General features: G+C 35.8%; 4 protein-coding genes across 9 annotated transcripts; all 4 read right to left on the bottom strand.

Moving 5' to 3' along the window:
• Positions 1-15,494: 15,494 nt before the first annotated feature.
• LOC131839049 (NKG2-A/NKG2-B type II integral membrane protein-like) lies at positions 15,495-31,068 on the bottom strand. Of its 2 annotated transcripts, XM_059186117.1 has the most exons (6): positions 30,788-31,061; positions 30,082-30,159; positions 29,546-29,599; positions 28,874-29,019; positions 16,545-16,648; positions 15,495-16,316 (listed from the first exon to the last, which is right to left on the bottom strand). In XM_059186117.1, the coding sequence occupies exons 1-6, from the start codon at positions 30,990-30,992 to the stop codon at positions 16,196-16,198; spliced, it is 708 nt and encodes a 235-aa protein (XP_059042100.1). In that variant the 5' UTR covers positions 30,993-31,061; the 3' UTR covers positions 15,495-16,195. The 2 variants fall into 2 exon arrangements, with proteins under 2 accessions (XP_059042100.1, XP_059042101.1); XM_059186118.1 differs by lacking the exon at positions 29,546-29,599 and having other exon boundaries at positions 30,788-31,068.
• A 3,714-nt stretch (positions 31,069-34,782) lies between these two features.
• Positions 34,783-69,197, bottom strand: LOC131839048 (NKG2-A/NKG2-B type II integral membrane protein-like). Of its 2 annotated transcripts, XM_059186115.1 has the most exons (6): positions 68,944-69,197; positions 68,464-68,541; positions 67,930-67,983; positions 63,397-63,545; positions 56,958-57,061; positions 56,280-56,729 (listed from the first exon to the last, which is right to left on the bottom strand). In XM_059186115.1, exons 1-6 carry the CDS (start codon positions 69,128-69,130, stop codon positions 56,603-56,605), a joined length of 699 nt encoding a protein of 232 aa, XP_059042098.1. In that variant the 5' UTR covers positions 69,131-69,197; the 3' UTR covers positions 56,280-56,602. The 2 variants fall into 2 exon arrangements, with proteins under 2 accessions (XP_059042099.1, XP_059042098.1); XM_059186116.1 differs by lacking the exons at positions 56,280-56,729; positions 56,958-57,061 and adding an exon at positions 34,783-37,181.
• Positions 69,198-79,930: 10,733 nt separating this feature from the next.
• Positions 79,931-90,923, bottom strand: LOC131839047 (NKG2-C type II integral membrane protein-like). Of its 2 annotated transcripts, XM_059186113.1 has the most exons (6): positions 90,738-90,923; positions 90,139-90,219; positions 89,605-89,658; positions 87,868-88,019; positions 82,669-82,772; positions 79,931-82,425 (listed from the first exon to the last, which is right to left on the bottom strand). In XM_059186113.1, exons 1-6 carry the CDS (start codon positions 90,805-90,807, stop codon positions 82,305-82,307), a joined length of 582 nt encoding a protein of 193 aa, XP_059042096.1. In that variant the 5' UTR covers positions 90,808-90,923; the 3' UTR covers positions 79,931-82,304. The 2 variants fall into 2 exon arrangements, with proteins under 2 accessions (XP_059042096.1, XP_059042097.1); XM_059186114.1 differs by lacking the exon at positions 89,605-89,658 and having other exon boundaries at positions 90,738-90,921.
• Positions 90,924-108,048: 17,125 nt separating this feature from the next.
• LOC131839046 (NKG2-A/NKG2-B type II integral membrane protein-like) lies at positions 108,049-131,648 on the bottom strand. 3 transcript variants are annotated; one of them, XM_059186109.1, is made up of 6 exons: positions 129,990-130,825; positions 129,508-129,585; positions 128,964-129,017; positions 127,758-127,909; positions 108,701-108,804; positions 108,049-108,457 (listed from the first exon to the last, which is right to left on the bottom strand). In XM_059186109.1, exons 1-6 carry the CDS (start codon positions 130,192-130,194, stop codon positions 108,337-108,339), a joined length of 714 nt encoding a protein of 237 aa, XP_059042092.1. In that variant the 5' UTR covers positions 130,195-130,825; the 3' UTR covers positions 108,049-108,336. The 3 variants fall into 3 exon arrangements, with proteins under 3 accessions (XP_059042092.1, XP_059042094.1, XP_059042095.1); XM_059186111.1 differs by lacking the exon at positions 128,964-129,017 and having other exon boundaries at positions 129,990-131,648; XM_059186112.1 differs by lacking the exon at positions 129,508-129,585 and having other exon boundaries at positions 129,990-131,646.
• Positions 131,649-136,805: the final 5,157 nt, after the last annotated feature.

Raw genomic sequence — 136,805 nt, 5'->3', positions numbered from 1 at the left:
ACCTGGGTGGCTTCGTTGGTTTGAGGACTGCCTTCGGCTCAGGTCATGATCCCGGAGTTCCGGGATAGAGTCCCACATGGGGCTCCCAGCTCCACGGGGAGTCTGCTTCTCTTTCTGACCTTTTCCTTGCTCATGCTCTCTCTCACTGTCTCTCTCTCAAATTAAAAAAAAAAAAAAATCTTAAAAAAAATAAATTTGAATGGAAACAAGTATGCTATATCATATAAGTTGGAACTATAGAAAGATATCTTCCATATGTATACACATATATATCAGTATATGCACACACACAAGTGCATACAAGTATATAGACATATATGTGTATTCACATGACCTTTTAATTATAAAAATATATGCATACAAAATAGAAGTTCCATAATGGAAAAGTGTATACAAAAAAAAAAGTTCCATAATGAACCCTCATATTCATAGCTTCAACAATTATCAGTTAGTGGTGAATGATTTCATTTATGATATATGTGGTATCTCACACCATCTCTGCTCCTATTAAACAGGACCTTTTCTCTACTTTTCTTGTGAACATTACTCATTATGTTACTTTCTATTTCTCAGAACATTAGCACCAAATCTTCTGCCAAAATACCAATATAATCAACTAATGTCTTAGTGTTCTGGTTTTTAGCTACTCATAATTTTTTTTACCTTAAAAAATGATAAAGAGGACTACCACACCCAAAAGGAGCCTGTGGAGGAAGGGGACCAGTCCTACACTATTGGTGGGAATGCAAACTGGTACAGCCATTCTGGAAAACATATTTATATATATGTTTTCATACACATACATATATATATATATATATATATATATATATATATATATATATAGGACATGTAGGTGCTGGAATTGTGGAAAGTGTTGGCAAAGAAGTTACTAAGCTGAAGGCAGGTGATACTGTCATCCTACTTTATACATCTCACAGTGTGAAGAATGCAGATTTATTTTTTTTCTTTCTTATTTTTTAAAGAGTTTATTTATTTATTTATTTATTTATTTATTTATTTATGTTACAGAAAGAGAGGGAGAGATCACAAGTACACAGAGAGGCAGGCAGAGAGAGAGTGGAAGCAGGCTCCTTGCTGAGCAGAGAGACTGATTTGGGGCTCAATACCAGGACTCTGAGATCATGACCTGAGCCAAAGGCAGACACTTAACCAACTGAGCCAGCCAGGTGCCCCCGAAGAAAGGAGTCTTAAAGAGGCATATTCTAGTGTGAGGCCAGGATGGTGAATTAAAAAAAAAAAATTAAAAGGAAGAGGAAGAGTTAAAAAACCTTAGTTGTATCAAGAAATAATATGTAAACAGATATTCTAATTTCTTCCTGGATGCTGAGCACATATTCTGCATCTATCATGTTGGAACATCTATAGAGGATTTGCTGAACATCTTTGGTGACACATAAAATTACAAAAGGATGTGATATAACTTTCAGAAAATATACTTTCTGATACATGAAATAAAGCCAACAAAAATTTATGCAGAATTGGTAATTTGGCTACAAAAATATATGTATGGGCTTCATCTGGGCATATTTGTCTGACTTCTTAAAACTATTGGGGAAAGAAAGTGACAAAGCTATGCAAACAGCCTGGGTTCAAGTAATTTAAAAACACCCACCAGCACTTCAACAAACTATTCAGAAATTACTTTTGTTAAATGAGAATAACCACCCACCAACACCTCATCCACTGGCCTTCTTGGTCAGTTGGCTATAATTTTGCAGGTTTACATGGCCTGAGGGGTTTATAAGCTCTTCCTGTGTACCCCAAAGGGAGGAGGTGTTGAGGCCAAGGTGCAACTTTGTGGTGAGAAAAAGTCCTCTGGGGCAGGATGCTCACTTGAAGCTGTGACATTGAACCTGGATGTGGTCAGAGGTATATAGTGGGCAGTTGCCCAGAAATGAAAGTAAAAGGTCTGTGGTTAAGACCCAATGGAACTTGTGTAGCCTTAACTCTTTGGTAAATATGTTTGAATTCATAAGAAACATGTCCAAAGACCACTTCTAAAATTCACAAGAGCAAGAACGTAAATAATAAAGACAGAGAAATAGATCCGAGTTTGGGCGTGGATGGACATATTGAAGCAAAATAGATAGCAATATAAAGAACAAACAGATGGTTACCAGAGGGGAGGTGGGTGGAGTTAATGAATCACTATATTATATGCTTGAAACAAATATAACACTATGCTGACAGTACTGGAGTCTTTTTTTTTTTTTTTTAAAGTAAGAAATCTGCAAACATACTTATTCAAAAACTAAATATTTATGCAGAACATTCAGCTAGGGATTATGTAGTGGGCAAAGCACATATAATGTCACACTAATGTCACTAAAACATTGTAATAGGATGAATACAAGGCAGAGATTTGAAAAATCTTAAATGTATGCTTTGGCAAGAAGGGAGAGAGAATAGGTCGCCATCTTGGCAACTAACTAATGTTGTTTGGCACACTTTCTTGAGCTCTTAATAGATAAATAATTTCTTGGTCCCATCTCAAATAAAACTTTCAGTAATTTTAAAAATAAGCAATTCTACTCAGATGTCATTTTATTCACAAATATTTTCACCACGTTAATTTCTCATCCTCTCCTAGGAGACTTAATTCTTTTGTTTAATATCAATTTATATGCTATAATGGGACAGCAAAAAATTTTCCCTGGGCTATTACTTAGAATTTGTGAATAAACAGCTATATAAGTAACAACTCTTTTCAAAATTGTTCTCAAATAAATCACAAGCATGACTTACAAGTCGGATGATTTCAAATTTCTGTCAGCATCCTACTTATTTTTCTTTGATTGGTTGTTTGTGTGCCATTTAACCTTACATTTCCTGCCACAGTGGTAATCTCCACATTCACTAAAACAACAACAACAACAACAACAAACAATAAGATGACATTTATAACTTCTGTATCTTGCATCTGGATAGGTTTTGTGTTTATTTCAGAACTCTAAATGTGAAAGGATACTAGAATTTTGTAGATGACATAAAATTTGGAAATTACTTATCCCAAGTGCCTAAGGACATAGGGCTACAAATAAAACAGCACAGAAAACTGAGACAGTAAAATCAGGAAAGTCAAATGAAGTTCATTATTATCAGTTTATTCGGTGAGGTTATGAATAGGTGGAGATCAGGATAGAGTCTGGAACAGTCTGGAATGACAAGAAGCAAGTGCGAGAAGGAAAAGTCATAATCTTTTTTTTTTTTTTTAAGATTTTTATTTATTTATTTGACAGAGAGAGACATAGCAAGAGAAGGAACAGAAGCAGGGGGAGTGAGAGAGGGAGAAGCAGCCTTCCCATGGAGCCTGATGTGGGGCTCAACCCCAGGACCCTAAGATCATGACCTGAACTGAAGGCAGATGCCCAATATCTGAGCCACTCAGTCACCCCAAGAGTCATAATCTAAGCTGTTTTTTGAATAGTAACATGTAGTAGTAAAAATCCTTTGAGGAGTTTTAAGCAAGGACTAACAAAGTCAGATTTCTATGTTTTGGGTAGACAATCTGCTTAGAGGACAATGGATTTGATAATGGGAAATAAAGAACAAACAAGAACAGCAGTTATGGGCCACAAACTGTAGAAGTAAATATGTACTTTACCGAAAATTGTCATGTTAGGAATGGTGGGTGTGATACTGATTAGTGAACTAAACTGACACAGTGGAGGAATTTAAAATCCAACAATTGGTGAAGAGAAGAGTGGAGAGAGAAAAAGTACAGAATGATGTATATGCATCTAGATTTTGCCAAGTGAAATGTTGGCGTCACTAATCTGAGGATCTAGAATAACCAGTTTAGGGAAGGGGTTAATTGTGGCCGAATTATGGACATAAAAGTGTATGTCCAATAGTGATGGGATGGGAATTTAAAAAAAAAGAAGAAGAAAATGCGTTGCCCTGGGTGCCAAGTGAAGAAAACATTTCAAGGAGGAATTAATGAACTACTGTGTGTCATATTGCTGCTAATTCAAGTAAGATGACAATTTATTACTGAACTTAAAAAAATAGAGAATAATTCCCAGTGTACTGTTGGGGAAAAAAATATAATTTGTGAAATCTTTAAAGGAAAATGGAAAGACAGGAATTAGAAATAGATTTACTGTGATGCAGCTGGGTGTTCATTAAACTATCTTTTCTGGTAGTGATAAACTGTGTTTCTTGAATGTGTGTGCTATCAGTCAGGCGCACCAATACTGACTACAATCACGTGTGCTCTCTTTCATTATCACTTATCTGAATTTTTCCTATTGTTATGATCTAATCTTCAAATGCTATCCTTCATATTTGAGAATCTTTCATAGTTTCTACATTGTTTTCTCATCTTCAATTGTTCTTTCAATTCATTTACTTTCTCCCTAAATGTTTCTTCTTGTTTTTTTTGAAAAAGAAAAGGTATTTAAATCTCAATTGCTAAGTATAGCTATAAATGTCATCACTAGAAATATACTTTCAGTTGGAAAAAAAGGCTTAATCAAGTTTTTATTTTTTCTAAATTTAAATTCAATTAATTAACATATAATGTATTATTTGTTCCAGAGGTGGAGGTTAGTGATTCATCAGTCTTTTTTTTTTTCACTTCTGTTTAATGCTAAGTTATCCCCAAATATAACAGCCACAAAAAATCAGATTATAAAATGCAGATTTAAAGCCCTGTGGAAATTTAGACCATAAAGTTTCTCTTCTCACTGTGGGAGTCTTTACATAGAACATTTACATACGTTTGAAACTGGATCTTTTGCATTGTAACCTCATCTTAACTGCCTATTTTTCTACTGTCCTCTCTCAAAATTTCTAATTTTAGCAGTTCTTTTCATGTTCACAGACCCTTCTGAAGTCAGAATATTCATATTCATTTTTCCTTTTTTGTTATTGTTGTTTTCTTAATTTTATTTATTTATTTTATTACCATATAATGTATTATTTGTCATAGGGGTACATGTTTGTGAATTGTCAGGCTTAAACACTTCATAGCACTCACCATGGCACATACCCTCCCCAATGCCCATAACCCAACCACCCTCTCCACACACCCCCTCTCAGAAACTCTTAGTTTGTTTTGTGATATTAAGAGTCTCTTATGGTTTGTCTCTCTCCTGATACCATCTTGTTTTATTTTTTCCTCCCCTACCCCCCCCCCACTCTGCCTCTCAGGGAGGCATATGATAATTAACTTTCTCTGATTGACTTATTACCCTCAGCATAATACCCTCTGGATCCATCCACATCATTGCAAATGGCAATATTTTATTTCTTTTGATGGCTGCAATGTCTTCTTTAACCACTCATCTGTTGATGGAAATCTAGGCTCTTTCCATAGTTTGGTTCTTGTGGACATTGCTGCTATAAATTTTGGGGTGCACATGCCGCTTTGGATTACTACACTTGTATCTTTAGGGTAAATACCCAGTAGTGTGATTACTGGTCATAGGGTAGCTCTATTTTCAACTTTTTGAGGAACCTCCATGCTGTTTTCCAGAGTGGAGGCACTAACTTGCATTCCCACCAACAGTGTAGGAGGGTTCCCCTTTCTCTGCATCCTCTCCAACATTTGTCGTTTCCTGACTTGTTAATTTTAGCCATTCTGACTGGTGTGAGGTGGTATCTCCTTGTGGTTTTGATTTGTATTTCCCTGATGTCAAGTGATTTTGAACACTTTCTCATGTGTCTTTTGGCCATCTGCATGTCTTCTTTGCAGAAATGTCTGTTCATGTCCTCTGCTCATTTCTTGATTGGATTATTTGTTTTTTGGGTGTTGAGTTTCATAAATTCTTTAAAGATTTTAGATCTTACTAGCAGTAAGAGCCTCCATTTTTTATTGCACCTCATTTATAGCTTTTTGATTTCAACTTGGTTAGATTTTAGTTCTCTTATTTCTCCAGAAAGGGATTTTATTTCTCCACACAAGATTTCTCTAATATCTTCCATGCCTTTTTCAAAACCAGCTAGCACCTTGAGAATCATTGTTCTGAACTTTAGTTCTGACATATTACCAATGACTGTATTTTTTAGGTCCCTAGCCATTGGTACTGCCTCTTGTTTTTGTTTTGTTTTGTTTTGTTTGTTTGTTTGTTTGTTTTTTGGTGAGTTTTTCCACCCGGTCATTTTATCCAGATAAGAATATATGAATGAGAGAATAAAATACTGAAAGGGTGGCAAAGACCCCAGAAAAATGTATGCTAACCAAATCAGAAGAGATCCATAACTGGGGGGAGAAGAAAGGGGGAAAAAGAAATAAGAATTGAAAAAATAAAAAATTAGATAGATAGATAGATACATAGATATATTAGACTGGTGAATAGAACAGAGCCACGCCACTTGATGTTGAGTGTATTTTGGTCTCTTAGAAGAAACTACCTCCCAAAATTTTAAAGAAAGAAAATCTTATATATATATGAAAAGAAGGATAAATACAATGAGGGGATGGGATATGACTGTAAAGATGAAAATTTAAAAAATTTCTAAAAAAGGAATTGATAAGTTGGTTGGAAAAAGAAAAAAAAAAAAGAGGAGAGAATGGGCTTAAAACAAAAGCCATGTGCTAGTTTAGGGTATATTTTGGTCTATTAGAAGAAATTGTATCCCAAAATTTTTTAGAAAGAAAACCTATATGTATACAAATAGTATGGTTAAATACACTAAAGGGATGCAGGGCTCGATCCTAGGACCCTGGGATCATGATGTGTGCTGAAGGAGGAGGCTTTAACCCACTGAGCCACGCAGGCAGCCTTCTGCTGAATATTTCTGAAGGGAGAGGGATTCAGATGTAAACTCTTCAATCATTACCCTGCAGTTTATTCTAGTTTTTTTTTTTTTTTTTAATATTTGTTTATCTTAGAGAGAGAGAGGGAGAGAGAGGGCGAGTGGGAGCAGGGAAGGGCAGAGGGAGAAGGAGAGAGAATCTTCAAGCAGACTTCGCACTGAATTAGGAGAAGAGGCAGTATCTGATCCCAGGACCTTGAATTCATAGCCTGAGCCAAAATCAAGAATTCCCTGCTAAATCTTCTGAACTACCTAGGCACATCTTCTGGTGTTTTGTTCTTTTGTTTTGTTTTGTTTTGCCAGAGTAGCACCAGTTGAGATGAAGAAAGATTTAACTATATACACAAAAGCCATCATTTTCTCAAGATCATTCTTAGAAGTCCGATTACTTTTATTTGGAAATTTTGTTTTTGATCACTTAATTTTCCGTTGAGAGTTCTGATCATTTGGTGATTTTCTCTTTAAAAGTTTAGTAATCTTGAAGGTCCTCAGTCTCATAAAAGTTTAGTAATCGTAATTTGTCTATCTATATCGATGAGCAGTACATTAAAATTGAACAATATTTTTGCCATAAAATAGTATTTGTATTACTTTTTTAATCAATTCAGATAATATACAAAGAATTTTACCTCTGGAAATATTGAAACTGTGGGAGGAACAATATTGGTGGACAAAGTATGAAGATACTGTACATTCTATCTTATGGGATTTCATTCCTCCTGCAGCTAGTCATACTGGGGGCACACAACACTTGTCAGCACACTTAGCATACAGTCTGGTATCTCCTATGCTAATTCCTGAGTGCCTTTCTCTTAAAGTCATAATAACAGGGCAAAGTCAATGGATTTTATTTTGTTAAGTTTCAAAAAAGGCCACATAGCCTAGATCATCTTAAAATAAAATTAAAGAATTTAATGAAAGTATTTAAATTCTTACTCTGGCAATGGTCTTAAGCATCTTAATACTCATTATCTGTTACCTTTAAGCTAATAAGAGGAATATATACCTTCACCCTGTTGAGCTCAAGTTGGTCACTTCTGAGATGAAATACTAGGAGGCAAGTTCATGGCTTTCTATAGCTCTTTTCTCTCTGACACAAGAACCAGTGATGTTCCAGATAGAGGCTACTTAATAAACCTTCATCCAGGGGTGAAGATGATCTGGGTGAGAGACATATGGTTTAAGTAAGAAATAAATTTCTCTTGTTGCAGATCTAATTTTTGTTGATGTAATAAAACCCAATATTTGGAAATTACTTGTTACTACATGATAACCTCACCTTTCTTGACTGATATAATGTTTATAGTTTTCTTAATAATATTTTCTTTTTCTAGCTCAATTTTTTATAATAATGTAATATGTAATACATATCACATGCACAATATGCGTTATTGACTGTTTATGTTATTGGTAAGACTACTAGTTTACAGTAAACTATTAGTAGTTAATTTAGGGGGTAATCCAAAGTTCCATAAGGAATTTTGACTGCATGGTATTTAGCACCCCTGATGCTAGTGAAGAAATAAATGCCAGTGAAGCCTAGATAATTGAAAAACTGAAAAGATGTTGTCAGAATACATGGAGGAGTTGTCATGTCTCTGGACTACACTGTAAGTATCAGTATTTTTTTAAAGGCTTTATTTATTTATTTAAGAGAAAGGGAGAATAAGCAGAGGGGTAGAGGGAGAAGCAGACTCCCTGGTAGTCAGGGAATTCAACTACACAGGACTTGATTCCAGGACCCTGGGATCATGACCCGAGCTGAAGTCAGACACTTAACCAACTGAGACACCCAGGTGTCCCTATAAGCATCAGTATTGCTTTCAGTTGAGGGATTTGCTGAAGATGACTATTCCATTTACAAAACTTGTGGAAGTGCTACAAAAATCTTCCTTAGGACACAGATTTCTTAGATCCAAGTATTTCCCAAACCAAAATCAATCAAAGCAGCTAGTGTCAGAACTGAAATTGTAAATCCAGAGGAATGTAGAAGTCATGTCATTAGAAATGCCACACATTCAATGTATTATCAGGGGTCCCGACATACGGAGATCAAGAGGAAAAGGACAATCCATGGGCTCTGAATGTGCAAGTACAGTATTTCATGTATGACCTGGTCAGTTAAGTTGAAAACATTTTACATTTCTAAATTTTGTGAAAAAAGGTGTATCTAAGAGGAGATAATATTAGAGGTTTATTTTATCCCTGATATGTAAATATACTTATCACATTTAACTGTATAAAGAAGATTGCTTCCAAAAACGTAACAATTGTATATCTAGCAAAATGAACAATTAGTATTTAAAAATAGCAGTCACTCTAGAAAGATTAAGTCAGGATATTTTCCTTTTCTCAGATATCTTTAGGTCTGTCATTGTCTTTGAAGACAATGATCCCTGGGCTCTGAGAAAATAATTTTGCATATAATAAACCCTAAGGGTGAGAAATCTTGTTTTGTTATGAAGATGATGATTATGACAATGATGATGATGGTGGCTATGTGGATGAAAGGTTAGTGTTTTTATGCATTACTACACACATTTGGAGATTTTAAAATAATAAGCATAAGATTTTTTGTTTTTGTTATTTGAGTAGATCTGAAACACAATGTTACATTAGTTTTGGGTGTAAAACAGTGATTTGACAAATTTGTACATAACACTGTGCTCACCACAACTGTGGTTACCATCTGTCCTGTTTCTAAACCCATTTTTTTGTGGTTGGAAAATATTATATCTATAGCAGGGGAAGGCGATCTAAGCTTAATCTCCCTAGGAATACTAACTCAATCCAGGCCACATACTTTATGTTGAGAATAAACAAAGTAAGAATTTGGGGTAGATGATTTATTTTCTTAATTATTTTTAATCTTTCATATTACATAAGTGTTAGTTTCAAAATTAAATTATTCTAGATCCATAATTTGTTTTGTTTTTGTGCCTTCTATGCCTGCCTTCTTCAGGATTATTTGAATATTTTTTAGAATTTCATTCCAGTTAATATACTGGCTTCTAGACTACCTCTGTTTACCCTATATTGTGACTGTTCTAAAGATTACAGTATACACTTTTAACTTCTCATAGTCTTATTAGAGTTAATTTTCTACAATTTAAGAAATTTTGTATAAAACATTTATTGATCATCTCCCCTAGACATTATGGTGTAGTTACCATATGTATTACGATCTACATACATTGCAAACACTGGAAGTCACTGTTGTACACTCTGCTTTAAATAGTCATACATATAGAAAGAAATTAACAGAATATTGGCTTTTAATATTTATGTAGATATTTATAATTTCTCATGCTCTTCTTACCTTCCTAAATGCCCAACTTTCTGATACTATTACTCATAACCCTGAAGAATTTCCTTTTTTAATCACCTCTTGAAATGCAGGCATGCTGGTGATGGATGTTCCCTCTAGTGTTTGAAAATGTCTTAATTTATCTTCATTTTGGGACACTATCAATGATATTGAATTCTGGGTTGGCAGATTTTTTTTCTTGCGATGACTATTCCATTATTTCTTATTTTCCTTACTCATAAGTTTCTGGGCATATAGGTGTTATTATTCTCTGGTTGTTTTCAAGATTTTTTTTTTTAATCTCTTTCAGAAGTTTGAGTTTAATGCATCCACTCATGACTTGATTTTTATCTATCTTATTTGGGTTCTGTTGGGCTTCCTGATTTGACTTTGTGTTTTTCAACAAATTTGGAATAGTTTCAGCCATTATTTCTTCAAATATTTCTCTGCCAATTGTTTCCCTCTTCTTATATGGTCCTAAGTACAGGTGTCCTACCTTTTGATGTTATCACATCAGTCTCTTTTAAAAATTATTTTTGGTCTCTTCTGAGATTGCATTATTATTCTTATCTAATTCAGACCATTTGAGGGGGACAAGAGGTGGATAGTTACATGTTGCCGTAGGAGGAGTCACAAAGAAGCACAGGTTGTAATTAAGGGAAGAGACTCATAAGACGTATGGCAGAGCAGCACTTTCTAAATGCTGAAGTCTTATTTTATCTATAAGTTTACACTCATTTATTACCATGAAATAAAATTTTTACATTAGTAAATTTGGTACATGAGATTGGAAAGACAAGGTCTGTACTTTTTGCATTCTCTCTGGAATTGAGTGCCTGCAAAGAAAATACTTTCTGGTCTGTTCCAATAACAGTAAATTTTAAAAAGGCACCATCTTCCTCTGAATTTAGTACTGAAATGAGTACAGTTTAACTCTGGGATCCAGAAAAACAAGCCCATTCATTATGTTGAACACCTAATGTATATTCTCAGAAGGTTAGACACAGGAAGTTGCCATTTCCCTGACTTCTCCACAACTCTTTCTATTCTGAATTCACTCTTCATTAACATCCTCCTAACATCGTTCCATATTTAAATAGCTCCAGTGGTTTTGGTGGCTCCCCTAACCCAAGCTCACTCTACCAAATAAATCCCATGGCTTCTCATGGGTACGTGTAAGACTTTAGGCACCTTTTTATGAATGTTTAGATATGTAGTAAGTACTTTGGGAGAAAATTGGGAGGTGTCCCACATCAGGATGTATTAAGCAGCTTCTCTTTCATTTTCTCCATTTTCAATAATAAAAGATCATATGTGTGGATGGGATGCTCCAGCATTGGAAAGAAGAGAGCATTTTGGTGTCTTCTTCCCCTAGGATCCTGTAGGATCCCCAAATCTAGACCTTGACAGTACCTTTCAAATTTCTTCAATTAAAAAAAAAAAAAAAAAAAAAAAGAATAGCCTTTAAATACATCCAAAACAACATATTGTGGAAGGACACAGTGGTTCTTCTTCATTGAGAAAAAGAACAGTAACCATGACTTGATTTTCAAAATGGGAATGCATGTCTAGTAAAAAATTACTCTTGTTTAGTGTCCATACATGATGTGTTGAATTTCTTGAAAATCTTGTTTAAAATACAGTATGTTTGATGTATATGAATGAATTGGTTAAATCGATGATATTTTTGATGCCACATTATACCAATATATTGAAACAATAGAGATTTGGATAGGTGAAAAGAGGAAAACAAAGTTTTAGACTTCGAGTCTTCTTGAAATCCGAGTTTACTAAATATTAAGGAAACAAAATAAGAAAAGAGGACATATAGCAAGAACTGAATGTGGTTACACATTATTTTAAGGATCTTTAGGGATTATGTTATGTATTCTTCAGATCAGCCCTAGTAAGTGGCTATAATTATGGCCCTCATATCAGATGATGAAACTGAAGCATGAAGTTTTTAAGTAAAAACAACTGAGATTTAGTGGATACTTTTGTGCCAAGAGGTGTTCTTCAAATAATCTTCAAGTAACTCTATGAATCAAACATGATTTCCATTGTATTTTCCAGGAGAGGAACCTGAGTCCAAGTAAGTCATAGGGCTAAGACGATGCATTCAGAAAGTACGTTGAAATGACCTGGTTTCATTGGCGATGTCCTTGAACTTTACCCCATACTGGTTACTCTCATTTTTATATTGATTAGGGATCCTGGTGAAAGCATCTATAAGATGATGTTTACCACTAAACAAAACTACCTTCCGAAAATATTTGGTATAGAGGACACACACACACACAAACTAGAATGGAAGTAAAAAAGTAATCTTTTTTCTATTTTCCAATATTTTTTTTTCAAACAGACTTACTTATCTCATAAAATACAATGAGAAAAATATTCCTGTTACTATTGTAGTAGATTAGGTATATTTCAGTGATCTACATTTCTTCCATCTGACCACTTTGAAAAGAGTAACTTTGCAGACAATTAAAGGCAAGTTGGATCATGTGACTTCTTTTCGCAATATAATGTGAGTAAGAAAGTAACATCTTACAAGTTCAGGGCCCAGGCATTAAGAATCACATATCTCCCTCCCCCTATGGTCTCACAGAACATAATAAATGAAAATAAAATAAAATAAATCTTAAAAAAATAAAATATTAATTAAAATATTAGCTTAAATATTAACACATCTCCTGGCTCCTCTGAGAGGTACTAATCTGTTATAAAAGGTCTCTCACCTTTTATCTCACTCCTCTAAGAATAAATGCATAAGAAAGATCTGAACTGAATCTGTAGTCTGAGGTCAAGTTCATACATGCTCAGCCTACAACAGCTGAAACACCACCAAACTATAAATGGTTGAATGAGGAATAAATTTAAATTATTTTTAAAGAATTTTTAAAAGATTTTATTTATTTATAAATGAAAGAGAGAGAAAGCATGCACAGGCAGGGGGAGGGGCAGAGAGAGAAGCAGGCTACCTTCTGAGCAGGGAACCCTCCAGGGGACTGACCCTGGGACCCTGGGATCATGATCTGAGACAAAGGCAGCCACTTAGCCAACTGAGCCTCCCTGGGGAACCTTTAAATTATTTTTAAATGTAAACGCAATCTTGGGCAGTTTGTAATACCACTTTAGCAGTTAGTTAACAGTTGTTATTTACGTATTGTATGAAATTAATTTTGAATATTCGTATAATTTCTCTATATGAGTTTAGGGAATAAATATAGAGAACATAAAGAACAAAGCTATATTCAAAGAGATAATATATATGAAATACTAACTCATTTTGCAAGTTATAATCAAATGTAAGCTTTTTCCCTCTTGTGAATAAACTAGGGTAGAAATGTCTCTGAATAATTATCAGATTACTAAAGGCTTTCCCAAATTCTGTCAATACCCAACTCTTTGACCCACAACAAGTATCATGATATTTTTAATTCTTGTTTTCTTTTTTATTTAACTTTTTTTCCCATTAAAGTATTTTTCTAAGCATTGCAGTGAAGAGTAGCAAAAGTAGGGATGTGGAGAATTTAATAAAACAGGATTATCTTCCAAACTATCTACAACCCAGGTGAGGAAAAAAAACAAACAAACAAGAAAATGTATCAAAGAACACTGGTTATTATCCAAGGAAAATACCAATCTTGGTAAAAAAACCAAATCTCATCACTATTAATGCTGCACTAAAACAGATTCAGAAGACAGATGTTGGTTCCATTCTCTGAGGATGTGGGACAGATATTAATGGTTCTTATATAGCAACCCTGTTGTAGGATAAACTCGAGTGCCTGTTTTTTTCTGATTTGTTGTTGTTGTTATTTATAATAATTTATTACAATTGAAGATATGATCTTCTATCCCATGAGCATCCATTCAGGTGCCTTTCAACTGGTAAGCTGCATTCATAACTGGATTGCTGCTCTTAAAAATGCCCTCTAAATCTTCAAATTGACGAGTCTGCCTTGGCTTAAAACTCCTTGTTCCAGGCCTTGTAAGCTACCCCAGCTCTTCACACCTTTATAAGAAAAGGTCTTCAAACTCAGCACCCCAGTAAGCCATCTATGATAGTGGCCTGTAAGCCCCCAAAATGTTGGTGCAGACCTGTCAGAGACTCAAGTCTACCCTTTCAACTTCCAGCTAATTACGTTTAGTGCCTGTTTGCCCATGGCTGGGGTGTGAAACTTGAACTTTAGGATCTTGGCACCCACTTTCACCCCTTTGACCACGAACTGTCCATCAGAAGCCATTAAAAGCCACAGTGCACTCATGCCCTACACCATTCCTAGTGAAAAGATTAGGATTTTTGAGATAGCATTTTGTTCTAAAGTAAGTCTAAGCATGTCATTTTTCCATCATCTATATGGGTCATTTATACCAGCCATAATTTCACGACTATAGAAGATGCACTTCATAAGTTAGAAAAAGGGCATTGCACAAAGGTTGGGAACCCCTGAGGTAAACAACGATGCACTGCTGAATGCAGCCATTGAGAGAACCACATCGACAACCCCAACCACCGACCTTTTTGAGCAAGAGGCCAAAGGAGGGTGGGGCCATGGTCATTAACAAAAGCCCACTAAGGTCACTCAGCATGCACATACCCTGAGTGCCTGTTAGCCATTTAGTCCTCTCAGCTCCACTTGATCTTAGCCAAAAGGCCGAGAAGCAATTAGTCCTCTCAGTATCACATGGATCCCTCAGTGCCCTGTTCTCAGGTAAAGGAGCTAGGCTCTATCAACTTCTCTTCCTTGCTAGCTCACATGAAGTTGAGTTCTGTTGGTAAAAAGCAATGGAGAGACACATCAGAAAGGGCTCTTCTTCCTGGTTTCATGGTGTTTGGCTGCTATGGCTTCGTTGCCAACAGCACACACACAGGAAGTCCTGTGTATTCAGCCTCCAGCAAGTTTTGTGGCCAGTCCCAGTCACAACTTCCTTCCCTCTGCTCCGTCCCTCCTAACAGGGGTTCTTCCTGTCTGCCAGTCACAGCCTGAGATTCATCCTCACCTCGTTCAGCCTGCGGACTGTGGAGCTGCCCTGTCCCAGGCCAATGCAGTGAGCATGTTTGCGATGAAGCTGTGTGTGGCCATATTGTCTTCAATAACATCTAAATCCCATCTTCAGAGAGTAGATCTGTCTTTCTCAGTGTTCACTACTTTGAGTACTTTCCTTTTACTCAAAGGTATTTTATAATTTTCCTTATTTTAGCAGCCTTTCCTCTTAGTAGACTTTCCCTTACAAATACTTAATAATTGTTTATATCAATCTTCCTCTGGTTTCTGTCTCCTGGCTCAATTCTGATTGATAACATTGCCACCCTAGGTTGTCATTTGCGGTCTCTTTAAGGACTATGAGAAATCAACTCATTTGGAAATACGAGTGGAATTATTTACCTTGGTGAGAGCTTTATAGTAACAGTATTTGATATTTTAATTTGTAATTTATGATTTAACAAATACCAAAAACTTAAGAAATGTATAATTTGTCTCTGACTATTTATATTATTTACATTAATAAAATTAAGACAGAAAAACAGTTCTATGACACCAAGGGGGAAACCTCAGGTACACTTCGGGCTTTGCGTGATTATGATGCAAACTGCAGGTTCCTCGTTGGTAACTAATGAATCATTCTAGTGAGTGATGCTGATAATGAGAGAAGCCAGGCACATGTGCATACAGCGACAATGTAAGCTAGCTCTGTACTTTCCGCTTAATTTTGTTGTCAATCTAAAATTGCTCTAAAAATAATATCAGAAATATTTCTGAGAAAAAAATTGGCTTATAAAGAAATGAGAAGAATAAATGAAACAAGATGGGATTGGGAGGGAGACAAACCATAAGTAACTCTTAATCTCACAAAACAAACTGAGGGTTGCTGGGGAGGGGGTTTGGGAGAACGGGGTGGGATTATGGACATTGGGGAGGGTATGTGTTTTGGTGAGTGCTGTGAAGTGTGTAAACCTGGTGATTCACAGACCTGTACCCCTGGGGATAAAAATATATGTTTATAAAAAATAAAAAATTAATAAAAAAAAAAGAAATGAGATATATATAATTTTTTAAGATGGTGAGACAGCATTATACCAAAATTAAGTGGCTAATATGCCTGGTGTTTACAAACATATGTTTTCCTTTCTAAACAGGAGTCAAAAGAACATTTTCTTGAGTCAAAATTTAAAAATGGGCAATCCTTGTCACTCTCTGAGGATACCAACAACCTGAAATACAGAGAATTAGATGGTATTAATCTTAGCAATACATAACAATATTCTGTTGAATAAACAATTTATTTAGACAAATAGTTATATCTCTAAATCTGCCCCATATAATTTTTCTATAGAAACACCTCAACAATTGTGTTTATATAGTTGTTCACATATTGCTATTTTTCTTCATAAAAGCAATTCTTTTAAGTCATGAAATATAAATGTTCTCAAGAAACTTACCCTTTGGAAAAGAAAGATGAGCCTTTTGGCCGCACAGATGAATTATAGTGGCTTCTCTGGCAGACTTTAATCCATGAAGAATGAATGAAGACATCCAACAAACACTATGAGAAAGCAAATTTTATTAGAAGTCAAATAAAAACTCATAGTCATTTGAATTTTGTAGTCACAAATTTAACTCTTTCTTACTTTATAGAATCTTTTAAACTATCATATAATGTTCTATCATTAGATATTCTATAAAACTATCATATAATGTTACACACTGGACATATTATAAGAGTATCATAGTAGGAGTGAGTGAAAAGGACAAACTTACAAAGGCAACAATTTCTGGGTCCTAAAAATTGATCAAAGGTTAACAATATTTTGTGAAATATCTATCATTGAAAATCACTCCTAGTGATTCAAGCAAGAAAAAGCACATCCATAGTCTTTTTTGTCCAGCACTGCTCCCTTGCCTCCCTGCCTGCCCACTGTAGCTCAGTGATCCAGAAGCTTGTAGTTCCACAATTTGGAGAAGCTGCAGAAAGCAATGGTGTTGGTGCCACAGACTCAATTAGCAGTAGATAAGGGACTGAAATAGCCCATTGGCTTTTCAGCTCATAGTGATGATTTTTCTTGGTACAAATGAAGAAAACCCATATGTTTATTAGTCAGATGTTGTGGTCAAACACTGTGACCCCCATAAATACTTAAGATTCTGTTACTGAGAGTACAACGGGAGAGTTGACAAGAACTCTCTACACACTCTTGGTGGATGGAAAAAAAATATATATATATAAGCACATAGAAAGAGGATACCAAGATGAACCCAGTAGAAAATAGAACTGCTAGTAAAGTTATGAGCAATCCCCCCTTCTTTCTCTCTCTCACACACACACATACACACACACACACATGCATACACATCACATTGCAGATGGTGGAAGCTCTACTGACTTGCAGTCTTTGCACACAGTCTTTGGAAAATATTAGTGTTTGACATCTAAGCTACAAAATCACAAAGGCAAGCCCTAGGAATGTTGGCTCAAAAATAAAAATAAACAATAAGAATTTGGAAAAACTGAGCAGACCTATCAGCAGGCAGACTTAGAAGATTTTGTAGTAAAACTTTTTGCAAGTTTCAAAAATAATAAATGAAAGAAAAATGAAATAGAATGCATACTTACTAAACTACATAATCAAAAATTCTACCTAAAAAACTTAAAAAAGACATGAAAATGAACTGGGAGGGCACCTGGGTGTCTCAGTCAGTTAGTTAAGTGTCTGACTCCTGGTTTTATTTAATCATGATCTTGTGGTTGTGGGATTGAGCCCCTGTCAGTCTCCACAGTCAGTGCAATCTGCTTCAGATTCATTCTCCCTCCCACTCCACGCCTCCCTGCTTGCATGTGTTCACTCTCTCTTTCTCTAAAATAGATAAATAAAATCTTCAAGAAAAAAAAGAATGGAAAGGAACTGGAAAATGTCTTCCATACTAAGGGAAAATAAGGTCTATAGAAACTTGTATGAAGATAAGATGTTAAATTTATTTGAAAAATAAAAGTATTTTAAAGTAATATTTAAAAATCTATTTAAATTATAAAGAAAACTATGTTCAAATAATTAAATGAAAATATTATGGCAGCAATAGTTCAAGTAGGAATTATCAACAGAGAAATAAAACTATGCAACTAGAGCTCAGAAATCCTGTTTATAAATACATAACTCAAATGAAAAATTCACTGTATTGGCAATACAGAAAATTTGTGATGCAGTAGAAGAAAAATGACCAGGTTGTCAAAGGAGTAACATAATTTATTCATCCCATAGGATGAGAAAGAAAAAAGAAAAAATAACAATGTTCAGGATATTCCAAATAGTATCAGGAAAACCTGCATAGGTTTAAATTCAAACTGAGAAGGACAACAGAGCAGAAAAAAAGAAAAAAGACAACAGAAAAAAAAGAATCCTAGGGCAGAATGTATAAACAACTTCTCAAATATTTAAAAAATAGTCCTGGACACCAGGGGCTTAGCAAACTACTAGTAGAGCACATAGAAATCCACAACTAAGACATCATAATGAAATGGCTGAAGCACACTTCCAAACTACAGACAAAAAAAATATTCCTGAAGGGACAGAATGGATCATGAAGGGACTTGAATCAGTGTGAAGATCAGGGAATGGGTGATAATATCCATTAGACCTCATCATCTACCACAGAATCCTTATCTGCCTGGCACAGTATTTCAGATTGCAGGGGGATAATATCAGCAAGATGAAGATACACAAAACCCTAAATTCCCCATGTAAACAATAATTTAAAAATATACCCAGACACACAACTATGTGTATTTGGTCTAATCATTTTTGATGAACGTGCCAAGACCATTCAGTAGGGAAGGGACTGTATCTTTCACAAATGGTGTTGGGAAACTGATTATCTGATATAAAAGAATGAAATTGGATGCCAATATTTACACCATATACTAAAGTTAACTCAAACCAAGTTAAAGACCTAAACACAAGATATAAAACTGTAAAATTCCTTGAAGAAAATATGAGGGGAAAGGGAAAACATTGTATTTGGCAATGATTTCTTGATATGACACCAAAGGCAAAGACCACAAAGGAAAAGTCTGTTGTAGACAAATGGGCTACATTAAACTAAAATGTTTCTCTGACTCAAAGGGCATGATTAAGAGAATGAAATGACAGAGTATGAAAAAAAAATGCTTGTAAATCATATATCAAACAAAGGATTCATATCCGAAATATATAAGGAATCATATGAGTTAGTAACAAAACCCAAATAACCCAATTTAAAAATGGGCAAAGGAATTAAAAGGAGATTTTTTTCCAAAGAAAATATACAAATGGTTAAAAACATATGAAAAGATGCTCGATGTCACTAGTTATCAGAGAGATGCAAATCAAATTCTCTAAGATATTTCCTCATACTCCTTAAGATGTATACTATTAAAAAAGTGTTGATCTTACCAATACACTATTGTTGGGAATATATATTGGTGAGCTATTATGAAAATATGAAAAACAGTATGGTGCTTCTTTAAAAAATTGAAACTAGAATTGCCATATGAATCAGTAAATCTACATATAGGAAATATATACAAAAATTGAAAGCAAGATCTCAAATAGATATCTGTTCACCCATGCTGACTACAGCATTATTCACAGGAGCCAAGAGGTTGAAGCAGCCCAAAAGTCCACTAACAGATGAATGGATCAAGGAAACATAGTATACATATACCAATATAATATTATTCAGCCTTGGAAAGGAAGGAAATCCTGTCACATGCTACAACATGGATGAAATGCCACGATGTTATGCCCTACCTATCAGGTTCCATGTTATGGCTCTGGGTCTTACTGTAAATGGTGCTTCTGCTCTAAACCACAACCCCATCCCAGGCCTGGACTCTGAACTGCCATTGCTAATACCAGGTTGGTGCTGCATGGACCTTTTCCTCCACCTATGGAAGCTCAAGCCTCTGACCCGTCATTGCTAGAGTAAAGCTCTCACTGCCTTGAGTCCCATTCTGTAGGTTCCTTGGCAGGGTCCTGAGTACAAATTGGGGGTACTGTACTGCTACATCCCAAGACAAATTTTCAGCTCCCAGGTCACAGCTTTGAACTGTTACTGGGGGTTAGACTGCTAGAGCTCCATGCTCAGCTCCTTGGGTCCTGACACATGATTTGAAAAAACCACCACAGGTTCATGCTGTTGATATCTTGTGACTGCTACTTGGGACAGAATTGAAACTTCGACTTACTGTCCTCAGACTATGCTGCTACCACACCCTGCCCCACAGCCTCATGTCCCAAATGAATCTTGTCATCCAAAAGCCCATGTCACTCCTACATTCTTCCCTTCAGCCAGCCAGAGTCACATGGTGAGCCCCTGAGACCCAAGTACAGTTTTCAGTGCACGTGCACGTCTCCACCCCAGACCTGAGTGCCACAGCCACAGCAAGTGCACTTGTGCACCAACACGCAGTTGCTATGGTGTTTCCATTGGTACCTGATCCTGGATGACAGCTCCAATAATGCTTTGAGAGCTCTGAGGTCAGCATGCCAAACCAGACACCAAAAAGTATCCTCTCCGCAAGAATTTCTTCCCATGGATGACACAAGAGAGAGTGGGATGATATGTTTAATGTGATCAATGGGAAAATTGCCTGTCAACCAAGAATACCTCACTCAACAAAGCTGTCATTCAGAATTGAAGAAGAGATAAAGACTTTTCCAGCATCTCCGAGGATAGCATGTCAAAGTTTTAACTCTCGCCCAAGATGGCAGTCAGAGGAGAGGAAAAGCAAGATCCTAGTGATGGTTGGTTAATGCCATGTGTCAGAAGAAATGTTAACTATTAGACCTGCCCTATGGAAATGTTAAAGTGAATTCTTTTTTTTTTTTTTGTAAAGATTTTATTTATTTATTTGACAGAGAGAGAAACCACAAGGAGGCAGAGAGGTGGGCAGAGGGGGAGGGGGGAGCAGGCTCCCCACTGAGCAAGGAGCCCGATGCAGGATAGGATCCAAGAACCCTGAGATCATGACCTGAGCTGAAGGCAGAGGCTTAACCCACTGAGCCACCCAGGTGCCCATTAAAGTGAGTTCTTAAAGCTGAAAAAAAGACAAAAATAAGTAACATAAAAACATATAAAAATATAAAATCACTAGTAGAGGCCGAAGGATAAGGATATTGGATCTTGGCAGAGGCAATGATTTTGTGGATAAGTCACCAAAATCAAGGCAACAAAAACTAAAAGAAAAAAGTAGGACTGCATTAAACTAAGGAGCTTCTGAACAGCAAGGGAAAAAATTAAAAAAAAAAAATTGAAAGAACAATGCACAGAACAGGAGAGAATATTTATCAACTATAAATCAGATAAATGACTAATATCCAAAATACATAAAGAACTCACACAATGTGGTAAAAACAAAGAAAACAATGCAATTTTAAAAATGGGCAAAAAACAAAAACAAAAACAAAAAAAAAAAAACGGGCAAAAGACCTGAGAAGACTTTTCTGAAGACATACAAAAGGTCAAAAGATACATGACAGGTGCTCTAAATCACTAATCATCAGATAAACCACAATAAAATATCACCTCACACCGGTTAAGATGTTTTTTTCAAAAAGGTAAGAGTTATCTAATTTTGGTGAGCATGTCAAGAAAAGGAAGTCCTTTAAAGGAAATGTAAATTTGTACTGCCAAATGGATAATAGTGTGGTGGTTTTTAAGAAATTAAAAGTAAAACTGCCATAAGAATCAGTAATGCCACTCTTATGTATAAATTTAAAGAAATGAAATCATCTCAAAGTTATATCTGCATATCCATTCTCATTGCAACATTAGTCACAATAGCCAGTTATGGAAGGAACCTAAGCATCTGTCAATAGATAAATAATTAAAGAATGTACAATATATATACACATACACAAATATATTTATGCATATTGAAATATTATTCAGACATGAGGAAGTAGAAAATCATGCCATTTGTGGCAAATTGATAGATCTTGAAGACCTTATAGTAAGTGACAAAAGTCTGACGGAGATAGATAAACACTGTCCTCTCACTTATATGGAGATTCTAAAAACATGAACTTGTAAAAGCAAAGAACAGAATGCTGTTTAGCAGAAGCTGTGAAGTATGGGGAATTGGGGAGATGTTTAAGAATACAAAGTAACAACTAGTAGATAATAAGTTCTGGAAGTCTAATGTACAATGTAGTGATTATAGTCAGCATTACTGTATTATAAACTTCAAAGTTGGTAAGACTAAATCTTTGCTGCTCTCAATATCCACAAAAATGATAAATATATAACATGAGAAAGTGTTATCTAGCATTATCTTAGTAATCATACTCTAATACATAAGTGTATCAAATGAACACATTGTACGGTTAAATTTATACAATGTTATATGTCTATTTTAGCTATTAAAAACAAACAAAAGGTATATTTGTAATACCTACAGCTTCTACAAAGGAAATAACTTAAGAATATAGCTAAGACAAAAATAGAGGAATTAAAATGGAACACTAAAATAACACGTTTAATACAAAAGTTGTTGGGCAACATGGAAGAAGAAATAAAGACACAGACATAGAATAAGTAGCAAAATGACAGACCCAACCCCAACTATCCCATTAAAGATATTCAAGTGAATTAAATAAATATTTCAATCAAAAGATAGAAATTGTCTCCCAAGTGAAAAGGTAGGATCTACATGCTTTCTGTAACAGGCACACATTAGACTCAAAAGCACAATAGGTATAAAAAATGGATAACAAAAGATCTTCCCTACAACAATCAGCCCATAAATGAGCAGAAATAGCTATTCTAGTGTCAGACAAGGTAACTGTAAAAATAAGATATATTATTAGAAATTAAACATTTCAACATGTTAAGGCTCTCAAAATAAGAGAAAAATAAAACAATTAAAAACATATATTATTCACTTTGCAACAGAACCTTTAAACACCATGAAACAGAAAATGATGGATTTGGAAGGATAAATAAACAATTTAATGGTATAGTTGGAGATTTAAAAGTTGCTCCATTAGTAGGGAGAGAACAGCTAGTCACAAAATCAGGAGGCCTATGGAAGACTATCCAAGCAGTAGGAACAAGCCTGACATAACTGATGAATGGAGAAAAGGGTCTAGGTCATGAATAGGGATCACATTTTTGAAGAATGGAGATATTCAAAGTAATAGACAAAGGATTAAATTAGAAGCAACAAGGAAAAGACATGTGGACAATTTTCAAACTTGTGGAAAAGTGGTATACTTCTGAAAAATGTATAGTTCCAAGATGAAATCTGTGAATATACCTTGTAGTGGATGATACTAAACTGAGGCTATATTGAAACTTTTAGAGTGGAACTAAAGTGGTGTTTAGAGACAATGTGAAGCTTTGTCACTTATACTCAAAAGGAAGAATGTTATAAAATGCATGACCTGATGACCTTCTCAAGAAGCTATACAGAGAAGAGCCAATTAAAGTTAGAGAACAAGGAAATGATAAACATATATTTAGCCAAAAGCTGATTTTGAATTACATATAGTAGAATAACTCACAGTAGCCCCAGATGGATCAATTCCCAAATATCCAAGAGTATCAACAGTAGTATGGATGAATAAATTTAAGTAGAATCAGACAATGGAATAGAAATGAGTTTGGAGGGATGCCTGGGTGGCTCAGTCAGTTGAGCCGCTGCCTCTGGCTCAGGTCGCAATCCCAGGGTCATAGGATGGAGTCCCGCATTGGGCTCCTTGCTCGGCGGGGAGCCTGTTTCTCTCTCCACCTTTGCCTGCCACTCTGCCCGCTTATGCACATGCGCTCTCTCTCTCTCTCTCTCTCTCGGACAAATAAAAAAAATCTTAAAAAAAAAAAAGAAAGAAATGAGTTTGGACAATTGAAAACCAATGCAACTGTATAGGTGAATTGCACAAGTTTTGCTTTCCCTAAAAGAGCCAAGAAAGAAAGAATACATACTGTATGATCCATTTACATAAAGTGCTTTTTAAATGCAGATTAGAACATGAAAGGGGCATTTTGTAGTGATGGTAATATTCGTATTCTCATTCCACATGATGGTGAGTCTTGAAAATGCAGCCATTTGTTGGCATCTTTTGGCGTGTAAAATTGCATCCATCTGTATGTACCTTATACCACAGTAAAATTATCATAAGAGAATATTTTGAAAATATGCAAACATATTTAAAACTAGACATAAAATTGAAAAAATCCTACTAAATTCAACTTTGTGAAAACAAAAACAAAAAGAAATGAAAATATCAGAAGTGTTGTTACAAATTCTAATACAATTTAATCTGTCATTCAGAAAGCTTTTCACACTCAGTTACAGAATATTTAGATGTTTAGAAATAAGGAAAAATGTAATGCTAATTGAACAGTAAAAAGAAACCCTTGAGGGTAGAAAGAGGGGCTAATAAAATATGTGTTATGTGCATTTTGATGGGAATGCTAAAAAAAAAAAGGAAATTACATGTTTGTGGCATTCATAAATAGATTTGGACAATGTGTGAAAATAAAGGACTATGACATAAGTAGATTTATTGAAATAATACAATGTTGGATTTACATTTGAAATTCCATAGTCAAACTTCATCATATTAGCAGAGTAAAGAAGATCAAATGGTATGATTTCCCTGATGCAGAAGGCAATTAATAAAATTAACATTCACTCTTATTTAAAAAAATATCTTTAGCAAGATAGAAATAAGTAGGAAACATTTATGCAAAGATCTAGAATAGATATAACTCTGGAAAGAACAAGTATAAACTCAATGTTTAAAAAAGGATGGACCATTTCCTTACACCACACATGAAAATAGACTCAAAATGGATGAAGGACCTCAATGTGTGAAAGGAATCCATCAAAATCCTTGAAGAGAACACAGGCAGCAACCTCTTCGACCTCAGCCGCAGCAACATCTTCCTAGGAACATCGCCAAAGGCAAGGGAAGCAAGGGCAAAAATGAACTATTGGGATTTCATCAAGATCAAAAGCTTTTGCACAGCAAAGGAAACAGTTAACAAAATCAAAAGACAACTGACAGAATGGAAGAAGATATTTGCAAATGACATATCAGATAAAGGACTAGTGTCCAAAATCTATAAAGAACTTAGCAAACTCAACACCCAAAGAACAAATAATCCAATCAAGAAATGGGTAGAGGACATGAACAGACATTTCTGCAAAGAAGACATCCAGATGGCAAACAGACAATGAAAAAGAGCTCCATATCACTCGGCATCAGGGAAATACAAATCAAAACCACAATGAGATATGACCTCACACCAGTCAGAATGGCTAAAATCAACAAGTCAGGAAATGACAGATGCTGGCGAGGATGCAGAGAAAGGGGAACCCTCCTACACTGTTGGTGGGAATGAGGCTGGTGCAACCACTTTGGAAAACAGCATGGAGGTTCCTCAAAATGTTGAAAATAGAACTGCCCTATGACCCAGCAATTGCACTACTGGGTATTAACCCTAAAGATACAAACGTAGTGATCCAAAGGGGCACGTGCACCTGAATGTTTATAGCAGCAATGTCCATAATAGCCAAACTACGGAAAGAACCTAGATGTCCATCAACAGATGAATGGATCAAGAAGAGGTGGTATATATACACAATGGAATACTATGCAGCCATCAAAAGAAATGAAATCTTGCCATTTGCGACAACATGGATGGAACTAGAGTGTATCATGCTTAGCGAAATAAGTCAAGCAGAAAAAGATAACTATCATATGATCTCCCTGATATGAAAAAGTGGTGATGCAACACGGGGGTTAAGTGGGTAGAAGAAGAATCAATGAAACAAGATGGGATTGGGAGGGAGACAAACCATAAGTGACTCTTAATCTCACAAAACAAACTGAGGGTTGCTGGGGGGAGGGGGGTTGGGAGAAGGGGGGTGGGGTTATGGACATTGGGGAGGGTATGTGCTTTGGTGAGTGCTTTGAAGTGTGTAAACCTGGCGATTCACAGACCTGTACCCCTGGGGATAAAAATATATGTTTATAAAAATAAAAGATTAAATAAAAAAAATAAAAAAATAAAAAAGGATGGTTTTTAAAGTATGAAATTGACATAAAAACACATGAGGAGGTTAATGAAACAGAAGTGCAAAATTTATATCCACACATACAGAATGTAGATTTCAACAAAGATACAAATAATTCAGTGGAGGAAGTATAGTCTTTTCAAAAAATATTGTGGAAAGAATGGACTATCATATATTTTTAATAAATATATACTTTATACTATGTACAAAACTGCTAAAATTAATCATACATAAATGTAAATGATAAGATTTCAGAAAGATGTATTAGAAAAAATGCATGATCTAATGTTGGACAGACAATAGAACAATAAAAACATGATCCATAAAAGAAAAAATTGGTGAAGTGTAGTTTGACAAGATAATTTCTACTCTTTGAAAAGAGAAGTAAATCATAGACTTCAGAAGATATATTTACAAATCATAATCTCATAAAAGACTGGCTGCCAGGATACATAAAAAATTCTCAAAGTATAATTACAAAAATTAAAAATATAACCAAAATATTTCAATAGTCAACTTCTTCAGAAAACATTATATGGATGGCAAATGAGTATAGGAAAAGATGTTCAACACTATTAGTCTTAGGAACATACAAATTAAAACCACTACAAATCAGACTTCTGGTTTTGGAAAGATAGAGAAGGAAAACTTTTCACTATTTCTCCCACCAAACACAGCAAAAAGCCTGGATAGTCTATAAAGACAACATAAGAAGATTCAGATAGATGATAAGAAAGCTGACAGAACCAGGTACTCTAGACCTGAGGAATGACATGGTGGTGAGTTCCCTGGAATTTCTCTTTCCCTCACCTGTCCCAGACTGATGACAGAGAGGCTGCCAACCCACGGCTACCAAGGGGGACAGACAAAAGCCCCAAGATGTTTTTTCTCTCCAGTCAAAATAGTGGAAAAAAGGCATGCTAGAAAGAGAAAATTTTTAGACACTAACTGCATTATTCATCAAAAATCTATTATCTCACAATATGACAAACACAGCATCAGAAAAAATAAATTCCCAATGAGTTATAAACCCTATTTAAGAGTTAAAAAATAAATAAAGAAAACTGTAAATTCTGGAAAATAACATAAGCAATTATATTCATTAATTTAGACTAATTTCTGAAATAAGTCCAAAACAATCACTAACGACCAAATGATAAATTGAACTAGAGTTACATTAATAAATTTTTGTACTTGGAGCATGTGGGTGGTTCATTTGGTTAAGTGGCTGCCTTCAATTCAGGTCATAATCAGGGTCCTGGGATCCAGTACCCTGTTGGGATCCCTGCTCAGTTCAGGAGTCTGCTTCTCCCTCTTCTCCTGCCCCTCCCCCTGCTCATGCTTGCTGGCACTGTCTGTGTGTCTCTCTCTCAAATAAATAAATAAAATATTAAATAAATAAATAATAAACAAATAAATAAATAAATATTGGTGATTAAAAACTCCAGTATGATAGTAAAAATGTAAGTCACTGCATCAAAATGTATTTGTATCTTATAAACTCAAAAAAGAGCTCATATCTAAAATATGACAAGGACTTCTAAGAAGGGAAAAGGAGAAATGGGCACGTATCAAAAGTGACACTAGATGACTTCTCATCCTCACAAAAGATAACATCCTAATGATTCATGGCCCAGAAAAATAGTGTTGTTATAGAACCACCAGATCTTATTGAATTATTTTTTCTGAGACTACTGAATTAATTTTTCTGAGACTACTGAATTTTGGTTCTATTTGATAAAGTATATATTTAAATAATACATTAGAAAAAATACTGGAATAATTTAATAAATTGAAAACACATAACTATGACCATGCAATTTCATTCTAATCCTTAAATAAAAAGGTATTATAATTAAACATAAATACAATTATAATGTTATAATTCTGTTTGTATTTTATGATGATAAATGTAATATTTATTTACCTAAATATATTACTACTATACTTATATGCCTAAATATATTACTACTATTTTTATAGGCCTTTTATATTTATATGCCTAAGTATATGACTATTACATAGTCAGGCATAAATTACTGTACATACAATGTATGAAAATAGACAAGGAAAGGTTTTCCATAAAATAGTTGTTAATGATACCCACATACTAAAAGGACTAAATTTCTAAGAATAGATTTTAAAAGGTCATATTCATGTAAGACAGGGCAGTGAACATTCACAAACGATAGACTAATTGATAATAGAGATGGATTACAAATATGTGAGAGTGAAAGGTGACACAATTAAATTGCACACTGCATGAATCCATTGATATGAAGTCCAAAAATAAGCAAAGGTATTTCACAATATGAAAATTAGCAGGGCTAATAAAGGCTCTAAGCTTCTATTTCAGGATCTGATTTGTAATTATGTGGTTCTAGCTCCTTTGTGATCAATTTCACAATCATAGACTTAGTTTCTTTGATGTGTGGTAAGATTAAATAGTAAAGATTAATTTAGGCAAAATGGCATATATAGAAGCACAGTTTTCTATGAAAACCTAGACTGAAATTTATCAAATTTACATTAACAGCATAAAATATAAATAAAATATTTAGAGCCAAATTATGGAACATTAGCAGACTTTAAAACAATAGCAATTATCTATAAATACAAACACAAACATAAAACTATGGATGAACTCTACAAGTATAATATTATAATATTAACAGATAAGCTCTTAATAAAATGGAAACATCTGAACCTTACCATTTCCTCTTCATCATCTATGGAAAGTAGGTTAGAGTTCTGAGAAGCACAGGACTCTGAACTCTCATGCCATGATTTTCTTTCAGTGCTAATATAATAGCAATTGTTATCATATGTAAGCCACTCTTTCGGACAACAGTGATAAGCTGGAGAAAGATTATGAGAGGTCATCCAAAAGAATTTTGAATACTAACAAATTCAAATTAATTTACATGCTCACCTATGTGTACATATATGTGTGCATAACATATCCATGTATACCTAGGAAGGTATAAATAAGACAAAATATGCTTATGCACACTCAACAGAGAATGGTTAGCCAACCATTCCCTAATTTATGTGTTTATATAGAGCAAACACCCCAAAATTTCCATCTCTCCATGTCATGAGAGTCACTGGAGGAAACCATTATTTGAGATTTATCCCTTATCCCTGTTATAGTAGGAGGGAATTTGAGGTAATGGGTAACAATGGATATGGGAATTTGAGTGAGTATTTCTTCAGATTGTTACATTAGAAGTAATACCTTCATATAGTCATCATTTCTGAAACTTTGTTACATGATTTTCTAATTTATTCTCCCCAAAAGAATCTATTATCATCTTTTCCTTGTTTAAGATAAAGATAAAATAGAAATCTATGTTAATATCAGAGTTCGGAAAATGATTGTACCTTTTTGGATCCTTGTTTCCAGGAGTGTTTTGTTCTGCTCTGTTCCTTCAGTAACTAGAAAAATTAAAGTAATCCTCACAAAAACTTAATATTAAAGTAAATAAATCATAATGATGTGAGTTTCTTTTTGAAACTTGGTCTATTATTTAGAATGAGAAAGTTCTGCAATAAAGTTGACTTACCAAAAAAAGTGAATAAAATAATGAAGATGTGGAGGAAAATATTGCAAAAACATAAAGAACAAACTTCACTGTATCTTACGGTATTTGATTTAACTAATCTCAAGAATTAACTTGTATATCTCCGTGAGGTCTCTCCTATAACTTGTTTTTGAGCAATGAAATCTGAATATGTGTGTAATACTCTCTACAATTATTCTGTTATTTATAATTTTGACAAATTCAGAATAACCACTCCACACTGAGAACATACATGCATTAAAGTGAGGTAATACAATTCCATAATATTATGCAATATTTCAAGGCACTGAAAATCATTAAAGGGAAAAATTCCCTTGTAGTCATTCAAACACTTACAGGGAATAACAGCTATTGTGACCACAGTGGACATCAAGAGAAGGCAAATGATTCCCAGGATCCCAGCAATGAGCTTTCCTGAACATAAAGGTAAATGGTTGGAAGAGGAATGAAAACACTGAGAAAGGATTGGCAGAAATAATCCTTAAGAAATTTACATGCAGTAGATGGGGCGCCTGGGTGGCTCAGTGGGTTAAGCCGCTGCCTTCGGCTCAGGTCATGATCTCAGGGTCCTGGGATCGAGTCCCACATCGGGCTCTCTGCTCAGCAGGGTGCCTGCTTCCTCCTCTCTCTCTGCCTGCCTCTCTGCCTACTTGTGATCTCTCTCTGTCAAATAAATAAAATCTTAAAAAAAAAAAAAGAAATTTACATGCAGTAGAACCAACAAAGCACAGGGAGTCACATATAAAAATTTGGACCCCAAACTTATATCTATTGTTATAATCATTTCTCAGAATATACCATTGCATTTACAGTAAATTTATTACCCCAGGAGATGTGGGTAAAGATTACAAATTATAGCAAGGCTGGAACAAAGTTAGTTGTCAGATATCAATTACAACACTATATTGCAACTTCAAGCTCTGATCTTCAGAAATGAAAAATACGGAAGATCATTCCCTACTCATTCTCTGCATTCTGCAGCCCAACTGCACATCATAGTACATATACTACATATATACTGCATGTGTATTACATGTTTTACCTTTACAGTAGGAGTTCTTGCTGTTCCTTTGAGGATCATGAGAAGCATTTTGAAGATTTGAAGCATCTTGAAGATTTAATTCTACATAGGTTATTTCCTGCTCAGTTTTTGAAATGGGACTCTTAGTGCTCTTAGCTTTCACTTGCTGTCTTTTTGAACCCTTAACCTGACTGAGTTCTGCATAGGTAACTCCTTGGTTATTCATCTCTGCAGCTGCGTGGTGTCAGGCACAGGGCTGAGTGGGACTGTACTGAAGGACTTGAAGAATAGTGTATGTGATGAGAAGATTGCTGGGACAGTCACAGAGGGTGGAGTGTGTGGTGAGTGATAGCATTCATTTGCTGTTGAACAATGTAAAATTTGGTACTAATTTCCTTAGAGCTTTAAAGAAGCATTTCATGATAGAATACATTGTTTTTACGACGGTATTCAATGTTTGACACAACATAGAACATATTCTATGTTTGACACAACTGGTTGGAGTAATGTAAAGCAATAAATTAGGGAAGAAGAAAGGAATTCAGAAATAATATTGTCCTTATCAATGTAAGATCAGATTCAATAGAACTTTTCAATGATAGTGGAATAACTGGGTTAAAATTAAAAACTTGTATAAAAAAAAATGTATAAAAAAAAAAAAAAAAAAAAAATGCTGTACTCAAGAATTTAAAAATAGAGCTTCCCTATGACCCTGCAATTGCACTACTGGATATTTACCCCAAAGATACAGATGTAGTGAAAAGAAGGGCCTTCTGTACCCCAATGTTTATAGCAGCAATGGCCACAGTCGCCAAACTATGGAAAGAACCAAGATGCCCTTCAACAGACGAATGGATAAGGAAGATGTGGTCCATATACACTATGGAGTATTATGCCTCCATCAGAAAGGATGAATACCCAACTTTTGTAGCAACATGGATAGGACTGGAAGAGATTATGCTGAGTGAAATAAGTCAAGCAAAGAGAGTTGATTATCATATGGTTTCACTTATTTGAGGAGCATAACAAATAGCATGGAGGACATGAGGAGTTAGAGAGGAGAAGGGAATTGGGGGAAATTGGAAGGGGAGGTGAACCATGAGAGACTATGGACTCTGAAAAACAATCTGAGGGGTTTGAAGGGGCAGGGGGTGGGAGGTTGGGGTTACCAGGTGGTGGGTATTAGAGAGGGCATGGATTGCATGGAGCACTGGGTGTGGTGCAAAAATAATGAATACTGTTATGCTGAAAATAAATAAAAGAAAAAAAAAGAAACTAAATTTAAAAAAATACTGTACCAACTTTTTTGACAACTTTTAAATCCATGGTACTAATTTCCTTAGAGCTTTAAAGAAGCATTTCATGATAGAATACATTGTTTTTATGACGGTATTCAATGTTTGACACAACATAGAACATATTCTATGTTTGACACAACTGGTTGGAGTAATGTAAAGCAATAAATTAGGGAAGAAGAAAGGAATTCAGAAATAATATTGTCCTTATCAATGTAAGATCAGATTCAATAGAACTTTTCAATGATAGTGGAATAACTGGGTTAAAATTAAAAACTTGTATAAAAAATGCTGTACTCAAGAATTTAAAAATAGAGCTTCCCTATGACCCTGCAATTGCACTACTGGGTATTTATGGTATTTAACGGGGCACCTGGTTAAAAATTGAGTGGTCTAAGATTGAGAGTACTAGTGTTACCACATACAGGATTTTCATGTAGTATATGTCTGTTATTGGGGGATTTACATTTCCTTACTAAAAGGTAGTGCATTGTTATGAAGTGAATTTTTACTTTGAATAACTGTGGAATTCCAGAAGTCATTTAATTTTAAAAGAAAGATTTTATATATTGAAAAATATTACATGACATCCTAAACTTATTGGAAATCTAAACATTGAAAGCAAAGACCAAAATATATTTTTTAAAAGTGCTTGATCTCTCTGTCAAATAGATAAATAAAATATTAAAAAAAAACAACAAAAACGGGGCACCTGGGTGACTCAGTAGGTTAAGGCCTCTGCCTTCAGCTCAGGTCATTGTCTCAGGGTCCTGGGATCGAGCCCCACATCAGGCTCTTTGCTCAGACAGGAGCCTGCTTCCTCCTCTCTCTCTCTCTCTGCCTGCCTCTCTGCCTCCTTGTGATCTCTCTGTCAAATAAATAAATAAAATATTTAAAAAAATAAAAATGCTTATATAACACTAGAAGTTGACAATTGATTTAATGATAAAGATATGGAATCATAAATGATAAATAAAAGTGTAGATCATTTATGGAAGACCACTGGTGGTACAAACCACAGAAAGATCTCTGAATGTCAAAGGCAGTGTGGACAGGTTTACTTGTATAAAGAATTCTAATAAATCAAAGAAGTGTAATTTCATAATTCAATCAATGAGCTCTGTAATAAGTGAAATCTGAAATTACTCCTGGATCTCAGAACTTACAAAGTATGATATTTATAAAGTTACTTCGTGTTTAACTACTTAGCTTCTACTAATCTAAAATGTGAATTAAAATAAAATATAATGCATATAAAGCATTCATACCTTTTAGACTATGTAACATAATTCATTAGACAGGAGTGTCTTTAAGTATTGAATATCTTTTTTTTTTTTTCCAAGTTTGGGTATGTTTTTAAAAAGTCTTTTGAATGTTTGTAGTTAAGTTTAAATTAACATTTGCAGAAGGTACATCATCTTGCTTTTTATGAAAAATCAAATTGCTTTCATTCATCTAAGCAAATGTATGAGGAATTCTGTTTGACCATTATGATTTAATGGATTCATATTAATAATGTATTTTTTAAGACTGGGCTAAATATAAAATAATATGTATAATTATAATTGATGACAAATCCAAGTTAAGTGTTTTCTTTTATGATGCTTATGGATTTCACCTGAAGTTACATTGATCTGCAAACACAATTATGTGCATGCATACATTATTAATTACTTCTCTACAGGTAAGAATTCAAATATTTTAGGAAATTCTCCAGGATATTTCATATCCATTCTTGTTTGTCGCCTGAATTGTTGGAATAAATATACCAATGTTCTCTGTGATTGGATTGTATATTAATTGTACCTCGGGTATATCTTATTCAGCATTTGTAATCTACCAGCAAATGAGGCAGCTGAGAGAGAGACAGCAGAGGAGTGACACATACCTTCTGTTGACCAGAGAGTCGGGCATCTTCCAGTGGGAGACCAGGTTACTCTTGTAAACAAACAGTGTCTGTGGTCTTCACAGACTGCTGGCCCTGTGAGAACTGAGTGAGGCAATAGTGGAAAAAGTAGATTTCTCATCAATGTGTCACTTAAAATTTGAACAGGAAATTCTGACACTTGGGCTATTTTGAAGCCAGTGCATCTCATACACACCTCCAGAATGTAAAGGCTTTGAGCTTGTAGTGTGTCATTTAGTTTGTTTGTACCTTGGCAAGTGCCCCTAAGAAATATTTATGTTCCAGGAGATACTGGGGTCACACTTGACCACCAGGCTGTTAACTGAATAACAAACACTGAGTACCAAGACTTTCTGAAAAATATCTTAGATGTTTAAGTTTTACTTTTAGAGAAGGTTGCGAAATCTTGGCATTACGTATCTTTTCTTATGCCTTTGCTATGTCATTTCTATTACACTGAAAATATTCAACAATCATCATCCTCTTAACGGGTATTTAATGATATTGCACTAATTCTGAAGACTAACTACATTTTCAAATTTATTGCTACTGTCACAAAAACATCAATTTCCAAACTTATTTTTTTTAAGATTTTATTTATTTATTTGACACACAGAGAGAGATCACAAGTATGCAGAGAGGCAGGCAGAGAGAGAGGGGGAAGCAGGCTCCCTGCTGAGCAGAAAGCCCAATGCAGGGCTCCATCCTAGGACCCTGGGATAATGACATGAGCCAAAGGCAGAGGTTTTAACCCACTGAGCCACCCAGGCGCCCCTAAACTTATCTTTAAAAAAAAATCATATTTATTTATTTGAGAGAGAGAGAGGGAATGAGTACAAGTGGGGGGGAGGGACAAGGGAGAGGAAGAAGTGATCTCCCCACCTAGCAAGGAACAGGAAGCAAAGCTCAAATCCAGGACCCTGGGATCATGACCCTAGCTGAAGGCAGATGCTTAACTCCCCAGACTGAGCTAATCAGACATCCCTCCAAACTTATCTTCTCAATTTTTCTGCCTTAGTTTTTAAAATAGTTGCAATCAATTTTGTTATTTGTAAGTAAGATATTTAGGTTTCTGCTGAAAAACTAAATACAACAGTGAACAATATTGAACAATAACACCATGCCAGAGATCTGAATATTAAATAATTAGCCACTCATTTTTCCTGCTCCCCTATGGCAACCACAACTTTGGTTTCTATATATGAGACTATTTCTGTTTTGTTTGTTTTCATATTTTGCATTACCAGTTAAATCATATGGTATCTGCCTTTCACTGTCTAATTTCATTTAGCATTAAAACTTCTAGGTCCATTAACATTGTCAAAAATGACAAAATTTTTATTCTTTTTTATTGCTGAGTAATATTCCATTGTGTATATTGTATGTGTGCATACAGATACATATATATATACATATATTTTAAGTATAATATATATACTACTTCTTCTTTATACATTCATCTATAGTTGGACACACATTTGCTTCCATATCCAGGCTACAGTATTAATGCTGTAATAAATATAGGGTGGAAATGTCTCTTCAAGTGAATGTTTTCATTTTCTTCAAATAGACATCCTGAATGGATTTTCTGGATATTATGTTATTTCCATTTTTCTTTTTGTTGAGGAACCTCTATACTCACATGCATTATGAATACATCAATTTACATTCCCAGAAACAATGCACAAGATTCCCTTTTCTCCACACTCTTGCCGATAATTGTTATTTCTTTTCTTTTTGATTCTGACAGGTGTGAAATGATAGATACCTTATTGTGGTTTTGACTTGCATTCTCCTGATGATTAATGATGTCGAACATCTTTTTATGTGTCAGTTGGCCCTCTGTATGTTGTCTTTCAAACAATATCTATTCGTGTCTTTGGCCCATTTCTAAATCACTTGTTTCTATACTTTTGGTGTTGAGATGTAGGAGTTCTTTAAATATTTTGGATACTAATCCCTGGCTGGGTATATCACTTGCAAATATCATCCCCCATTAGGTAGGCTGCCTTTTTGTTTTGTTGATGATTTCCTTGGCTGGGCAAAAAATTTGTGGTTTGATGTATTGTTTATTTTTCATTTTATTGCCCTTCCTTAAGGAGACAGAGCCAAAAGAGCAAAGTTAAGACCTATCTCCAAGAGTTTGTTGCCTATGCTTTCTTTGAGGAATTTTATGGCTTCTGGCTTTATATCCAGGACTTTGATTCATTTTAGGGTGTGTGTGTGTGTGTGTGTGTGCATGTGTGTGCGCATGCATGCGCGTGTGTGTGTGTTTATGGTGTAAAAAGTGGTTTGTTTTTATTCTTTATCACATAATTTTCCAGTTTTTTAAACACCATTTACTGAAAACTCACTGTTCCCTATTGTCTATTCTTACCTTTCTTGTCATATATTAGTTGACCATATAAACAGAGTTTTATTTCTGGACTTTGTATTCCATTCCTTTGATCTATGTGTCTGTTGTTGTGTCATGCTGCTTTGATTGCTATGGTTTTGTAGTATAGTTTGAAATCTAAGAGCATGTTACATATAGTTTTGTTTTTCTTTCAAAAGATTGCTTAGGTTTTAAAGTGTAGTTTGTCTGACGTAAATATTGCTACTCCTACTTTCTTTTGACATCTGTTTACATGCTAATGTTTTTTTAACTCCCTCACCATCAATTTGCAGGTGTCTTTAGGTCTAAAATGAGTATCTTACAGGCACGTAAAGATGAGTCCTTCTTTAAAAAAAATAATTTTGACACCATAGGTCTTTTAATTGGAGGATCTTGTCTATTGAAATTCAAAACAATTATTAATAGGTATAATATATTACCACCTTATTACTTTCTTGTAATTATTTCTGGAGATTTTCTCTGATCTTTTTTTGTCTTCGTCACCTTTGGCCTTTCTTTCCCATTGAAAGAGTCCCCTTTAATGTTTCTTTCAGGGCTGCTTTAGTGGTAACAAACCTTTAGTTTTTGTTTGTCTGAAAATCCTTTGTCTCTCCTTCTATTCTGAATGATAACCTTGCTGGATAGGGTATTCTTGGCTGGAGATTTTTCTTATTCATCACTTTGAATGTATCATGCCACTCCCTTTTGACTTGCCAAGTTTCTCCTGAGAAATCTGCAGGTAGCCACATTTTGCAAAATTAATTACAGTATGTCTGGTGGTGCTGGCCTGCTTTTGTTGATTTTGGTGGGTGTTCTCTGTGCCTCCTGGTTGGATTTGGACTGTAAAAAGGGACAAAGAAGGACATTATATAATCACAAAGGGGACAATACAATAAGAAGATCTAACAGTTTAAATATTTGTCTCCAACTTGGGAGTTCCCAAGTATATAAATCAATTAATAACAAGCTTAAAGAAACTCATTGATAATAAGACAATGGTGGTAGGGGACTTTAACACTCTACTTTTATCAATGGACAGATCATCAAACAGAAAATAAACAAGGCAACAATGTCTTTGAATGACACACTGGAACAGATGGGCTTAACACATATATTTGGATCACTTCACCCTAAAATAGCAGAATACATATTTTTTTCAAGTTCACATGGACTATTCTCCAGGTCACAAAATAGGTGTCAACAAATAAAAAAGATTGAAGTCATACCATGCACTTTTGACCACAATGATATGAAATTAGAAGTCAACCATTAAAAATTTTGGAAAAAAATACAAATATATGGAGGCTAAACAATACGCTAATAAACAATAAATAGGTCAATCAGGAAGTAAAATAAGAAAAAAAATTAAAAACGCATAAAGCAAATTAAAATGAAAACAGGACAGTCCAAAACCTTTGGGATGCAGCAAAAGCAGTCCAAAGAGGGAAGTATAGAGCAATAGAGTTGCACCTCAAAAAACAAGAAAAATCTCAAATAAACAGTCCTGACTGATGAATGGATAAAGAAGAAGTATTACATAAATGCAATAGAATATTATTCAGCCATAAAAAAGAATGAAATCTTGCCATTTGCAACAACATGATGATGACAGAGTGTTATGCTAAGTGAAATAAGTAAGTTGGAGAAAGAAAATACAACATGATTTCACTCATATGTGGAATTTAAGAAACAAAGCAAACAAAGAGAAAAGAGAGAGGGAAGCAAAGCAAGAAACAGACTCTTAACTATGTAGAACACACTGATGGTTACCAGGGGGAATGCGAATGGGTAAATGAATGAAATAGGTGATGGAGATTAAGGAGGGCACTTGCTGTGTTGAGCACTGTGTGTTACATGGAAGTGTTGAATCAGTACATTGTACATCTGTAACTAATATTACACTGTATGTTAATTAACTGTAATTTAATTAATTTTTTAGAAAAAAATAAAGATTCCTTTGAATATTCAGAGTCTTTTGTAGTTCCATACCAACTTTAAACTTATTCTAGTTCTGCAAAAAAAAATTGTACTTTCATAAAGATTACATTGAATTAATAGATTATTTTGTGTAATATGATATTTTTGCAATACTATTCTTCTAGTCCATAAACATGGTATATCTTCCCATTTACTGATTGGTGTCATCTTTGAATTTTACCAATGTCTTAGAGTTTTTAGAGTATAGGATTTACACACCCTTGGTTATAATGCAATTATAAGTAGCACTATTTTTTAACTTCTGTTTCTTCTAGTTTTTTTACTAGTGGATAGAAATGCAACAGATTTCTTCATACTAACTTTGTATCCTGCAGTTTATCTGATTTTATTTATAATTTCTAATAGTTTCTTTGGTGGAGTCTTTAGGTTTTTCTATCTAGAAGAAAACACTGTTGTTTGCAAATAGTGACAGTTTTGCATTTTCCTTATCAATTTGGATGTCTTTTATTTCTTTTATTTCTTTTTCTTTTCAGATTACTGTGACTAGGACCTCCAGTACTGTTTTGAGTAAAAGCCATAGGAGTGGACATCCTTGGTTTTTTTGTTTTTTGTTTTAATTTTTTAATAAACATCTAATGTATTATTAGCCCCACGGGTACAGGTCTGTGAATTGCCAGGTTTACACACTTCACAGCACTCACCATAGCACATACCCTCCCCAATGTCCATAACCCCACCACCCTCTCCCTCAGTTTGTTTTGTGACATTAAGAGTCTCTTATGGTTTGTCTCCCTCCCGATCCCATCTTGTTTCATTTATTCTTTTCCTACACCTCAAACCCCCCACATTGCATCTCCACTTCCTCATATCAGGGAGATCATGTGATAGTTGTCTTTCTCCAGTTGACTTATATCGCTAAGCATCATACCCTCTAGTTCCATCCACGTCATCACAAATGGCAAGATTTCATTTCTTTTGATGGCTGCATAGTATTCCGTAGTGTATATATACCACCTCTTCTTTATCCATTCATCTGTTGATGGACATCTAGGTTCTTTCCATAGTTTGGTTATTGTGGACATTGCCGCTGTAAACATTTGGGTGCACGTGCCCCTTCGGATCACTACGTTTGTATTTTCAGGGTAAATACCCAGTAGTGCAATTGCTGGTTCATAAGGTAGCTCTATTTTCAACTTTTTGAGGAACTTCCATGCTGTTTTCCAGAGTGGTTGCACCAGCTTGCATTCCGACCAACAGTGTAGGAGGGTTCCCCTTTCTCTGCATCCTCACCAGTGTCTGTCATTTCCTGACTTGTTAATTTTAGCCATTCTGACTGGTGTGAGGTGGTATCTCATTGTGGTTTTGATTTGTATTTCCCTGATGCCGAGTGATGTGGAGCACTTTTCATGTGTCTGTTGGCCATCTGAATGTCTTCTTTGCAGAAATGTCTATTCATGTCCTCTACCCATTTCTTGATTGGATTATTTGTTCTTTGGGTGTTGAGTTTGCTAAGCTCTTTATAGATTTTGGATGCTAGCCCTTTATCTGGTACATCCCTTGCAAATATCTTCTCCCATTCTGTCAGTTGTCTTTTGGTCTTGTTAACTGTTTCCTTTGCTGTGCAAAGGCTTTTGATCTTGATCAAGTCCCAATAGTTCAGTTGTGCCGTTGCTTCCATTGCCTTTGGCGATGTTCTTAGGAAGAAGTTGCTGTGGCTGAGGTCGAAGAGGTTGCTGCCTGTGTTCTCCTCAAGGATTTTGATGGATTCCTTTCTCACATAACATTCTTATTTTGATCATGATCTTAAAAGAAAAGCTTTGGATTTTCACTGTTGACAATGATGTTATTTCTAAGCTTGTAATATGTGGTCTTTATTATGTGAGGTACATACCCTCTCTACACACTTTGTTGGGAGTTTTTATCATAAATGGATGTTGAATTTAGTCAAGTGCTTTTTCTTCATCTGTTGAGATTACCATATGATTTTTACCTTTCAATTTGTTAATGTGATGTATCAAGTTGATTGATTTGCAGATATTAAACCATTCTTGCATACTTGGAATAAATCTCACTTGATCATGTTGTATAATCCTTTTGTTGTATTGTGGAATTCAGTTTGCTAATATTTTGGTGAATATTTTTGCATGTTCATTAGGGATATTGGCCTCTAATATTCTGTGTGTGTGTGTGTGTGTGTGTGTGTGTGTTGTGTCCTTGTTAGGTTTTTATCAGGGTAATGCTATCCAGAAAGAATGAACCTAGAAACTTTCCTTTGTCTTCAGTTTTGGGGTTAACTTGAGAAAAATAGGCATTAGGTTTTTTTCAGATTTTTTAATTTAAATCAAATTTAGTTAACATATAATGTATTATTAGCTTCAGGGATAGAATTCAGTGATTCATCAGTTGCATACAATACCCAGTGCTCATCATATCAAGTGCCCTCCTTAATGCCCATCCACCAACTACCCCTTTTGTCCCACCACCTCCTCTTCAACAACCTTCAGTTTGTTTCCTATGGTTAAGAGTCTCTTATGGTTTGCATCCCTCTCTGTTTTTATCTTATTTTATTTTTCTTTGATTCCCCTATCCTATGTTCATCTTTTTTGTTTCTTCAGTTGCACATATGAATGGAATCATATGGTACTGTCTTTCTCTGATTGACTTATTTCACTTGGGATAATACCCTCTAGTTCCATCCATGTCATTGCAAATGGCAAGATTTCATTCTTTTCTATGGCTGACTAATAATCCACTGTACACACATAGACAGACACACACATATGTCTTTGTGTGTGCATATAAAACTTCTTTATGGATTCATCTGTCGATGGACATCTGGGCTCTTTCCATATATTGGCAATTGTGAACATTGCTGCTATAAACACTGGGATGCATTGTCCCCTTTGAGTCACTATATTTTGTGTCCTTTCAATAAATACATAGCAGTGCAATTGCTGGGTCATAGGGCAGTTTTATTTTTAACTTTTTGAGGAACCTCCATGGTGTTTTCCAGAGTGTTTGCACCAGTTTGCATTCCCACCAACAGTGTAACAATTCCCCCTTTAAAATTTTTTTTTTAAATTTATTTATTTGAAAGAGAAAGTGAGAACCAGAAAGAGTGCATGAATGGAGGGGAGGAGCAGAGGGAGAAACAGGCTCCCCACTCAGAAGGAAGTCTGATGTGGGGCTCAATCCCAGGACCCTCGGATCATGACCTGAGCTGAAGGCAGAAGCTTAACAAACTGAGCCACCCAGGCAGCCCAAGAGAGTTCCCCTTTCTCTGCATTCTCTCCAACATCTGTTGTTTCCTGAGTTGTTCATGTTAGCCATTCTGACTGGTGTGAAGTAGTATCTCATTGTAGTTTTGATTTGTTATTTCCTAGATGTTGAATGATGTTGACCATTTTTTCATGTATCTGATAAGAGGTCTTCTTTAAAAGCTTGGTAGAATTTACCTGTGAAGCCATCAGGGGTGTTTTGATTATTGATTCAATTTTTTTACTATGAATTATTCTGTTTAGATTTTCTGTTTATTATTGATTCAATCTTGAAAATTTGTATATGTCTAAGAATTGGTCCATTTCTTCCAGATTGTGCAGTTTTTTGGCATGTAATTGGTCACAAAAAGTCTCTTATGATCTTCTGTATTTCTGAGCTATGTCTTGTAACTACTGCTATTCATTTCTTAATGGATTTATTTGAGTCGTCACTCTTTTTTTCCTGACAATTCTGGTTCAAGTTTTTTTTAATTTTCTATATTTTTTCAAAGAAGTAGTTCTTAGTTTCATTAATCTTTTGTACTGTTTTAATAGTCTTGTTTTCAATTATTGCCACTCTCATCTTTACTATTATTTCTTTCTATTTTGTTTCTTTTGGATTTTCCTTTTCTAGTCCCTTCAGTTGAAGGATAAATTATTTATTTCAGATTTTTCTTGTTTATTGAGGTAAGCCTGTATCTCTAAACACTTTCCTCTTTGAAATGATTTTCCTGTGTCCCATAGATTTTGAAACATTAGGATGTCCTTTTCATTTTTCTCCAGGGAGTTTAGATTTTCTGGTTGATATCTTCATTGATCCATTGGTTGTTTAATAGTATGCAGTTTAGCCTCCATATGTTTGTTTTTCATTGATTTTTAAAAAAATTCTTGCAATTGATTTCTACATGCCTGTACCATTGTGGTCAGAAAACATGCATGAGATGATTTCAATCTTTTTAAATTTAATGAGATTTGTTCTGTGGCCTTCCATGTAATCTATTCTGGAAAATGTTCCATATGGTTTTAAGCAAATGCCTTAGGCTCAGGTCATGATCTCAGGGTCACAAGGTGGAGCCCCACTTCGGACTCCCTACTCAGCGGGGAGCCTGCTACTCTCTTTTCCCCCCTCCTCTCTCTCTTACTATCACTTTCTCAAATAAATAAATATTTCTTATAAGAAATAATTTTATTTATTTACTTGAGAGAGAGAGCAGAGTTAGCCAGAGAGAACACAAGTGGGGAGGGCCTGTGGGAGGGAGGAGCAGACTCCCCCTTGAGCAGGGATCCTGATACAGGCTTCAATCCCTAGACCCCAGGATCATAAGCTGAGCCAAAAGCGGGTGCTTAACCAACTGAGCCACCCGGGCACACTTCAATTTATTTTTTTGTTGTTGTTGTTAATATTTGTTGTATATGTCTAGGTGCTCCTGTATTGGGTACACAAGTATTAACCATTGTTATATTCTTTTGTTGGCCTGACTCCTTTATCATTATGTGAAGCCCTTTATTGTTTCTTGTTACTGTCTTTGTTTCAAAATCTATTTTGTCTGATATAAGAATTGATGCCCTACCTTTTTTTTTTTCCCCATGTGCATTGAATATCTTTTCCCACCTTTTTACTGTCTAAAGTGAGTCTTCTATAGGCAGGATAGATGATTCATGGTTTTTCTTTTTTCTTTGTTTAGTCACACTGTTAGAGAGGACTGACCACTGATACTGCCACTAGGAGGCCTGGGTAGAAGTACTGAAAGTATGCTTTTGGACAGAACAAGTCTCTAGTGTTGCTGGCTGTATGACTCGGCCACAAATATTGCAGGCTTATTGATGGGCAACCATGACAGGAGTTGCTTTGGAGGAGTTATAGTCCTAGTGAGGCCATGCACTGGGTGTGCAGGATGTAGGATGGGTGCCTTTTCAGGGATACTGGTCCCAGCTAAGATGGTCCACTGGGTTTGGTGGTCCATAAGCCACTTCAAAGACATGCCAGATACAGCCAAGCCCGTCTGGTGGGTGTGGAGGCGTGGTAGTCACTTTGGCAGTGATCCATACTGATCCATTCTTCCCCATATGGTGGAGCTGTGCCACTTTGTTGCTCACTGACTTCATTCTAAGTTTCCCTTGGGGTGTGGTAGGGAAGGAGTCACTTAAGGACATCTGCCAGGACACACGCATTGGTCCGGTGGGTCTGCTAGGGAACACCAAGGTTGGGCAAAAAATACTGGAAAGGTGGATGGAGACTGTCAGACCTGGAATCCAAAACATCAGGGCATCTGGGCAAAAGGTGGGTAAGAAAAATGGTGCCCTCAAGCCCTTCTATTTCTGCCTCTGGGGAACACCCTAAAATTACTCATTAAATCTTCACATATGGGTCAAGCACTTTTCAAACTGCTGCCTCTCTGCTGGGTCTCAGTGCAAGTGAATTTTTGTGGGCCTTAAAAAAGAGCAGAGTTTTATTTTCCTATAACACTTGAGTTCTCCCAGAGTTAGGCCCCACTAATTTTCAATGTTCCTGCAGGTAAAGCCAGCTAAATTTCAAAGCCAGAGGTGATGGGGGCTCTAAATCCCAGTGCAGATCCTCAGGATAGGGGGACGCCCAAAGCAAAGCCTGATCCTCTCATTTTTCGGAGAGGACTCAGTGCCTGTGAGATCCCAGCCAGTTGTGGGTGACCTCATGGGGATTGTGGATCATGACCAAGTCATGTCTTGTCCTATCTACTTTTCTTGATGTAACTTTTTTTTTTCATATGTTTAGCTGTGTAGAGCTGATCTTCTAATCTTGAGGTCTTTCTCCATATGTAGTTGTAGATCATCTGTATGCAGGGAAGGAGGTCAGCTCAAGATCCTCCTACTCCACCAAGTTAGTACTGACCTCAGATTTCTTTTCATCAGTTTTTTATCTTGTATCAAGGTAAGAGCACATGTTTGTTATACTTTCTGAAGATATTTACTTATAGCATAATTTCTAGGAGAATTTGGATAAACAAGCTTTAGCCTTCTAAAACCTAGAAAGTGGAATTTAAAGCTGTATTCATGTTATTGAAATCAGGACAAATACTTGAACTTTTTAAACACTGGATGGAGCAGGTTAGCAATATGAGTGATTCAGTATATTTTATTCGTTGTATTTTTATAAACTAAACTAATGATCTATTTTTCTCTTAGCTACATAATAGGATTGTAACATTTAAAGCATTCATTAATGATGCCAAATAATGTAAAATTCACTGTTGTCTTGAAATTGAAGTGTTTATATCTATTATTTTGGCTCTTTTTAATTAAATAATTGTATATATTTCATATAAATAATGTCCTTTTTTTAAAAGATTTTGTTTATTTGAGAGACTTGAGAGAGAGATCACAAGTAGGCTGAGAGGCAGGCAGAGAGAGAGGGGGAAGCAGGCTACCTGCTGAGCTAATAGCCCTATGTGGGGCTCGATCCCAGGGCCCTAGGATCATGACCCAAGCCGAAGGCAGAGGCTCTAATCAACTGAGCCCCAGGTGCCCCAATAATGTCCTTGCTTAAATATAAAAACATAGACTCAGTCTTTTGGCATTTTACTTTAATAAATCTATGCCAGTCAGTAAAAAGTCACAGCAAAGAGACAAGATGGCCGGGAAGTAGGAGGAGGCACCTTTTCAACCTGCACCCTAAAGAGAGCTGATTACCTACCAAAGAATTCCAATCACCCATGAAAACAGCCTGAGGTCATAATTATACACGTCTGGATCTCTACAGGGGCAGAAGACGCCAGTGGGCAGGTAAAGTGGAGTGGGAACATCGGACTGATATTGGAAGATAAACAAAAGGGGGAGGGAGCCACCAGAGGCAGCCAATTGGAAAGTAATACCCCAATCCGAGAGTGCCCTGCAGCGGGGGACCAGCATTAACCTGGAGTCTGGTTGAAAGCACTCAAAGAGAGCAAAGGATCACTGGGGGTAATTGTGGGAATCAGGGTGGCTAAGAACAGGGGCTTAAGTCCCCGGAACCCAGGACAGCCTCCGCTGGCGCTGAGACAGAGAGAGAGCGGCGGAGAAACCAGGTCTTGGTCCTGAGCCACCAGCGCGCCCGAGAATGCCTGGGGTCGGCTCCTGCAAGGGGCTGGGAGCCTCGCCAGACAGCAGAGGCTCCAGAGCCAGACTGCAGGTGCTAAAGAGTCTGAGACACACGCGCCCCTCCCCCTCCCCTGAGAGAGGTGCGTGCTGAGGCCCCTCCACCCCCACGCTCTTAGGTGCACAAAGGCCCAGCCTGGTGCTCTTGGACTCGCACCATTCCACCAGAGCTTGAGATGCCTGCATGCATGCAACCCTCCCCCTCCCCTGAGAGAGGTGCGCCCAAGCCTTGTGCTCTTAGACCCACAAAGACCCGGCACTCCCAGCCAGGGCCAGGGAAAAAATCTCAGCCTGTGATCACTGCTTGGAACCTCTCTGGCAGTCTGGAGCTGCCCAGACAGCTGCCACTGCCATGGTTTTGGGTACAAACAGAAGATGCTGCTTTCCCAGGGACCATGACTCTGAACCTGCTCTGCCAGCAGCCAAGGAGGAATTTATTTGGGCTCTGCAGCCAGACTCTGGCTTCTCTCTGAGAGGGAGGTCAGGGTGCAGTTTGCTTTCCTCTAAACCTACTAAAACCATCAAAAGCGGTCAAGGCAAGGAAAAAAAAAGTGAACAAACATAAAAACCTCCAGAGAACAAAAGCCTGAAAAAACCGACTTCCTCAGAGCCCACCCCCTTGAGGGGGGCAGGAGTAACTCAGGGAACATAATTGACTGAAAACCCACGCGGCAGGCCCTTTCCCCAGAAAACCAACCAGGAAAAAAAAAAAAAGACTACAAGAGAACAACCACCACTACTTCATAGGACAACTTTTATTTTTAATTTGTTCCCACTATTCTGGCTCATTTTTAAAATATAGATAATTTTTTAACCTATTTACCATCACAGTGAGATGTCCAGTACATCAAATTCCATAATAACCTTCTAACCTGAACTTTTTGATTCATACACCTGTTTTTATTGTGCATTTCTATTTTTTTATTTTTTAAAAAAATTTAGTTTAGTCTAGTTTATTCCTTTTTTATTTTTATTTTCTAATAGTCATATAAAGTTAAGCTTCAAGGTAATCCCCTTTCCCCAATCAATGCTACCCTATAGGTAAACCAATTTTTAATCCCCATTTATCTTAGGGAATTTGGGTTCTTTAACAAAGGTATCAAGATACACCCAGGAAGAATCAAAACAACCTTCCTCACCCACACTGAGAATTTATTACCACCCTCCCATCTTTTTCTTCCACCAGTGTTTCTGCGTTTTTGTGTTTGTCCTGATAGTATATAAATGTTATACTTGGGGTTCTTTTTGACAAGGTTCTTCCTTTATTTGCTTATATATATATATTTTTTTTTTCTCTTGTCATATAGTTTTATCAGTCTTTTTGTTTGTCTGGTTTTGTTTGTATACTTCATCAATCTTACCTTGGAGCCCATTTGGGCTGAATCTTCTCTTTATCTTCCCTTTTTTCCCTGTCTCTCTTTTTTTCTTTTTCTTTTCTTTTTTCTCTTATTTGGGTGGGGAATCCTGATTGCTCAGAAGCGTTCCAGGGTGCACCTTGACTGTACCACGGTTGATACATTCAGCTACATCCGTTCAGTCATCTCTCACCAAAATAACTAGGAGGAGGAGTGCCCAACAGAAGAAAAATACAGAGGATGGGCCTTCTGCAACAGAGCTAATGGCTATCGACATAGACAATATGTCAGAAAGAGAATTCAGGCTAACAATTATCCAGGCAATAGCTAGGTTGGAGAAAGCCATGGATGACCAAGCAGAATTGATTAGGGCCTAACTGAAAGCGACCAGACAGGATGTTCACAATGTTAGGGCTGAGCTGAAAGCTCCCAGGGATGAGGTTCACAATGCTCTCAATGAGTTCTGATCTAATCTGAATTCTCTCAAAACAAACAGATAGAGAAAAAGGATCAGGAGGAAGCCTGAAACAAACAGCTTAGAAGTCACAAAAACAGAATCAAGGAAATAAATGATTCCATGAAATGTTCCAACATCATAATTATTGGAATCCCTGAAGGGGAGGAGAAAGAAAGAAGTCTAGAAGACATAGTGGAACAAGTTCTTCATTAAAATTTTCCCAATCTCTCAAATAGAACCAGCTTCATGTACTAGAGGCAGAATGGTCTCCACACAAGATTATAGATTCCAGAAAAACATCAAGGCACCTGATAGTCAAACTGAGGAATCATAATTGTAGGTATAATCTCTTGAAAGCCACTAGGACAAAGAAGCTCCTTACTTACAGAGGAAAGCCCATCAGAATAACGTCAGACCTGTCCACAGAGAACTGACAAGCCAGAAAGGGCTGGCAAGATATATTCAGGGCACTAAGTGAGAAGAACATGCAGCCAAGAATACTTTATCCAGCAAGACTGACATTCAAAATAGATGGAGAGATAAAGAGTTTCCAAGACCAGCAAGGCTTAAAAGACTATGCAACCACCAAGCGGACACGGCAGGAACTATTAAGGGGGGGGTATTATAAAAAAGGATAAATCTTAAAAATAACATTGAACAGAAATATAGAGACAATCTACAGAAAGAAAGACTTCAAAGGTAGCACAATGTCAATAAAAACATATCTATCAATAATCACTCTCAATGTGAATGGCCTAAATGCACCCATAAATGACACAGGGTTGCAGATTGGATAAAACGGCAGGACTCATCCATATGTTGCCTACAAGAGACCCATTTTGAAACCACAGATACACCCAGACTGAAAGTGAAGGGATGGAGAAGCATCTTTAATGCCAATGGGCCTAAAAAAAAAGGTCGGGGTAGTGATTCTCATATCAGACAAATTAGATTTTAAACTAAAGACTGTAGTTAGAAATACAGAAGGACACTACATAATTCTTAAAGGGACTATCCACCAAGATAATCTAACAATTGTAAATATCTATGCCCCCAATATGGGAGCAGCCAATTACATAAGAAAACTGTTAATCAAGATAAAGAGTCATATTGATATGAATACATTAATAGTAGGAGATCTTAACATGCCTCTCTCAGAAATAGACAGATAATCGAAGCAGAAAATCAGTAAATAAGAACATTGAATGACACATTGGACCAGATGGACCTCATAGATTTATACAGAACATTCCACCCTAAAACAACAGAATACTCATTTTTCTCAAGTGCATATGGAACCTTCTCCAGAACAGACCAATACTGGGTGACAAATCAGGACCCAACCGATACTAAAAGACTGAGATTATTCCCTGCATATTCTCAGATCACAATGCTTTGAAACTGGAGCTCAATCACAAGGAAAAGTTTTGAAGGAACTCGAACACCTGGAAGCTAAAGGCCACCTTGCTTAAGAATGCTTGGATCAACCAGGAGATCAAAGAATAACTGAAACAATTCATGGAAACCAATGAAAATGAAGACACTTCGGTCTAAAACCTATGCGATACAGCAAAGGCAGTCCTAAGGGGGAAATACATAGCCATCCAAGCCTCCCTCAAAAAAATTGAAATATCCAGAATACACCAGCTGTCTCTACACATTAAAGAACTGGAGAATCAACAACAAGTCAAACCAACTACACACATAAGAAGGGAAATTATCATAATTAGAGCAGAGACCATTGAGGTAGAAACCAGAGATACAGTAGAACGTATCAATGAAACTAGAAGCTGGTTTTTTGAAAAAATCAATAAGATTGATAAACCATTGGCCACACTAATTCAAAATAAAAGAGAGAAAGCCCAAATTCATAAAATCATGAATGAAAAGGGAGAGATCACAACTAACACCAAGGAAGTAGAAACAATCATCAGAAGTTATTAACAACTTATATGCCAATAAGCTAAGCAACCTGGATGAAATGGATACATTCCTGGAAAATTATAAACTCCCAAAATTGAATGAGGAAGAAATTGACAACCTGAATAGACCTATAGCTAGTAATGAGATTGAAGCAGTGATCAAAAACCTCCCAAAAAACAAGAGCCCAGGACCTGATGGATTCCCTGGGGAATTCTACCAAACTTTCAAAGAAGAAATACCACCTATTCTCCTGAAGCTGTTTCAAAAAATTGAAGCAGAAGGAAAACTTCCAGACTCTTTCTATGAAGCCGGCATTACCCTGATCCCCAAACCAGGCAAAGACCCTACCAGAAAGGAGAATTTCAGACGAATATCAGTGATGAATATGGATGCTAAGATTCTCACCAAGATCCTAGCAAACAGGATCCAATAGCACATTAAAAAGATTATCCACCATGACCAGGTGGGATTCATCTCTGGGCTACAAGGATGGTTCAACTTTTGCAAATCAATCAATGTGATAGAACATATCAATAAGAGAAGAGAGAAGAACCACATGGTCCTCTCAATTGATGCAGCAAAAGCATTTGACAAAATCCAGCATCCGTTCCTGATTAAAACGCTTCAAAGTATAGGGATAGAGGAAACATTCCTGAACTTCATAAAATCTATCTATGAAAGACCCACAGCAAATATCATCCTCAATGGGAAAAAGCTTGCATCCTTCCCGTTGAGATCAGGAACACGACAAGGATGCCCACTCTCACCACATAGTATTAGAAGTCCTAGCAACAGCAATCAGACAACAAAGAGAAATAAAAGGTATCCAAATCAGTAATGAAGAAGTCAAACTGTCTCTCTTCACAGATGACATGATTCTTTATATGGAAATCCCAAAAGACTCCACCCCCAAACTACTAGAACTCATACAGTAATTCAGCAACGTGGCAGGATACAAAGTCAATGTACAGAAATCAGTGGCTTTCTTAAACACTAACAATGAAAATACAGAAAGGGAAATTAGAGAATCGATTCCATTTACTATAGCATCAAGAACCATAAGATACCTGTGAATAAACCTAACCAAAGAAGTAAAGTAACTGTACTCGAGGAACTACAGAACATTCATGAAAGAAATTGAAGAAGACACAAAAAGATGGAAGATCATTCCATGCTCTTGTATTGGAAGAATAAACATTGTTAAAATGTCTATACTGTCTAGAGCAATCTATACTTTTAATGCCATTTGGATCAAAATTCCACCGGTATTCTTCAAAGAGCTGGAGCAAATAATCCAAAAATTTGTATGGAATCAGAAGAGACCCCAAATCACTAAGGAAATGTTGAAAAACAAAGATAAAACTGTGGGCATCACGTTACCTGATTTCAAGCTTTACTACAAAGCTGTGATCATCAAGACAGCATGGTACTGGCATAAAAACAGACACATAGACCAGTGGAACAGAATAGAGAACCCAGATATGGACCCTCAACTCTATGGGTAAATAATCTTCGACAAAACAGGAAAAATATACAGTGGAAAAAAGACAGTCTCTTCAATAAATGGTGCTGGGAAAACTGGACAGCTATATGCAGAAGAATGAAACTCGACCATTCTCTTACACCATACACAAAGATAAACTCAAAATGGATAAAAGATCTCAACGTGAGACAGGAATCCATCAGAATCCTCGAGGAGAACATAGGCAGTGACCTCTTCGATATTAGCCACAACAACTTCTTTTAAGATATGTCTCCAAAGGCAAAGGAAACAAAAGAGAAGATGTACTTTTGGGACTTCATCAAGATTAAAAGCTCTGCACAGCAAAGGAAACAGTCAACAAAACAAAGAGGCAACCCACGGACTGGGAGAAGATATTTGAAAATGACAGTATAGACAAAAGATTGATATCCAGGATCTATAAAGAACTCCTGAAACTCAAGACACACAAAACAGACAATCATATCGAAAAATGGGCAGAAGATATGAACAGAGACTTCTCCAATGAAGACATACAAATGGCTATCAGAAACATGAAAAAATGTTCATCACTAGCCATCAGGGAGATTTAAATTAAAACCACATTGAGATACCACCTTGCACCAGTTAGAATGGCCAAAATTAGCAAGACAGGAAACAACATGTGTTGGAGAGGATGTGGAGAAAGGGGAACCCTCTTATAGTGTTGGTGAGAATGCAAGTTGGTGCAGACACTTTGGAAAACAGTGTGGAGATTCCTCAAGAAATTAAAAATAGAGCTTCCCTATGACCCTGCAATTGCACTACTGGGTATTTACCCCAAAGTTACAGATGGAGTGAAAAGAAGGGCCTTCTGTACCCCAATGTTTATAGCAGCAATGGCCACGGTTACCAAACTGTGGAAAGAACCAAGATGCCCTTCAACGAACGAATGGATAAGGAAGATGTGGTCCATATACACTATGGAGTATTACGCCTCCATCAGAAAGGATGAATACCCAACTTTTGTAGCAACATGGATGGGACTGGAAGAGATTATGCTGAGTGAAATAAGTCAAGCAGAGAGAGTCAATTATCATATGGTTTCACTTATTTGTGGAGCATAACAAATAGCATGGAGGACAAGGGGAGATGGAGAGGAGAAGGGAGTTGAAGGAAATTGGGAGGGGAGGTGAACCATGAGAGACTGGACTCTGAAAAACAATCTGAGGGCTTTGAAGGGGCACGGGGTGGAAGGTTGGGGGAACTAGGTTTTGGGTATTAGAGAGGGCACGGATTGCATGGATCACTGGGTGTGGTGCAAAAATAATGAATACTATTATGCTGAACAAATTAAAAAAAATTTTTAAAAAGTCACAGCAAAAATTATTCTAATTGTTTCCCTTTCCTTGAAAGATCCTAATTATATATGTGTTTAACTTTTGATGTTATCACACTGATCTCTTTTAAAAATTATATTTGGTCCTCATCTCTGATTGGATTATTACTCTCTTCAATCCAGAGCATTTAGAGCTACACAAATTAAATTTTTATATACTTCCTCAGGAGAAGCCGCAAAGTGATAATGGTTGTAATTAAGGGAAGAGCCTCAAAAACATAGGGCAGAGTAGCAGTTTTTAAATCTTAATTACTTATTTTATCCATAAGTTTACACCCATTAATTGCCAGGAAACAAAATTCCAAATCTAGAAACTGAACAGGCTATCTTGTCAAACCTTGACAATCCCTTTCAAATTTCTCCAATTCCAAAAGAGATAACCTTTACATATGTCCATATAACACACTGGGTGAGAACACTGGGGTCCTCGATCAGTAACAACTGATTGCAACTTAATTTCAAAACAGGAAATACATCTCACAGAACAAAAATCTACTCTTGTTTAGGGAGCATACATGACCCATATTGAATTTTTCAAAAAACTGTTTTAAAATGCAAATATCTTTGATGTATATTATCAAACTGGTTAAGTCAGATTATATTTCTGATTCCTGGTTATTTCATTGGATGGAAGGAAGAAGTTTTTTGGAAAATGACTTTTATTGAGTATTTGGAAAAGTAAAATATGAAGAGATCACAACTGCCAGAACATCATGAGGTTAGGCTATATTTTAAGGATTTTCAGGCATTATATTATTGATCCTTAGATCAGTCCTATGAGGTGGCTACAATTATCACCAGGTCACAGGAGATGGCACTGAAAGATCAAGTTCTTAAGTCAAAATGACTGAGATCTAGTGAATATACAAGGTAGCCTGTTTTTCTAAGAATAAAATATGGAAAAAAGATCTGAGCTGAATCTGTAGCCTGGAGCCAAATCCATATATGCCCAGCCCCAATCAACTAAAACATAGCGAAACCACAAACTGGTGAATGAGAAATAAGTGCTTCCTTTTAAACCTCAATGCAATCCTGTACTGTTTGTAACACAACTTCAGCAATTAGTTATAGCTACTGCTTAAATATTATATGAAATAGATTTAGAATATTCACATAACTTCTCTATATAATCATGAGGAATAAATACAAAGAATATAAAGGATATGTCTTCAAAGAGCTAAATATATATAAAATATGAATTTATTTTGCAAATAATTATTGAGTTTAATCTCTCTCTCTGTTGTCATTGAATTAGGGTAGAAATATCTTTGCATCATTATCAAATTAGTAATGTCTGTCCTGAATTCTGGCAATAATTAGCTGTTTGCTCTGCACAAATATCTTTATGCTTTTAATTCTTGTTTTCTTTACTACTTAAAATTCATTTTCACTTCAAAATATTTTTTAGCATGATAGTAAAGAATAACAGAGGTGGTGATGTGAAGAATTTAATAAAACAAGATCTCTTCCAATATATCTGGAATTCAGGTGAGGAAAACAAAACACAAGAAAGAGATTCAAAGGACACTGGTTATTATTCCATGAAGCACCTATCTCTACCAAATAATGTACCAAACCTTTCACAGTGCTGCACTAAAATGGATTCTGAAGATAAATTTGGTTCCATTCTCAGAGGACATGGGGCAGATGTGAATGGCTCTTACAGAGCAACTCTGTGGCTGTTGCATGATAATCCTGAGTGCCTATTAACAATTTAGTACTCTCAGCTCCAAATGTGTCCCTCAGTGCCCTGGGTTCTCAGGTAATGGAGCTAGGTGCTATAAACATTTACTCCTGTTAGCTCACATGAGGTTGAACTATATGGATAAAAGGCAATGGAACAAAAAATCCTAAAATTTGTGTGGGACCAGAAAAGACTCTGAATTACCAGGGGAATGTTGAAAAAAGAAAACCAAAGCTGAGAGCATCACAATGCCTGACTTTAAGCTCTATTACAAAGGTGTGATCATCAAGACATCATAGTATTGGCACAACAACAGACACATAGATGAATGAAACAGAATAGAGAGCCCAGAAATGGTTCTCCCACTTTATGGCCAACTAATCCTCGACAAATCAGGAAAGAATATCCAGTGGGAAAAAAGTCTCTTCAATAAATGGTACAGGGAAAATTGTCAGCCATAGAGAGAAGAACCTCTTACACCATACACAAAGATAAACTCAAAATGGATGAAAGACCTAAATGTGAGACAGGACTCCATCAAAATCCTAGAGGAGTACATGGGCAGTAACCTCTCCAACACCAGCCACAGCAACCTCTTAAGACACATTTCTAAAGGCAAGGGAGGCAAAAGGGAACTTTTGGGACTTCATCAAGATAAAAAGCTTTTGCACAGCAAAGGAAACAATTAACAAAACTAAGAGGCATCCCACGGAATGGGAGAAGTTATTTGCAAATGACATATCAGATAAATGGCTGGTATCTAAGATGTATAAAGAACTTTTTACACTCAACACCCAAAAAAGAAATAATGCATTCATTAAATGGGCAGAAGACATGAACAGACACTTCTCCAAAAAGACATACAAATGACTAACAGGCACATGAAAAAATGTGCAACATCTCTAGCTATCAGGGAAATACAAATCAAAACCACAATGCAATACCACCTTACATGAGTTAGAATGGCAAAAATTAACAAGGCAGGAAACAACAAGTGTTGACAAGCATGGCAACATTCTTCTACATTGTTCATGTGAATGTTAGTCAATATAGCCACTCTGGAAAACAGTATGGAGGTTCCTTAAGACTTTAAAAACAGAGCTATACCACCACCCAGCAATTAGGTATTTACCACAAAGATACAGGCTTAGTAAAAAGAAGGGGTACATGCCCCCCCCCCACAATGTTCACAGCAGCAATGTCCACGATAGCCAAAGTGTGGAAGGAGATGAGATGTCCATCAACAGATGAATGGATTTAGAGAAGATGTAGTCCATATATAAAATGGAATATTACTCAGCCATCAGAAAGAATGAATACCCACCATTAGCACTGACATGGATGGAACTGAAGGAGATTATGTTAAGTAAAATAAGTCAATCAGAGAAAGACAATTATCATAAGGTTTCACTCATATGTGGAACATAAGGAATAGCAGAGAGGACCATAAGGGAAGTGAGGCAAAACTGAATGGGAATAAATCAGAGAGAGAGAAAAGCCATGAAAACACTGGACTCTGGGAACCAAACAGGGTTACAGATGGGGGTTGAACGGGGGGATGGGTTAACCAGATGATTAAAAAAAATAATAAATCTACAATTTATAAAAAAAAGGCAGTGGAGAAAAATTGCAGCAGAAAGGGCTCTTCTCCCTGATTTCATGATGTTTTCAGGGTGTTTGGCTGGTGTGGCTTGGTTGCCAGCTGCATACATACTGAAGTCTTATGTATTCAGTCTCCAGCAAATATTGTGGCCAGTCCCAGTCAAAGCTTCCTGCCCTCGCCCTCTACTCTGCCCCTTCTAATAGTCTATCAAGGAATTCTTCCTGCTTGCCAGTCATGGCCTGAGATCCATCCTGACTACAGTCAGGTGTAAACTGTGGAATTGCTCTGTCCCAGGCCAATCCCATGAACATGTCTGCCATGAAGTTGTTTGTGGTCACACTGTGTTCAATGATATCTAAATTTCATCTTCAGAGAAAAGATCTGGCTTCCCAGTGATCTCTCCTTTGGGTACTTTCCTTTAATCCTAAAGTATTCTTATAATTTTATCTTAGTAGCTTTTTTTCTTAGTAGGCTTTCTTTTACAAATAGATGATAATCGTTTGTCTCAAAGTTCCCCTGGTTTCTGTGTCCTGACTCATCTGACTGATAACCATGTCACCCAGGGCTGTTCAACCCTCATTTGTAGCCCTTTAAGGACTAGGGCAAATCAATTCTTTTGGAATTATTAATAGAATTATTCACCTTTTTGAGAAATTTACAAAAACAGTGCTTAATATTATGATTTATAATTTAAATAAAATTCATTTTAATAAATAGCAAAAGATTAAGAAATATATGATCTATACCTGAGTATTTATTTTTTATATTAGTATGACACCAACACCAAGGTTGAAACCCCACGTATACTTTGGACTTTGGAAGGATTTGATGCATCATTGCAACTTCATCCTTGTAAATAATGAATGATTCTAGTGAGTGTTACTGAGATGGGAAAGGCCAATGTGTGTGCAGACCGGGCAATTAAGGAAATCTCTGTACTTTTCTCTTAATTTTGCTGCGAACCTAAAATTTCTCTAAAAAAATAACATCTTAAAAATATTCTGAGAAGGCAATTGTATGTCTTTTGGAGAAATGAGAGATAGTTCTTTAGATGGTGACAGAGCATTATCCCTAAATTAGGTAACTAATGTCTGGTGCTTACAAACATATGGTCTTAATTCTAAGCAAGATTCATTAGATATTATCTTTGAACTGAAGAGGAAAAATGCACAATTCTTGTCACTCTCTGAAGATACTGCTGGTCTGAAATACAGAGAATTACATTAATTTAGTGATAAATACCATAATATTTTGATGAATAAATAATTTATTTTGACTAATAGTTAAGTAACAACTCTAAATATTTCCCTTGTCATTGTTCTATGAAAACACTGCAACATTTGTGTTTTCTAGTTGCTCACATATTAACACTTTTTCTTGTAAGATTAATTCTTTTAAATCCTAAAATATAAACATTCTTAGGAAACTTACATTTTGTAGAAGAAAGTTGTGCCTTTTGGCCACACAGATGAGTTATTATTGATTCTCTGGGAGCTTCTAATCCATGAAGATGGAAGGAAGAAGTGCAACACATACTGTGAGAAAGCAGATTTTATTAGAAATCAAATAGGAGCTCTCATACTCGTTTGAATTTTGTAGTAACAATAAAGTTAATTCTTTCCTTATAGTATCTGTCTATATCTATATTTTTTGTATCACACGGGACACACTAAAAAAAATATCCTACTAGGACTAAGTAGGAGGAGAAACTGACAAAGATAACAATTTTGGGTTTCTGATAAGTGACAAAAAGTTTAAAAATACTTTGTGAAATGTGTACATTGGGAAAAATCCTAGAGATTCAAGTAAGAAGAAGCACCTTGTGATTTTCTTGTGCAGGACAGATCCTGTGCCTCCCCCCAACCCCTGATCACCCTAGCTCATTGATCAAGAAGAATTGTAGTTTTTACAGTTGGAGAAGCTGCAAGTAGCAATGGTGCTGGTGCCACAGGGAGACTTGGTTAGCAGTTGGGAAGGGGGCAAAGGAGTCCATTGGTTTTCTAGCTCAAAGTGTTAATTTTGCTCAGTCATGATGAGGAAAAATCTTACTTTTTTTTTTAGTCAGAGCTTGTGGTCTTTGGGTCAATCGCTCAGACTCCCATAAATATAATGGGAAGATACTGATAAGGGAAGATATGACAGAAGAGTTCACCTGAGCTCTCTATACATTCTTGACAGATGGGAAAAAAAAAAAAAAAAGTCTGTGCACAGGGAGAGACCAAGATGAACCCACTAGAAAGTAAAAGTGAAAGGAGACTTGAGAACTGCTAGTCAAGTTGTGAGCACTCCTACCCCCCAACACACACACACTCACTCACACACACACAGGCGACTCATGCTCGCATATGCTCTCTCTCTCTGTTTCTCGTTCTTGCAGAAATAAACAGATTTTAAAATCTCTAAAAAGTAAGTTAAAAAAAATAAATCCACATCTCAGGACATCATACCAAGATGACTGAAGATCACTTGAGAACACAAAGAAATACTCTTGAGGGAATAGAGTGGATTAAGACATTACTTAAGTCAGTATGAAAATAGGGAATGGGTGATATATCTTCCACCTCTATCAGCGTTAGTCCGCGTTATCTACCACAGAATCTATATCTGCCCTGGACGCTATTTCAGACTATGCATAGGAGCTGACCTCAGCAAGATGTAACAATAGGAAACCCCAAGCCATAAATCCCAAAGGAAATAATAATTTAAAGATATATCTAGACCCAAATAGTTGTATATTTCTTCTAATCATTTTTGCTAAGGTTGCCAAGACTATTCAATAGGGAAAGGACAGTATCTTTTACAAATGGTGATGGGAAACTGACTATCCACATGCAAATGATGAAGCTGGATGCTTACATTGATACCATAAACTAAAGCTTACTCAAAATGCACTGAAGACCTAAACGTAAGATGTACAACTATAGGGGTGCCTGGTTGGCTTGGTCAGTTGGGCATCTGCCTTTGGTTCAGGTCATGTTCCTGGAGTCCCTGGGTAGAGCTCAGCATTGGGCTCTATGCTCTGTCAGGAGTCTGCTTCTCTCTCTGGCCCTTTATTATGTTCATTTTCTATCTCTCTTTCTCTCTACCAAGTAAATAAATGAAAACCTTAAAAATAAAGATATAAAGCTATAAAATCCCTTGAAAAGAATGTTGGGGAAATAAACAACATCATATTTGGAAACGATTTCTTGGATATGACACCAAAAGCACAGACCACAAGGGAAGAGTCCATTGTAGACAAATGGGTTACACCAAACTAAAACATTTCTGTGCATCAAAGGGATTGATCAACGGGGCACCTGGGTGGCTCAGTGGGTTAAGGCCTCTGCCTTTGGCTCAGGTCATGATCTCAGGGTCCTGGGATTGAGCCCGCATCTGGCTCTCTGCTCAGCGGGGACCCTGCTTCCCCCTCTCTCTCTCTGACTGCCTCTCTGTCTACTTGTGATCTCTGTCAAATAACATAAAATCTTCAAAAAAAAGGGATTGATCAACAGAATGAAAAGAAATTTAAAAAAACAATTTCAAATCATATATCAAATAAGGTATTCATATCTAAAATATATAAGAAATCCTGCAAGTCAGTAACAACAACAAAAACCAAATAACCCAATAAAAAGTGAGTAAAAGAATTAATTTTTAAACAATTTTTTAATTAAAAAAATTTTTTTTAATTAAAAAAAATTTTTTTAATTTTTAAAAAAATTTTAAACATTTTTTTCCCCAAAGAAAATATGTCAGTGGTCAAAAACCATACAAAAAGATGCTCAGTATCACTAATGATCAGAGGAATGCAAATCAAAACCTCAATGAGATATCACCTCATACTCTTAAAAAAGAGTCAGTGAAGACACTGCAGGAAAGAGGACCCTTGTACACTGCTGTTGGGAATGTAAATTGGTCAGCCATTGTGAAAAACAATATGGAGATTCTTCAAAAAACTAAAAATAGAATAACATAAAGAATCAGCAATTCCACATGTAGGAAAATACATGAAAGTTTTGAAAGCAAAGTTTCAAAGAGATAATTATACACCAATGCTCACTGCAGCATTATTCACAAGAGTCAAGTGTTAGAAGCAAGTCAAAAGTTGATGGATGAATGGATCAAGCAAACAGTACATACATAACAATGCAATGCTATTCAGCCTTGAAAAGGAAGGAAATCCCATCACATGCTCCAGGACATTATGCTAAAAGAAATAAGCCAGTCGCATGCGAGCGTGCACACACACTCACAGACATACACAAAATATATGATCCCATTTATGTGAAGTATCTAAAGCAGCGAAACTTACAGATACAGAAGTAGGATGGTGATTATTAAGGCTTGAAGGGTACATGGAGTAGGGGAATTATTGTTCAAGGAATATTGAATTCCAGCTTCACAAGGTGAAAAGTTAGAGGGATCTGTTGGGCTCAATGTGAATATAGTGAGCTCCCTAAGCTGTATGCTTAAAGATGGTGAAGATGCATATATATAGTTAAATGTAACACAAGGTGTGAGATAGTGTATGATTCCCACTATATGCCAGTCTGGAGAAATGAAAACTATAGAGATAGTGAAAAGATCAGTACTTGACAGGGTTTAGCAGGGAAAGAAGGATGGATAGGTGAAGCGCAGAGGATTTTTAAGGCACTGAAACTATTCTGTATAACTCCATAATGGTTTAGCACGTCATTACATATTTCTCCAAACTCATAAAATGCACAATATCAAGAGGAAATTTTAAAGTGTACTATGGTCTTTGGGTGATAAAAATGTGTCATTATAGGTTTATCAATTGTAGCAAATAAATAACTCTACTGAGGGATACTGAAAGTGAAGGAGTCTGTGCACTATGCATGCATAGATACAGACAATAGGGGAATACGGGAAATCTCTGTCTTGTCTGAGTTTTGCTGTAAACCATTTTTTTTTTAATATGGGTAATGTCAATATGGTAAATTTCATGTTATGTGGTTTGGTTGCAGGAACTCAAAAAAAAAAAACAAAAACAAAACAAAACAGAAGGCAAACAAACATAAAGAGGTCTTGACAGCAGTGAGAGAAAAACTTGTCATTACATTTAGGAAAATAACAATATGGTCGATGGATGAGTTTTCACCAGAAACAATGAAAAATGAAAGAGAGGGAACGTCAAATTCAGAGTTAATAGTACAAAAAACAAAAACAAAAACTTCCTCCTCACACAAAAGAAATCTAAAGCAAAATAAGATAAAACAAAAAATCTTGTCAAGCAAGAATTATAAATTCAGCAAAACATTGTCAAAAAAAGAAGGTACATAAGGCCCCATGACAAACTTGAAACAAGAGAATTTCATCTTGGTAGACCTGTCTTCCAAAAATATTCTTCAAGCTGAAAGTAGATGATGCTAGATTGTAACACAAACCTACAGCAATGAATAAAGAATAGCAGAAATGGTAAACCTGTGGTAATTTAATAATCTGTATGTGTATTTTCCTTTTGGAATTGCTTTTGAAGATAAGATTATTTAAAGTCATTGTTATTATTGTTATATCATTATATCATACACTTGGATCTATACCATTTATGGATGCAAACTTGTGTTGGCATACAGGCACATGGTGTGGGTGAGGGAGGAAGAAAACATTTTTTTAAATATTTATTAATTTCTGTGGTGCACATTCCCCAGAAATGCTTCATTTCACATCACCAATGTGAAATCATGAATACAGTGTAGGAAAAAATACACATAATTGGTGTTCAAATCAATGCTAGGTGGCTTCAGTATGACATTGTTTAGAAGTACAGATTCCCCTTTCTATCTGAAAGAATGTTCCTATGAAATCTTTCCTGAGCTGAAATGGTGTAAATTGAAGAAGCAATTACCATTAATTGGAATTAATGGAATTAATTAATTGGAATTAAATGGAAAAGTTGCTGAGTATTCTCCAATCTAAAAAATAATCTCTTGGGGTATTCTGATATTTTATGACACATCTTGCTAATAGATGCACAAAATAAATTGAGATGAAGCATAGACCTTCAAAAACATGGTTGAAAGCTATGCTTGATACTGAGATGCGCTAAGTATATTTTCTGAGAAAGGAACGTGATGGGGCCACATTAACTGCTTGGGTCATGTGCTGCCTCTATAACAGCAAACCCAGCACTGAACACAATTTTCACATCAGGTTCTCTGTTCCCCGGGGAGTCTACCTCCTCCTCTCTCTCTGCCTGCTCTCTGCCTACTTGTGACTGTCTGTCAAATAAATTTAAAAAAATTATATATATATATCACCTTATATATACCACACATTACATAAAGTAAGCCAGAGATTTCTTTGAACACTAAAAGTATGATCCATAAAAGAAGAAATTGATGAAATGTAATTCATCAGGACAATTTCCACTCTTTGGAGAGAAAAGAAAGATAAATCATAGACTTCAGAGGATATATTTACAAATCATACATCTAATAATAGACTTTTTGCCAGGCTACTACAAATCAGATACTACAAATCTGATACTACAAATCAGACTTCCTGTTCTGGAAAGACAGAGAAAAAAAACTTTTTGCTATTCCTCCAACCAAATAGAGCTAAAACCCCTGGACATTACAAACAGGACAATATATACTCAGAAAGATGATGAGAAAGCTGACAGAAATCAGCAGTTTGGGCATGAGGAATGACATGGTTGTGAGCGCCCTGGAATATCTCTTTCCCTCACATGTCCCAGACTGGTGCCAGAGAGGTTGGCAACCCACAGACACCAATGGGGACAGATAAAAGTCCAAAACACATTTTTTCTCTCCACTCAAAATAACAAGGAAAAGACATGCTAGGAAAATGGAAAATTTTTGGTCACTGAATGCATTATTCTAATCAAAAACCTTTGACTATCCAGCAAAAATATCACTCAGGAACACTGGGGAAATAGGCATTCTGTGATAAAGGAGAACTATGAAAATGTGTCACCACCAGACCTGCTCTGAAAGAATTGATAAAGGGGATTATCTAAAGAGAAATTAAACAATAAAGGGAGGAATCTTGGATCATCAAGAAGAAAGAGAACAAAAGAAAGATTAAAACTTTCATTAGCTTCAATGGACTTCCTTTCACCTCTGTGTCATAAATTATTTGATAGTTGAAGCAAAATATTAATATCCATGTGATTCTCAATGTAAGTAGAGAAATATTTAGGAAAATTATAAGTAGGACACAGAAAAGAAAGGTAAGTTTCTGTATTTTACTTAAAGTGCTATGGGTTGTGATAGACTGTAGACTGTGATATATGTGTATCTGATAATCTATATAAAGATTCTATATAAAAATTCTATATAAAATTCTCTATATATATATTCTATATAAAAATCTATATAATATTTTTAATACCTGTATGATTTATATAAAGTAGAAGAGAGCATATGTGACATATATATGTTTATATATATATATATATAAAGTCATTTATGAAGAAAAGATCTACTTTGGTATAAATTATACTCTACAATTAGGTAATGATGTAGAAAAGTGTAATCTTTAATTTTATCTCACAGCATCACAAACAGAGCTTCACAAAAAATAAATTCCCAAATGGTCATAACTCTATTTAAGGGTTAAAAAATAAAAAAAGAATAAAGAAATAAAGAAAAACAGATAAATCCTAGAGAATAAGATAGGAAATTATATTCATGTACTCTGACTAACTTCTGAAATAGGTCCAAAACAATCACCAAAATTGTAAATTGAACTAGAGTAACATTAATAAATTTTCTCATTAAAAGAATCCAATTTCAGAGTAAAAATGCAAGTCACAGAGTAAAAAATCTATTTGCATCTTATAAACTCAGAAATGAGCTCATATCCAAAATATGACAAGAACTGGAAACATTTGAGATCTTACCATGTCCTCTTCATCTATGGAGAGCAAGGTAGAGTTATTGGAAGCACAGAACATCAAACTCTCATTCCATGGTTTTCCTTCAGTGTTAATGTAATAGCAATTGTTGGAGTACGTAATCCACTCTTTTGGACAATGCCCACAATGATAAGCTAAAGAAAGATCATGAGATATCATCCAAAAGAATCTTGAATATAACAAATTCAAATTAATTTACATAATCACATATATATACACATATGTGTGCATAACACATCCATGTACTCTCATGGGATGGTATAAATAGAACAAAATATGCTTACACACACTCAACAGAGAATGGTTAGCCGATCATCCTCTAAATTATGTGTTCATATAAAGCAAATACCTGGTTTTGGGATCAAGGTGATGCTGGCCTCATAAAATGAGTTTGGAAGTTTTCCTTCCATTTCTATTTTTTGGAACAGTTTCAGGAGAATAGGAATTAGTTCTTCTTTAAATGTTTGGTAGAATTCCCCCGGGAAGCCGTCTGGCCCTGGGCTTTTGTTTGTTTGGAGATTTTTAATGACTGTTTCAATCTCCTTACTGGTTATGGGTCTGTTCAGGCTTTCTATTTCTTCCTGGTTCAGTTGTGGTAGTTTATATGTTTCTAGGAATGCATCCATTTCTTCCAGATTGTCAAATTTATTGCCGTAGAGTTGCTCATAGTATGTTCTTATAATAGTTTGTATTTCTTTGGTGTTAGTTGTGATCTCTCCTCTTTCATTCATGATTTTATTTATTTGGGTCCTTTCTCTTTTCTTTTTGATAAGTCGGGCCAGGGGTTTATCAATTTTATTAATTCTTTCAAAGAACCAGCTCCTAGTTTCGTTGATTTGTTCTATTGTTTTTTTGGTTTCTATTTCATTGATTTCTGCTCTGATCTTTATGATTTCTCTTCTCCTGCTGGGCTTAGGGTTTCTTTCTTGTTCTTTCTCCAGCTCCTTTAGGTGTAGGGTTAGGTTGTGTACCTGAGACCTTTCTTGTTTCTTGAGAAAGGCTTGTACCGCTATATATTTTCCTCTCAGGACTGCCTTTGTTGTGTCCCACAGATTTTGAACCGTTGTATTTTCATTATCATTTGTTTCCATGATTTTTTTCAATTCTTCTTTAATTTCCCGGTTGACCCATTCATTCTTTAGAAGGATACTGTTTAGTCTCCACGTATTTGGGTTCTTTCCAAACTTCCTTTTGTGGTTGAGTTCTAGATTTAGAGCATTGTGGTCTGAAAATATGCAGGGAATGATCCCAATCTTTTGATACCGGTTGAGTCCTGATTTAGGACCGAGGATGTGATCTATTCTGGAGAATGTTCCATGTGCACTAGAGAAGAATGTGTATTCTGTTGCTTTGGGATGAAATATTCTGAATATATCTGTGATGTCCATCTGGTCCAGTGTGTCATTTAAGGCCTTTATTTCCTTGCTGATCTTTTGCTTGGATGACCTGTCCATTTCAGTGAGGGGAGTGTTAAAGTCCCCTACTATTATTGTATTATTGTTGATGTGTTTCTTTGATTTTGTTATTAATTGGTTTATATAGTTGGCTGCTCCCACATTGGGGGCATAGATATTTAAAATTGTTAAATCTTCTTGTTGGACAGACCCTTTGAGTCCCAAAACCAGACAAGGATCCCACCAAAAAAGAGAGCTATAGACCGATATCCTTGATGAACACAGATGCGAAAATACTTAACAAAATACTAGCCAATAGGATTCAACAGTACATTAAAAAGATTATTCACCACGACCAAGTGGGATTTATTCCAGGGCTGCAAGGTTGGTTCAACATCCGCAAATCAGTCAATGTGATACAACACATCAATAAAAGAAAGAACAAGAATCATATGATACTCTCAATAGATGCTGAAAAAGCATTTGACAAAGTACAACATCCCTTCCTGATCAAAACTCTTCAAAGTGTAGGGATAGAGGGCACATACCTCAATATCATCAAAGCCATCTATGAAAAACCCACCGCAAATATCATTCTCAATGGAGAAAAACTGAAAGCTTTTCCGCTAAGGTCAGGAACACGGCAGGGATGTCCATTATCACCACTGCTATTCAACATCGTACTAGAGGTCCTAGCCTCAGCAATCAGACAACAAAAGGAAATTAAAGGCATCCAAATCGGCAAAGAAGAAGTCAAATTATCACTCTTCGCAGATGATATGATACTATATGTGGAAAACCCAAAAGACTCCACTCCAAAACTGCTAGAACTTATACAGGAATTCAGTAAAGTGTCAGGATATAAAATCAATGCACAGAAATCAGTTGCATTTCTCTACACCAACAGCAAGACAGAAGAAAGAGATATTAAGGAGTCAATCCCATTTACAATTGCATCCAAAACCATAAGATACCTAGGAATAAACCTAACCAAAGAGACACAGAATCTATACTCAGAAAACTATAAAGTACTCATGAAAGAAATTGAGGAAGACACAAAGAAATGGAAAAATGTTCCATGCTCCTGGATTGGAAGAATAAATATTGTGAAAATGTCTATGCTACCTAAAGCAATCTACACATTTAATGCAATTCCTATCAAAGTACCATCCATCTTTTTCAAAGAAATGGAACAAATAATTCTAAAATTTATATGGAACCAGAAAAGACCTAGAATAGCCAAAGGGATATTGAAAAAGAAAGCCAACGTTGGTGGCATCACAATTCCGGACTTCAAGCTCTATTACAAAGCTGTCATCATCAAGACAGCATGGTACTGGCACAAAAACAGACACATAGATCAATGGAACAGAATAGAGAGCCCAGAAATAGACCCTCAAATCTATGGTCAACTAATCTTCGACAAAGCAGGAAAGAATGTCCAATGGAAAAAAGACAGCCTTTTCAATAAATGGTGCTGGGAAAATTGGACAGCCACATGCAGAAAAATGAAATTGGACCATTTCCTTACACCACACACAAAAATAGACTCAAAATGGATGAAGGACCTCAATGTACGAAAGGAATCCATCAAAATCCTTGAGGAGAACACGGGCAGCAACCTCTTCGACCTCTGCCGCAGCAACATCTTCCTAGGAACAACGCAAAAGGCAAGGGAAGCAAGGGAAAAAATGAACTACTGGGATTTCATCAAGATCAAAAGCTTTTGCACAGCAAAGGAAACAGTTAACAAAATCAAAAGACAACTGACAGAATGGGAGAAGATATTTGCAAACGACATATCAGATAAAGGACTAGTGTCCAGAATCTATAAAGAACTTAGCAAACTCAACACCCAAAGAACAAATAATCCAATCAAGAAATGGGCAGAAGACATGAACAGACATTTCTGCAAAGAAGACATCCAGATGGCGAACAGACACATGAAAAAGTGCTCCATATCACTCGGCATCAGGGAAATACAAATCAAAACCACAATGAGATATCACCTCACACCAGTCAGAATGGCTAAAATCAACAAGTCAGGAAATGACAGATGCTGGCGAGGATGCGGAGAAAGGGGAACCCTCTTACACTGTTGGTGGGAATGCAAGCTGGTGCAGCCACTCTGGAAAACAGCATGGAGGTTCCTCAAAATGTTGAAAATAGAACTGCCCTATGACCCAGCAATTGCACTATTGGGTATTTACCCTAAAGATACAAATGTAGTGATCCAAAGGGACACATGCACCCGAATGTTTATAGCAGCAATGTCCACAATAGCCAAACTATGGAAAGAACCTAGATGTCCATCAACAGATGAATGGATCAAGAAGATGTGGTATATATACACAATGGAATACTATGCAGCCATCAAAAGAAATGAAATCTTGCCATTTGCAACAACATGGATGGAACTAGAGCGTATCATGCTTAGCGAAATAAGTCAAGCAGAGAAAGACAACTATCATATGATCTCCCTGATATGAGGAAGTGGTGATGCAACATGGAGGCTTAAGTGGGTAGAAGAAGAATAAATGAAACAAGATGGGATTGGGAGGGAGACAAACCATAAGTGACTCTTAATCTCACAAAACAAACTGAGGGTTGCCGGGGGGAGGGGGTTTGGGAGAAGGGGGTGGGATTATGGACATTGGGGAGGGTATGTGATTTGGTGAGTGCTGTGAAGTGTGTAAACCTGGTGATTCACAGACCTGTACCCCTGGGGATAAAAATATATGTTTATAAAAAATTAAAATAAATAAATAAATAAATAAATAAATAAAATAAAATAAAGCAAATACCAAGAATATTCATCTCTACATGTCTTGAGAGTCACTGAAGGAAGCAACTATTTTAGAATAGTAAAATGATTTATCTCTTATGTTATAGCAGGAGGAAATTTGAGGCAATTGGTAATAATGGCTATGGGGATTTAAATGATTATTTCCTCAGATTGTTGTATTAGAATAAGCAGTCTCCTATAATCATTACTTCTGAAAGTTTATTAGATGATTTTCTGATTTATTTTCCCCAAAAGAATCTATTATCATCTTTTTCTAGCCTAAGATAGAGATAAAATAGAAACTATAATAATATTAGAATTTTTAAAATGATTCTGTACCTTTTGAGATCCTTGTTTCCCGGGATGTTTGGTTCTGCTCTGGTCGTTTAGTAACTAGAAAAATTAAAGCAATCTTCATACGTACTTAATATTAAACCAAATAAATCATAATGATTTGAGTTTTTTAGTTTGAAATTTGGCGTATTGTTTAGAATTACAAAACTCCATAATAAAATGGATTTTAGCCCATTAAGTAAGTAATGAACATGTGGGGAAAATGTTTCCAAAGCCTAAAGAACCAAATCTCACTATTTCTTATAATACTTGGTTTATGCAATCTCAAGAATTAATTTGTGTATTTCTCAATAAGGTCTCCGCTATAACTTGTCTTTGAGTTATGAAATCTGAAAAAAATTCAATACTCTCTACATTATTGTTATTTCTAATGTCACAAAAACAAAATAAGCTTTCCAAACTTAGAGCATATATGCAGTAAAATGAGATAATTCAATTCCATAATGTTACACAGTATTTCCAGGCACTGATGATCATTAAAGTGAAAAATTCCCTTGAAGACATTCAAACATTACTCACAGGGAATAACAGCTATTGTGACCACAGTGGACATCAAGACAAGGCAGATGATTCCCAGGATGCCAGCAATGAGCTTCCCTGGATATGAAGATAAGTAATAGAAGGAGAATTGAAAACACTGAGAAAGGATGGGCAGTAACAATCCTTTAAAAAAATAATATATGAGAGAACCAACGATGTTCAGGGAATCACATATGAAACTTGCACCCCAATCCGTATCTACCATTATAATCTTTTCTCAGAATATACCATTGCAGTTGCAGTAAATATATTACCCTAAGAGATATGGGAAAGACTCAGTAAGCAATGGCTGAACAAATTTAGTCCTCAGATTTCCATTACAATACCGTATTCCAGCTGCACACACAGATCCTCACAAATGAAAAATAGGGGATATCATTCCCTACTCATTCTCTACGCCCCTGCATCCCAACTGCATATAATAGCACACTTACACCGAGTATGTATTAAATGTTTTACCTTTGCAGGGGGTTTTCTTGTCGTTCCCTTGAAGGTCCTGAGAAGCATTTTCAAGATTTAATTCTGCATATGTTATTTCCTGCTCAATTTTTGAAGTGGAGCTTTTAGTGCCCTTAGCTTTCACTTGCTGTCTTCTTGAACCCTTAACCTGACTGAGTTCTGCATAGGTAACTCCTTGGTTATTCATCTCTGCAGCTGCGTGGTGTCAGGCACAGGGCTGAGTGGGACTGTACTGAAGGACTTGATGAAGAGTGTATGCGATGTCAAGATTGCTGGGACAGTCACATTGAGTGGAGTGTGTGGTGAGTGAGTTCATTTGCATTTGAAGGTGTAAAATCTGGTACTGGTTTCCTTAGGGCTTTGAAGAAGTGTTTTATGGTAGAATAAGGGGTTTTACAACACTATTCTATTTTGACACAATAGTATTTGTTGAAATAAGATAAAACTATAAATTTGTGGAGAAGAAAGGAATTCATGAATAATATTGTCCTTATTAATGTCCTATTATAATGTAATCATGATTCCACAGAACCATGTCAACACTATTAGGATAACTGGTTTAAAATTTAAATGCTGCATTAGAAAAAAATGGTGCATCTACTTTTTCCACAATTTTTAAGTCCATATTAGTTAAAAATTGAGTGCTCTGAGATTGGGGAATACTAGTTTTAGCACAAATAGGAATTTCCTGTAGTAAATGACTTTTGTTTAAATGTACATTTCTTTACTAAAAGGTAATGCACTACTATCAAGTGAATTTTTATTTTGAATAATTGTATAGTTCTGAGAAATCGTTAAATTTCAAAAGAAAGACTTGAAAAATGTCACATGACACATTAAATTTATTGGAAACCTGAACAACATTGAAAACAAAGACCAAACTATATTTTTAAAAAGTACTTATATAACACTAGAAATTGACAACTGATTTAATGATAAAGATATGAAATCATAAAATGATAAACAGAAGTATAGATTATTTATGGAAGAACACTATTGGTGCAAATCACAGAAAGTTCAATGAATGTCAAAGACAGTAAGGGTAGCTTTAGCTGTATAAAGAATTCTAATAAATCAAATCAATATAATTTCATAATTCAATGAGGTCTGCAGTTAGTGAAATCTGGAACTACTCATGGCTCTGAAACTTATAATATATGATCTTTAACAATTACTTCCTATCTAGCTATCTACTTTTTACTGATCTAAAATGAGAATTAAAATATGTAAAATATAATGTCTATAAAGCACTTAATACTCCACCTAGCTTTTCTAAGCTCTCAATGATATACAGTTATTTTAATTATTTGTAACACAATAGCCACTTTATCATTACTGATTCATATTCTTTAGACCAAGTAACATAATTCATTAGAAGGGAGTCTTTCAGTATTGAGTATCATTTTTGCCAAGCTTTGTTTTGAATATTTATACTTAAGTTTAAATTAGGATTTTACACAAATCTTGCTTTTTATAAAAAAATCTAATTGCTTTCCTTCATGTAAGCAAATGTATGAGGAATTACATTCGACCATCATAGATTCATCATAGATTCACTTTAAGTATCTTTTTTAAAGACTCAGCTAAATATACAAAATATATTTAATTATATCTATAACTGATGACAAATCCAAATTGAGTTTCCTAGTTTTGATGCTTATGGGATCTCACTTGAATTATATTGATTTGCAAACATCCAAGAATTTGGATATTTTAAGAAGTTCTCCAATATATTTCAAATTAATTTTTGTTTGTCACCCTGAATTGTTGGAATAAAGGTACTAATGTTCTCTGTGATTTGTCTGCATATTAGTTGTGCCTCAGGTGCCTCCCATCCAGCATTTGTGTCTCCCACCAAGTCAGGTGGCCAAGAGAGAGACAGTGGAGGAGTGACACATACCTTCTGCTGGCCAGAAAGTCAGGCATCTTCCAGTGGGAGACCAGGTTACTCTTGTAAACAGAATCTGTGGTCTTCACAGACTGCCAGCCCTGTGAGAGCTCTGAGTGAAGCAATAGTAGAAAAAGTAGATTTCTCATCAATGTGTCAGTTAAAATTTGAACAGGAAATTCTTACACTTGGGCTATTTTGAAGACTATTTATCTCATCACACAGAGGGCCCGACACTTTCAGCTTATATTGCGTCATTTACTTTGTCCCTTGGTAAGTACCTCTGAGAAGTTTTTATGTTCCACAAGATATTGGGGTCAAAGACTTGACCATCTGGGCTGTTAACTTGCTTCCTTCTGACTCACAAACATTGAGAACTTAGGCCTTGTGAAAAATGTCTTAGATGTTTAAGTTCTACTTTTAGATGAGGTTGCTAAATCTTGACATTACACACTCCTTTCTTTTATGCTCTTGCTGTGTTACATCTATTACACTGAAAATATTTTAAAATCATAATCCCAATAACAAGTATTTAGTGGTACTTGATATAAATTTTGAAAACTTGCTATAATCAGTTTTTTGTCACTCACAAATATATCAATTCCATATTTTTTAATATTTTTCTCTTAGTTTTTAATATATCTGCAATTAGGTTTTGTTATTTGTTAGTAAGTTATTTAGGTTTCTAATGAAAAAAACTAAATGCCTGTGGGAAGAATACAACACTGAACAAAATTGAAAAATATCACCATGCCAGAGATTTGAGTATTAAATAATTATTAATATATTGGTTATTAATCCTCCAATGATAACTAATCACTTATATTTTAATAAGAATGTTTTGTAAATGAAAAATCCCTAAGGTTAACTATGTCAGGGGAAAAACTGAATGTAATTTTTGAAACTTACACTTAAGTAAAAAAATGAGGAGAGGCCAGAGAAAGAACTTTTAAATGACATGTGAAGTACAATTCAGTGTTATTTTTTTTTTCAATTCAGTGTTATTAACTATATTTTGTATGCTGTATTTTATATCCCTGTGACTTTTTTTTTCCTGAAAGATTATACCACATACTTCCTTTCACTCATTTCAACCCCACCCCACCTTCACCATGGCAATCACTTTTGTCTTTCTCTATATATTAGTCTGTTTCTGTTTTTTTGTTTGTTGTTTTTAGATTCTACATTATTAGTTAAATCATACATTATTTGCCTTTGTCTAACTTCATTTAGCATGAAATCCACTAGGTCTATTGATATTGTCAAAATGACAAAAAAAATCATTCCTTTTCATTGCTATGTAGTATTTCTGTGTGTGTGTGTGTGTGTGTGTGTGTGTGTGTGTGTGCATGTGTGTGTGTATGTGTGTATGTTTGTGTAGCTTCCATTTATTCATGCATCTATAGATGGACACGTGGGTTGCTTCCATATCATGGCTATTGTAAGTAATACTGCAATAAACATAGGATGGATGTTTTCATTTTCTTCAAGTAGAAACTCTGAATGAATTTTCTGGATGTTTTGGCATTTCCATTTTTAATTTTTTGAGAAACCTCCATACTCTTATACACTGTGATTACACCAATGTAAATTCCCCACCAACAGTACACAAAGGTACCCTTTTCTCCACATCCTCACCTATGTTTGTTATTTCTTGTTGTTTTGTTTGTTTATTTGTTTGTTTTGTTTTGTTTTTTGTTTTTGTTTTTAATTCTGACATGTGTGAGGTGATGCCTCATTGTGGCTTTGATTTTCGTGATGTTGAGCATCTTTTCATGTGTCTGTTGGCCTTCTGTATATCTTCTTCTTCTTTTTTTTTAAAGATTTTATTTATTAATTTGAAAGAGAAAGAGTGAGAGAGAGCATGAGAGGGAAGGTCAGAGGGAGAAGCAGACTCCCCATGGAGCTGGGAGCCTGATGCGGGACTTGATCTCAACACTTTGGGATTATGACCTGAGCTGAAGACAGTCCCTTAACCAACTGAGCCACCCAGGTGTCCCTGTATATCTTCTTTGAAAGGGTATCTATTCAGGTCCTTGGCCCATTTTTTAATCTCTTGTTTGTGTTCTTTTGGTGTTGAGATGTAGGAGTTCTTTATATACATTGGATATTAACTCCTTGTTGAGTATATCATTTGCAAATATTGTCTATTCAGATGGCTGTCTTTTTCTTTTGTTGATGGTTTTCTTGGCTGTGTAAAAGCTTTGTAGTTTTATGTATTGTTTATTTTTTATTTTGTTGTCCTTCTCTGAGAGGACACACCCAAAAGAATAAAGACCAAGAGTTTGTTGCCTATCCTGCCTTTAACATACTTATGGTCTTGGGCCTTATATCTAATTCTTTAATTTATTTTAGGTTTATTTTTGTGTATGGTATAAAAAAGTATTTTCATAAGGGTTACATTTAAGCCATTGGTCATTTTGTATAATGTGGATATTTTCACAATATTAATTCTTCAGTTGATAAGTATGGTATATCTTCCATTTACTGATTTTTGTCATTTTTGAGTTTCTTTTATCAATGTCTTATAGTTTTTAAAGTATAGGACTTGCACCCCCTTGGTTACATTTATTGTTAAGTAATTTATTTTTATAAATGCAATTATAGATGAAGTTGTTTTCTTTTTTTTTTTTTTTTTTAAGATTTTATGTATTTATTTGAGAAACAGAGATAGCAAGAGAGAGCACACATGGGGGTAGGGGAAGAGAAAAAGGGAGAAGAGGCTCCCTGTTTAGCAGGGCTTGATCCCAGGATCCTAGGATTCTGACCTGACCCCAAAGCAGACTCTTAAGCGACTGAGCCACCCAGGCTTTCCTGGGATTACTTTCTTAATTTCACTTTCTCATAGTTTTCTACTAGTGTACAGAAATGCAGTGGATTTCTGAATATTAATTTTGTATCCTGCAACTTCATTAAATTTTCATTTATTAGTTCTCATAATAGTATTTTTTGGTGGAGTCTGGGTTTTTCTCTCTAGAAAATCATGTCATCTGCAAATAATGACAGTTTTACATTTTCCTTATCAATTTGGATGTCTTTTTTTTTTTTTTTTTCAGATTACTGTGGCTAGAATCTCCAGTACTGTGTTGAATAATAGCAATAGGAGTGGACATCCTTGTCTTCATGCTGATCATAAAAGAAAATGTTTTAGCTTTTCTCTATTGAGAATGATGTTAGTTGTGGGCTTGTAGTTTGTGACCTATATTATGCGGAGGTACATTCCCTTTCTACACACCAATGGGAGTTCGTCTCATAAATGTATCTTTACTTTGTCAGTGTTTTTGCTGCATGTATTGAGATTAACATATGATTACTTTCAATTATTTAATGTATTTAATGTCAAGTTGATTGATCTACATATACTGAAACAGCCCTGCATATATGGAATAAATCCCATGTTATCATGGTATATGATACTTTTATTATACTGTGGGATTCATTTTGCTAATACCTTGGTGAGGATTTTTACATGTTCATCAGGAATGCTGGCCTGTAATATTATTTGTATGTGTGTGTGGGGGGGGTATATTTGTGTTTGTGTGTATTGTGTCCCTTTTTAGTTTTGGTATCAGGATAATGCTGTCTACACAGAATGAATTTGGAAGCTTCCCTTTGTTTTCAATTGTGGTTTTAATTTGAGAACAATAGGTATAAAATTTCATTTAACATTTTTTAGAATTCACCTGTGAAGCCTTCTGATCCTGGATATGTGTTTGTTGGGAGTGTTTTGATTACTGATTCAGTTTCTTCACTATTAATTAATCTGTTTAGATTTTTTGTTTATTCCTGTCAATCTTGAAAAGTTTTATATTTCTAGGAATTGGTCTATTTCTTTTTTTAAAATGATTTTTTTTTATTTGACAGAGATCACAAGTAGGCAGAGAGGCAGGTAGAGAGAGAAGGGGAAGCAGGCTCCCTGCTGAGCAGAGAGCCCAATACAGGGCTCGATCCTAGGACCCTGAGACCATAACCTGAGCCAAAGGCAGAGACTTAACCCACTGAGCCACCCAGGCACCCTGAACTGGTCCATTTCTTATAGGTTGTCCAGTTTGTTGGCAGTAGGTATCCTATGATCTTCTGTATTTCTGAGATGTGTCTTGTAACTACTCTTATTAATTTCTGAGTGTCTTTATTTGGACCCCCACCCTTTTTTTCCTGACAATTCTGGTTAAGGTTTTATCAATTTTCTATATTTTGTCAAGGAAGAAACATTTGGTTTCATTTATTTTTTTCTATTATTTTTATACTCTCATTTCTAATTATTTCCACTCTCATCTTTATTATTTCTTCCTTCCAATATATTTGGGTTTGATATTTGTTTTTTTTTTTCTTTTTCTACTGCTTTTAGGTATAGAGTAAATGTTTATTTGAGATATTTCTTGTTTATGGAGGCAGGCTTTTATCTCTATAAACTTCCCTCTTCAAAATAATTTTGCTGTGTCCCATAGATTTTGAAATATTTGGACATCCTTTTCATTGTTCTCCAGGGATTTTAGATTTTCTCATTGATATCTTCATTGAACCATTCATTGTTTAGTAGCATGCAGTTTAGCCCCCGAATGCTTTTTTTTTTTTTTTTTTAATGAAGATATTTATTTATTTATTTATTTGACAGAGATGACAAGTAGGCAGAGAGGCAGGCAGAGGGGCTGAGGGGGGTGGGGGGAAGCAGGCTCCCTGCTGAGCAGAAAGGCTCAATCCCAGAATCCTGAGATCATGACCTGAGCCGAAAGCAGAGGCTTTAACCCACCGAGCCACCCAGGCACCCCCCACATATTTGTTTTTTAGTGAGTTTTTTTTCTTGTAATTGATTTCTAGGTGGATGCCTATACAATTGTGGTCAGAAAAGAAAATCATGATATGATTTTAATCTTTTTAAATTTAATAAGACTTGTTCTGTGGCCTTCCATGTAATTTATTCTGGAAAATATTCCATATGCAATTAAAAAGGAATGTATATTTTTCTATTTTTAGGTGCAAATTTCCATATCTATTAAATTCACCTGGTCCAACATACCACTGTTTCTTTGTTGATAATCTGTCTTGATGGAAGTGAAAAAGAAAAGGCCATAAACAGAAGTAAGAATATAAATGGAATAAGTGCTCCAGTAAAAGGAATAAATGGTGACTGAATGGATAAAGAAGAAAAAAAAAAAATACAAGACTCATCTATATGCTGGTTAAGACTCACTTCATCCCAGAGACATACAGTCTGACAGTGAAAAGATGAAATATGATATTCCATGTACATGAAAATAAAAAGAAAGCTATGGTAGCAATTCTTACATCAGCAAAAATAGACTTTAAAACAGAGATTGTAACAAGAAACAAAAAAGAACATCCATAATGATGAAAGGATCAATCCAACAAAAGGATACCACAAATATCCTATATATAAAAATTTCTATGCACTCAACAGAGGGACACTTAAACGTATAAAAGAAATATTAACAGGGAAAAGGGATAATTTGACAGGAATACAATAATAGTAGGGAACTTCAACACCTTACTTACATCAATGGATGTAAGGCATACGGTGCCCAAGGGCAACCTCCAGAAGAGTTGCTCTGGAGGGTCTCTAATCATAGTGAAGCCATCTACTGAGAATGGCAGGATGGGAACAGTTTAGACGGTATTGATCCCCTGGGTTTAGTAGTGCAGAAGCCACTTTGCAGGTAAGCCAGACCAATCAAGCCTGTCTAGCAAGTGTGGAGGTGTGGGAGGCACTTTGGCAGTGGCTTTGTCTTGGTCCAAGGCTTTCGTCTAGGCATGGTGAGGCAGATTATTTTTTGTGGTGTCACTAGTCCCATTCCTCAGAGTGTGGCATGTTAGGAGTCCAATTGAGGGGTATCTGCCACAGCAATGCACACTGGGCATGTGGGTCTGCTGCAGGAAAGCCTGGATGGGGTAAACAGTGCTAGAAAGGTAGATGGAGACTGTCAGACCTGGAATACAAAGCATCAGAGCAGCTAGGCAAAAGGTGGGTAAGAATAATGGTGCCTTCCAGCTCTTCCAGTTCCAGAGAAAGTTTCTATAGACCCTGTCACTCTGGGATACACCCAAATATTAGTCAATTAATCTTCCCATATGGGCCAAGCACTTTTCAAACTGCTGCCTCTGTGCTAGGTCTCAGTGATAGTGAGTTCATCATGGGCCTAATAAGGGCAGAGTCTTCCTTTCCCATAACCCTTAAGTTCTCCCAGGGTTAAATCCCATTGATTTTAGATGGTCCTGGGGGTAAACCCAGATAAATTTCAAAGCCAGATATGATGGGGGGCTCATCATTCCCATGCAGATTGTCAGGGTAAGGAGATGCCCAGTGTTGAGCTTGATCCCCTCACTTTTCACAGAAGACCGTAGTGCCTGTGAATTCTCTATTAGTTGTGGGTCACCACACTGGAATTATGGGTCACATTAGGCCATGTCTTGTCCTTTTTACCTTTCTTGATGTGACTTTTTCTTCATATCTTTCATTGGATAGAGCTGTTCTTCTAGTCTTTAGGTCATTCTCCATATTAGTATAAATCAGCTATGTGCCTAGAAGGAGGTCAGCTCAGGATCCTCCTACTCTACCATCTTAGTACTGACCTCAGAATTCTCTACAGTTTTCACCTCTTATCAAAGGAAGAGAGAAAGTTTATGTATCATTCCTAAGGATATTCCCTTTCACCATAATCTCTAAGACACTGAGTTGGGCACAGAATCTTTAACTTTCTAAAAATCTAGAAATAATGTCTCTAAGAAATAGAAAATTCCTAGAAACTGAAAATTACCAAAGTGGAGTACAACAAAAAGCAACCTGGGCAAACCTACCAGGTATTAAAGAAATTGAGTTCATGATATAAATCTTCCTACAGAAACATTTTACTCAGAAGCTCAGATGGCATCAGAGTGAATAACACTTAAAAAATATTGGGTCGCCTGGGTGGCTCAGTGGGTTAAGGCCTCTGCCTTCAGCTCAGGTCATGATTCCAGGGTCCTGGGTTCGAGCCCCGCATCGGGCTCTCTGCTCAGTGGGGAGCCTGCTTCCTCCTCTCTCTCTGCCTGCCTCTCTGCCTACTTGTGATCTCTGTCTGTCAAATAAATAAATAAAATCTTTAAAAAAATGCCACTTAAAAAATATTGATCACATTCTCCAATAATAATGGTCTAGTTATTGTATGTATTATATCATGCATACATTATAAACCCTGGAAGGGATATTGTTGAGAACTTTGCTTTGAATAGCCTTGCATACTTCAAAGAATATAACAGATAGTCTTTCATATTTACCCCGATATTTATAACTTTTCATTCTCTTCTCACCTTCACAAATACCCAGTTTTCTATCTGTTACTACCACACTGAAACCTGGAGAATTCCCTTCTTTTTGCTCTTTTTATTACACTGCAGATCAATGGTGATGTTAGCTCCAAGTCGTTGAACATGGCCTCATCATGTACCTTCATTCTGGAAAACTATCAATGACATCAAGTTCTGAGTCTGCAGTTTCTCCTCCTCAATGAGAATGATCTATTATCTTGTAAATTTTACTACTTATAATGACTTTTTTGGCATATGAAGTGTTATTTTCTCATTGCTCTCAAGATTCTCTTTTTGCCTCTTTCAGAAGCATGACTACAATGTACCCACTTGTGACTTAGTTTATATTTATGTTGTTGGGATTTGGGTGGAATTCTTGAATTTAACTTCCTTTTTAACAAGCTTGAAATAGTTTCCAACATTATTTGTTCAAATAATTTTCTGCCAAGCATTTCCCTCTCCTTGTAAGATCTTAATTATACATGTGTCACAACTTTTAATGTTATCACATTAATGTCTTGTAAAAATTATTTTTATTCCCCTCTCAAAGTGCATTATTGTTCTTATCAAATCCAGACCATTTGGGGGTATACAGGCTAAATTGTTATATGTTCCTTAGGGGGAACAATGGTTGTAATTAAGGGATGAGCCTCATAAAACATAGGGCAGAGCAACTTTTTAGTGTTAATCTCTGATGTCCTCCCCAACTTTATATTCAATTACCAGGAAACAGAATTTGCAGATTCCCAAATTTGGTACATGAGGTTAGACAGATAAAACTCAGTCCTTTCTGCCTCCTACTTGGACTGGCTACCTGCAGAGAGTATACTTTCAGATCTGCTCCAACAACAGTGCATTTTAAAAGGGCACCATCTTCCTCTGAATTTATACTTAAATGAGTACCTTTTAACTCTAGAATCCAAAATAACAAGTCTATTATGTTCAATACATAATGTATAGTCTCAGAAAGATAAACACAGAGAAAAAAAATGCTATTGTGATCTTTATATCCCTGATTTCTGCATGGCTCTTTCTACTCTGAATTCACTCTTGATTAACTACCTCCTAATATTGTTCCATATTTTTATATCTCCAGTGTTTTTTGTGGGTCCCTAAACCCAAGCTTACTCTACCAAATAATTCCAATGATATTTTATGGGTACATGTAAGAATTTGACACTTTTTTAAATGAACATGTTTAGATATGTAAAATACTTTGGGAGAAAATTGGGAGTGTTCCACATGAAAATGTATTAAGCAACTTCTCTCTTATTTTCACCATTCTCAGTGGTAAGAGATGCATTATATGTGGATGGGATTCTCCAACATTGGAAAGAAGAGGCATTTCAGTATCTTCTTCCCCTAGGCTCATGGTGGTTCCCCAAATCTTGGAACCAAACAGGTTATCTTGTCAAACCTTGACAATCCCCTTTAAATTTCTTCAATTCCAAAACAGACAACATTTACATATATCCATATAACACACTGGATGAGAAGACTAGGGTTCTTTACCAATAAAAGAAAGAACAGGGATTGTGACTTGATTTCAAAAAAGGAAATATATCTGCAGAAAAAAATTACTTTAGTGTCCATAAATGAGGTGTATTAAATTTCTCAAAACACTTAAAATGCAAACATCTTTGATGATTGAAGAGTTTAAGTCAGATGACTGGCTATTTCATTGGGTAAAAGGAAGAAAATAATTACAGAACATGGATTTTCTTGGAAAACAGCTTTTATTGAATATTTGGAAAAGTAAAATATGAAGAGATCATATTTAGCAAGAAATGCTGGTGGTTAAGATTTATTTTAAGGAACTTTGGGCCTTATAGTATTGATTCCTCAGATCAGCCGTATGAGGTGGCTACAATTATGGTCATGATGTCATAGGTGATGGCATGGAAGCATCAAGTTCTTAAGTCAAAACAACTGAGATCTAGTGAATACTTATATGTCAACAGAGGTACTTTTTAAATAATCTTCAAGTAAGTCTGTGAATAAGAATCTATTTCTATCATATTTTCCAGCATAAGAAACTGAACCAGAGCAGTTATGCAGCTGAGGCATGGGGCTAAGATAGTACATATAGAAAATACATTGAAATGACCTGGTTTCATTGCCAATGTCCTTAAACTTTATACTGTACTGCTAATTCCCATTTGTAAATTGATCAAGAACTTCAATGAAAACATCTGTATGATGATGCTTATCACTATGCAAAATTATTTAGCATGAATTTTTGGCACAGAGAACACAAAAAACTGGATGAGAAATTAAGACACTACTAATTTTTTTCATCTATTTCCCAATATTTTTCTTTAGCCAACTAACATATCTCATGACATATAATGAGAAAAAAAATATTCCCAGGGCTTTTATGATAGATTAGGTTGTTTTTCAGTGAACCTTCATTTCTTCAATCTGACCACCTTGAGAAGACATATGATCCAGACAATCAATGGTAAGTTTGGCCATGTGGCTTGCTTTCACAATATATTATGAATAGGATGTGATAGCTAATGAGTTCAGAGTCCAGGTATTAAGATGAAGTTTCTCTTTGATGCTGATCTCTGCTATAAAAGGTCATATACCAGCTAGCCCACTCCTCTAAGAATTAAAAAAAAAAAAAAAGATGTGAGCTGAATCTGTAGTCTAGAGTCAAGTTCTTACATATCTAGCCTTGATCAACTAAAACTCAGCCAAATCACAAACTAATGAATGAGAAATAAATACTTGTTTTTATTTTTTATTTTTTTAGAGATTTTATTTATTTATTTGACAGAGAGAGATCACAAGCAGGCAGAGAGGCAGGCAGAGAGAGGAGGAACAGGCTCCCTGCTAAGCAGAGGCTCCAATGTGGGACTCGATCCCAGGACCCCGAGATCACGACCTGGGCTGAAGGCAAAGGCTTAACCCACTGAGCCACACAGGTGCCCCAATAAATATTTATTTTTTTTAAAAAGATTTTATTTATTTGTTAGAGAGAGAGAGAGAGCGCAAGCACGGGCAGACAGAGCAGCATGCAGAGGCCGAGGCCGAAGCAGGCTCCCTGCCAAGCAAGGAGCCCGATGTGGGACTTGAATTGAACATAAGAAAAAAAAAAGAGAGAGAGAGAGAAAAGAAGAGGCTCTTCTTCCTGGTTTCATGGTCTTTTCAAGGTGTTTGGCTATGGCTTGGTTGCCGACTGCATGTATGCAGGAAGTCCTATGTATTTGAACAGACTCTAGCAGGTTTTTGTAGCTAGTCCCAGTCAGTTTCCTATCCTTTGGGAAGGGACTTCTAAGACTCTGACAGGGAATTCCTCCTGCCTGTCAGTCACAGTCTGAGATCCATGCTCACCAGTTTCAGTGTGTGGGTTATGGAGCTGCTCTGTCCCAAGCCAATACCATAGGCATACCTGTCATGAAGCCATGTATAGCCACATTGTCTTCAATAACATCTAAATCTCATCCTCATGGAGTAGACCTAGCTTTCTCAGAAATCCCTCCTTTCGGTACTCTCCTTTAACCCTAAGGTATTACTATTTTCTTTATATTAGTAGCCTTTCCTCTTAGTAAACTTTCCCTTACAAATAGAAACTAATTGTTTACATCAAACTTCCTCTGGTTTCTGTCTCCTGACTCAATTCTGACTGATTACCTTGCCATCTTGGGTTGTTTAACTCGAATTTGCAGCCCTTATAAAGGTGAGGAAATATGAGCACAATTACTCAATATATTGGGAACTTCACAATAATATTATGATTTTCAATTTATATATATAATTATTTTAGTGAATAGCAAAAGATTAATAAATGTATAATATGTACCTTAGTATATATATTTTTTCACTTTAATATAAATAAATCTTGAAAAACAGTTCAACAACACCAAGGGTGAAACCTCATGTATAAACTAAATTTTGGATGATTATGACACATTGTTGTAGATTCATTTTTGGTCATAAAAGAACCATTCTAGTGAGGGATGTTGATAATGGGGGAGAGGCAGGTGTGTGGACAGGGGCAATAGAAGAAAACTCTGTAACATGCTCTTAATTTTGTTGTGAACATAAAACTTCTCTAAAAATCATATTTGAAAAAGATTCTGAGACAATAATTGCATGGCTTTTGGAGAAATGAGAAACATGTTCTTTATATATGGTGAGATAACATTACACCAAAATTAGATAACTAAAATGCCTGGTGCTTACAAGCATATGTTTTAATTTCTAAACAAGATGCAGAAAAAACTTTCTCCAGTCCAAAATTGAAATATGGACAAACCCGGTCACTCTCTGATGATACTGCCAACCTGAAATATGAGAATTATACCTCATTAATCTTACCAATATATACCTTATATACCACAATATTTTGATGAATTAACAATTTATTTCAATTAATAGTTGTATACCTCAATCAGAATATTTCCCATATAATTTACTATGAAAACACTTCAACACTTGTGTTTATATAATTGTTCACATATTGCTGTTTTTTATTGTAAGATTAATTCTTTTAAGGTACAAAATACAAAAGTTCTTAAGAAACTTACGCTTTGGAAGAGAAAGTTGAGTGTTTTGGCCACACAGATGGATTATTATTGCTTTTCTGGGAGACTCCAAGCCATGAAGAAGAAATGAAGAGGCCTAACAAATGCTGTGAGAAAACAAATTTTATTAGATGTCAAACAGAAACTCATATTCATTTGAATTTTGTAGTAACAAAGTTAATTCTTGCCTTATAGAATCTTTCAAATTTTAATGTTACACAGTAGACATGTTACAAAACTACCTTATAAGTAGGTGTAAGGGAAGACAACAAAATTACAAAGATAACAATTTCAGGGTTCTGAAAATTGATAATTCATGAAATATTTACAGTGGGAAAAAATCCTAGAGATTCAAGTAAGAAGCATCATATTTGTTGCTTAGGATTGTTATTGTCTGGGATTGCTTTGTGGCTCCCCACCAGCCCACCCCAGCTCAGTGATCAAGACGAGTGGTCGTTTTTATAGTTTGGAGAAGCTGCAGAGAGCAATAGTGTTGGTGCCACAGGGGTTAGCAGTGGGGAAGACAGTGAGAGAGCCCACTGACTTTTCAGTTCAACGTGATTATTTTGCTTGGTAATGAATGAGAAAAACATATCCTTTTACTAGTCTGATGTTGTGGTTTTGTGTCCAGCACTGTGACACCCCCAGAAATATAATGGGAAGGTCTGATAAAGGAAAGTGTGACTGAAGAGATGACATGAGCTCTCTATACACTCTTGGCTGATAGAAAATATGTGCATGGGGAGAGGAGACCAAAATGATCCTAGTAGGAAGTAAAGATGAAGAAGACTTGAGAACTGCTATAAAGGTATGAGGACTCCCTTTCTACACTCATGTGTGCACGTGTATATGTGTGTGTACACATACACACACACATACACACATCACCTGAAAGAGGGTGGAAGCCCTACTGTCTTGTCATATTTGAATACAGACTTTAATATATATTTTTAAAGATTTTATTTATTTATTGGTCAGAGAGAGAGAGAGAGAGAAAGCGCACAAGCAAGCAGAGAGGCAGGCAGAGGCAGAGAGAGAAGCAGGCTCCCCCCTGAGCAAGGAGCCCAATGTGGGACTCGATTCAGAACCCTGGGATCATGACATGAGCTGAAGGCCGCAGCTTAACCAACTGAACCACCCAGGCATCCCTGGATACAGACTTTAAAAAAAATGATGGTTGACACCTAAGCTTAAAATTCACAAGGATCATCCCAGGAAGATAGGCTAAAAAATAAAAATAAACAATATGAATTTGGAAAAAACTAAACAAAAATATCAGGAGATCAACTTTAGAGAAAATTCTGCAGTAAAGTTTATTCAACATACAAGAAAATAATAAATCTATGAAAAATGAAATAGAATGAATGTTCACTAAGGTGTATTATCAAAAATGTCTTCCAAAAAATTAAGAAATGGGGCAGCTGTGTGGCTTATTCGGTTAAGCAACCAACTCTTCATTTTGGCTCAGGCTCTCAGGCTTAGGCTTCATTGTGATCTCAGGCTCCTGGGATCAATCCCCACATCAAGTTCCATGCTGAATGTGGAGTCTGCTTGGGTTTCTCTCTGTCCCTCTCCCTCTGTTCCTCCACCCACTTGCACTGTCTCTTTATCTCTCTCTTGCATTGTCTCTAAAACAAAATAAAAATATCTTTAAAGGGAATTAATACACACAAAAAACTGGAAAATATCTTCCATGCTATGAGAAAGCATAGGCCAATAGAAATTTCTACTGGGATAAGATGTTACATTTGTTAGAAAAAAAGTATTTTAAAGTAATATTTATAAATACATGTAAATTATAAAGAAAACAATGTTCAAATAGTTAAGTGAAGATATGATGGCAGCAATATAGTAAGTAGGAAATATCAATAAAATAATAAAACTCTATGAATAAACCCCAGAGGATTCTGAGTTTATGAATACATACTTGAAATGAAAAATTCACTTATTAGCTCTATAGATTATGTGATATGCAGAAGAAAAAGTTGGTGAAATTGAGGAAGGAGTAAAAGAAGTTATTCATCCTATAAGATGAGAGAGGGAAGAAAAGAGAAAAATTAATAGAGTTCATAGATCTTCAAAACAGCTTCAGGAAATCCAACATAGGTCTAAGTACAAACTGACAAAAAAGCAGAACAACAATCTTAAGTCATGATGAGCAAATACTTATTAAATATCATCAAAAAATATTCATGGACACCACAGGCTAGGAAACTACTAATGGAATGATTACATACAAATCCACATCTCAAGGTATCATAATGATACCACCAAAAATCATTTGCAAACACAGACAAAGAAATGCTCTTGAGGGAACAGGGTGGATTATGAGGTGACTTAAGTCAGTGTGAACATCAGGGAATGGGTGATAATATCCTCCACCTCCCACAGCCTTAGACCACATCATCTACCGCAGAATCTGTATCTGCCCTGCACCCTGCACACTATTTCAGATGGGAGTGGATAAAATCAGCCAGACAAAGGAACACAAAGCCCAAGGTCCTATATCCTTTATGGAACCAAACTTCAAAATATATCCAGACACATAGTCCATGTATTTTCATTTTGATAAGGATGCCAACAGGGAAAGGACAGGATTTTTCATAAATGGTGACGGGAAACTGATTATCCCTATGCAAAAGAATGAAGGTGGAGGCAAAGACTTACACCATATACAAAAGTTAACTCAAAATGGAGAAAAGACCTAATCATAAGTGTAAAACTATAATTCTCCTTGAAGAGAACATGGGGAAAAGTAAACATCATATTCGGCAATGATTTCTTGGGTCTGCCACCAAAATCACAGACCACAAAGGAAAAATTCACTGTAGGCAAATGTAGCACATCAAAACATTTTTGTGCACCAAAAGGTATGATCAACAAAATGAAAAGACAGAATGGGGAAAAACGCTTGCAAATCATACATCAGACAAGGGGTTCATATCCAAAATATATAAGGAATCCTACAGGTTAGTAACAACAACATATCCAAATAAGGCAATTAAAGAATGGGCAAAAAAAGTGAATAAACATTTTGTCCGAGAAAATAAATGGGGAAAATTCTTATGAAAGATGCTCAGTATCCCTAATGATCAGATAAATGCAAAAAAAAATCACAAGTTGTATTTGGTAGGATGTTTTCAATTTTATGTCTAGCTTTAAGCCTATTTGCACATTTTCATAGTATTTTCTTTTGGTAATTTTACTGTAGTATAATGTGTATACAAATGAACGCTCATGGGATACATGCCAATAGCTGGTTGAATTTTCAAGTGTCATAATCGTATGAATGACAAAATGAATATTTTGAACTGCCAGTGAATACTCTGAACTGCCATTGCTAACATCATCCCACAGCATCACAAAATATAAATTCCAAGTGGATCATAAACCCTAATTAAAAGTAAAAAATAAAGAAATAAAGAAAAAAGGTAAATCTTGGAAGTAATATAGGAAATTATATTCCTGAAATAGGTCCAAAATAATCACTAACATCCAAAATGATAAATTTATCTCTCTCTTCAATGATAACATTGAAATTCTGATCATTAAAAGACTCCAACAGGGGAGTACAAATGCAAGTCACAGCTATGTCCATCTCCTAAAACTCTCATAGCTAAAATATGACAAGGTCTAAGAAAGGAAAAGAAAGCACCACCTAAAAGAAATGAACAAGAGACACACTCGAGCACTTCTCATCCTCACAGAGAATATCCAAATGATTCACAGACCAAAAAAAGATACTATTTGCATAAGCACCAGAACTTATTGTATTATTTTTTCTAAGACCATTGAATTTTGGATAACAAGATTATTCTGTACAATGTGTATTTACACAATATACTAGAATAGTATAGGGATAATTAAATATATTAAAAGAAACAAATAAAATTGACCATGTAATTTTATACTAATGGTTAAAAGAAACAGTATTATAATTATATGTAAACACAATCATAATGTTACATTATACATTATTATTTATTATGACAAGTACAATAGTTACATTCCATAAATATAATATACTATATTCTATGTGGTTATGTATAATAAATTAGCATAAATACAGTTTGTGGGAAAGACATATAAAGGTTGGGGTGCCTGCGTGTCCCCATCTGGCTCTTGTTTTCAGTTCAGGTCATGAGCTCAGGATCCTGAGATCCAGTCCCAAGTTGGGCTCTGTGCTTAGCACAGAGTTTGCTTGAGATTCTCTGGCTCTCCCTCTCCATCTGCTCCTCCCTATGGTCTCTCTCGATAAATAAATAAATAAATAAATAAATAAATATTTTTAAAAGACATAGAAATGTCTTTTCATAAAGTGATTATTTATAATTCCCACATACTAAAAAGGAACTAAGTTTCTGAGAATAGTTTTTCAAGGACATATTCATTTAAGACAGCAGCGGTGAAAATTCACAAACTATATACAAATGTGATAATATATATGGACCACAATATCATGTGAGAGTGAAAGGAGACACACATACAAATGCTCACTGCATGATTCCATTGATATAAAGTCCAAAAACAAGCAAAGGTATTTCACATTGTTAAAATGGGTGGGACTGTATAAAGACTTGAAACTTCTATTTCATGCCTGATTTGTATTACGTGGTTCTAACTACTCTGTGATCAAGTTGTACAATCATATGTTTAGTTTCTTTGATGTGTGTAAAATTAAATAGTAAAGTTATTTCAGGTAAAAGAGCATTCATAGAAGGAGGATTTTCTATTAAAAACAAGAACTTATATTTTTATCCCCAGGGGTACAGGTCTGTGAATCACCAGGTTTATACACTTCACAGCACTCACCAAAACACATACCCTCCCCAATGTCCATAATACCACCCCCTTCTCCCAAACCCCCTCCCCCCAACAACCCTCAGTTTGTTTTGTGAGATTAAGAGTCACTTATGGTTTGTCTCCCTCCCAATCCCATCTTCTTGCCTCCCTGGCAGCCAAAATAAAAAGGGAAAACATGAAAAAAAAACAAAAAACAAAAACAAAAACAAAAAAACAAGAACTGATAATTGTCAAAGGTACAATAAAGGCATAAAATATAAATACAATACAGTAGTCAAACTATGGAATAGTAACAGACTTCAAATAAACTAGAAATATGTACACAAAGATGAATGAACTCTAAAAATATAATTTAATTGATAAACTTTTAATAAAATCTGAAAGCATCTGAAATCTCACCAATTCTTCTTCATCCTCTATGGAGAATAGGGTAGAGTTCTCAGAAGCACAGGCTGACATACTCTCATTCCATGGTTTTCTTTCAGTGCTAATGTAATAGCAATTGTTGGAATGTGTCATCCACTCTTTTGGACAATGGCTACAGCTATACACTGAACAAAGGTTATGAGGCATTATCCAAAAACTTTCAAATTTTAAAAATTTACAACGCGTATGCTTTCACATGTATATGACTTATCCATGCACCCTCACAAGCAAATAAAAATGAAACAAAACACAAAAACACTCAAAGAAGAGTCATACTTTCATACCCTAATTTATGTGCCCATATAAAGCAAACACACAAAAATGTCCATCTCTATATGTCCTTTGTGTCACTGAACAAAATCACTTTTTTGGCATTGTAAAGTGACTTATCTCTCAGCATCTTTTTAAAAAAAGATTTATTTATTTATTTGACAAACAGAGATCACAAGTAAGCAGAGAGAGAGGAGGAAGCAGGCTTCCTGCTGAGCAGAGAGCCCAATGTGAGGCTTGATCCCAAGACCCCGGGATCACGACCCAAGCCAAAGTCAGAGGCTTTAACCCACTGAGCCACCCAGGCGCCCATCTCTCAGCATCTTATAGCAGGAGGAAATTCAAGACAATTGATGACTATGGGTATGGTGATTTTATGAAATAGTTTTTAAGGTTTTATTTATTTATTTGTCATATAAAGACAAATACAGAGCACAAGCAGGGGGAGCAGAGGAGGGAGTGATGCAGGACTCAATCCTTGGACCCTGGGATTATGGCTAGAGCTGAAGGCAGACACTTAACTGATTGAGCCACACAGACATCCCATGGGTATAGTGATTTTAAATGAGTATTTCTTTATACTGTTTCATAAGAAGTAGTATTCTCCTATAACCATGATTTCTAAAAGTTTATTACATGATTTTCTAATTTATTTTCCCCAAGAACATCTATCATAGCAGCAATATCCACAATAGCAAAACTGTGGAAAGAGCTGAGATGACCTTCAGCAGACAAATGGATAAAGAAGATATGATCCATATACATGATGTAATATGTATATGGTTGAATATTACTCAGACATCAGAAAGGACAAATACCCAACTTTTGCATCAACATTGATGGAATTGGAGGAGATTGTGCTAAGGGAAACAAGTCAAGCAGATAATGTCAATTATCATATGGTTTCACTTATTTGTGGAACATAAGAAATAGCACGGAGGACATTAGGAGAAGGAAGAGAAAAATGAAGGGGGGCAAATCAGAGAAGGAGATGGACCATGACAGACAATGGACTCTGGGAAACAAACTAAGGATTTAGAGGGGAGGAGAGTTGGGGGGATGCGTTAGCCCAGGGATGGGTATTAAGGAGGACACGGATTGCATGGAGCATGGGTGTTATATGCAAACAATTAGTCATGGAACACTACATCAAAAACTAATGATGTATTTTTTATTTTTTATAAACATATATTTTTATCCCCAGGGGTACAGGTCTGTGAATCACCAGGTTTACACACTTCACAGCACTCACCAAAGCACATACCCTCCCCAATGTCCATATATAAAATATAAAAAATTAAAAATTAAAAAAAAAACTAATGATGTGCTGTATGGTGACTGATAACATAAAGAAAAATTCTATTATCATATTTGTCTAACCTATGATAGAGATAAAATAAAAACTGTACTAATATCGGAATTTTGAAAATGATGATGTACCTTTCTGGATCCTTGTTTCAAGAGATATTTTGTTCTGCTCCGGTCCATCAGTAACTAGAAAAATTAAAGCAATCCTCATACAAACTTAATATTAAACTAAATAAAGCACAATGATTTGAGTTTCTTAATTTGAATTTTGGTGTATTGTTTAGAATTAGAAAAGTCTGTAATAATTTTGATTTTACAGTAAGTAATTAATAAAGTAATGAACTTGTTGGAGAAAATAATTAAAAGGCTTAAAGAACCAAAACTCAGCACTTACAGTATTTGGTTTAACCAATCTCAAGAATTAACCCATGTTTCTCAATTACATATGTATTTTTTTCTACAACCATTGTTATTTATACTTTTGAGAAATTCAGAATAAGTGCTTCACACTTAGTCTAAATGCATACATGAAAAAGAAAGTTCCATTAATGGTACTTGAAATGTTTAGAGGCACTGATGATCATTCAAACAAAAAGTGCATTCTTGAATCATTCAAAAGTTTACTCACAGGGAAGAGAAGTTACAATCATTCAAAGGTTTACTCACAGGTAAGAGAAGTTATCATTCTTGCTACAATGTACATCAAGACAAAGGAGATGATTCCCAAACTCCCAGCAACGATCTTCTCTAGAGATAATGGCAGGTATGTGGGGAGAGAAATGAAACAGTGAGAAAGGATAGGTGGATAAAGACTAAAGTTTAGACAGTTTACATACAAGAGAACCAAAGATGCAAAGGGAATCATAGGTATAAACATGGACCACAAACCCATATCTACCATTGTAATCTTCCTCACAATATACCATTTAACTGTTAGTAAGCATAATGCTCCGTGAGTTGTTCGTCAAGGACTGTGATTTACAACAATGCTGGAGTAAATTATTCCTCAGATCTCAAAAATAAGATTACCTTATTCCAGCTTCAAGTTCTGATCCTCACAAATGAAAAATACATGAAATCATTCCCTACTCTTCCCCACACATCTGCACCCCAAGTTCACATCCTAGAACAGTTGTGCCTTACTGTGTGCTTTATTTTTGCAGTGGGAGTTCTTGTCATTCCCTTGCAGATCTTATTTTGAAGATTTAATTCTGCACAGACGATTCCTTGCTCAGTTACTGAATTAGAGATTTTAGTGCCCTTACCTTTGGACTGTTGTCTTCTTGCATTCTTAACCAGATTTGGTTCTGAGAGGTTTTCTCTCTGGTTATTCATTTCAGCAGCTGAGAGATCTCAGGGCCTGTGCTGTATGGAAACTGGACTGATGTAGTTGACAAACAGTGTAGGTAATGACAAGAGCCCTGCTGGAGTCACACCAGGTGGAGTGCGAGGTAAGTGGTAACACTCCTTTGTAGTTGAATGATGTAAAACTCTGGTTCCGATTTCCTCAGAGCTTGAAATAAGGGTTTCATCAGATAATAAGTGATTTTTAAAATGATATTCTATGTTTGATGCAATATTATTGTGTAGCAATGAAAAGCAATAAATTAGTGAGGAATAAAGAAACTTGTAACAAATGACGCCCTTATTAACCTAAAGTCAGATTCCATAACACATTTTAACACTGCTAGAATAGCTGGGTCAAAACTAAAATGATGTTATTAGGAAACAATGAGACTAATTTTCTATGATAAGTTTTAAAATCCATGGATGGTTAAAGATTGAATGTTCTAAAGTTGGGGGAATAATAGTGTTAGTGTATTCAAGAAATTCCTGAAGTAAATTACTTTTATTTGGTGACTTATATATACTTAATAAAAGCATTGAGGTATTATCAAATGAATTTTTATTTTGAATAATTGTGGAATTCTGGAAATCATTAAATTTTGAAGAAATATTGTATCTGGTGAAAAATGCTACATGATATGCTAAACTTATCCAAAACATAAACAATACTGAAAACAAAACAAAACGACAGAAAAGATTTCTTAAACTCCTTATTTGACACCAGAAAATGGAAACTGATAATGGCCAACATATGAAACTGTAAAATGATAAATAAAAGTAGAGATCAGTTATGGAAGAATAGTGTTGTTGTGAACTCAGAAACAATCTATGGTTGTCAAAGGCAGTGAAGGTAACTTTATTGTGTAATCAATTGTAATAAATCAAATTTAGTATTTAATTTAACTTTTAATATTTAATATAATTTTAATATTTAATTTAAATTTAATAATTCACACAATTGACTCCGTAGTCCGTGAACTCTAGAATCACTTCTGGCTCTCAAAGTTACAGTGTGTGATCTTTTAAATGTTATTTCATGTCCAGCTATCTAGTTTACTAATCTATAATGGGAATAAAAATATGTAAGCTGTGATGCATGTAAAACACCTAGATTAATCAGATTTTTTAAGTCTTGTTTTAATTATATTTTTAGCACCATACCATATTACTGTTTCTGACTCATATCAGTTAGACCATGCAACATGATTCATGGGAGTGTTTGTTTCATCAATGCAGTAAAACTTTGAAAAGTTTTGTTCAAATGTTTTAGAAATCGTATCATTGTTTATAGGTAAGTTTAAATTACCATATTATGGAAGTTTCCTCATCCTGATATGAAAAATTAAACTGGTTTTATTTAACTAAGAAAGTATATGAGGAATTATAGTTAGTCTTCATGCTTGCAAGATTGTATTTTAAAAACTATTTTTAAAGCCTGGGCTAGGTTAAATATCAAAAATATGTGTAATTATATGATGTCAGATCCAAATTAACTGTACCTTGTCATGCATGATGCTTATAAGATTTCACTTGAAATTATATTGATTTATAAACCTTTATTATATGTGTGTGTATATACATGATTACTTCTCCACGGGCAAGAATTTGAATACTTCAAGAAATTCTCTGACATATTTCATATTTACTCCTGTTTGTGACCCAGAATTGTTAGAATAGGGATAATCAGTGTCCTCTGTGATTTCACTGTGTATTAGTTGTACCTCAGGTGTATCCCACCCAGCATTTGTAATCTCACACTAAATGAGGTGGCTAGGAGAGAGACAGTGGAGGAGTGACACATACCTTCTATTGGGCAGAAAGTCATGCATCTTGCAGTGGGAGACCAGGTTACTCTTGTAAACAGATAGTATCTGTGGTCTTCCCAGACCGCCAGCTCTCAAAGTTTTCAAAGTGAAGCAGTAGTAGAAAAGGTAGATTCTTTATCAATGTGTGACTTAAAATTTGAACAGGAAATCCTTACACTTGGGCTGTTTTGAAGACACTATCTCATCACACACCTCCAGAATGTCCGAGACTTTCAGCTTGTGGTGTGTCAGTTAATTGCGACATGACTCTGAGAAATGTTTATGTTCCACAAGATTCTGTGGTCAGAGGCTTGACCACCCATGCTGTTAGCTTGCTTTTTTCTCAGTCACAAATGCTGAGATCTGAAAATTCAGGTCTTTTAATAGTATGTAAGCTCTATTTTCACACGGGTTGTGTAGTCTTGGCATTACATACTTTCTTTGTGTCCACCTCAAGTTCTTTCATTACTGTTTTATAGTACTCAGAGCACAGATCTTTTACTTCTTTTGTGAATTTTATTAGGTAGCTCATGATTTTGGTGCAGTGGTAAATGGGGTCGATTCCTTGATTTCTCTTTCTGCTGCTTTATTACTGCACTACAGAAATGCAACAGATTTCTGTACATTTGATTTTATACTCTGTGACTTTACTGAAGTCCTGGATCAGTTGTAGTAATTTTTTCATACAGTCTTTTCGGTTTTCTCTATACAGTATCATGTCATCTGCAAATAGTGAAAGTTTGACTTCTTCCCTGCTGATTTGGATGCCTTTCCTTTCTTTATGTTGTCTGACTGTTGAGGCCAGGACCACCAGTACTATGTTAAATAACAATGGTCACAGTGGACATCCCTGTCTTCTTCCTCAATATAGAGGAAAAGTTCTCGATTTTTCTCTATTGAGGATGATATTAGCTGTGCATGGTTCATATGTGGTCTTTATTACTTTTAATTATGTTCCTGTATCCCTACATTACTGAGGTTTTTTGTTCTTTGTTCTTTGGTTTTTATAAATTGTGAATTGATGTTGCACAAGGTCAAATGCTTTTTCTGCATCTGTTGAAAGGATCATATGGTTCTTACTTATTTCTTCCTGTTTTGGGTTTGGTAGTTCATGTTTCAAGGAATTTATCCATTTCAGGTTGTCCCATTTGTTGGTCTATGTTTTTTAATAATATTTCTTATAATTGAATTCCTGTGATGTTGGTAGTAAAAAAATCTTGCTCATTCTATGTAAAAAGCACAGATACACACATAGCACAAAAAGAGAGAGATAACATATTTTTGGTTTTGAATTTTCATGGTGATAATGTGTCTGTAAAGACTCCTTGGTTGGAGGTTTGGAGTAGATAATGAAGAAAATATTGACCAATGCTATATTACAAAGCATGTTGGAAGAGGGCTCAAATCACCCAGGTTTTTGTTAAGTAAGGCTGTCCCTTCTTTATCAAGAAGCAAGATCACATGAGTAAGATGCTCTGATTATACTTTACTAGTCTCAACTTGGCAGATAGATGAAATTCAAGAATTATGAGCAAAAAAAGGGAAACGCAAAATCCTACAGGCAAGATATGGGGTGGTCTGGACTAAGGTAAAGCATGGCAATGGTGATAAGAGATTGGACTCTGGAATACTTTGAAGTCAGTGTTAACAAGACTCTAATGTGAGAATGTGGCATGAGAAAGGAGAGGAGTCATGGATGAAGCATGTGCTGTACCTTGAGTATCTGAAAACAGATAAAATCTGTTTCCATTCACTAAGATGGAAAAGACTGTACATGAGGTAGTTGTGATTAGGAGACTGTGTTTGGATTGGATATGTCAAGTGTGACTAATCCATTAAACACACAAGAGGAGCAGTTGAATAGGGACTCAAATATCAGTGCCCTGAGATGAATGGTGAGGTTTGGGGCAGAAAGCATAAAATTGGGCTCTTCAGCTTGCATGTGTTGCTTAAAACTACGTAACTGAGAATACCACCGAGGAACTTAAAGTGGATATAAGTAAGAGGAAGTTCTAGGATAAGCTCTGCGACTCTCTCATGTAAAGAGGAAGAGGAGAAGAGGTGAAATCAGCAACAAGACTAAAGGTGTAATGATGAGATGGGACTCAAATCTAAGAAAAGGTATTGCCTTGAGTACCAAGTGAGAAACTTGTTTCTAGTAGGAATGAAAGACCCACTCTTGTCAAATGCTGCTGCTAATCACTAAAATGAGATTTTATTATTTTATGTATAAAATAGGGAATTATTCCAATGAATAATTGGGGCAAAAATCCAATTTGTCATAGTTTTTAAAGAAAATGGAAGGATGGAAATTAAAAATAGTTTTACTATGATGCAGCATGGTGTTCATTAAAGGTATCTTTTCCAATAGTGATGAACTGTGTTTCTTGAATGGGAGGATCCAGTGGACTACCAGTCCTGACTACCACCACATATGCTCTCTTCCAATATGGCTTATCTGAATTTTCCCTATGATCCTGACCCATGCTGCAAATGTTATCCCTCATGCCTGAGTAGCTTTTATAGTTTCTCCCTCCTTTTCTCTTGTTTTCAAGTGTTCATTCAATTCACTTACTTTCTCCTTAATTCTTTCTAATTTGTTCTTTAATCACTACACCAATTATTCTTTTAAATGTTTTAATTTACATTTCTAGAATACTTCTTTTTGGCTTTTTCAAATTTCTCTGGGTTTTCCCCATCACCCAACCCTCAGACACTAACTTCTTTTTTAATGGTCCCTCTGTATCCCTTATACATTTATTGACCCTAAATATTTTTACTTTATAATCAATATTCAAGAATTTTATCATTTGGGTTTTTTTCTCTTTTACTTTTCTTCTCCTTCTCTTTCTTCTTCTTTTTTCTTTTTTTTTTTTTTTGAATGATTTTCAATTTTTATTGTAGCTTCCAAATCCTCTGTGGCCTGGGTTGAGAATAGCCACAGAACTTTATCTTCAGCAAAAATGATCACTGAACTCTGGGAAATTATTTTTGTCTGTGATAAACTGTACATATAGGGATTTTTTTCTTTACTATGTGGAAGATAATGGCAATGATTATGTGGATGAAAGATAAGGGCTTTATTTTTTATCTGCTAATTATATTTGGAGATTTAAAAATAAGAAACATAACACTTCTTTTTAAACCCATTTCTTTGTAGTCTGGGAAATACTATATCCATTTCAAGGGAAGGCAGCCTAAACTGAAATGCCAAAAAATACTAATTTAATCTAGATAGCACGTATTTATGGTGAACAACAACAACAAAAAAAAAAACAGAGTAGGAATTTGGGATAGAAGAATTCTTTTCTTAATGATATCATTTATATATTATTCATAGTATATAAGTGTTAATTCCAAAATTACATACTACTGGATTTATAATTTATTTGTTCTTTGTGCACTCTGTGCCTGCCTTCTCTGGGATTATTTGAATATTTTTTTAGAACTCCATTTCAATTAGTACATTGGCTTCTAGACTATCCCTGTTTACATTTTATTTTTAGTGGTTGTTCTAAGATTCCAGTATATACTCTTTTTTTAAAATTTATTTTTTATTTATTTTTGGCATAACAGTATTCATTATTTTTTCACCACACCCAGTGCTCCATGCAATCCATGCTATCCTTCTGTCCATACAACCCCTCTATAATACCCACCACCTGGCACCCTGACCTCCCACCCCCTGCCCCTTCAAAACCCTCAGATTGTTTTCAGAGTCCATAGTCTCTCATGGTTCACCTCCACTTCCAATTTCCCCCAACTCCCTTCTCCTCTCTATCTCCCCATGTCCTCCATGCTATTTGTTATGCTCCACAAATAAGTGAAACCATATGATAATTGACTCTCTCTGCTTGATTTATTTCACTCAGCATAATCTCTTCCAGTCCCATCCATGTTGCTACAAAAGTTGAGTATTCGTCCTTTCTGATGGAGGCATAATACTCCATAGTGTATATGGACCACATCTTCCTTATCCATTCGTCCGTTGAAGGGCATCTTGGTTCTTTCAACAGTTTGGCAACCGTGGCCATTGCTGCTATAAACATTGAGGTACAGATGGCCCTTCTTTTCACTCCATCTGTATCTTTGGGGTAAATACCCAATAGTGCAATGGCAGGGTCATAGGGAAGTTCTATTTTTAATTTCTTGAGGAATCTCCACACTGTTCTCCAAAGAGGCTGCACCAACTTGCATTCCCACCAACAGTGGAAGAGGGTTCCCCTTTCTCCACATCTCCTCCAACACATGTTGTTTCCTGTCTTGCTAATTTTGGCCATTCTAACTGGTGTAAGGTGACATCTCAATGTGGTTTTAATTTGAATCTTCCTGATGGCTAGTGATGATGAACATGTTTTCATGTGTCTGATAGCCATTTGTATGTCTTCATTGGAGAAGTGTCGGTTCATATCTTCTGCCCATTTTTTGATATGATTTTCTGTTTTATGTGTGTTGAGTTTGTGGAGTTCTTTATAGATCCTGGATATCAACCTTTTGTCTGTACTGTCATTTGCAAATATCTTCTCCCATTCCATGGGTTGCCTCTTTGTTTTGTTGGTTGTTTCCTTTGCTGTGCAGAAGCTTTTGATTGTGATAGAACAAATTAATAAGAGAAGAGAGAAGAACCATATGGTTCTCTCAATTGATGTAAAAAAAGCATTTGACAAAATCCAGCATCCATTCCTGATTAAAATGCTTCAAAATATAGGGATAGAGGGAACATTCCTGAACTTCATAAAATCTATCTATGAAAGACCCACAGTAAATATCATCCTCAATGGGAAAAAGCTTGCAGCCTTTCGTTGAGATCAGGAACACGACAGGGATGCCCATTCTCACCACTGTTGTTCAACATAGTATTAGAAGTCCTAGCAACAGCAATCATACAATAAAGAGAAATAAAAGGTATCCAAATTGGTAATGAAGAAGTCAAACTCTCTTCGCAGATGACATGATTCTTTATACGGAAAACCCAAAAGACTCCACCCCCAAACTACTAGAACTCATACAGCAATTCAGCAATGTGGTAGGATACAAAGTCAATGTACAGAAATCAGTGGCTTTCTTATACACTAATAATGAAAATACAGAAAGGGAAATCAGAGAATCGATTCCATTTACTATAGCACCAAGAACCATAAGATACCTGTGAATAAACCTAACCAAAGAGGTAAAGGATCTGTACTCGAGGAACTACAGAGCACTCATAAAAGAAGTTGAAGAAGACACAAAAAGATGGAAGACATTCCAGTATATACTCTTAACTTTCCACAGTCTAGGTAGAATTAGTTGTCCAATTTAAGAATCCTGTATGGAACAGGTTTGTTGATCTTCTCCTCTACCCATTATGGCATATGGTTGTCATATGTATTACTTATTATGTACATTGTAAAAACAGGAAGAATCTTACAAATTTTGCTTTGAATAGTTAGCACACTGCAAGGAAACTAGCAGAAGAGTGTCTTTCCTATTTACCTAGATATTTATAACTTTACATATCCTTATGCTACCCTAAATACCCAGTTTTCTTTTTTTATATTTTTAATTTTAATTGATTAATTTTAATATTATGTTCAATTAGTCAACATATACTGTATCATTAGTTTTTAATATAGTGTTGAGTATAACACCCAGTTTTCTAATGAAACTTACATGTAAACCTGACAAGTTTCCTTTCTTTAACACTTATACTGCAGGTCTGCTGGTGATGGATTTTCCGAGAAGTTTTTTGAAAATGTCTTAATTTTCATTCATCTTTAAAGCTATTAATGATATCAAATTCTGGGTTAGCAGGGTTTTTTTTTTTTTACTTGAGATGATTATTTTATTATCCCCTACATTTAATTATTTCTAATGAATTTCTAAGCATATAAAGTGTTGTTATTCTGTCATTGCTTTCAATATTTTTTGTCTATTTCAGAAGTATAACTACAATGCCTGTAATTTAATTTTTATTTGTTTTATTTGGGTTTTGCTGGGCTTTCTGAATTCAACTTGGTGTTTTTCAACAAATTTGAATTAGCTTCAGCCATTATTTCTTAAAATAACCTTCTGCTAATTGTTTCCCTTTCCTTGTAAGATGCTAATTACATGTGTTATAACTTTTGATATTATCACGTTGATCTCTCTTGTGAAAAATATTTTTGGGGCACCTGGGTGGCTCAGTGGGTTAAGACTCTGTCTTCAGCTCAGGTCATGATCTCAGGGTCCTTGGATCGAGTCCTGCATTGGGCTCTCTGCTCGGCAGGCAGCCTGCTTCTTCCTCTCTCTCTCTGCCTGCCTCTCTGCCTACTTGTGATCTCTGTCTGTCAAATAAATAAATAAATTCTTTAAAAAAATTATTTTTGATCCCCTCTCAGATTCCATTATTATTCTTATCCAAGCCAGAGCATTTGAGGAGGACAAAAGCTAAATATTTGCATATTGCTTTAAGAGGATCCACAAAGAAGCAATGGTTTTAATTAAGAGGAGAGGAACAACTTTTAATGTTAAATTCTTATTTTATCCATAACTTAAAACCCATTAATTTTCAGAATATAAAATTTTCAGATTAATAAATTTGTTACACAAGAGTGGACAGACACAGCTTTGTCCTTTTCATTTTTTTTGGAACTGAGTGCCTGCAAAGAATACACTTTCTCCTCTGCTGCAACCACAGTAAATTATAAAAGGCACCATCTTTTCTGAATCTAGTATGGAAATGAGTATTGCTTATCTCTGGGAACTAGAATAACAATCCCATAATATTCAACACCTAATGTATATTCTCAGAAAGTTAGACACAGAGAAAACTACCATGTTGATCTTTATTTCCCTGAATTATCTGAGACTTTCTTTTTTCTTTTCTTTCTTTCCTTTTCTTTTCTCTCTTACTCCTCTTTCTTTCTTTCTTCCTTTCTTTCTTTCAAGTTTCAGAGGTAGAATTTAATGATACATTATTTGGCTATAACACCCAGGGCTCATTACCTCAAGTGCCCTCCTTAATGACTACCACCCAGTTGTTCCTTCCTCCTATCCATCTCCCCTCCAACAACCCTCAGTTTTTCTCCTAGAGTTTAGCATATCTTATAGTTTGCCTCTCAATTTTCATCTTATTTTATATTTTTTCTTCACTTCCCCTATGCTTATCTGTTTTGTTTCTTAGATTCCATATATGAGTGAAATCATGGTATTTGACTGTCTCTTACTGACTTATTTTGCCTATCATAACACCCTCCAGTTCTATCCACATCATTGCAAACAGTGCAATTCCATTCTTTTTGATGGCTGAGTAATATTCCATTCTATATATACTACTTCTTCTTTATCCATTCACCTCTTGACAGACATCAAGACTTTTTCGATATTTTGGCTATTGTGGGCATTTCTGCTATAAACACTGGGGTGCATGTGCTCCCTCAAATCACAATGTATCCTTTGGATAAATACCTAGTAGTGTATTTACTTGCTGGGTCATAAGGTAGCTCTATTTTGAACTTTTTCAGGAACTTCCATACTGTTTTTCAGAGTGGCTGCACCAGTTTGTATTCCTATCAAGAATGGAAAGAAGTCAAACTTTCACTCTTATTAGATGACATGATAGTTTATGTAGAAAATCCAGAGAACTACACCAAAAAAAAAAAAAAAATCACTAGAACTCGTACAGGAATTCTGCAAAGGTGCAGGATATAAAATCAATGCACAGAAGTCAATAGCATTTCAATATACTAGCAATGAAACAGAATAAGTAGAAATCAAGGAATTTATTCCATTTACAATGACACCAAAACCCATAAGATACACAGTAATAAACCTAACCAAAGGGTAAAGGACCTGTAATCTAAAAACTATAGAACACCTATGAAAGAAATTGAGGAAGACACAAAGAAATTTAAAAACATTTCATTCTCATGGATTGGAAGAACAAATATTGTTGAAACAGCTATGCTACCCATGGCAATCCATGCATTCAGTGCAATCCTTACCAAAACATCACAAGAATTTTTCAGAGAGCTAGAACAAACAACCCTAAAATTTGTATAGAACAAGAAAAGCCCCCAAATAGCTAAGGGAATATTGAAAAAAGAAAGCCAAAGCAGGAGGCATCTCAATTCTGGACTTCAAGGTATGTTGCAAAGCTATAATCATCAAGAGAGTATGGTCATTTTTTAAAAAATTTATTTATTTGAAAGTTAGGGGCTGGGTATAGGCGAGGGAAAGAGAGTCATAAGCAGACTTTGCAATGAGTATGAAACTGAACACAAGCTCCATCTTATGATCCTGAGGTCATGACCTGAGCCAAAATCTAGAGTCAGACACTTAACTGACTGCCCCACCCACGCACCCCTCCATGACTCTTCTTATTCTGACTTCACACTTGATTAACTTCCTGAAAATAATGTTCAATGTTTACATATCTCCAGTGCTTTTGGTGGATCCTCCACTTAAGCTCACTCTACCAAAGACTTCCCATGGCTTCTTACATGGGAGCATGTAAGATGTTAGGCACTTTTTCAGAAGTATGCAGATATGTAAAAATACTTTGGGAGAAAATTGGAAGGCTTTCCACATGAGAATGTTAATATTAAGTAGTTTGTCTCTTACTTTTCTCCATTCTCCATGGTAAGAACTACATATATGTAGATGGGATACTCAGCACTGGAAGGAAAAGGGAATTTCATTGTCTTCTTCTTCTAGGCACCATTAGGTTCCCCAAATCTAGTAACCAAACAGGCTATCTTACCAAACATTGAAAATTCATTTAAAAACATCTCCAATTCCAAGAAAGACAACCATTATATACGTCCAAAGTAAAACTCTGGGTGAGGAGGATGGGGTTCTTGACCAATAAGAGAAAAATAATTGCAGCTTGATTTCAAAAATGGAAATGCATGTACAGAAATCTTACTCTTGTTTAGGGTCCATACATAAACATGTATTCTATTTTTAAAACCCTGTTTTCAAATTCAAATATCTTTTTGTACAGCAAAGGAAACAGTAGACAAAACCAAAAAACAACTGATAGAATAGGAGAAGATATTTGCCAATGTCTAATCAGATAAAGAGCTAGTATTCAAAATCTATAAAGAACTTAACAAACTCAACACCCAAAGAACAAATAGTCCAGTCAAGAAGTGTGCAGAAGACATGAACAGACATTTCTCCAAAGTGGACATACACATGGCCAATCGACACATGAAAAAATATCCAACTTCACTCAGCGTCAAGGAAATAAAATCAAAACAAAGAGATACCATTTCACTCCAGTCAGAATGGCTAAAATTAGCAAGTTATGAAATAGCAAATGTTGGTGAGGATGAGAAGAAAGGGAAACCCTCTTAAACTGTTGGTGAAAATGCAAAGTGGTGCAGCCACTCTGGAAAACAGTATGGAAGTTCCTCAAAAAGTTGAAAATAGAGCTACCCTAAGACTCAACAATTGTGCTACTGGGTATTTACCCCAAAGATATAAATGTAGTGATCCAAATGGGGCACCTGCACCCCAATATTTATAGCAGCAATGTCCACAATAACTAAAGTATGGAAAGAGCCCAGATGTCCATTGACAGATGAGCAGATAAAGAATATGTGGTATATATTATACAATGGGGTACTATCCAACCATTAAAAAAAATGAAATATTACCATTTACAAGACATGGATGGAACTAGAAGGTATTACACTAAGTGAAATAAGTCAATCAGAGAAAAACAATTATCCTATGATGTCACTTACATGTGGAGTTTCAGATACAAAACAGAGGGTCAAAAGGAAAGGGAAGGAAAAATAAAACAAGATGAAATCAGAGAGGGAGGCAAACTATAGGAGATTCTTATCCATAGGAAATAATCTGAGGTTTGATTGAGGCGAGGAGATTGGGAGATGGGGTAACTGGGTAATGGACATTAAGGAAAGCATGTGATGTAAAGAGCACTGGGTATTATATAAGACTGATGAATCACTGAACTCCACCTCTGAAACTAATAATGCACTATATGTTAATTGAATTTAATAATATAAAAAAACAAATAGTTCATTAAAAACGAATGGCAGAGGAACACAAATTAATAAAAGCTGCTAAAGATAGAAAAAATATTTAAAAATGCTAATGTTTTTGATCTTCATGATGGAAGTGATTAAGTCAGAATATATATCTGATGTCCAGTTAAACAAATATATTATAACAATAGAAATTGGATGGGTGAAAGAAGAAGTCAGTTTCAGACCTTTAGTGTTCTTGGAAATCAGTCTTTATTTGAATATTTCAAAAAACAAAATATGAAGATACCACATATAGCAAGAACATCATGTGGTTAGCCTGCATTTTAAGGATCTTCAGGCATTATATTATTGATTTCTTATGTCAGCCCTATCAGATGATTACTATTATGGTCATCATGTTATAGATGATGGAAATGAAGCATCAAGTTCTTAAGTCAAAATGACTAACCTAGTGAATACTTTTGTGCCAAGAGGGACTGTTCAAATAATCTTCAAGCAATTCTGTGAATAACTATATCTATCATATTTTCCAGGACAAGACACTGACCCAGAGCAGTCATGTAATTGACACACAAGCCTAGTGTGTGCATTTAGAAATTACACTGAAGAGGCCTGATTTCATTGTCAATGTCCTTAAACTTTACCCCATACTACGTATTTCCATTTGTAAATTGACCCAGGACCCTAGTACAAGAATCTATGTGATGATGTTTAGTACTATACAAAACTACAAGAATTTTGGCACAGAGGAAAAAAAAAACTAGATGGGGAGATAAGAAAGTACTTGGTTTTCCATTTATTTCCTAATATTTTTCTTTCACAAACTTCTCTATCTCATGAAATAATAATGAAAAAAATAATCTTATAGCTATTATGGTAGATTAGGTTGTTCAATAAAACTATATTTCTACTATCTGATCACTTTAAAAAGAGTACACCTTGAAGAAATTCAATGACAGATTCAGCCCTGTGACTTGTTTTCACAATATAATGTGAGTGGGAATGTGATAACTTATGAGTTCAGAGTCCAGGCATTAAGGAGCACATTTCTCCCAACTGCTAATCTCTACTATAAAATGCTATACCAGGTATCCTGATCTTCAAAGAAAAAAATATATCAAAAAGATCTGAGCTGAATTTGGAGTCTGGAGTCAAGCCCATGCCAAGCCTCCATCAACTAAAACCCACCAAAGCACAAACTGTTGATGAGAAATAAATGCTTATTTTTCAGAGAGTGTACAGTCTTGGGCTGTTCATAACACAACTTTACCAATTAGGTACAGCTCCCATTTACATATTGTATGAATTTGATTTTAAATATTCATATAATTGTTCTATCAGAGTATAAGAAATCAGTACAGAGAATATAAAGAATAAGTTCAGGGACACCTGTGTGACAGTCAATTAAGCTTCTGCCTTCAGCTCAGGTCATGATCCCATCATCTCGAAATCCAGCCCCATATCAAGCTCTCAGCTCAGTGTGGAGACTGCTTCTTCTGTTCTCTCTAGTTGCTGCTCCCACTGCTTGTTTTCTCTTTCTCTCTCTCTTCCAAATCAAATAATCTTTTAAAAAGAAAGTGTATTATTAGTTTTTGAGTGTTGAGTTTGAGAAGTTCTTTATAGATCTTGGATATTAGCCCTTTATTTGTAATGTCATTTGCAAATATTTTCTTCCATTCTGTGGGCTGCCTCTTAGTTTTGTTCATTGTTTCCTTTGTTGTGCATAAGCTTTTTATCTTGATGGAGTCCCAAAAGCTCATTTTTGCTTTTGTTTTACTTGCCTTTGGAGACATGTCTTGAAAGAAGTTACTGTGGCTATATCAAAGGGTAACTTCCTATTTTCTTCTCTAGGATTTTGATGGATTCCTGCCTCACATTGAGGTCTTTCATCCATTTTGAGTTTATCTTTTGTATGGTATAAAGGTACAGTCCAGTTTCATTCTTCTGTATAGAGCTGACTAATTTTCCCAGCACCATTTACTGAAGAGATTATCATTTTTCCATTGGATATTTTTTCCTGATTTGTCAAAGGTTATCTGACCATAGTATTGAAGGTCCATTTTTGGAGTCTCTATTCTATTCTGTTGGTCTATGTGTCTGTTTTGTGCCAATACCATGCTGTATTGCTGATGCCATCTTGGTGATCACAGCTTTGTAATATAGCTTGAAGTTAGGCAGGTGATGTCTCCATCACCTTTGTTTTTGAATTTCATCCTTCCCTTGGCAACTCAGGGTCTTTTCTGGTTCCATATAAATTTTAGGATGTTTTGTTCCAGCTTTTTAAAAAAACTGACAATGGTAGTTTAACAGGATGGCATTGAAAGCATCAGTAGTTCTGGGGAGGATAGACATTTTAACAATGTTTATTCTTCCAATCCATGAGCATCGAATATCTTTCCATCTTTTTGTGTCTTCCTCAATTTCTTTCATAATTGTTCTGTAGTTTCTAGAGTATAGGTCCTTAACCTCTTTAGTTAGGTTTATTCCCAGGTACCTTATTGTTTGTGTTGCTATTGTGACTGGAATTGATTCTTTATTTTCTCTTTCTATAGTTTCTGAATAAGAAAGCTACTGACTGTTGTGCATTGATTTTGTATGTTGCCACATTGCTAAATTGCAGTATGAGTTCTAATAATTTGGGAGTGGAATCTTTTGGGTTTTCCATAAAGTATGATGTCTTCTGTGAGGAGGGAGAGTTTGACTTCTTCTTCGCCAATTTGGAGACTTTTATTTCCTTTTGTTTTCTGAATGTTGTTGCTAGGACTTCTAGTATGATGTTGAACAATAGTGGTGAAAGTGGGCATCCGGTCAAAAAATGAGAAGTCATGAACAGACACTTCTCAAAAAAGGCATACAAATGGCTAACAGACACATGAAAAAATATCCAACATTACTACCCATTAGGGAAATGCAAATCAAACCCACACTGAGATAACCACCTTATACCAGTTAGAATGGCAAAAATTAACAAAATAGGAAACAACAAAAGTTGGTGAGGATGAGAAGAAACAGAAACCGTCTTACACTATTGGTGAGAATGCAAGTTGGTACAACACTGGAAGACAGTATGGAAGTTCCTCAAGATGTTAAGAATAGAGCTACACTATGACCCATCAATTACACTACTGAGTATTTACCTCAAAGATACAGACATAGTGAAATGAAGGGGCATGTGCACCCCAATTTTCATAGCAGCAATGTCAACAATAGCCAAACTGTGGAAGGAGCTGAGATGTCCTTCAACAGATTAATGGATAAAGAAGATGTAATATATATACACAATGGAATATTATTCAGCCATCAGAAATTATGGATACCCACCTTTTGCATCTATCTACATGGATGGAACTGGAGGGGATTATGTTAAGTAAAGTGAGCCAAACAGAGAAGGACAATTATAGTTTCACTCATATGTGGAACATAAGCAATAGTATGGAGGCCTATAGGGGAAGGGAGGGAAATCCAAAGGAGGAGAAATCAGAGAGGGAGATGAACCATGAGAGACTATGGACCCTAAGAAAAAATCTGGAAGTTTCAGAGGGGAGGAAGGTGGGGGAAGGGATAACAGAGAGATGGGTATTGAGGAGGGCACATGCTGTGATGAGCACTGGGTGTTATACTTAACTAATGAATCACTGAAAACTGAATCAAGGACAAATTATGTACTATACACTGGCTAATTGAACATAATTGAGAAAAAGGGGGGAATCAATGACAACCAACTAATGAATCATTGAACACTACATCAAAAATTAATGATGTACTTACTATATGATACTTAATAAAAAAATGACAAAAAAAAGAAAAAAAATCATCAAAACAGGGAAGTCTGAAAAACTGCCATAGAAACAAAAGCCTAGGGAGACATGACAACTCAATGTAGTAATGTGGTGTCCTGAATAGAATTCTGGTTCACAGAAAGGACATAGGTAAAAACTACAGAAATCTAAATAAACTCTGGACTTTAGCAATTAAAAAAGAATATGTGTAAAAAGAAAATGTCTATATTCAAAGAGATAAATATTTATAAAATATGGATTTATTTTGCAAGTAATAACTGTGTTCAATCTCTCTCCCTCTTGTAATTGAACTGAGGTAGAAATGTCTGAATCATTATCAAATTCCTAAGGTTTGTCATGAATTCTGGCAAGAACTAGCTATTTGACTCACACAGAATCTTTATACTTTTATTCTTGTTTTTGTCAACATTTAACATTTTATTTTTGCATCAAAATATTTTCTAGCTTGGGTAAAGGCGACAGAAGTGGGGACTTGGGGAATTTAATAAAGCAGGATGTCTTTTAAAATATCTGAAATCCAGGTAAGGAAAATAACACACAAGAAAAAGTAGTGAAGGACATTGGTTATTAATGATTGAGAAGAAACCAATCTCTACCATAAATAAACCTAATTTGGTAGTGCTCCACTAAAAAAGATTCATAAAATACCCTTTCATTCCATTCTGTAAGGATGTGGGACAGATGTGAATGGCTCTTATATAGTAACCCTGTGGTTGTTGCCTGATAACCCTGAGTGCCTTTTAACAATTTAGTATTCTTGGCTTCAAATCTACCCATCCCTCTGTGCCCTGTTCTCAGATAATGGAGCAGGATCCTATAAACTTCTCTCCCTTGTTAGCTCATATGAGGTTGAGTTTTGCTGGTAAAAGACAATTGAGAGACCCTGTAAGAGAAACGGCTCTTCTTCCTGGTTTCATGGTATTTCCAGGGTGTTTGGCCACTATGGCTTGGTTGTCAGCTGCATTCACGGGGAGGTCCTGTGTATTCACCCTCCAGCAAGTACTTGTGGCCAGTCCCAGTCAAAGCTTCCTGCCCTGTGCTCCATCCCTCCTAACAAAGGTTCTTCCTGACTGCCAGTCACAGCCTGAGATCCAGCCTCACCAATTTCAGCCTGTGGACTGTGGAGCTGCTCTGTCCCAGGTCAACACAATGAGCATCTCTGCCATAAATGTGTGTATCCATCTTGTCTTCAATGATATCTAAATTCCATCTTCAGAGTAGACCTGGTATCACAGTGATCTCTCCTTGGGGTACTCTCCTTCAACATTAAGAAATTCTTTATGATTTCCTTTATCTTAGTAGCCTTTCTTCTTAATAGGCTTTCCCTTACAAATAGGTAATAGTTGTTTGCATCCATCTTCCCCTGATTCAATTCTGACTGATTACATTACCACTCTTGTTGTTTAGCCCTCATTTGCAGTCCCTATAAGGGTGAGGACAAACCAATTTATTTGGAAATATGAGTAAAATTCACTTTATTGGGAACTTTACAATAATATTATGATTTGTAATATATGTATATAATTTATTTTAGTGAATTGCAAAATCTTAAGAAATGTGTAATATGTACCCGAGTATATATATTTTTTTACTTTAATATAAATAAATCTTGAAAAACAGTCCAACAACACCAAGGGTGAAACCTCATGTACAAAGTAAATTTTGTATGATTATAACACATCGATGGATATTCATTTTTGGTCATAAAAGAACCATTCTAGTGAGGGATGTTGATAATGGGGGAGAGGCAGGTGTGTGGACAGGGGCAATAGAAGAAAACTCTGTAACTCCCTCTTAATTTTGTTGTGAACATAAAACTTCTCTAAAAATATATCTGAAAAATATTCTGAGACAATAATTGCATGGCTTTTGGAGAAATGAGAAACATGTTCTTTATATATGGTAGCATAGCGTTATACCAAAATTAGGTAACTAAAATGCCTGGTGCTTACAAATGTAGGTTTTAATTTCTAAACAAGATGCAGAAAAAACTTTCTCCAGTCCAAAATTGAAATATGGACAAACCCGGTCACTCTCTGATGATACTGCCAACCTGAAATATGAGAATTATACCTCATTAATCTTACCAATATATACCTTATATACCACAATATTTTGATGAATTAACAATTTATTTCAATTAATAGTTGTATACCTCAATCAGAATATTTCCCATATAATTTACTATGAAAACACTTCAACACTTGTGTTTATATAATTGTTCACATATTGCTGTTTTTTATTGTAAGATTAATTCTTTTAAGGTACAAAATACAAAAGTTCTTAAGAAACTTACGCTTTGGAAGAGAAAGTTGAGTGTTTTGGCCACACAGATGGATTATTATTGCTTTTCTGGGAGACTCCAAGCCATGAAGAAGAAATGAAGAGGCCTAACAAATGCTGTGAGAAAACAAATTTTATTAGACGTCAAATAGAAGCTCTTATATTCATTTGAATTTTGTAGTAACAAAGTTAATTCTTGCCTTATAGAATCTTTCAAATTTTAATGTTACACAGTAGACATGTTATAAAACTACCTTATAAGTAGGAGTAAGAGAAGATAACAAAATTACAAAGATAACAATTTCAGGGTTCTGAAAATTGATAAAAGCTCCATAATTCATGAAATATTTACAGTGGAAAAAAAACCCTAGATATTCAAGTAAGAAACATTTTATTTGTTGCTTAGGATTGTTATTGTCTGGGATTGCTTTGTGGCTCCCCACCTGCCCACCTCAGCTCAATGATCAAGACAAGTGGTAGTTTTTACAGTTTGGAGAAGCTGCAGAAAGCACTGGTGTTGGTGCCACAGGAGACTTGATGAGCAGTGGGGAAGAGAGTGAGAGAGCCCATCGACTTTTCAGCTCAATGTGATTATTCTGCTTGGTAATGAATGAGAAAAATGTATACTTTTACTAGTCTGAGGTTGTGGTTTTGTGTCAAGAACTGTGATGCCCCCCCATAAATATAATTTTGTGTCAATCACTGTGCCCCCCCCATAAATATAATAAGAAGGTATGATGAAGTGTGACTGAAGAGATAACATGAGCTCTCTACACACTCCTGACTGATGGAAAATATGTGCTTGGGGAGAGGAGACCAAAAATTAAAAAGATCCTAGTAGAAAGTAAATGTGAAGAAGATTTAAGAACTGCTATAAAGTTATGAGGACTCTCCACACATGTGTGCGTGTGTGTGCACACACACATTCATACACACACACACACACACACACACACACACACATCACCTGAGAGAGGGTGGAAGTCCTAGTTACTTGTGGCATTTTAACACAGTCTTTAAAAAAAAAATAGTGGTTGACATCTAAGCTAAAAATCACAAGGATCATACCCAGGAGGTTAGGCTAAAAAATAAAAATAAACAAGATGAATATGGAAATACTAAACAAAAATATCAGGAGACCAACTTTAGATAAGTTGGTTTATGCAAACTTGTAAGTTTATGCAACTTACAAGAAAATAATAAATCTAAGAAAAATGAAATTGAATGTTCACTAAGCTACATTATCAAAAATGTCTTTCAAAAAATTAAAAAATGGGGCAGCTGGGTGGCTTATTCGGTTAAGCAACTCTTTTTTTTTTTTTTAAGTTAACATTTCTTTTTTTTTTTTAATTTCTTTTCAGCGTAACTGTATTCATTGTTTTTGCACCACACCCAGTGCTCCATGCAATCCGTGCCTTCTCTAATACCCACCACCTGGTTCCCCCAACCTCCCACCCTCTGCCCCTTCAAACCCCTCAGATTGTTTTTCAGAGTCCATAGTCTCTCATGGTTCACCTCCCCTTCCAATTTCCCTCAACTCCCTTCTCCTCTCCATCTCCCTTGTCTTCCATGCTATTTGTTATGCTCCACAAATAAGTAAAACCATAGGATAACTGACTCTCTCTGCTTGACTTATTTCACTCAGCAGTGAGACTCTTCCAGTCTCATCCATGTTGCTACAAAAGTTGGGTATTCATCCTTTCTGATGGAATCATAATACTCCATAGTGTATATGGACCACATCTTCCTTATCTATTCGTCCATTGAAGAGCATTTTGGTTCTTTCCACAGTTTGGCGACCGTGGCCATTGCTGCTATAAACTTTGGGGTACAGATGGCCCTTCTTTTCACTACATCTGTATCTTTGGGGTAAATACCCAGGAGTGCAATGGCAGGGTCATAGGGAAGCTCTATTTTTAATTTCTTGAGGAATCTCCGCACTGTTCTCCAAAGAGGCTACACCAACTTGCATTCCCACCAACAGTGGAAGAGGGTTCTTTCTCCACATCCTCTCCAACACATGGTGTTTCCTGTCTTGCTAATTTCGGCCATTCTAACTGGTGTAAGGTGATATCTCAATTTGAATCTCCCTGATGGCTAGTGATAATGTTCATCATCACTAGCGATTAAGCAACTAACTCTTGATTTTGGCTCAGGTCGTGATCTCAGGGTCCTGGGATCAATCCCCACATCAAGTTCCACGCTTAGCATGGAGTGTGCTGGGGTTTTTCTCTGTCCCTCTCCCTCTGCTCCTCCCCCTATTTGCACTCTCTTTATCTCTCTTGCTCTGTCTCTAAAATAAGATAAATATATCTTTAAAAGGAATTAATACATACAAAGTCCATGAAAATATCTTCCATGCTAAGAGAAAGCATATGCCAACAGAAATTTCTACTGGGATAAGATGTTACATTTATTAGAAAAAAAGTATTTTAGGGGCGCCTGGGTGGCTCAGTTGCTTAACCATTGCCTTCAGCTCAGGTCAGTATCCCAGAGTCCTGTGATTGAGTTCCATATCAGGCTTCCCCTGCTCTACAGGGAGCCTGCTTCTCCTTCTCCTTCTCCTTCTGCCTGCCACTCCCCCTGCTTGTGTTCTCTCTCTTTCTCTCTGTCAAATAACAAAATCTTGAAAAAATTATTTTAAAGTGATATTTACAAATATATGTAAATTATAAAGAAACAGTGTTCAAATAATTAAGTGAATATATGATGGCAGCAATATAAGAGTAACAAGTATCAACAGAATAATAAAAATATATGAATAAACCCCAGAAAATTCTGAGTTTATGAATACATATTTGAAATGAAAAGTTCACTTATTAGCTTTACAGAATATGTGATATGCAGAAGAAAAAGTTGGTGAAATTGAGAAAGGTATAACAGAATTTATTCATCCTATAGAATGAGAGAAAAAAATTAATAGAGTTCATAGATCTTCAAAAGAGCTTCAGGAAATCCAGAAGATCTGAGTACAAACTGAGAACCACAGAGACAGAAAAAAAGCAGAACAACAATATTAAGTCACAATGAACAAAAAACTTATTAAATACCACTTTAAAAATATTTATGGAAACCACAGGCTAGAAAACTAATAGGATGATTACATACAAATCCACATCTCAAGATGTCATAATGATACCACCAAAAATCATTTTCAAACACAAAGTAATGCTCTTGAGGGAACAGGATGGATTATGAGGTGACTTAAGTCAGTGTGAACATCAGGGAATGGGTGATAATATCCTCCACCTCTAGCAGCCTTAGACCACATTATCTACCACAGAATCCATATCTGCCCTGTGCCACTTCCAGCCGGTGATGGGAGAAGAATTAGGCACAAACAAGTCAGCTGCAAGAGACTGGGAGCAGCGGACAACAGTCGAAAAGGACTGCTGCCAGTCTCTTGCAGCTGACTTGTTTGTGCCTAATTTTTCTCTCGTCGCCGGCTGGAAGCGGCAAGTGGCGCCTGAACAGGGACCAGACCAGACCCGATCTGATCAGAAATAAAACAGGAGAAGAAGCCCCAACGTGAGTTTTGCACAGCTGTGCCATTTTCCCACTGGTGGGTTGTGGGCCATTATCGCAGGGTATGGGTAATCTAGAGAGCAGAAACGGTTATCGCCTTTATGTTTATTTATTGAGAAGGCTCCAGAAAGCGGGAGGAGCAAAAGTCAGCGAGGGCCAACTTATGGAGCTTTTAAAGGTAATTAAAGAACATTGCTCCTGGTTCCCTGTATTAGGGACTTTAGATTTACAAACATGGGAAAAAGTAGGTCACGAATTAAAACCTTTGTATACTAAAGGAAAGCAAATTCCAGTTACTATATGGCCTACTTGGACCCTCATTCGCTCCGTTTTGGAGCCTTTACAAACCCCTGATTCGGAGAGCGATAATGAATGTTCAGGAGAAAGTGAAAAAGAGGAACGTGAACATGCCATCCAGGAGGAGAAAGAAACTATTAAGGCCACCAGAAAGAAATATAGAAAGGAGGAAACTCCTCCTCCTCCTCCAATAACAGAACAAAAGGTGCCCACGGCACTGTCGCCAACAGCTCTGCTGTTCTATAAGAAGGCACCATTTAATGAAAAAGATGAAAAGTACATGCTATCTGCTGTTCAGAAAGGCCTCCTTGAAGCACAGTGAGCGGGAGACCTAGATGTCTTACATTTTAATTTCCCAGTTATTATTACAGAACATGTTGTTCCAGGACATGATCCTAACAACCCTAATGGTATATGTCCTAACAACCCTAATGGTATCTATGAGGCCAAGCATGAGCAATTTCCCTTCAAATTATTGAAGAAACTAAAACAGGCAGTACAAAACTATGGGGCAAATTTTTCATTTACAATGGGAATCATTCAAGGCATCGCAGAAGGCAATCGACTTATTCCGACGGATTGGTCATTGCTAGCAAGAACAGTTCTATCTCCAAGTGAGTTCTTGCAGTTCAAAACATGGTGGCAAGATCAAGCAGAAATAGCAGCTGCCCATAATAGAGCTTATAACATTCCTATTTCCATAGAACAGCTCATGGGTCTTGGACCATGGGCCCAGGTTCAAGACCAGGTATTAATGAATGATCAAGCTGTTGAGCAGCTCTGGCGTTGCTGTTTGAGAGCATGGGAAAGAATAGAATCTCAGGGAGATAAATGCTCTTCTTTTCAAAAAGTGGTACAGGGTCCAAGAGAGCCCTATACTGATTTTATTGCAAGATTACAGAGGCTGTCAGAAGACAGATAAATAATCTTGAGGCTGAGGATACCATTATGCAACTGTTGGCTTATGAGAATGCTAATTCTGATTGTAAGAAGTTGCTAGCACCCTTTAAAGGCAAGGGAACATTGACAGATTATATTAAGCTATGCCAAGGAGTAGGAACAGAAACCTATAAAGCTGATTTGTTAGCTCAAGAAATGGCTGCTCTGACCACAGGAAAATTTAAAGGACAGTGTTTCAACTGTGGGCAAGCAGGGCATACTAAAGCTCAGTGTAGGCAAAGAGGAAAATTCCCTCTGCAAAATGTAAAATAAAACACCTGGTCTCTGTATGTAATGTAAAAAGGGAAACCATTGGGCGAGTCAGTGTCGTTCTAGAGTTGGCAAGGATGGATACCCCTTTCAGGGAAACTTATTTCAGTGCAAGCCCTCAGCCCCGAAAAACAAGAGGGCCAATTCTCCCATAACACCCAGCTTTCAGACAAATGTATCATTTTAAATTTATTACATGCCCCACCTGGTAGTGCTGGATTAGATCTCCCCATCCCCAGAGTTGATCTTTTAATGCCTACCAAGCTTCCCGTTAAAATTCTAATTAACATTTATGGCCCTCTATCAAAGGGGACCACTGGGTTACTTTTGGGAGATCAAGCCTTACTTTAAAGCGAGTGCTAGTTCATACTGGTGTTATTGATTCAGATTATACTGGTGAAATTTCAGTGGTGTTAACTACTGTGGCGCCATACCGTTTTCAAAAAGGAGACTGCATTGCTCAGTTGTTGCTTTTACCCTATCTCTGGGGTCAATCTAAAAATAAATAAAGAAACTCCGATGGGTTTGGGTGTACTGGAAAGGCAGGAGCATATTTGACTGAGAAAATATATCAAGAAGACCAATTTGTCATCTTAAAATACAAGGAAAGAAATTTTCAGGTCTAATTGATACTGGAGCTGATGTGTCTATCATAAGCTCATTACACTGGCCTAAGAAATGGCCATGCAATTCCTCTCCTGTTACTATTACAGGATTAGGACAGACTGGCAATGTGCATCAAAGCGCCAGTATTCTTTTCTGTGAAGGCCCCGAGGGTCAAAAGGGTTATCTACAGCCATATATTGTAGACTTACCCATTAACATTTGGGGGCGAGACTTACTAAGTCAATGGGAAGCCTCTCTGGTTTTACCTTCCCCTAAGCAGAATTCCCAGATTTTTCACTGAGGGCCACTGCTCCTGAACCCATTAAGTTAAATTGGAAGGATGACAAACCGGTTTGGGTGGAGCAGTGGCCCTTACCACAAGAGAAATTACTTATTTTGCAAGCCTTCGTGGAGGAACAGATAGAAAAAGGACATATTGAAGGATCTCATAGTCCTTGGAATTCGTCAGTTTTTGTTATTAGGAAAAAAATCAGGGAAATGGAGACTTTTAACAGACCTATGTGCTGTTAATTCTACTATCTAACCCACGGGGTCTCTCCAACCTGGATTGCCTTCGACTAATCTAGTCCCACATGAATGATCAATAGTAATCATAGATATACAGGGTTGCTTTTATACTATACCACTTGCTAAGGAAGACTGTCCTCGTTTTGCTTTTACTATTCCCAGTATAAATTTAAAAGAACCAGCCAAACGATATCAGTGGAAAGTTCTTCCACAAGGAATGCTGAATAGCCCCACTATCTGTCAGGAGTATGACAAAACTTATACAGACAGTTAGAGATCAATTTCCACAAGTTTATCTTATCCATTGTATGGATGATATATTATGTTCAACCTCCGATAACATGCAATTGCAGGATGCATTTAGAATGCTTCAAATGCAATTTGAGAAATACAAACTAATTATAGCTCCAGAAAAAATACAAGTTACCACACCTTTCTCGTATTTGGGGTTCATTATGGACAGGACGTCAGTTAAACCCCAAAAAGTTCAAATCCGTAGAGATAAAATTACAACCTTGAATGATTTGCAAAAGTTATTGGGAAACATTAATTGGATAAGACCTAAAATTGGAATTTCCACATATGCTTTGCAGCATCTTTTTGCCTCTTTAAAGGGGGATCCTAATTTAAACAGCCCCAGGACCCTATCAAAAGAGGCTTTAAAAGAATTACGGTTTGTTGAAAGCCAGATTCATTCAATGCAAACGGACAGAGTTCAACCTGGAATACTGATAAATCTTCTCATTTTTCATACCCCACATACACCCACTGGATTAATTATCCAGGAAAAATTAATTGTAGAATGGATCTTTCTCCCAAATAATACTGTTAAAACACTCATTATCTATATAGACCATATTGGCAGTATTATTCAATTAGGAAGGAAAAGAACTCGGCAAATACAGGGTTATCATCCACAGGTTATTGTTCTGCCTTTATATAAGGCACAAATTGAAATTGCATTCCAAAATAATTTAAACTGGCAAATTGTTCTTAGTGGCTTTACTGGAGACATTTCTTCTCATTATCCCTCTTTACCTATTGTTTCCTTTTTAGAATTACTTCTAAAATCCAATAACAGATGCCCCTACTTACTCTTCTGATGGCTCTGTTAAAGGTAAAGCTTGTTATTATGGTCCTACTTCGAAAGTCATATCTACTACTGGTCTTTCAGCGCAAAAATCAGAATTAATGGTGGTTATTGCATTGTTTCAAGATATTTCTTCTGCATTTAATCTGCCATCTGATCTGTTATATACAGTGTATGTTTTGCAGCTATTGAAACTGCTACTATTTCTACTTCTGATGTCTCCCTCCATTCATTATTTTATCATTTGCAATCCCTTATTCACCAGTGCTCTGCTCCTTTTTATGCTACTCATATCTGAAGTAACACTGGCCTTCCAGGGCCATTAGCTAGAGGTAATGAAATAGCTGATTCTCTCATTTGCTCAGCTTTTCAGGAAGCCTCCAATTTTCACTGTCTTACGCATGTTAATCAAAAAGGACTTCGGCATAAATTCCCTATTATTAAGGAGCAAGAAATTCTTTTTTTTTTTTCAAAGATTTTATTTATTTTTTTGACAGACAGAAATCACAAGTAGGCAGAGAGGCAGGCAGAGAGAGAGGGGGAAGCAGGCTCCCCACTGAGCAGAGAGCCTGATGCGGGGCTCGATCCCAGGACCCTGGGATCATGACCTGAGCCGAAGGCAGAGGCTTTAACCCACTGAGCCACCCAGGCGCCCCAGGAGCAAGAAATTCTATTGTCCCCTCCTGCCCTTCTTGTGCTGCCATCAATCTGCCTACACAGCCAGCGGGTATCAACCCATGAGGCATAACAGCCAATGAGATATGTCAGATGGATGTTACATCCCTTCATTTGGGAAACAATCTTTTGTTCATGTCACTATAGACACATACTCCGCTTCATATGGGCTACAGCTCAAACAGGAGAAACTGCTGCACATGTTATCAGACATCTCCACTCTGCTTTTGCAGTCATGGGAATGCTTAAAGCCATAAAAACTGATAATGCACCTGCTTATGTTTCCTATAAGTTACAGTCCTTCTTTAAACTATGAAATATTAAACATTCCACTGGCATCCCATATAATCCTCAAGGTCAAGGAACTGTCAAACGGGCTAATCAAATATTAAAATTACAGCTTCATAAACATAAGAAAATACATGGTTCTCCTCAAGAGGTATTAGCGCAACTTTTATTTACTCTTAATTTTTTGAATCGTGATGATAAAAACACTGCAGCAATAGAAAGACATAAAAATATATGTTTATAAAAAATTAAAAATTAAAAAAAAAGAAAGACATTTTAGTAAACTAAAACAAGATAAAATTTATCTTCCAATCTGGTGGAAAAATATTACTTCTAATCAATGGCTCCCTCGTAACTTAGTTACCTGGGGAAAGGGATATGCATGTGTATTACCCAATGAGGCTGTCGAGCCCATGTGGGTGCCCTCTTGTTTTATAAAGGTTCGTCATGAACAAGAAGTTCAAATTCGAACCGGTCTCACCTATCATCAACTTCGAGAATCTCACCTTAAAGAACACTCAGGTCACGTTACCTGGGACAGACAGAGCAAAGATTCCAACTTGGGGCCAGATAAAGAAACTGACCAAGAAAGCAGAGGAAGTTCTGGAGAGTGAGCAACATCCTCTCACCCCTAACAACATGGTGGTAACTATTATGGCTCTCATCACGGTAGCCGTAAGTCATCCTGGATGTTATGAACAAATAAATAACTTTACTTATTGGGCTTATATATCCAATTTTCTTCTGCTCTGTCCAGTAGAGTGGGGAGAAGATACATACCAATTTATTTGAATGCTTCAAAATGGGTACCTGGAATTTTGGATCCTAGATTGCCTCTATTGCCCTTAGAGGAGGGAACAAATATTAATCTTACTTTTGGATATCAGAATAGGTCAATATGTATTGGCAATCATTCCAGTTGTCTTGTCCCTGCACACTATTTCAGACAGGAGGGGGTAACCTCAGCCAAAGAAACACAAAGCCGCAGGTCCTACATCCTCTATGGAACCAAACTTCAAAATACACCCAGACACATAGTTCATGTATATTCGTTTTGATAAGGGTGCCAAGTCCATTCAATAGGGAAAGGATGGAATCTCTCATAAATGATGCTGGGAAATTTACTATCCACATGCAAAAGAATGAAGGTGGAGGTTACCATTTACACTATGCACAAAAATTGACTCAAAATGGACTGAAGACTTAATCCTAAGATGTAAAACTATGACATTTCTTAAAGAGATCATGGAGAAAAGTAAACATCATATTAGGCAATGATTTCTTGGGTATATCACCAAAATCATAGACTACAAAGGAAAAGCTCACTGTAGGCAAATGTAGAACATCAAAACATTTTTGTGCATCAAAGGGCATGACCAAAGCAATGAAAAGACATAATGGGGAAAAATGTTTGCAAATCATACATCAGACAGGGGTTCACATCCAAAATATATAAGGAATCCTACAGGTTAGTAACAAAAACAAAACCAAATAACCCAATTAAAAAATGGGCAAAAGAATTAAATACGCATTTTGTCCATGAAAATAAAAAGTAAAAAGGCTTATGAAAAGATGCTCAGTATCCCTAATGATCAGATAAATGCAAATAAAAACCACAATGAGATATTTCTTCATACTCCGTAGGATGGAATCTATCAAAGAAAAAAAGTGTCAGTGAGAAGGTGGAAAAAGAGGACCCTTGTACACTGTTGGAAGTACAAACTGGTCAGCCATTATGAAGAAGAGTATGGAACTTCTTGAAGAAATTAAAATAGGATTACCATATGAATCAGCAATCCCACATGTAGGAAAATATCTAAAAGAATTGGAAGCAAGATCTCAAAGAGCTCTCTGGGCACCCATGCTCACTGCTGCATTATTCATAAAAGCCAAGTGGTAGAAGCAGGCCACGTGCCCACTGAGGGAGGCAGGAATCAAGAAAACATAGGACACACATAACATAATAATATTCAACCTTAAAAAGGAAGGAAATCCTATCACATGGGTGAAACTGCAGGCTGTTATGCTCAGTGAAATAAGCCAGTCTCCCTCTCTCTCTCTCTCTCTCTCTCTCTCACACACACACACACACACACAAAATACATGATTCCACTTATATGAAGTATCTAAAGTAGTCAAGCTGAGAGAAACAGAAAGAAGAATGGTGGTTGAGGGTAAAGTACAGAAGGGAAATTATTGTTTAATGAGTAGAGAGTTCCAGTTTGAGAAGGCGAAAGTTCTAGGGATCTGTTGGGCAACAATGTGAATATACTTATCACTCCTAAACTGTGTGCTTAAAGTTGGTGAAAATGTGTGGTATATTTAAATGTAATGTAAGATGTGAGAGAGTGTATGGTTCCCACCATATGACAGCATGGAAAAAAACAAAACTCTGGAGACATTGAAAATCGGTTAATGGTGTTTTGTGGGGAAGGGAGGATGGATAGGTGGAGCACAGAGGATTTAAAGCAACAAAACTATTCTGTATAACTTCACAATGGTTGGTACTTGTCAGTACATATTTCTTCAAACTCATAAACTGCACAATATCAAGAAGATACCTCAAAGTACACTATGGCCTTTGCATGACAATGAGGTGTCAATATATTTTTATTAACTGTATTAAAAGAACCACTCCACTGAGGGATACGGAAAATGAGGAAGTCTACTCACTGTGGGTGTACAGACTCAAAGACAGTAGGAGAATACAAGAAATCTCTGTGCTTTGTCTCTGATTTCCTGTGAACCTAAAACTGCACTAAGAAAACAGTATATTTCTTAACATGAATAACGTGGTAAATTTTACATTATGTGGGTTTTTTTTTTTTTGCTACAATTTATAAAATAAAAGGCAAATATGCAAAAAGGGTGATCTTGACAACAGGCGGAGAAAACTAATTCTTATATTTAGGAAAATAACAATATGATTAACAGGTGAATTCTCAACAGTAACAAGGAGGAATAAGAGACAAGGCAGGTCAAATCAAGAGCTGAAATACGAAAAGAAGAAGAAACAAGACAACTTCTCTCCCACACAAAACCCCCATATAAACACACAAAAAGAAAAAGACTTTTCAGATATGTATTGTAAATTCAGCAAAACCATCTTTCAAAAAAGAGGGTGCATAGAGGCACCTTGAGTGTGGGTCTCATGATTTTTGGCTCGAATTATGATATCAGGGTCCTGGGATTGAGTTCCATGATAAGCTCCTTGCTCAGTGGGAACTCTGCTTGAGGATTTTTCTCCCTCTCGCTCTGCCCTCCCACATTCACACTTGCTCCCTCTCCTTCTCTGTCAAATAAATAAACAAATCTCTAAAAAGGAATAGAGGGTGCATAAAGACCCCAGGACACAAAACTTAAGAAAATTTCTACTTAGTAGACCTGCTATCCAAAAATATTCTTCAAGTTAAATGCAAATGATGGCAGATGGTAATGCATATACATGAGAAGGAATAGATCAGCAGAAATAGTATGTTGGTAAATTTTAAAATATGTTTATGTATTTCAACTCTTAATTGCTTTAAAGGATAAGATTATTTAAAGCCATCATTATAACAATATATAGTTGGATGTATATCATATACCTTATTATTTTTAGCATTTGTTAATTTTTTTGTGTAAAGTCACCTTAAATGCTTCATTTCAAATCATTAACATGAAATCATGAACAGAGTGTAGGAAAACACATGCATGATGGGTGTTCAGAAACCAGTACTAGCTCGCTTCAGTACAACATGGTTGGAAGTACATGTTTTCCAATCTTTCTGAAAGTAGAGTGTTCAATGAAACATTTCCAAATGTTGTAAATATTGTCTATGTTGAAATGGTGTAAATAGAAGAAGCAATTACCATTATTATACATGGAAAATTTGTTCAGCATTCCCTGATCCAAAAAATAACTTCTCAGGTTTTTCTTATACTTTAAGACACATTTTGCTAATGCATGCATAAAATAAATTGAAATGAAGCATAGATGCTGAAAAACACCATTCAAAGTTATGCTTGATACTGAGATGCTGAGTATCGTTTCTTAGGAAGGAACCTGATGGGGTCCCTCTCACTACTTGGGGTGTGTGCTGCCTCTGTAACAGCAAACCCAGCACTGAACACAATTTTCATTTTTTGCCGTTTTCCCTAAAAACAAAAATCCCCTTCAGATTTCTGTTGCTCGGGGAAAACTGCCACTAACATAGGTCTTTCATAAAAGCAAAGTGACATTACACAAATTTTTGATAAGTTGAGGTATACCTGTAATAATTAGGATCAGGAAATGGGTTATGTTACTGTTCATTTAATATATCTTATCAGAATTTAGTCAGAATTCATTTGAAGTAGATGGCGACCAGTTAATAACATGTGTGTAAAGAGTCCCATCAGTAAGATGGAGAACTAGAATGTCCCAATGTTTATCTGTCTCACAACAAACAATAAGAATAATTACTAAACAGCTTCAAACTAAATACAACTCAGGAAAATCTCTAAACCAAAAACCAGCAAGAAACCTGATAGAGTTCAAAAGTCCAGGATGACGCCATAGAGAGTAAAGCAAGAATTTTGACTGTATCACCGAACCCTTTAGCTGAGAGTGATTGAGCCCTGCAGGAATCCCCTCAGAGGAAGTCACCACATGGAGAGAAAGAGAGCGGGAGACTCCAGGAAGTTTCACCTTTAGGGACGTCTGTGGCTTTTGCATCAAAAGTGCCCACCAATGCTGATCCTGATTGATGGAACACCCCAGAGGGCCTTACACTGCATCTACCCCAGAGGCTGGAGCTGTTGCTACTGCGAGACATGACTTCAGGGACCCTAGTTGTTACTCTTAGGTTTGGGCAGATGCTGCTGCTGTGCTGAGTCCCATCCACTGGGTCCATGTCAAGCGTCTGGGTCTTCACTGTAAAGGTGCTCCTGCTGCTCTGAACCACACCCCTATCCCAGGCTTGGACTCTGAACTGCCATTGCTAATACCAGGTTGCTGCTACTTGGACATTTTCCTTCACCTAGTTTAAGGCAGTTTAAGTGACCCATCATTGCTAGTGGCAAGCTCCGACTGTCTTGACCCCATCTTTTAGGTGCCCATAGCAGGGCTCTGAGTCCTTATTACTGATACCATACTGCCGCATCCCAAGACACTCAGTTCTCATTTCACAACCTAAACTACCATTGCAAGAGCTCCATCCCAGCTCCCTCAGTCCTGACACATGGCTATGACTGGCCAGCACTCGGTCAAGGTGTAATCTAACATAATCATTGTGATCATACTGCAATACACAGTGTATCAAATGAACACAATGTATGTCTAAAATACATAGAATGCATTATGTAAACTATATCTCAATAAAACCAGACATAAGCTATATTTGTGATACCTACACCAACTACCAAGGAAATAGCTTAAGAATATAGCTAAGACATTAATAGAAGAATTAAAATGGAACACTAAAATAATATATATTTAATTCAAAAGATATCACATAATGTGGAAGAAACCAAGAGATTAATACATAATAAATAACAAATGTCAGACTTAAATCCAACTAGCCCAATATTCACATTAATGTAAATTAAATAAATATTCTAATGAAAATATAGAAGTTGTCATCCCAAACAAAAAAGGAAGATCCATCTATATGCTTTCTGTAACAGTCACACTTTAGAATCAAAGGCACAAATAGGTGTAAGAAAAGATTAGAAAAATATACCCCTGACAAACAGTAACTGTGTATGTGAGCAAAGAGGGCTATCTTAATACCTAAGTAGCTGTTAAAATAAGAAATATTATTAGAAATTAAAAGAAACATTTCAACATGTTAAGGCTCTCAATATAAGAGGAAGATAAAGCAATGATAAACATAGATTATTCACCTGACAACAGAATCCAAGCCTCAAACACATGAAATAGAAAGTGACAAATTTGGAAGGATAAATAATTCAATGAGCATAGTTGAAGATTTAAAAGCTCTTCTGTCAGTAGTGAGAGAACAGCTAGTCAGAAAATCAGGAACCCTATGGAAGTCTGTTCTGTAAGAACCGGTTTTACATAACTGACATGTATAGAAAGGGGTCTAGGTCATAAACAGGGATGGAAATTTTCAAAGTATAGTGTCTGAAGACAAAGGAACATTAGAAGCAACAACAGAAGGAAATATGGGCTATTTTCAAACGTGGAAAAAGATACATTTCTGAAAAATCTCCAGTTCAAGGGTGAAATCTTTGAAAATACCCTTTACTGGATGATACTAACCTAAGAATACATCAAAACCTTATGTAGGATTGAATGTAGTGTTTAGAGACAATTTGTAGCTTTGTCATTTACACTCAAAAGGAAAAAATGTTATAAAAAGCCTGGTCTGAAGAGTTCCCTTTCAAGAAAATATAAAGAAAAGAACCAATTAGAACTACAGAGAAAGAAATAATAACATACATTTAGCTGAAAGATGATTGTGAGGTATGTATAGTAGAATAACTCAGGGAAGCCTCGAATGGATCAATACCCAAATATCCAAGGGCATCAGCAATAGGATGGATAAATACTTTGTAGTAGAATCAGGCAATAGATCAGAAATGATTTTGGACAATTTGGAAACTTCATGCAACTCTATGGATGAATTGCACAAGTTTAGCTTCTCTTGAAAATATCAAAAATAAACTCTGCATACTATATGGTTCCATTTATATAAATGTCTTTTTTTAAATACAGGTAAGAACTTGAAAGGGACAATTTGCAGTGCTGCTAAAATTAATTTACACATTGCTGGTGATGGTGACACTTGAAAATGCAGCCATCAGGTGGCAAGTGTCCCATGGGCATCCATCTGTAAGTACATTATATCACAATAAAATTACCACAAGAGAATATTATGAAAACGTGCACAACTATTTAAAACGGGATTTTCATAAAATTGAAAAAATCCTAGAAATACAACTTGTGAAGACTGAAACAAAAAGAAATAAAAATATCAAGTGTCTTATAACTCCTAATACATTTTTATCTGTCATTCTGAAAGCTTTCCACACTCAGTGACAGAATATTGAGATGTTTATGAATGAAGAAAATGTAAGGCAATTAAAAACCAAAGACCCCTTGTAGGGTAGAAAAAGAAGCTAATAGAATATGTGATATGTGCATTTTTTTTGGACTCCTATGTTTTTTTTTAATTTATTTTTTATTTTCAGCATAACAGTATTCATTATTTTTGATGGGAATATTTAAAAAATGAAATTATGTGTCAGTGGCAATAATAAATATATTCAGACAATATATAAAAATAATGGATTATGACATAAGTAGATTTATTAAAGCAATACCATCCTGGATTTACATTTACAATTCCATCAGCTTAGTCTGTCATATTAGCAGAGTAAACAAGGTCAAATAATGTGACATCTGTGGTGCAAAAGGCTACAGATAAAACTAATGTTCATTCTTTTTATTTTTTTATTTTTTTAATATAATTTTTTATTTTTTATAAACATATATTTTTATCCCCAGGGGTACAGGTCTGTGAATCACCAGGTTTACACACTTCACAGCACTCACCAAAACACATACCCTCCCCAATGTCCATAATACCACCCCCTTCTCCCAAACCCCCTCCCCCCAGCAACCCTCAGTTTGTTTTGTGAGATTAAGAGTCACTTATGGTTTGTCTCCCTCCCAATCCCATCTTCTTTCATTTATTCTTCTCGTACCCACTTAAGCCCCCATGTTGCATCACCACTTCCTAATGTTCATTCTTAATTTTAAAATATCTTTACAAAGATAGAAATAAATATGAAATGATTCAATGATCCAGAATATATATGATAACTCTGAAAAAGAACTATTATAAACCCACTGTTTAAAAAAGAGGTTGTTTTTAAAGTGTGATATTGACATAAAAATACATAATGATATTAATAAAATAGATTATAAAGTGCAAAACTATACCCACATACAAATGGAATGCAGGTTTCAACAACATTGCAGTCATTCAGTGGAGAAAGTAAGTTTTTTCAGCATATGTTGTGAAAACAATGGAGTATCAATATTACTAATAAATATATACTTTATACTATGTACAAAAATATTAAAAATTGATCATCCTTAAGTGTAAATGATAAAATTTCAAGAAGATGGATGAGAAAAAAATGCCTGACCTAAAACTGGGCAGACATTTCTCAGAACACCAAAAATATGATCCATGAAAGAATAAATTGATGAAGCGTGGCTCATCAGGATAATTTCTACTTTTTGAAGAGAAAAGAAAGACAAGTCATAGACTTGGAGGAAATATTTGTATATCATACATCTAGTAAAAAGCCTTGCTGTCAAGATATAAAAAGAATTCTCAAAATACAGTAACAGAAACTAAAAATATAATAAGCAAAATATTTCAAGAAATGACTTCATCAAAAAATGTGTATGGGTGGCAAATGAGTACAGTGAAAGAAGTCCAACAATATTAGTCTTAGGAAAATTCATATTAAAACATCTGTAGATCAGACGTCCTCTTCCTTCTACTGAATATTGCTAAAACCCCTGGACTTTACATACAGGACAACATACGAAGATTCAGAAAGATGATGAGAAAGCAGATAGACCTGCACACTTCAGACCCAAGGAATGACATGGCAATGAGCTCCCTAGAATTTCTCTTTCTTTTAGATGTCCCAGTCTGGTGCCAGAGAGGCTGACAACTCACAGACCCACGGGGTACAGGCAACAGCCCTCAAAATGTTTTTTTCTCTCTAGCAAAATAATGGAAGAAATGCATGCTAGAAAGACAGAAAAGTTTTAGACTAGTGCATTATCTCAATCAAATGCTTCAACTGTCCAGGAAAAATACTGCTCAGGAATGCAGGTGAATTATAGCATTCTCTGAAAAAGGAAAACTAAGAAAATGTGTCACCACCAGACTCACTCTGAATGAATTGCTAAAGGGAAATATCTAAACAGAAATTAAACAATGAAAGAAGAAATCTTGGATCATCAGGAAGAAAGGGACAATAAATTAAAGAATAGAACTACCATTAGGGCTAATGGACTTTCCTTCACCTCCTGTGATGTCTAAATTGTTTGATATTTGAAGCAAAATCATCGGTTGAAGCAAAATTATAACATCCATGATTCTCAGCATAAGTAGAGAAATATTTAAGACAATTTTAGTATAAATGGGACACAGTAAAGTACATAACAGAAAGTAAGGCTTTACATTTTACTGAGAGTGTTGTGGGTTGTGTAGACTGTGTAGACTGATATATGTGTATACAATTACCCATATAAACATATCTAATACCTATACTACTTATATAAAGTATGTTAGAGCATATATGGATGTATATTTATAACTTTATATGGATGTATAATTAAAGCTTTTATAAATTTAAATTTTTAAGTTTTAAAGATTTTTAAGTTTTAAGATAAAGTTTTAAAGTTTTTATCCACTTGGATCTTCTTAATTAGGTCATGACATAGAAAAGTATAACCTTCACTTTTATCTCATAGCATCGTAAATACATCACTAAAAATAAATTCCAATTGGATCATAAACCTTAAATACAGTTTAAAAAATAAAGAAATAAAGAAAAAGGTAAATCCAGGAAAGTCATGTAGGAAATTATATTCACGAACTTTGACTAACTTCTGAAATCAGTCCAAAGTACTCACTAACACCCAAATGATAAATTGGGTGATGGTAACATTATTTTTTTTTAAATTTAAATTTAATTGGCCAAGGTATAGTACATCATTAGTTTTTTTATTAAAATTCTGATCATAAAAAAACTTCAGTAAGAGTAAAAATGCAAGTCACAGTTATTTTCATCTCATAAACTCAAACAAGTGCTCATATCTAAAAGCATGATGAAAACTAATAAGGGAAAAGAAACACCATTTGGGAGAAATGGGCAAGGAATACACACAGGGATATAATGCTGTATTTCTACATTATTATTTTATTATGACAAAACATTTCTATTCCCTAATTATATTATATACTAAGTCATTATGTATAATAAATTATAAATATAATATATGGAAAAAATAGAAAAGGCTTTTCATAAAATAATTATTCATAGTGCTTTCATACTAAAGAGGAACTAAAATTCTGAGACTAGCTTTTAGAAGGTCCTATTCATATTAGACAGCAGTGAGCATTCATAAACTCTAGACAAATGCAATGGTATAGATGGATTACAATATCATGTGAGAGTGAAAGGAGACACCCATAAAAATACATACTCCATTATCCCATTGATGTAAGGTCTGAAAATAAACAAAGTTATTTCACATTATTAAAATGGGGAGGGCTGAGGCACCTGGGTGGCTCAGTGGGTTAAGCCTTTGCCCTCGGCTCAGGTCATGATCTCAGGGTCCTGGGATCGAGCCCGGCATCGGGAATCTCTGCTCAGGAGGAAGCCTGCTTCTCTTTCTCTCTCTCTCTGCCTGCCTTGTGATCTCTCTGTTTGTCAAATAAATAAATAAAAATCTTTTTAAAAATGGGTAGGGCTGATAGAGGCTTTAAACTTCTAATTCATGCTCTGATTTATAATTGCATGGTTCTAACTACTTTGTGAACAAGTTGCACAATCATATGTTTAGTTTCCTTGACATGTGATAAAATTAAACAATAAAGTTATTTCAGGAAAAAGAGCATTTATAGAAGCAGGGTTTTCTATGAAAAGCAAGAACTGGTAATTGTCAAGTGTACAATAAAAATTTAAAAATATAAATAAAATATCACAGAGTTAAACTATGGAATAGTAACAGACTTTAAATAAGCTAGAAATACATACACGAGATGGATGAACTCTAAAATATAATATTAATTGATAAGCTTTTAGTAAAATTTGGAAACATCTGAAATCTTACCATTTCTTCTTCATCCTCTATGGAGAACAGGGTAGAGTTCTCCAAAGCGCAGGCCGACAAACTCTCATTCCATGATTTTCTTTCGGTGCTAATGTAATAGCAATTGTTGGAATATGTCATCCACTCTTTTGGACAATGACCACAGTAATATGCTGGACAAAAATTATAAGATATTCTCCAAAAAGGTTCAAATATTAAAAAATGCAAATTGACAACTGACATATGTATACACATGTGTATATAACATATCCATGATCCCTCACAAGCTGGCAAAAATAAAACAAAATACACACGTGATACACTCAGAAGAGTGAGGCTTTTGCCCTAATATATGTGCTCATATAGAGCAAATACACACACACACACACACACACACACAAAATCTCTAAATGTCTTTTGAGTACTGAATAAAACAACTGTTTTGGAATTGTAGAATGGTTTATCTTTTATCATGCTATAGCAGGAGTAAATTTAAGATAATCAATGACTATGGGTATGATGATTTTGTAATTTTTTAAAGGTTTTATTTATTTATTTTATATATTTTAGTTTTTTAAAAGATTTTATTTATTTGTCAGAGAGAGAGCAAACAGAAGCGGGGCAGTGGCATGAGGAGGAAGAGGCAGGTTCCCCATGAAGCAGGAAGCCTGATGCTGAACTGGATCCCAGGACCCTGAGATATGACCTGAGCAGCTGTTAAGGCTGATACTTAACCAGCTGAGCAGCTGTTAAGGCTGATACTTAACCAGCTGAGCCACCCAGGCATTCCATGGGTATGGTGATTTTAAATAGTATTTCATCATACTGTTTCATAAGTAATAGAAGTAATAATAATAAGTAATAATAAATAACAATAAGTAATACTTTCCTATAATTATTATTTCTGAGAGTTTATTACATGATTTTCTAATTTGTTTTCCTCAAAAGAATCAATTATCAGGGGTGCCTGAGTGGCTCCGTGGGTTAAGCTCTGTCTTTGGCTCAGGTCATGATATCAGGGTCCTGGGATTAAGCCCACATCAGGCTCTTTGCTCAGCAGGGAGCCTGCCTCCCCCTCTCTGCCTGCCTCTCTGCCTACTTGTGATCTCTGTCTGTCAAATAAATAAATAAAAATTTAAAAAAAAGAATCAATTACCATCTTTTCCTAACCTAAGATAGAGATAAAATAGAAATTATACTAATAACAGAATTTTGAAAATTTTGTACCTTTCTGGATCCTAGTTTCCAGGGATGTTTTGTTCTGTTTCGGTCCTTCAGTAACTAGAAAAATTAAAGCAATACTCATACAAACTTAATATTAAACTAAATAAAACATAATGATTTGAGTTTCTTGGTTTGAAAGTTGGTATATTGTTTAGAATTAGAAAATTCTATAATAAAATTGATTTTACCAGTAAGTGGTTAATGAAGTAATGAACATGTTGGGGAAAAAACTCAAAAGCTTAAAGAACCAAAGCTCACCACTTTTTACAGCATTTTGTTCAAACAATCTCAAGAAGTAATTTGTATGTCTCTATAAGTTGCCTCCTATAACTTGCTTTTGAGGTATGAAGTCTGAATATATGTATAATACTCCCTATAATTATTCTATTATTTCTATGTTTGGCAAATTCAGAGTAACCATTCCACACTGAAAGCACACATGCATTAAAATGAGATAAGACAATACCATAGTACTGTGCAATATTTCGAGCTACTGATGATCATTAAAGTGAAAAATTCTCTTTTAGACATTCAAACACTTACTTACTGGGAGTAACCGCTATTGTGACCATAGTGGACATTAAGATAAGGCAAATGATCCCCAGGACCCCAGCAATGAGCTTCCCTGGACATAAAGGTAAACAGTTGGAAGAGAAATGAAAATAATGAGAAAGGATGGGCAGAAATAATCTTTTAGGAACTGTACATACAAGAGAACCAACAAGATGCGCAGAGAATCATATAAAAACTTTCACTCCAAACCCATTATAATCTTCTCAGAATGTAACATTTCTGTGGCAGTAAATTTATTACCTCAGGAGATGTTGGTAAAGATTACAAATTACAACAAAACTGGAACAAAGTTAGTCTTCAGATATCAATTACAACACTATATTGCAACTTCAAGCTCTGATCTTCAGAAATGAAAAATAGGTGTCATTCCCCACTCATTCTCTGCACTTCTACTGCCCAACTGCACATCATAGTACATATACTACAGTTATACTGTGTGTGTATTACATGTTTTACCTTTGCAATGGGAGTTCTCGCTGTTCCTTTGAGGATTCTGAGAAGCATTTTGAAGATTTGAAGCGTCTTGAAGAGTTAATTCTGCATATGTTATTTCCTGCTCAGTTTCTGAAATAGGACTTTTAGTGCCCTTAGCTTTCACTTGCTGTCTTTTGGAACCCTTAACCTGACTGAGTTCTGCATAGGTAACTCCTTGGTTATTCATCTCTGCAGCTGCGTGGTGTCAGGCACAGGGCTGAATGGGACTGTACTGAAGGACTTGATGAACAGTGTATGTGATGAAAAGATTGCTGAGATAGTCACAGTGGGTGGAGTGTGTGGTGACTGGTAGTACTCATTTGCTGTTGAACAATGTAAAATCTGGTACTAATTTTCTTAGAGCATTTCATGATATAATAAGTTATTTTTACAATGATATTCTATGCTTGACACAATAGTATTAGTTGGAAAAGTGTAAAGCAATAAATTAGTGAAGAGGAAAAGAATTCAGGAATAATATTGTCCTTATTAGTTTAAGGTCAGAATCCCCTAAAACATTTCAACATTATTAGAATAACTGGTTTAAAATTAAAATGCCAAATTAGAAAAAAAAAAGTGCTGCATCAATTTTGGGGGGCAATTTTTATATCAGGTGTTGGTTAAAAATTGGTATTCTGAGATTGGGAATACAAGTTTAGTACATATAGGAATTTCCTGGAGTAAATTACTTTTATTTCAACAATTACATTTCTTTACCTAAAAGGTAATGCAGCCCCATCAAGTGAACTCTTATTTTGAATAATTATGGAGTTCTGAGAAATCATTAAATTTTAAAAGAAAGATTTTATATGTCACATGACACATTAAACTTTTCCAAAACCTGAACCATATTGAAAACAAAACAAAACAAAACAAAAAAACCCATATACATATTTAAAGATTATATTTATTTACTTGAGAGATAGAGAGTGTTTGTGTGAACATAGAAGAGAGGGAGAAGCAGACTCCTTGCAGAGCAGAAAGCCTGACACTGGACTCGCTCCCAGGACCCTGAGATCATGACCTGAGCCAAAGGCAGATGGTTAATCAGTTGACTGAGTCACACAGGTGCCCCCAAACCCGTATTTTTAAAAAGCACTTATTAACCCAGAAGTTGACGGTTGATTTAATGGCAAAGAGTGAAAGCTTAGAATGATAAATAAGAGTGTAGATTGTGGGGCACTTGGGTGGCTCAGTGGGTTAAGTCTCTGCCTTTGGCTGAAGTCATGACCTCAGGGTCCTGGGATCAAGCCCCACGTGGGGGGTGTGTCTCTGCTCAGCAGGGAGCCTTCTTCCCTCTTCTTTCTCTGCCTGCCTCTCTGCCTACTTGTGATCTCTGTCAAATAAGTAAATAAACAAACAAACAAATAAATAAATAACAAATCCTTTAAAAAATTAGTGTAGGTCATTTAAAGAACACTGGTGGCACAAACTTCTAGAAATGTCTACGAATGTCAAAGGCAGTGAGGGTAGCTTTAGTTGTATAACTGATTCCACTATTTGAAATCAATGTAATTTCATAATTCAGTAATTTCAATGTAATTTCATAATTTCAAATTAATTTCATAATTCAGTCAATGAGCTCTGCAGTTAGTAAAAGCTGGAATTACTCCTGGCTCTCAGTCTTACAAAGTATGAGTTTTAAGAAGTTACTTCCTGTCTAGTTATTTAGTTTTTACTAATCTAAAATGGTAATTAAAATACGTAAAACATAGTGCAGATAAAACAGTATTTCATCTGGCTTTTCTAAGCTCTCAAAAATATATCAGTTATTTTAATTATTTTTAACACAATGGCCACTTTATCATTACTGACTCATATCCTTTAGAGCATGTAACATTAGACAGGAGTGTCTTTCAATATCAAATAACTTTTTTTGCCAAGCTTTGACTTGAACATTTGTATCTAAGCTTAAATTAGCATTTTTACAGAAGGTACTTCATCTTCCTTTTTATGAAAAACCAAATTGTCTTAATTTATCAAAGCAAATGTTTGACCATTTGACCATTATGATTTGATTGATTCATTTTAAGAATTTATTTTTAAAGCCCAAGGTAAATATCAAATAATATAGTAACTATACCTATAATTGATCACAAATCCAGACTGTTCCTTCTCATCATGCCTATAGGATTTCACTTAAAATTATATTGATTTACAAACACAATTTATGCCTGTGGATATATACTTAATTACTTCTCTACAGGCAAGAATTTGGATATTTTAAGAAGTTCTCCAGTATATTTCAAATTAATTTTTGTTTGTCACCCCGAAATGTTGGAATAAAGGTACCGATGTTCTCTGTGATTTGATTGTGTTTTAGTTGTGCCTCAGGTGCCTCCCGTCCAGCATTTGTATCTCCCACTAAGTGAGGGGCGTAGGAGAGGGACAGCAGAGGAGTGACACTTACCTTCTGCTGGCCAGAAAGTCAGGCATCTTCCAGTGGGAGACCAGGTTACTCTTGTAAACAGACAGAATCTGTGGTCTTCACAGACTGCCGGCCCTGTGAGAGAGCTCAGAGTAAGGCAATAAGGGAAAAAGGCAGATTTCTCATCAATGTGTCACTTAAAATTTGAACAGGAAATCCTTACACTTGGGCTATTTTGAAGACACTTTATCTCATCACACACCTCCAGAATGTCTGAGACTTTCAGCTTATAGTGTGTCATTTAGTCTGTCCCTTGGCAAGTGCCTCTGAGAAATGCTTATGTTCCACAAGATATTGGGGTCAGAGACTTAACCATTAGGCTGTTAACTTGCTTCCATCTCAACCACAAATACTTGAGAACTTGGGCTTGTGAAAAATGTTTTAGATGTTTAAATTTTACTGTTAGGGTTTCTACATGTTTTTTTTAAAGATTTTATTTATTTATTTGACAGACAGAGATCACAAGTAGGAAGCGAGGCAGGCAGAGAGAGAGAGGAAAAAAGCAGGCTCCCCGCTGAGCAGGGAACCTGATGTGGGGCTCCTGAGATCATGACCTGAGCCGAAGGCAGAGGCTTTACCCACTGAGCCACCCAGGCGCCCCAGCATGACATCATGCTTGTTTTTCTTGCACCTTTGCTATGTCATATCTATTAAACTGAAAATATTTTAAAATAATCATCCCTTTAACAGGTATTTAATGCTTTTGACACTAATTCTTAAGACTCACTATATTTTCATCCTTATTGTAACTGCCACAAGGACATAACTTCCAAACTTCCCTTCTCAATTTTTCTACCTTCATTTTTAACATTCCTGAATTTTTATTTTTATTATTTTTAAATAAGTTATTTAGGTTTCTCCTGAAACAATTATGCTTGTGGGAGATAAAGCATTAAAATAAAAAAAAAAACAGCATCCCAGAGATTTGAATATTAAATAATTATTCATATTATTCATTGATTCATCCCCCAATGATAACTATTTTAATGAGAATAGTTGTATTTTGATAAGAATAATGATTGTAAATGAAAAAACTATAGGTCTTACTATATAGCAGGAAAATGAAAGCAATACTTAAAAATTTCACTTAATTCAAAAAATTAAGATGGACAGAGAAGGTACTTTTAAAACACAATTAAACATCATGTGCACATCACATAATTTTTTTGGACTTTTTAAAAAATTTTTTTTCAGCATAACAGAATTCATTGTTTTGGCACCACACCCAGTGCTCCATGCAATATGTGCCCTCCTTAATACCCACCACTGGGCTCCCCCAAACATCACATAATTTTTAAAGATATTTGCAAATATGTTTCTATTGCTCTGTAGTTCTGTTGTTTTGGTTTAGTTTTGCAAAGTAGTTGAGAATATTTTCTGCTTTTTTTATTTTTTTATTTTTTTATTTTTTTATTTTTTTAAATTTTTTATTTTTTATAAACATATATTTTTTATATACATATATTTTTATCCCCAGGTCTGTGAATCACCAGGTTTACACACTTCACAGCACTCACCAAATCACATACCCTCCCCAATGTCCATAATCCCACCCTCTTCTCCCCAACCCCCTCCCCCCGGCAACCCTCAGTTTGTTTTGTGAGATTAAGAGTCACTTATGGTTTGTCTCCCTCCCAATCCCATCTTGTTTCATTTATTCTTCTACCCACTTAAGCCTCCATGTTGCATCACCACTTCCTCATATCAGGGAGATCATATGATAGTTGTCTTTCTCTGCTTGACTTATTTCGCTAAGCATGATACGCTCTAGTTCCATCCATGTTGTTGCAAATGGCAAGATTTCATTTCTTTTGATGGCTGCATAGTATTCCATTGTGTATATATACCACATCTTCTTGATCCATTCATCTGTTGATGGACATCTAGGTTCTTTCCATAGTTTGGCTATTGTGGACATTGCTGCTATAAACATTCGGGTGCATGTGTCCCTTTGGATCACGACATTTGTATCTTTAGGGTAAATACCCAATAGTGCAATTGCTGGGTCATAGGGCAGTTCTATTTTCAACATTTTGAGGAACCTCCATGCTGTTTTCCAGAGTGGCTGCACCAGCTTGCATTCCCACCAACAGTGTAGGAGGGTTCCCCTTTCTCCGCATCCTCGCCAGCATCTGTCATTTCCTGACTTGTTGATTTTAGCCATTCTGACTGGTGTGAGGTGATATCTCATTGTGGTTTTGATTTGTATTTCCCTGATGCCGAGTGATATGGAGCACTTTTTCATGTGTCTGTTCGCCATCTGGATGTCTTCTTTGCAGAAATGTCTGTTCATGTCTTCTGCCCATTTCTTGATTGGATTATTTGTTCTTTGGGTGTTGAGTTTGCTAAGTTCTTTATAGATTCTGGACACTAGTCCTTTATCTGATATGTCGTTTGCAAATATCTTCTCCCATTCTGTCAGTTGTCTTTTGATTTTGTTAACTGTTTCCTTTGCTGTGCAAAAGCTTTTGATCTTGATGAAATCCCAGTAGTTCATTTTTTCCCTTGCTTCCCTTGCCTTTTGCGTTGTTCCTAGGAAGATGTTGCTGCGGCAGAGGTCGAAGAGGTTGCTGCCCGTGTTCTCCTCAAGGATTTTGATGGATTCCTTTCGTACATTGAGGTCCTTCATCCATTTTGAGTCTATTTTTGTGTGTGGTGTAAGGAAATGGTCCAATTTCATTTTTCTGCATGTGGCTGTCCAATTTTCCCAGCACCATTTATTGAAAAGGCTGTCTTTTTTCCATTGGACATTCTTTCCTGCTTTGTCGAAGATTAGTTGACCATAGACTTGAGGGTCTATTTCTGGGCTCTCTATTCTGTTCCATTGATCTATGTGTCTGTTTTTGTGCCAGTACCATGCTGTCTTGATGATGACAGCTTTGTAATAGAGCTTGAAGTCCGGAATTGTGATGCCACCAACGTTGGCTTTCTTTTTCAATATCCCTTTGGCTATTCGAGGTCTTTTCTGGTTCCATATAAATTTTAGAATTATTTGTTCCATTTCTTTGAAAAAGATGGATGGTACTTTGATAGGAATTGCATTAAATGTGTAGATTGCTTTAGGTAGCATAGACATTTTCACAATATTTATTCTTCCAATCCAGGAGCATGGAACATTTTTCCATTTCTTTGTGTCTTCCTCAATTTCTTTCATGAGTACTTTATAGTTTTCTGAGTATAGATTCTGTGTCTCTTTGGTTAGGTTTATTCCTAGGTATCTTATGGTTTTGGATGCAATTGTAAATGGGATTGACTCCTTAATATCTCTTTCTTCTGTCTTGCTGTTGGTGTAGAGAAATGCAACTGATTTCTGTGCATTGATTTTATATCCTGACACTTTACTGAATTCCTGTATAAGTTCTAGCAGTTTTGGAGTGGAGTCTTTTGGGTTTTCCACATATAGTATCATATCATCTGCGAAGAGTGATAATTTGACTTCTTCTTTGCCGATTTGGATGCCTTTAATTTCCTTTTGTTGTCTGATTGCTGAGGCTAGGACCTCTAGTACGATGTTGAATAGCAGTGGTGATAATGGACATCCCTGCCGTGTTCCTGACCTTAGCGGAAAAGCTTTCAGTTTTTCTCCATTGAGAATGATATTTGCGGTGGGTTTTTCATAGATGGCTTTGATGATATTGAGGTATGTGCCCTCTATCCCTACACTTTGAAGAGTTTTGATCAGGAAGGGATGTTGTACTTTGTCAAATGCTTTTTCAGCATCTATTGAGAGTATCATATGGTTCTTGTTCTTACTTTTATTGATGTGTTGTATCACATTGACTGATTTGCGGATGTTGAACCAACCTTGCAGCCCTGGAATAAATCCCACTTGGTCGTGGTGAATAATCTTTTTAATGTACTGTTGAATCCGATTGGCTAGTATTTTGTTGAGTATTTTCGCATCTGTGTTCATCAAGGATATCGGTCTATAGCTCTCTTTTTTGGTGGGATCCTTGTCTGGTTTTGGGATCAAGGTGATGCTGGCCTCATAAAATGAGTTTGGAAGTTTTCCTTCCATTTCTATTTTTTGGAACAGTTTCAGGAGAATAGGAATTAGTTCTTCTTTAAATGTTTGGTAGAATTCCCCCGGGAAGCCGTCTGGCCCTGGGCTTTTGTTTGTTTGGAGATTTTTAATGACTGTTTCAATCTCCTTACTGGTTATGGGTCTGTTCAGGCTTTCTATTTCTTCATGGTTCAGTTGTGGTAGTTTATATGTTTCTAGGAATGCATCCATTTCTTCCAGATTGTCAAATTTGTTGGAGTAGAGTTGCTCATAGTATGTTCTTATAATAGTTTGTATTTCCTTGGTGTTAGTTGTGATCTCTCCTCTTTCATTCATGATTTTATTTATTTGGGTCCTTTCTCTTTTC

Source organism: Mustela lutreola, chromosome 8, assembly GCF_030435805.1.
Source record: "Mustela lutreola isolate mMusLut2 chromosome 8, mMusLut2.pri, whole genome shotgun sequence".
Taxonomy (NCBI): Eukaryota; Metazoa; Chordata; class Mammalia; order Carnivora; family Mustelidae; genus Mustela; species Mustela lutreola.
The sequence above is the reverse complement of the archived record's forward strand: the minus strand, read 5'-3'. Positions and strand labels throughout refer to the sequence as shown.

Bases quoted from the DNA above. Each gene is read 5' to 3' on its own strand.
- LOC131839049 (XM_059186117.1), bottom strand. From the start codon at position 30,992: ATGAATAACCAAGGAGTTACCTATGCAGAACTCAGTCAGGTTAAGGGT. The intron at 30,160-30,787 runs GTAAAACATGTA...CTTTATGTTCAG, and splicing joins CAAGAACTCCTACTGTAAAG to GAAAGCTCATTGCTGGGATC. The intron at 16,649-28,873 runs GTAAGGTTCAGA...GCTTTCTCATAG, and splicing joins TAGATGATGAAGAGGAAATG to TGTTTGTTGGATGTCTTCAT.
- LOC131839048 (XM_059186115.1), bottom strand. From the start codon at position 69,130: ATGAATAACCAAGGAGTTACCTATGCAGAACTCAGTCAGGTTAAGGGT. The intron at 63,546-67,929 runs GTACAGAATCAT...ATCTTTCTTTAG, and splicing joins GGAAACAAGGATCTCAAAAG to CTTATCATTGTGGGCATTGT. The intron at 56,730-56,957 runs GTAAGTTTCCTA...TCTGTATTTCAG, and splicing joins ACAACTTTCTTCTACAAAAT to ACCAGCAGTATCTTCAGAGA.
- LOC131839047 (XM_059186113.1), bottom strand. From the start codon at position 90,807: ATGAATAACCAGAGAGAAAACCTCTCAGAACCAAATCTGGTTAAGAAT. The intron at 90,220-90,737 runs GTAAGGGCACTA...CATTATCTCTAG, and splicing joins AAGAAGACAACAGTCCAAAG to AGAAGATCGTTGCTGGGAGT. The intron at 88,020-89,604 runs GTACATCATCAT...ACCTTTGTTCAG, and splicing joins TGAAACAAGGATCCAGAAAG to TGTATAGCTGTAGCCATTGT.
- LOC131839046 (XM_059186109.1), bottom strand. From the start codon at position 130,194: ATGAATAACCAAGGAGTTACCTATGCAGAACTCAGTCAGGTTAAGGGT. The intron at 129,018-129,507 runs GTAAGTAAGTGT...TAATTTTTCTAG, and splicing joins CACAATAGCGGTTACTCCCA to TTACTGAAGGACCGAAACAG. The intron at 127,910-128,963 runs GTACAAAATTTT...ATTTTTGTCCAG, and splicing joins GGAAACTAGGATCCAGAAAG to CATATTACTGTGGTCATTGT.